Source organism: Nycticebus coucang, chromosome 11, assembly GCF_027406575.1.
Source record: "Nycticebus coucang isolate mNycCou1 chromosome 11, mNycCou1.pri, whole genome shotgun sequence".
In the NCBI taxonomy this organism is placed as follows: Eukaryota; Metazoa; Chordata; class Mammalia; order Primates; family Lorisidae; genus Nycticebus; species Nycticebus coucang.
Window position 1 is genome coordinate 119726387 of NC_069790.1, and position 130714 is coordinate 119857100.

At 52.2% G+C, this 130714-nt stretch overlaps 4 protein-coding genes, 1 long non-coding RNA gene and 1 pseudogene across 15 annotated transcripts; 3 read left to right on the forward strand and 3 right to left on the reverse strand.

The window, feature by feature from the left end:
* Positions 1-9323: 9323 nt before the first annotated feature.
* On the reverse strand, positions 9324-20787 carry ZNF467 (zinc finger protein 467). Of its 9 annotated transcripts, none has more exons than XM_053553668.1 (6): positions 19694-20786; positions 17471-17583; positions 17120-17225; positions 16228-17028; positions 16010-16105; positions 9324-13395 (listed from the first exon to the last, which is right to left on the reverse strand). In XM_053553668.1, exons 4-6 carry the CDS (start codon positions 16259-16261, stop codon positions 11888-11890), a joined length of 1638 nt encoding a protein of 545 aa, XP_053409643.1. In that variant the 5' UTR covers positions 16262-17028; positions 17120-17225; positions 17471-17583; positions 19694-20786; the 3' UTR covers positions 9324-11887. The 9 variants fall into 9 exon arrangements, with proteins under 9 accessions (XP_053409643.1, XP_053409638.1, XP_053409636.1 ...); XM_053553663.1 differs by having other exon boundaries at positions 16912-17028; positions 19694-20785; XM_053553661.1 differs by lacking the exon at positions 17120-17225 and having other exon boundaries at positions 16912-17028; positions 17509-17583; positions 19694-20787.
* A 1508-nt stretch (positions 20788-22295) lies between these two features.
* On the forward strand, positions 22296-73437 carry LOC128560184 (SCO-spondin-like). The gene is made up of 100 exons (XM_053553747.1): positions 22296-22573; positions 22724-22906; positions 23267-23349; positions 23498-23677; positions 23913-24157; positions 24257-24356; positions 24852-25010; positions 25100-25179; positions 25580-25732; positions 26030-26201; positions 26325-26565; positions 26800-26944; positions 27655-27772; positions 28196-28371; positions 28450-28677; positions 28844-29009; positions 29180-29414; positions 30096-30285; positions 30424-30518; positions 30756-31012; positions 31348-31482; positions 32228-32424; positions 32509-32636; positions 32723-32832; positions 33158-33307; positions 33439-33532; positions 33622-33791; positions 34045-34278; positions 34938-35135; positions 35550-35786; positions 36411-36502; positions 36582-36813; positions 36922-37074; positions 37187-37327; positions 37420-37602; positions 37728-37878; positions 38360-38513; positions 38613-38667; positions 39522-39614; positions 39906-40118; positions 40214-40341; positions 41033-41189; positions 41267-41417; positions 41818-41869; positions 42616-42673; positions 44324-44497; positions 45067-45210; positions 46332-46502; positions 46587-46751; positions 47505-47684; positions 47800-47922; positions 48043-48172; positions 48256-48381; positions 48538-48629; positions 48767-48940; positions 49263-49427; positions 50027-50279; positions 51340-51386; positions 51562-51732; positions 52127-52258; positions 52450-52595; positions 54455-54549; positions 55092-55144; positions 55294-55500; positions 55642-55812; positions 55931-56010; positions 56857-57026; positions 57482-57528; positions 57636-57827; positions 57944-58114; positions 58344-58544; positions 58859-58955; positions 59037-59236; positions 59403-59569; positions 60170-60330; positions 60550-60767; positions 61464-61505; positions 61633-61788; positions 62246-62455; positions 62647-62814; positions 63501-63632; positions 63735-63981; positions 64269-64421; positions 64494-64543; positions 64718-65062; positions 65390-65557; positions 66088-66218; positions 66438-66562; positions 66773-66819; positions 67075-67353; positions 67638-67796; positions 67953-68069; positions 68456-68594; positions 68730-68932; positions 70020-70237; positions 70513-70608; positions 70761-70821; positions 71099-71229; positions 72913-73063; positions 73280-73437. The coding sequence occupies exons 1-100, from the start codon at positions 22524-22526 to the stop codon at positions 73300-73302; spliced, it is 15096 nt and encodes a 5031-aa protein (XP_053409722.1). The 5' UTR covers positions 22296-22523; the 3' UTR covers positions 73303-73437.
* Positions 73438-76173: 2736 nt separating this feature from the next.
* ZNF862 (zinc finger protein 862) lies at positions 76174-104736 on the forward strand. Of its 2 annotated transcripts, XR_008383670.1 has the most exons (10): positions 76174-76388; positions 77263-77322; positions 84695-84806; positions 86469-86573; positions 88311-89008; positions 91045-91216; positions 99139-99243; positions 99587-101698; positions 103277-104536; positions 104633-104736. XR_008383670.1 is itself a non-coding variant. In XM_053609169.1 (9 exons), exons 1-9 carry the CDS (start codon positions 76365-76367, stop codon positions 103444-103446), a joined length of 3558 nt encoding a protein of 1185 aa, XP_053465144.1. In that variant the 5' UTR covers positions 76174-76364; the 3' UTR covers positions 103447-104698. The 2 variants fall into 2 exon arrangements, 1 of the variants encoding a protein (XP_053465144.1); XM_053609169.1 differs by having other exon boundaries at positions 103277-104698.
* A 2076-nt stretch (positions 104737-106812) lies between these two features.
* Positions 106813-112098, reverse strand: LOC128598621 (uncharacterized). Its single transcript, XR_008383672.1, has 3 exons — positions 111988-112098; positions 107906-108066; positions 106813-107775 (listed from the first exon to the last, which is right to left on the reverse strand). It is a non-coding gene; the product is annotated as an uncharacterized LOC128598621 (long non-coding RNA).
* A 9-nt stretch (positions 112099-112107) lies between these two features.
* On the forward strand, positions 112108-116227 carry ATP6V0E2 (ATPase H+ transporting V0 subunit e2). 2 transcript variants are annotated; one of them, XM_053609228.1, is made up of 4 exons: positions 112108-112342; positions 113851-113898; positions 115416-115484; positions 115895-116227. In XM_053609228.1, exons 1-4 carry the CDS (start codon positions 112239-112241, stop codon positions 116094-116096), a joined length of 423 nt encoding a protein of 140 aa, XP_053465203.1. In that variant the 5' UTR covers positions 112108-112238; the 3' UTR covers positions 116097-116227. The 2 variants fall into 2 exon arrangements, with proteins under 2 accessions (XP_053465203.1, XP_053465204.1); XM_053609229.1 differs by having other exon boundaries at positions 112116-112342; positions 115416-115532; positions 115895-116030.
* A 6884-nt stretch (positions 116228-123111) lies between these two features.
* LOC128598619 (heat shock factor-binding protein 1-like) lies at positions 123112-125488 on the reverse strand (annotated as a pseudogene).
* Positions 125489-130714: the final 5226 nt, after the last annotated feature.

Consider the following 130714-nt stretch of genomic DNA (forward strand, 5'->3'; position numbering starts at 1 on the left):
AAGCATGAGAGTGTGTGCAGGCCATGCTACCATAGCTGCAGAATGAAAAGCAAAGCTTCTCATTAGAATGCTTTGCACAGGCTGGGGACGTAACTCGGGAGCAGACTCTCAGAGTGCAGAGAGTGTGGGCCCTCTGAGGTGTGGGATCCAGCCTCCAGGCCTAGCCAGGCGGAGGACTTCTACGGGGTAATTGTTACTCCTGATCTAGTCCCAGAAAATACCCCACCCTTCCCAGCCTGCTGAGCAGGAAGACGGATACAGAGCTGGGGTGGGGATTCCTCTAGCCTCACAGGCTCTTCCTGTGCTAGGGGCAACACCGGTGCAGGGTCACAGGGAGAACCAGAAATGGACTGGCAGGGCAAAACTGTGGATTTCCTCTGTCCCTCCCTCCCGCTCTTCAGTCTTTGTAGGACCCTCTCTCCTCCTCTGGACCTCAGTTCTCTTGTGTAGGTAAAAGCAGAGGTCCTTACCCAGCTTTGGGGCCTATTAAAGCCCATAAAGGGGCTTAAGGAGAGGTGTGCACATGCTCTCTGAAATTATGTGCCAACTGTTGTTTCTATTATTACTCTGAGGGGAGCTTTAAATATCTTAGCAAAGTGCTTGGTGGTCCACAAAAGGTTGAGAATTACTGATATAGAAAATTCAGAAGCCCTTCTACACTAACATTCCTGCTTTCCCTTTGTGCCCCCTCTCCCCAGTTGGGGTGCTCTGCTGTCTGCTCAGTCTGTGTAGCTGGCATCTCATCTGGTTCACGTGTCCATGGGCTTCCAAAGAGGGTCCACAGTGACACCTGACTGAGGCAGGATGTACACGGGGCTGTTAAATTGGAGGTGGGAGGGAAGGATGCAAAGTATACCTATAAAACCCATATCATGGCATCAAAGAAGTAACTCTAACTTTAAGCATCATGCTTTTTTTCACAATGCCAATTGAAAAAAAATGGATTGCTGCATTTGTTAACAGTGTGGGATTTGTATTTTGCTGTCCCCACAACAGCCCAAAGCTATAACTCAGAAAAAGGTAGGTTTTAGGCATTAAGATTACCTAGCAGGGGAGAGATTTTGAGACAGGTAGGCCTTTTAAAAGCTCTTCCTCCATCTATTTAAATCACAAGTAAGTTGTGAACACTCACAAAGGCAGGAAAACATGGCTCTGCCCTTGAACTGCTCCCAGTGGGCCTGCAGACATGAGGCTCTGAATCCTGTAAAAGGGTGACCTTTCTAAACCTCAGTTTCCCCATCTGTGATGGTAGGACAGCAAATTCCACACTAAGGGACTTAGGAGGATTAAGCAGGAGCCTGGGCTGCAGGAAGCAATCAGCTAGCCTGAGGTTTACACAGTCATGCCAACTACTGGAGGCCACATCTGACAAGGCAGTGAGTGGACAGGGCCCATGAGAGCTTGGAGAGAGCAGATCCTTGTGGTCTAGGGCTGGGGAAGCCTCCCACCCCCCATCCCTGCCTGTGTCAGGAGGCTGCCCCCATCTGTGCTTGAAGAATAAGCAGGACTTAAAAGAGATGTAGGCGGACTCTTCATGATAGGGACACCAAGGGAGGAAAGGGGAGGAGGCAGGAACAACACTGCATGTTTGGGAGACAAGAACAAAATCCCTCAGTGTAAGCAAGGGCTTGTACCCAGGAGATTTGCAAAATGAGTTTGAAAAGTTTGTTAAGTTACAACAAACATTCATTGTGAACTGGTGAGGGAAGGGGTGCCGTGCTCTGTGTCATGAAAGCTGGTGACCTCCAGTAGAAACAGACACACCTTTAGCACAATGTGTCATGTCCACTGTTAAGGAGTATCCAGGCTGGGGGATAACAGGCTGCGAAGAAAACCAGCCTAATAGTTGGAGGATAAATTAGAAAGCAGCAGTTAGGGAGGAGAAGTTGGAAGCCATAGGCTGGTTAGAAAAAGATACAAATGGCCAGGATTGTCCACAAGCCTGGGAATGAGGGGATGGTGTGGGGAGGGCAGGTGCAGCGTGGCGAGCAGGCGTCTGGAAAAGATGAGCATACTCTGGAGTGAGGCCCACAGTTCTGGAGAGAAAGGATCCTGAGGCCACAGCCTGCTCTGGAGAGAGTCAGCTCCATCTTATGGGGACACCAAAGGAGGCAAGGGGAGGAGGCAGAAAGAACACTGAATGCTTTGGAGACAAGAACAATATCCCTCAGCTTGAACCTGAAACACAGCTTCATCTGCTGAAAACATAACCCCTCTCTAGTAGCTGGGGGAGCACAAGGGCACAGTCCCGGAGGGTCTCCTGAAAGTCCCCAGTGAAACCTCAAGAGATGAAATCCCAGTGAGAGGAAGGGGTGCTAGACCAGCAGGAGCCCTGTCTCCCTGGGCTGGAGGGGTGCCCTGGGCCTGGCTTCTGTGAAGCCTGAAATAGAATCCAATTTGCTATGCCCCTAATGATGTTATGTAACGACATTACACAAGCCCGTTATGTAAATCAAAGTCCTGCTACTGACCAGGAACGTCCCCTGCCCTGAGGCTGACCTAATCCCAGGCCTGAAGGCTCTGTCCTTTGTTAGGGCCGCAGTGTCTAAACTCTTATGCCCAGGAGCAACTTCACCACTGGAAAGCTATCTCCTCTCTTCCTTTTCCTGTCTTGCATACATGTGGCATGTGCACACACATACACACACACACAATTTACAGAAACAGCAAACAAAACAATCATATTTTAAGGAAAAAAGCTTAGTTCTCAGCTGAGCCTACAGTCTCCTAAAAGTCAGCTGTTTACTGTCATGTCAAAGCTATTTTATACTGTTACAGAAGTCAGAAAATGTAAATTTAAAAATGTATAGGAACATTTCAGGAGCAATGGCTCACGCCTGTAATCCTAGACCTCTAGGAGGCCAAGGCAGGAGCATCACTTGAGCTCAGGAGTTCAGGACCAGCCTGAGCAAGAGTGAGACCCTGTCTCTACTAAAAATTGAAAAACTAGCTGGGCATTGTGGTAGGCGCCTATAGTCCCAGCTCAGGAAGCTGAGGCAAGAGGATCGCTTGAGTTCAGGAATTTGAGGTTGCTGTGAGCTGTGATGCCACCATTGCAATCTAGCCTGAGTGACGACAGAGTGAGGCCCTATTTCAAAAAAGAAAAAAAAAAAAAAAACTTTGTAAAGTAAAGTAACATGAGAAAATTTTTGTCACATCTTTTAGCTTTCTGGAATGGCAGCATGCATCTCCAAAGCTAGCTTTTCAGCCCAGCCCAGTGAGGGGCAAGACCCTGATGTAGCAGCTGCCTGGAGCTCCAGTCTGTCCTCTTCCTCCCACACCCCACTCCCTGCACCCCGCACCCCACACCCTGCACCCCACCTTCCCTGCCCTGAGCTGCATGGTCTCAGCTTCTCCCAACTCCAGGAGCCCCCACTTAGGCCTCTGCTCCCCCAGCTTTGACACAGGGTCTCAGTCAGGGTCCCTGTTGTGGTTGAGCCGTCCCTTATCATATACATACAATCCGTGAACTTGCCCTTCTTTGGAAATAGGGTCTTTGCAGATGTAATCAGCTTATAGTAAGGTCAAGTGAGGACAGAGGCAGAGATTGGAGTGATGTGGCAGGGAGTGGCTGGGGCCAAGCTCAGAACAGGGCCTCCCCTGCACGCTTAGCAATGCCTTGACTTCAGACTGTTATCCCCCAGCACTGTGAGAGAGTAGTTTTTTGTTGTTTTCAGACACGTAGTTCATGGTATTTTGGTAACAAATTCAGGGCCTTTGGTGAAAGACCCACATGGCACAGTTGGTCTCAGCATTGGGTCCTCCCATGCTGAGACCATGCAGCTCAGGGCAGGGAAGGTGGGGTGCAGGGTGCGGGGTGCGGGGAGTGGGGTGTGGGAGGAAGAGGACAGACTGGAGCTCCAGGCAGCTGCTACATCAGGGTCTTGCCCCTCACTGGGCTGGGCTGAAAAGCTAGGGAGGCAAGTAGGGGCTGCAAGGTAGGCAGGATGACTTTCAGGCAGTTCTCAGACATAGAGGCCTGGAGTTGGGGCTGGCTGGGTGGTGTCACTGAGGTCCGTGAGACCTAGGCTCTATTTGCAGACCCCAGCCCTCCTGCTCCCTGAGATTCTGCTGCCTTCCTTCCCTCCTTCCTTCCTCGTACCCTCCCAGAGCCACCTGTCTGCCCTGCCTGTGCTCATCTAGACCATCACCCACTTGGATGCCAACCATCTCTCCCAGTGCCTCAACTGAAGATGACACAAATACACGTTTCCAATGAAAACTAAGCTTCATTATCCCTGACAATTCCTACATATTAAAATTGTGGCTGACATCTGTATCTCAATGTGGACCCCTGGCCCTGTGCCTCAGGGTGACTCCATCATTCACGACCACTTTCAGAAAGGTGACATCTTGCCACAGATGCCCGAGCTCTTTTTGGCTGCTTCATCCTTGTTCCCAGGTCTCTGTCCCCCCAGTGCCATGGCTTACTGTCTTGAGTACTGAGGGTATGTTAACAGTTGGGGGTGGGAGAGTGAGAGGTAGGGGTTCTGAACAAAGTCACCATTTCCTGGCTGGCTGGGGGAGCCTCGTGCTCAGGAGTTTGCAGTCACCCTCTCAGGGATGCTGCCCTGACTCTCCGGCTGTCCCTCTCTGCTTCTTACTCTTTGCCCCCTGACTCTCTGCACAAGCTTCTCTGACACATGGGCCCATTAGTCTGTGAGTGCCCTGAAGACCATGAAGGAGAAGGTCCTCCCTGCAAGGGGCAGTGGAGCTGCGTATTTAAAATCCCAGGCCCTAGGGCAATGCAGGTCAAAACCACTGTGAGATACCACCTAACACCCATCAGGATGCCCAGGATCTAAAACCAGAAAAATAATAATTGTTGATGAGGATGTAGAGTAACTGGAGGGTGCTGATGGGATATCAAATGGTGTAGCCACTGTGGAAAACAGTATGGCAGCTCCTCAAAAAATTAAAAATAGAATTACTATATGATTCAACAATTCTACTTCTGGGTATATACCAAAAGAACCAAAATCAGGGACTCAGATATATGTGCACTCATGTTCATAGCAACACAATTCAAAATAGCCATAGGTGGAAGCAACCAAGTGTCCATTGACAAATGAATGGATAAACAAAACGCAGTACAGGCACACAATGAATTATTCAGCCTTAAAATGAAGGGAATTCTGACACCTGTTACAACATGGATGGACCTTGAGGGCATTATGCTAAGTGAAATAAACCAGTCACAAAGACAAATATTATATGATTCTACTTTCATGAAGTTCCTATAGTAGTCAAATTCATAGAAAGTAGAATAGTGGCTGCCAGAACTAGGGGCTGGAGAGGATCGGGAGTTAGTGTTCAATAAATATAGAGTTTTGGCTTTGCAAGATATATTAGTTAGGGTTTGCCAGAGGAACAGAGCCAACAGGATGTGTGTATACATACACATCCGTAGAAAGAGATTTATTTTAAGGAATTGGCTCATGTGATTATGGAGGCTGACAAGTCCAAAATCTACAGAGTGAGTTGGCAGACTAGAGACCCGGGGGTGAGTCGATGCTGTGGCACAAGTCCCAAGGCTGCCTGCTGGTGGAATTCCCTCTGCTCCAGAGATGTCGGTCTTTTGTTCTGATTGGGTCTTCAGCTGATTGGATGAGGCCCACTCGCTTCCAAGAGGGCATCTACTTTACTTAAAGTCCATCAATTTCATTGTTAATATCATCTAGAAATACTCTCACATAAACATCCAGAATGATGTTCGATTAAATATCTGGGCACCATGGCCCAGTCAAGTTGACACATAAGATTATCCATCACACTAGATAAAAAGAGGTCTGGATTTAGGGGGTGGTGATGGCCACATGACAAGGTGAGTGGACTTAATGCTGCTGAACTGCACACTGAAAAATGGTTAAGATGATAAATTGTATGTTATGTATATTTTACCACAATTAAAAATACCATCATTTTTTAAAGCATAAGCTGCAGAGTCACACCACAGAGTTGCTTTTGTCACGTGTCGCTGTGCAACTGGGTGTAAGTTACTGAGATGTTCTGAGCTTCCTTCACCAAATCAGAAGTACAGGGCCAAGGACAGTACTACCTTCATCATGGGGTGATGGCAGGAAAAAATGAAGCAACACTTGTAAAACCCTTAATCTGCTTGGCCCTAGCACAAAGTAGGTGCTCAATATATTTGTTTATCACTTGTTCGATATATTTCAGTTTATTACTACAGCAGACACTGAGTGAGTGAGTGAGTGAGTGAATGGCCTTGTTCAAATGACTTGATTGCTCTGTACCTCTGTTTCCTCATCTATAAAATGGGATAGTAACCGTTACCGTGAAGATGGGCTGTGTGAATGTGTACATATATATCTGTAAAGAGCCCAGGTCGGGGCACGGCGTAAAAAGTATTAGCTTAATATTGGCTATCATTATAATTAGTGATAATAATGTCAAACACTTTTCCCACTTCCCTGCCCCTCGGTAGATGACAGGGGCAGAGGGTATATAGTTCAGTGCTGAGTGCTCTGGGAAACAAAGCTGGAGTCCCATGACATACCTAGATCATAACATATGCTTGGAGGGACCCAGTGTTGTATTCTGTTCTTTAGGACAAGGTGCTCACAGAGTCTGGAGGAGGAGAAGGCACAGGCTGGAGCAATGAGGGGTGATCCCTAGGGTAGGAAAGTCAGGAAAGCACTACAGAAGAGGGAGGAACTAGAGTGGGAGCTCCACAGAGGTGAGTTTTCTCTGCACCAACACTGAGGAAGACGACCCTTCTCATCTCTAACTTGGCCTTGCAAAGAGCTGGCCTCCTGCGGCCCCAAGTGATCAATCACACAGTTGAACATGTAAATACATGTGTGTTGTTGTCTTGCACTGATCACTTGTTTCTCCACCTCCTCTTTGTCTATTCTAGTCCTTGCTCCCCTCAAGACTCACCCAGGACCGTCCTCCCTCCAGAAAGTGGCCCTGACTGCTCCAGCCCACACCCTCCCTTCCTTTGAACTCCTGAAGCACTCAACATCCTAAAGAGTAAGATACAATACCCATGTCGGTTTCTAGGCCTATTGTGAGCCTCCAGCTTTCTCTTCCAGCCAAGTCACAGTCTGTGGCTCAGGAACTGTGGATTTTACTTCCCCAGAGTCTCCCAGAGCACCCCACACTCAGGGCCCATGAGTTACCCACAGCTGAACTATAAATGCCACAAGGTCAAGAGCTTTTGTTTCCTACAATGTTTGCACAAGGCTGGGTAGATTTTAAAGCTCAGCTAGTCTTTATGGGCAGGAGATTAAATCCTGGAGCCCCCTCGCCTGCTGGAGTCAGGTAATCCTGGGCAACAGAGGACTTCTTCCAACTCAAAATTCACAGGCATCTCTGGCAGATCCCTCTCACTGGCAGCTCTTGTCCAACCCTGCAGACAGAGAAGCAGCAGCTGTGGGAGGTAAACCAGCGATGGGTGGAAGATTCTCAGTCTTACCAATCATGTGATGGGCACATGGCACTAAAGCTGGAATGACTTTGTCCACTCACTTCACTTTGCTCTGGGTCCACTCTCCCAGGGCCCCTGTTGGTCACTGATTTAGTTCTCCAAGCTTGGAAAGGAGGAGCAGTCTAAGCACTTGAGTCTTTTCCAACACCAACCAACATACGGCCTGTGCAGTTTATTTAAAATGCACCACACTGGCCCATTCTCTGACCACACTGAAAAGGCAGTAGCAACTTGGGAACGTGGGCATCTGTTAGGTGGTGTTCATGGCCCAAGGAGCCAACTAAGCCTTGACGTCCAGGAAGCAGGTGAGAAACATGGCCTTTTCTGCTGACTGCTGCCCTGCTCTCTGGGTTCCTACCCTCTTCAGCAGGAGGGCAGCACCTCATCCCAGCAAGACAGAGGGTCAGTGGGTCCCCATCAGTCCCCAAAACGGCTGTGGGCTGGGTTCCATTTAAGGTCCCACATGTCTCAAGCATCTTGATCAGTTGGTGTGTAAAAGACTAACAGGTTAGCAGTGGGGGGAGGAGGCAGGAAGGGGTAGAGAACCTTCAGCCTTGGAGCCACATGTGGTCTTCTGGATCTTTGAGGGTGGCCTTTTGACTGATCCAAATTCTACACTTGATCTTAGCCAAAAGGCCATGAAGCGATCGCTAATCCAAATTCTATAAAACAGATACTTTAATAAAGAGATTTGTTCTTTGAAGTCTGGATTCAGTTGAGGGGGCCACACGTGGGGATCTGGAAGGCCACATGTGGCCTTAAGGCTGCCAGTGGATGATTATGTCCTTTGCTCTTATGTGCCAAGATCATTTGAGTCTATGGCCACCCAAAATTTTGGACAATGATAGTGATGCAATATCTGTTCCCCAGCTCACCCTTTTGAAGTCTGGTAGAGGTGGGGTATAGAGAACCGAGGACTCTAAAAAATATTAAGCCCTGAAGAAAGACTTAGGTGTCACCAGGTTGACACCCAGGGGGTTCAGGTCTCCTTGAGGTTTCTTCCATTCACTTCCACAATCCAGGGAACTTGTTGGATATTATCATTTTAGTGATAAGTGGATTTGCCCCATCTCCCTCACAAGCAAGTATATGGATCCGTGGGAAGGAACAGAGTATTGTAACCTGTTGGGAGTTACAGGACAGGGAGATCACTTTCTCAGCTATCAGATTGCTGAAAGACCCTAATATTGTCCTATCAAAATGTGCCAGCACATTATAAGATTAGGAGCAGAGTTTCTGTTGGGGATAATGAAGAAGTCCTGGAAGTAGTGGAGATGGTGACACAACATTAATCATGTGCTTAATGCCACTGAATTATAGACTTAAAAAATAATTGGTAAATTTCATATTATATATATTTCACGACGAAAAAATTGTTTAAAGATTGGGAAGCATGGATTTCATGGATATTAGGAAAGGAGGAAGGGTCAGTGACCTGGGGAACAGATGAGAGAAAAAAGGACAGAGAACTCGGGGAGAAGTGTGTGGAGAGAAGGGGAGACTGGCTCCTTCTCTCTCCCCCCACCATGGCCACCCACAAATCCAACCCTATCTACCCATCCACAAAGCCGTCTCTGTCCTCTCATGTCTTTTGAGTCTCAGAATGCCACTCATCACTGACATTCTCTGCTCCATGGACACCAACAGCTCATCCCTGGTCAGATGGCAGGTTCCTCACGGACAGGTTGTGTGTCTAGACAGCTGTGCTGTTCACCAAGACTGGCAAATTCTGGGCACAGACAGGGTATTCTACATGCATTAGCTACACTAAATCTTCTTTTGGAATCAGTTTGGGGAAATATAAATTAAATTTTACCTAATTTATGAAACATTTCTACATTTAGAAAGAGTAAATCTGTGCTTTAATTCTCAGACCATTTTCACATGCTGGGATGTGGTTCTAAAAGTACAAAGTTTGATGCTTTATCAAGATAGTCACACGTGGATGGCACACACTGATCCCAGTGAGCCTACTGCTTTTGAGTGGGAAAGAACCCCCATCTTTCACTGCAGATGTGTTGCACTTCTTGAGCAGACGTCTTCAGAAGTGGTTACCACCAGGCTGCATGCTAAATGACTTTTGACAGTTTGCAAACAAGCTTAAAAATAAGGACAAAGATATGCCTTGTAGGGAAGCTTCAAGAGAATGTGAAATCCTAAAAATGTCTGGCACACGGAGGCCTCATCAAATATGCTGTAGGATCTAAAAGCTGTTCTTACACAAGAATTCCAGAATGTTTCGAGAAAGAAAAACATTGGTATACCCAACACAAACATTGTTTTTATGTGTTTGATTTTAAATGTCTGTGGGATTACTTTACTTTTCTTGGCTGGAATCACAAGCTGAGTGCCTAAGAGACCCTGTAGGTAACTTCGGAAGCTGAGCCTACAATGAGGCATAGTGAGGGCTCCCATCTCATGGTCCAAAGATGTGGCTCACCTCCAGCCACCAGCTGCCACATCTTCCAAGTTTTCACAAGAGAAGCTGGACATCCAGATTCCAGATGGGGGAAGGGCAAACAAAATGGCTCCTGTTTTGTAAGCGCACTTGCAACATTAACCTGGAATCACCCCATTCTTGGCCATGAAACTTAAGTCACCACATTTACACCTCCCCTGATCTCACAGTGAGAGGGTCTTCCTAGCCAATGTCCATCCACACCTGCATCTGTCTTCTTCTACCTTCTCCGTGACTTTGCATTTGTGATTCCCACTGCAATCTGAATTCTGCCCCAACTGTCCCCAGTACCGCTCTCTCGGCCTTGCTTTAGAATCCAAAGGCCCTGAAAGTCCTGAGCTTCTGTTACTTCTCTAGCCTTCAGCTATGACTTCCCTCTTAAAGTGCTGTCTGTCCTTTGCTCCTTTGTTGCCTCTTCAGAGTTTTCCTGTCCATTCCCTGCACCCCACCCCACACTCTCCTGCCTTCTTCACAGGCTTCTCTCTGTGGCATCCCCTGAAAGCTGGTGTTCTAAGCGTTCTGTCCTAGGCCCTCTCTTGGCTCACTCCACACTCCTTTGGGGATATCATCCAGTCCTTCACAGTTCCTGAAACACATGGCAGCGGTACTCACATCTGTCTCCAGTCTAGCCCTCTCCTGAGCTCTCCACCCTTACAGCCTGCTTCCTTCTGGTCACACAGTGGTCACACCAATTCAGCATATCCGAGACTTAGCCACCAGCACACAGCTGCCTTTCCTGTGTCATCCTGTGGGGAATGTCACTGTCGTCTAGTTAGTACTCAAGCAGAAATCAGGCCAACCTCAGCCTTTTCCCCCACTCCCTATCCACCCACCCCACCACTAGTCAACAGGTCCTATTAAGTGTCTCCTGAATCCATCACTCTCATCTTCTCTGACACTACCATGATGTCAGGTCACCACCACCTGTCAACTGGATGGCTGATGTGCAGGCCTCCAGTCTAACTGCCTCCAGACAGACATCTTTCCAAATGCATGAAATGTAAACATGGCCCTGGCCCCCTACCCCCACAGTCTAAACTCTTTCACAGGCATGAAAGGCCTTCCTATCTCTCAGGCCTCTCATATCCTCTCACTGGGAAAGGAACTCTGTGCTTCTAAGTCCCACATGAGGAAGAGGAGGGGTCACATCCAAGACAGCTCGCTCCAGGCCAGTGTGCTGGCCATTGCCTTCTGCTCCCCTTCCCTGCCAACCAGCCCCTGCTTTCATACCTGCCTGGGCTGGGGAGTGCACTTGCAGATACTTATGGACTGAACAGTCCTCAAGAGAGAACTTGCTGGGCGGTGTGATGTGAAAGCAATATGCATCAGCTATTAATGTGCTACATCCTTCCAGGCGGTGGCAGGTGAGGCTCCATTCCCAATCCCCTTGGGAGAACTGCAGAGGCAGGAGCAAGATCTCTGCAGCCCTACAGTGGCAGCCAATTCCAGGGGAATGGCCAAAGGGCAACCTGCCCCCACTTCAGCCCCAGTCTTTTTCACCTGGCACAAGAGAAATACCACAGTCAGTCAGTAGCAGCTAAGTTTACTCACTGACAGAAAGAGAAGGGTGTGTGTGTGTGTGTGTGTGTGTAGGTGGCACAGGGGCTAAAGGGAGCCAGGGGGTCCCCACCCCCAGCTCAGTTAACAACCCAGAACCGTCAGTGTTTTTTAATTCAATACATGGATAACCACTCTTTCCCACCCGCCAGAGGTCCCTGCCCCAGCCTGTCCTTGGCCACTTAAGGTCTGAGGAATGCTTGCTTTCAGGTGGGCCATTCAGGCTGACCTGTTCCCAGCAAGAATTCTCTCCGCGGATTGTGTCGTCCTATTTTCCTGGACCGTCGGAGGTGGATATGCTTTTCGGACTCCTGAGGGAAGGAAAATGGCCCGCAGCAGCCCGGACCGCCCAGGAGGTTCAGCGGCACTGGTCCCTAGGAACCTGGTGAGAGGAGGAAGGGTCCTGGCGAGAAGGAGACTCAGAAGAAGAGCGGGGGCGGCGCCCCCTGGGTGGGAATGGGCCAGGCTGGCGTCGAGAGGGCAGCTTCTCCGTGGACGCGCTGGTGCCGCACCAGATGGGTCTTGCGGCTGAAGCTCTTGCCGCACTGCTGGCAGGAGAAGGGGCGGGAGCCTGTGTGGATCGCCTGGTGGCGGACCAGGTTGGTTTTGGAGCTGAAGCTACGCGCGCAGACGGAGCACGCGTGGGGGCGACTGCCGGTGTGCACCGCCTGGTGGCGTCCCAGGTGAGACTTGCGGCTGAAGCGGCGGCCGCACTGAGCACAGGCGAAAGGCCTGGCACCGCTGTGGGCCCGGGAGTGGGCGACCAGATTGGGCCGCGAGCCGAAACGGCGGCCACACTGCGCGCAGGCAAAGGGCCGTTCGCCCGTGTGCACGCGCCGGTGCCGCGTCAGGTGCTGCCCGTGGGCGAATCCGCGCCCGCAGTCCGGGCAGAAGAAGCACCGCTCGCCCGACGGGGTCCGCTGGGGCGTCGCCGGACCCGTACCGGTCCCGCAGCCTGGCCCTCGGGACGCGCAGGCCAAGGGCTCTGCTGCGGCGGGGTCCACGGTGGCGACCAGTGAGCACTCTTCGCATCCAAAGGGGAGAGCCTCGCTGCGGTGCAGTCGCTGGTGCGTCGCGAGGTTCTTTTTCCAGCCGAAACTCAAGCCGCAGTCGGAACAGGAGAAAGGTTTTGGCCCAGGAGGGGACGGGGTGGGCGACGGAGCGGAGGAATAGGGCGAGGCGGGCGTGTTGGGGGAGGGCCGGGCCTGGCTGGCCGCCTCGTGCACCCTTTGGTGCCGCACCAAGTGCTGCTTGTGCGTGAAGCTGCGTGCGCACTGTCCGCACTGATAGGGCCTCTCTCCTGTGTGGATGCGCTGGTGCCGGATCAAGTGTGTCTTCTTGCGAAAGCGCTTCTCGCACTCCGTGCAGGGGAAGGGGCGCTCGCCGGTGTGGGTCTTCTGGTGCGAGCCCAGGTGTATCTTCTGGCTGAAGCGCTTGCCACACTCCGCGCACGGGTAGGGCCGCTCGCCCGTGTGCGTGCGCAAGTGGCGGGTCAAGTGGGCCTTCTTGCTGAAGCGCTTGTCGCACTCGGAGCATGGGAAAGGCCGCTCACCTCGGTGGCTGCGCTGGTGCAGCAGCATGTGCGCGCGCTGCGTGAAGCTGCGGCCGCAATCCGGGCAGGCGCAGGGACCTTCGCCCCGGTGCAGCCTCTGGTGCAGTCGCAAGGTCAGCTGGTCCCGGAAGCGCCGCTCGCACTCCCCGCAGCCATAGGGCTTCTCCGGGATAGGGGCCCACCCCGACAGTGCAACCCCACCCAGTGCTCCCGGGACTCCTGGCTCAAGTTTGTAAGCAGCGGCGGCCAGATGCCCCAGGTCAGGCGCAGGAAACGGGTTGGAAAGTAACGATAGATGCTGGGGCCATTCGACCTCCTCTTCTGCCTCCTGGTCTTCATCCTCCACCTTCACCTTCCGAATCATCCACTCATCCGCTGAAAAGTCAAAACGAGAATTGTCTGTCAAGCTTCGTGCACCACAACGGTATTTGTCAATGGACCTCCACCTCCTGGAGCCCTGTGATCTGACGTCTGCGCCCTTCACTCTACACAAAGGTTCCTGGGAATAACCAAATCCGAAGCTCTTCTCTTAGTCCTCCTGCACTCACTGGGCAGCATGTGAGCTCCACCCCTTCCTGGGGCCTTCCTTCCAAGCTTTCATGTTGCCAAGGAACCTCTTTACTAGGTAAGGCTTCCTCTTGTGCCCCCTGAATAGGAATGCTGTCCTCATGCTTCACTCTGAGTTCACAGACCTTCGGTGGCCACCCCAGATCGTCCTTTTCCTGTATACAGGCTCCTTTCCAGAACCACAGTCTCTCATCCTCAGTTGAGCAGTTCCCCTGGGATATCCTTCACACTGGCTGCTATCCAGCAGTTTCATAACCAAGTACCTGGCCTCCCCAAACTTACCCTTGCCTGACCTTAACCATAAGCCTCCTCCTCCCAACTGGATGGCCCTGGAACCTTGACATCACACCTAGGCTGCTTCTCTTGCTCTCTGCTCCCCTCCCAGTGGCCAGAGTACCAGATGCTGTTTTATTCCTACTACTCTCCCCAATATTCCTGCCCAGCTGGAAATCCTCTTTTAGGAAGAGGAGGGTGGAGTTTATGGGACTTGGGGAACTAGTGAACAGCTGCTTCTGGAGAAGCAGGGAGAACCCTCTTCCAAAGCAGGAGCATCAGCCCAGAGCTGGCCTGCTTTGCCCCTCTTGGGTGTTGCAATGGCCCAGTCAAGAAGAAGGAGCCCAGGGCCGAGTAGTGAGTGTTCACCTGGGTTCTCCTCTGCCACTAACCAACAGTATGACCTTGGCTAAGTCACTTAACCTCTTTGAGGTAAGTTTCTTAGTTTGCTTAGTTTGCTTCAGAATGCATACATGGGCAGGGCCCCTGAATCTATTCTCTTCCTTTAAAGCTCCCAAAGTGATCCCTGTTTGAGAATCATTGAACCAAATGATATGTGTTCCTGTCTGGCCCTAAAAGTAACAGCCTGAACTGCCACAGTGAGATCTATTCCCAGTTTCTTCTATCAAACCTTATCATACTGTGATTTGACTTCATTTTCATTGTCACATTCTTCACTTGTCTACTCAAGAACCACCAATAGTTCTCAGTTATTTGTGGGATAAAATAAGTTCTAGCTGCTTCTGAGGCTTACCTCCACCTGGTCCAACTTTCTTATTCTCCCAGGCAGGAACCCTTCACTTTAGCCAAGCTGCTCCCCTCCAACCATGTCCCCCTTCTTGCTTCTTAAGGTCTTTTCCCAGCCTAGAATGTCTTCCTATCTTCCACCTCACCTTTCAGAGCTGAAATCTACACCTCTCTCAAAAGGCAGCACAAATTCACATTTCTAACAAATGTAATGCTTAGAAATCTCTTAGTACTAACTCCTACAGTATTGACAGTTAACACTTTCACACTTACTCATCACTTGCCTTCAGACTGTTCTTTTGTTTATATTAACATCAAATATAAATCTATCTCAAATGGATTTTAGCTTCCAGAGGGCAGATACTGTGTGTTCTGTTTCTTTGAGGTCCAACAGTCTTTATGTGTCTAGCAAAAATGAGGACTGCCACCACTTTTTGAGGGCAAACTACAGATAAAGCACTGTGCATATACTGCCATAAACCTTCACAATGACTATAAAATTATGATTGTACCGGATGAACAAACTGAAGCTCCTGGAAGCAAGGTGGCCTGTCCAGGAGCATTCAGCTAGTAAATGTAGAGCAAGGACTCAAACCAGGTCTGTGTAATACAACCCATTCTTTTCCATAACAGCTAACACAGCCTGTACATAGGAAACTAAATAAATCCTTACTGAATAAAGGAAGTCACTCAGGTAAGAAGTGAGAAGAATGGCAACAGTGGAAGGAAAAGGTAGATGGGATTGTGGAGAGACAATCAACTGTCTGGTCACCCTAGGTACACGGGAGATGAGTTGAATACAGTAAATTTGGAGCATTTGGGTCATGGGGGTCTGGGAGAGGAAGCCTGACTGGGAGACACAGTGAAAAGGCTGATCAAAGCCATGTATCTTCAGGCAATTGTAACTGAGGTGGCCAGCAAGCATTTACTTAGACTGCAGGAGACAAGGAGGGGAAATTAGGGCTTCTAGAAGGTGTCTGAAGTGATGATCTTTTTGTTGACCATCCTTTAGTATTTTTTTTTTTTTTGTAGAGACAGAGTCTCACTTTACTGCCCTCAGTAGAGTGCCGTGGCGTCACACGGCTCACAGCAACCTCCAGCTCTTGGGCTTATGTGATTCTCTTGCCTCAGCTTCCCAAGCAGCTGGGACTACAGGCGCCCGCCACAATGCCCGGCTATGACCATCCTTTCTTATTCCGCTGCCTACCAATGTGAAATTCCCTTTGGGCACTGAAGCTCTAGAGCAGAGAGATGCTGTTGCCTGAACTCATCTTGGGATGGAATGGCCTGGAGTTGCTGTCTCTGGGACACCCATCTTGCTCAGATAACAGCTCTGGAGATGGCTGGGCCTGTGTTCACTTGCCCTGACCCCATGGTAGGATGAAATGCTGGGAAGACTTACCTGGGCAGGAGCCCACAGGCTCAGTCTTCTGTGGCATGAACATCTGGCTGCCTCTGCAGGGAGCCTCACCTTCCTCCAGTCTGGGGGCCTTGTGCCCTGGCAGAGAACAGGATACCTCAAGGATTCACAGATGGACAAAGGTCCCAACTGTTGCTAGGAGCAGGGGCATTTGAAACCCTAGTTCCAGCACAGCCCACAGAGTTCCTCCCACATCCTACCTGTATTTGGGGGCTGAATTCCCAGCTGCCCCATGGCTTCCTCAGGCTTCTTCAAGCAGGGCAGCTGCTAAGGGTGTGCAAGTTGCACTACCTTATGTGTATGTAAGGTAGTGGAAGCAAGAAAGGACTCCTGGCCTGAGGCTTACCTGTTTCTAGGAACAGGGCTGGAGACTTCCCAGCCTCCAAATGGACCCCAGTTCCAAGGCAAATCAATCACTGGAGAGGATTGGGAGGTCAAAGAGCCAGGCACACTCTTGCCCTGTGTGCTGTGTTCTGGCTGTCCTCCTACCTGAAAGCCCTTCCCTGGCATTCCCCCAGCTGCCTCCCTCACCTCTTTCAAATCTTGCTCAAATCTTATCTGCCCAATAAGGCCTAGTCTTAGACCCTATTTAATCCACTAACATGCCCTACCTCCAACCTACAGTAGTCTCAGCCTCCCTCACCTCTTATACTCTTCCCCAGAGCACTTCTTATCTTTGAACATGGTTTACAAATTCCCTTATTTTTACATTTACTGTTTATTGGTTCTCTGGACTCATTAGGATTAAGTTCCTTGAAGGTAGGGGATCTTAGTCTATGTGGTCACAGAGGTATTTCAAAATGTCTAGACTAGCACCCAACATATAGTAGGTGCTCAACAAATATTGGATGGATGGATGGATACCACGGTCCCCACTTACTTACCTGAGCATGTGCCCAGAGCATTCTCTTCCCTGGAAGAGGCCATCTGCTCCTGGACATTATGAGATCCTTCCCTGGGCTCACTTTGGGGGGACATCTCTGGCTGTCCCACAGAGAATCCTGTTACAGGCAGAAAGATGGGTCAAGTAAAGCATCCATCCAGTACAAAACTGGTGATCAGAGGTGGGGGCTCTTCCTTTTCCCAGCCTACCCAAGGAGCTTTTCCTGACTTGCTTAGGTAGGTAGGGTCTCTAGCCAGCATGCACAAGGGACAACCCTGGCCTCCTAGCAGCCTGGTCAGGAATCAACCTCAGCCCCTAGGAGTGGAATCAAGGACAGAGGAAGAGACAGAATGATGTAGGTATCACAGTGCTTTTGTGAGTGCCCATGTGCACATATAGCCTAGCACAGCCTCCACCACGTCCCAGGCATTCAAAGACATCCTGATGAAATGGAAAAAGATGTTGCCCGCTGGGCTTTAGGGGGGGCCTCCGGGGTCTCAGGGTTGTAGCCTCCAGAGGATGGCTCTGCTTATGAGTTGTAGATTCCTGAATCTTCCTACCTGACTTCCCCCTAAGTTTCTTCAGTCTGCCAGCTCACCCAGGGAGCTGAGGGCCTCCAAGGTCTCTCTCATGGCAACCCAGAGCAGCTCCTCCTGGGGATCAGCCACAGACCCTACAGAGAAAAGGCAGCCTTGTTCAGACTCTTCCTGGACAGCTTCCACCTGGGCCCTGGTGCTGTCTACCTGTCAGTAGGAGAACCTACTGGCTCTTCCCAGGATCTCCGAAGGTGACAATAGGGGAAATGAAGGAAACTGGATTTCAGAAAGCCGAGAGTTTTGAAGACGGCTCAAGAAGAAGGCCTTAAAGCCATTTCTGCAACCGCAGGTCAGCTCTGGCAATGAGCCACTGCCCCCTGGCCTGGCAGGTCTCTCAGAGCCAGCACCACACCCCAGTGTCCCTGACTGGGGAAGTGCAAGACTATTTGGTTCTCCGGGGAGAGGCAGGAGAAGGTGAGAGACCAGGGTGGGCAGTGGGAAACTTCATCTCCTAGGCCCTCCAGCTGTCAGTGCTGCAGCTGATGAAATAGGAGCCAGCCCAGCGGCGGGGCTGAGTGTCATTTTAGTGCTACTGGTGGGGGAGGTCCTCAGAGAAGGGACCTCCTAAAAGGTAGGAAATGACTTGCTTCCTCTCCTTAAACACCTACCTCAAAACCATCCCTTTCCCCCAGGGGCTTCCCCAGGCCAGAACACCTCCCTTGTGCCCCTTCCCTGCACCTCTCCCAGCAGACTCCCCTCGTCCAGCAGACTCCCCACCCCCAATCTCCCAGGCAGCCTTCCCTGTGCCCCTCCCCTCCCCGCTCCCTCTGCCTTCCGCCTTCTCTCGCTGCGAATCGGGCTGGCTCCCCGCTCCTCCGCTGCCCCGCCCCTACGGCTCCTCCCGCCCGCCCGCCCGCTCCGCACCCGGCCCCGCCACCCCCCTCGAGGCCCCTGTGGCCCGTCCTCCCCAGCCACCACCTCCTGACCCTCCGCACTGGGCAGCCTCAGTGGCTGCGCTTCCCTCCCCCATCCCGGCTTCCCACCCTTCACCCCCTCCAGCGCTGGGTCGCCTCTCCCTGCCCTCCCGGTTCTCCCTCGCTCCATCCGCCTCCCTGGCTGCTCACCCTCTCCCTTCCTTTCCCCCTCCTCTTTTCCTTCCTCCCCAACACCCGCCCTCCTCATCTTAGTTTTTCTTCTCCACCCAGCTCTCCCTCCCCTCCCCCTCCTCTCTCCTCCCCTCTTCAGCCTCCCTCCCTTCTTTCCTCTCCCTCCCCTCTCTCCCTTCCCTCCCTCTCCTCCCCTCTCCTCCCCACTCCTCCCCCTCCTCTTTCACGCTGGCTTCCCTCCCTCCTCCTCCTCCCCAGCCCTCCCCCTCCGTCCTCTTTCCCCTCCCTCGCGTGGCTCTCCTTCCCCTTCCGAGGCCCCTGCCTCCCTTCCCCCTCTACCTCCCCAGCCGGCTCGAGCTTGGCTTCCCTCTTGGTCCCAAGTCCCCAGAACCGCTCTTCCCCTCCCCCCAGGCCGCCCCCCAGTTCTCACGTCCTCTGGCCCCGCACAGCCGGGGGTCTAAGGCTGACCCTCTCACTCGGACCCTCCCAGCGGTTCTGCACCTTCCCCGCCCCCTCTCTCCTCAGAACACACCTTAGCTTCCTGTCCTCTCCCGCATTGGCCCCTTCCCCATTTCTGTTTCTCTTTGACTTGTTCTCACCATCTCCCAAGTTTTCATCCCGACCAGACCCCTGCCTCTCCCTACTCGCTTCCCGTGTCTGTTAGTCCCCCGAGTCTCCGGGCTCCCAGCGTTCACTCAGAGTCCGGCCGGCTCCCCAGCTCCCGGGCTCACCTGTCAGCGCCCTTCTCTCCCGCCGCTCCCAAGCCGCCGGCTCCGCCGCTCCTCCTGTTCTCCTCCCCTCCCCCTCAGCCCGCTTACTCCCTCTCCCCTCTGGGAAGACTGCCCACCCCTCCCTTGGGGACCCTCCGGCGGCTTTCCCACCCGACTTCAACTCCGCGTCCTCTCTAGCCTCCGCCCTTCCCTCCAGATCCCCTGGTCCCTCTCTCTTCGTCTACAGTCCTCCCCGCGCCCTGGCAGGTTCGCCCTCCCACCCACCCATCTCTCCTCCTCCACCCCCCTCGGCTCTCTGCGCCCCTACCCCAGAGCTGTCACCTGCGCTGAGCTAGAGGTGACTGTTATAGTGCGCGCGGAGAAGGAAGCGGGCGGAGCCGCCTGCATCCAGGAGCCTCCGCCGCCCTTACCTGGCGGGCCGGCAGGTCTCCCGGCTGCTGCGGGGACCCAGGCGCCCCGGCCTCCTGCCCTGGCCCGCTCTGGTCACAATGGCGCCCGCTGCCTGCAGCTCGGGTGCGGGCTGCCCGAAAGACTGACAGACTGACAGCCCCGAAACTTTGCGGGGAGGAGAAAGGAAAAGACGCCGAGGGAGCCGGAGCTGGGGGCGGCGCGGGAGTGGAGGGAGGGACAGAAGCAGGAGGGCAGACCAGGGGCACGCGGCTGTGGGAGGTGGGAGCAGGGGTCTAATGGAGCGGGGTCTCCCGGAGGGTGCACCGCGGGGTTAGGCGGGCAGGTGACGGTCTGGAGGCTCAGCGCCCAGAGTAGATGATGGAAAGTGGGAGCTTAGCACGGGGGAAGGGGAGAGGGAGGGGAGGAGGGAGAGGACGTTCGGGAGGAAGGGCACTCGGGCTGCTAGGGACAGTGCTCGCTGCCACCGAGGGAGGAGCCGGGGAAAGGTGGAGCGCGCTGGGAGGGAGTAGTGGGGGAGGGGGGGTGCTCGGGAAGAGAGCCAGTGAGTGTGCGCCGCTGTCTTCACCTCGCGAGTGCCAGCAGCTGTGCAGCGTCATGCTCCCCAGGAGAGGAGTCTGGGGGGTCGGTCTGGGAAACTGTGGCCCCGCCCCTGCTGTCTACCCGGATCCACCCAGACCCACCCACACGCCTGGCTCTGTGTCCCAGGGATCCGATCTGAGACCTGCTACTCTGAGCCTGAGAGAACCTAAAAACTGGGGTGGGGGCTTGGAGCCTGGTCCCTGGGAGAGAGTGGTGCTGGAGCAGAGGCCCTAGGGAGCAGAGACAGGGTGGAGACTCTGAGGACAGGGTCTGTGGGAGGGACGCAGAGGGGCCCTGGGACAGGAGAGGGATCTGATGGAGTCGGGAGTGGGTCCCTTTGCTGGACTGGAAACCCCCTCTAGTTAGCTGTGGAGGGCTGCTCCCAGTCTTCAGCCGGGCCTCTGGGGGACTAGCCATCTCTGGGCCCAGCCTTGTCACCTGTGCACCTCCACTCTTGAAAACTCCCAGATCATGACCTTCTGGAACTAAAAATTTGCACTGGTTGTTCCCGGACTCCTCTCTGTAATGTATCTCCCAACTCCCCTGGGTTCTACCTTCCTCACTCAAGCCCCAAAGGGTAACTGAGACTCCCAATGGATTAGATTGTTTCTTCCCAATCCAAATGCTGCCTTATCAGCTATGGTCAGAAGCCAGAGTCTGGAGTGAGTCAGGAACATGTGTGTGCGCAGCGGGCTTGCTCCTGGCTGCCAACCATGCTCCATCACTGGGATGGGGAGTCCTGTGGATTGAGGACACATGGAACCCAGGCTAGCCTCTCTCTGAAGACAGAGAAGCACCACACAGTAGCAGGTTGCCATCAGTAGTTGATGATAGAGTGAGAGGCCCTGAGCAGAGTATCTGAAAGAGCATGGGCTCCCTTCTGAGACTTAGCCTCAAGGCCTCTTCTACCCTTGAGATGAAGGGAGGGACCTGGGAGCAGAATATGTCAGTGCGTGTGCTTGCACCTGTGCCTGTCCTATGAGAGCTGCAGTGCGTGGGAGGGTACATGTGTGTGAAACAAGAAAGGAGGTCTGGGTGTGAGAGTGACTCCTGGAGAGAGCTGATCCTAATCATTGGTGAGCCCCCTGACCGCCTCACTGGACCCTCTGCCCCAGGACTACTGGTGGCCCAGGAGAAGGAATGCCCAGTCCAGCTCTTATTCCCAGTACCTTGCTCCTCCCCACAGGTGGGATGACTGTGTAGGGTGCCAGGTAGGACATCAGGGTTAGGAGCTGAAAGGAAATGAAATCTCCTCAGAGCTCTGTAACCAGGATGTAAGCAGGATTCCCCCATGGAAGCAGGATTCCCCATGGAGACAGTGTCGGCCCCCTCTCATCTGGACTCTCCATCCGGCTCAGCCCTGACCCTGCGCTGGGAGAGCTCCCCCACCAACAGGCACTTCTTCCAGAGGCTTCCTCTCATTCTTGAACTGGAGATCCCTGGTTCTGGGCCCCAGGGACCCTAGGAGACCCTCACAAAGGAGACAAGGTGGGCCTAGCCACTCACACAGTAAAATACTAGACCTCATGGGAAAAGGATCCATGCTGTCTACCCATCTCCACACTCAGAGAACTCCAGCCACCCTGGAAACCTGGCTTCTGCTCACTGGCCCTCATTCCCAAGTGCCTCGTAGGAGAAAGGCAGAGGAGACTGGAGAACAGGGCTGAGAGGATCATACTCCCAAGAGAATTTAGTAAAAGTTAAGGAACTTACCTCAGAAAAATGTGTACAAATACATGTACAATTTTAAAGAGTTCAGAGTCCCTAAGTTCCATTTGTGCATCCCTGGGAAGTCCCTGAAGTTTTTGCTGGTAAGGACACTGAGGTCCAGAAAGGAAGGGTGGCTTGCTCAGAGTCCCAACTTAATTTGTGGTTCTGCCTGAATGTAGAAATATCAGAGGCTCAGAATGTCTGCCCACCTCCCCACCTACCCCATGTTTCTCTCTCTCTCTCTCACACACACACACACACACACACACACACACTAGGAGGGAATGGGAAGGGAACTGTTTCCTAGGAGAGCTGACCTCTGAGGTGATGGCATGGGAGCGTCCAATCCAGTTGTGGGCAGCTGGTGCTCTGGGGATGAGGCTGGGATAAAGCCTCCCCAGTGCCAAGGACTGATGGCAGGGCTACAGCAGAGGCTGCAGACGAAGAACAGGACTGGACTCCCTGCCCACCGGCAGCAGCGTTGCTTCCCCAAGCCCAGGCTTTACTTTCCCCCAAAGGTACCCTGGGGTGCAGGGCACCATGCTGTTCCCTGCCTTCCTCTTCGGGATGACATGGACACTGGCCAACGGGTAAGCAGCCCACCCCAGGACCTGTCTCACTGAGATCCTCCCAACCTTAGCCTCCTAACCAATAACTTACCTTGGAAGTAGGGCCAGAGGGCAGGGCTACTTGGTGACAGAGGTGACAGTGGCAACAACTATGGGTCCCCATCATGGCAGGCGATGGTGTGAACGCACAGAAACCATCCACATGGAGGAGGAAGTAGCCCCCCGTCAGGAGGACCGGGTGCCCTGTACCAGCCTCTACCATTACAGCCGCCTGGGTTGGCGGCTGGACCTGCCTGGGAGTCGCCATGTGGGGCTCTCCAGGCCCCCAGGACCTGGGCTCTGTCCCATCTATAAGTGAGTGAGGGCAGAGCCTGGGCTGTCTGCTGGGCAGGAAAGGCAGAACAAGGTAGACACTCTGAAAGTGTGGGAGGACCAGAACTGGCCTGGTAGGAGCAGGTGTTGGGAGATAGGTCCTGGGTGGGCTCCAAGGTTAGGGTGGGTGGGTAAATGTGCTGGGCAGAGCAGCAGAGGCCTGGACCTGTCTGCCTTCCTAACATCATTCTCACCTTGCACGTGGGGGAAGCCAGGAAGGGAAGTTACATGATGAGGCTCCTCAGAGTGGTTGACCAAGAGTTCTAGGCCCTTCCCTGTGACGGGACTGGGCTGAGCTCTAACATCTCCCTTCCCCTGCTCACACCTGCTCGGTGGGTACAGACCCGCAAAAACCCGGCCTGCCACATGGAACCGAACAGTGAGGGCTTGCTGCCCAGGCTGGGGGGGTGCCCACTGCACGGAGGGTAAGCACCTAGGTGGATGTGGGGCATTGGTACCTTGTGGGGGTCCTGGGCAGAGAAGGTTAGCCCAGATCTCTGATTTGGGGGAGGTAGCAAGTGGCCCCCGTACTTACCACCTGTGTCTACCCCATTCTTTCCTCCCCCACCACAGCCCTCCACGATGCTAGCCCCAAAGGCCACTGCTTTGCCACATGGCAGTGCCAGCCATGGGCAGACTCAGTTAACACTTCGGCAGGAAGCCTGGAAGAGTGCTGTTCCCATCCCTGGGGACACAGCTGGTGGGATGGCAGCTCCCAGGCCTGCCTCAATTGCTCCAGGCAACACCTGCCAGGTGGGTTGATAGCCTCAGCCTGCCAAATGGCCACAGTCCTGACCAACACCTCAAGCACTCCCACATGGAATTCCTGAGCTCTGGGCCTTTCTTCAGGGTCCGTGCCTGCTCTCTGTCCCACCAGAGTGACCATGTGCTGTCCTCCTACCTCCCACTCTGCCGGGAACCCTGTGCCCTCGCCCTCAGCCCTCTGCCGCATACTCAGAGGCTCACGATCACTGTGCCTCTCACCCAGTCAGTGCCTCCCCTCCGGCCCTCCTGCAGCCCCTGGCAGGGGCTGTGGGTCAACTCCTGAGCCAGCGACAACGTCCTTCCGCCACCTGTGCCACCTGGTCAGACTTCCACTACCGCACCTTTGACGGACGCCACTACCACTTCCTGGGCCACTGCACCTACTTGCTGGCGGGCACTGCTGATTCTAGCTGGGCTGTGCACCTCAGGCCTGGGGACCAGTGCCCCCATCCTGGGCACTGTCAGCTGGTGAGGGAGGGAGACAAGGACCAGGAGGAGGATCCACAGGGTGGAGGCTGGACACAGGAGAGCCACTGATGCCCCTTCCACTATGTATTGCTCCCCAAGGTCCGAGTGACAATGGGACCCGAAGAGGTGCTGATTGAGGGTGGAAATATCTCAGTGAACGGGCAGCTGGTACCTGAAGGGGAGCCGCGGCTGCTCCACGGTGAGGGCACTGTGGGAGCAAGAGACTGCCCAGGGCCCCTTTGCTCGGCTGGGAAGTCTGGCTATGGGCAGGTTCCTCTGCTTAAGCTCCCTGCACCTCGGTTTCCCCACCTACCTCACAGGAGTATGGTGAGGGAGTGCTTTGGTGCTAAGCCATATTAAGCTCTCACATGGCTTTGTCTCAGCTAGGCTTCCCATGTGCACACCGGTGTGTATGTCCAAGTGTGTATGCGTGTGTGAGTGTGTTGTGTAGTTTTCTCTCTCAAGAAAGTGTCCACAGCCTTCATGAACATCTCATAGTGGGCTGTGATGGAAAACAGTCTCTGCTGTAAAGTACATGTGTATACTTTTGGAAAAAAGTGCAGAGCTCTCTAGAATTGTGATAATTCCTTCCTTCCCTCATGCTCTCCTGCCCTGGGCACTTTGAGCCCTGCTGTGGTGGTGGGAGGGGTGGGAGTGTGGATGCGGATGGCCAGTGACCCCCTTCCCTGCCCAGGGCTGAGCCTGCAGTGGCTAGGGGACTGGCTGGTGCTGTCAGGGGGCCTGGGAGTCGTGGTACGGCTGGACAGGGCTGGTTCCATCTCCATTTCTGTGGACCATAAGCTTTGGGGACAGACACAAGGCCTCTGTGGGTTCTACAATGGCCGGCCTGAGGGTGAGTAGAGTGTGGCTTGGTTGGTGGTGTAGGAGGGAAGGGGAGACAGCAGCCCCCAGCTTCAGCACCCCTGTCTCTGCCTCTGTCAGATGACTTTGTGGAGCCTGGTGGGGGGCTGGCCGTGTTAGCTGCCACCTTTGGGAACTCTTGGAGGCTCCCTGACTCAGAGGTGAGGCTGACACCCAGGGTTCCCTCCTTCCCCTTCCTGTTCTCTCCTGGCTTCTCCGCCCAGCCCGGTTCCTGCATCTCCAGGACCTTGTCCTTGGCTCCATCGCCAGCCTGTCCTCTAGCATGGAGCCTGACCTTCTCTCAGATCTGCAGGGGTAGAGGAGCAGGCCTTAGGGACCCTGAGCAGCTCTGGTGAACCAGTTAGTCACTGAGTCTCCTATTGAGCTAGCTGGGCCTCAGTTCCTTCACCTCCCCACCTGGCCTTGCCGCTCCCTGCAGTCCAAGGGTATGGGCTGGTGGGTATGATTATGGGGCCTCAATGAAGCTGTGAGAGCAGTGGTCATTTTCCTGGTGTCCTGGTTCATGTCCCTCATCACTCCACCTGGCCTGACTGTCCCCAGCCTGGGTGTCTGGATGCAGTGGAGGCGGCCCAGGGCTGCGAGGGCCCCCTGGGGAACACAGAGGTGGGCATGGAACCTGGCCAGCTGCGGGCTGAAGCCCAGGACGTGTGCCATCAGCTCCTGGACACCCCTTTCCAGCAATGCCATGCCCAGGTAACAGAAGGAGTAAAGGTGGTGTCCAGTCCAGGGGTGAAGGTGGTGGTTTAGGGGGGTGCTAGAGAGATGCCACCACGTGGTCCCTACCATGAGGTTGCCTTGGGCCATGGGTCAAACCATGCTCTCCTGTGCTCTGCTGTATCTCTGGAGAATGAGAGGCTGGTTTGCTGCAAGATCACTGAGGTCCCTTCTGGAGTTTTCTGTTTGGTTATAAGTCTGGCATGTGGAAGCAAGAGGCCAGAGTGCTGGTGAGGAAAAGACTTTGTTGGCTGAGGAGCCGTCCTTTCTTGACAGGTTCCCCCTGCTGAATACCACGAGATCTGCCTCTTTGCCTACTGCAGAGGGTCCACAGTGGGCAGTGGACGAGAGGGTCGGCAGGAGGCTGTGTGTGCCACCTTTGCCAACTACGCCCAGGCCTGTGCCAGGCAGCATATCCACATTGGCTGGAGGAAACCTGGTTTCTGTGGTACTGCCGGGACCTCATACCCTGCCAAATGAGGGAGGCTGTCACCCCCAAATGTGTTCCCTGTGGGCTCTTCAGGGTCTGGTGGGAGCTGCAGCCACTCATGGCCCACTCCTCTGCCCACAGAGCGCCCATGCCCCGGGGGCCAGCTCTACTCAGACTGTGCCTCCCCCTGCCCGCCCAGCTGCCAGGCGGTGGGCCAGGGAGAGGAGGGGTCCTGCCAGGCAGAGTGTGTGAGTGGCTGTGAGTGCCCACATGGCCTCTTCTGGGATGGCGCCCTCTGTGTGCCTGCTGCCCGCTGCCCCTGCTACCACCGGCGCCAGCGCTATGCTCCTGGTGACACCGTGCGCCAGCTGTGTAACCTGTGGTGCGTCCTCACTGGGGTTGGTGGCCATGTAGTGCTCACTGTTCCCCTTAACCTGCCTCCCCATCTCCAACCTGCTCAGGGCCTTCCTCACAGTGACCTGGGCTTGCTCCTGGCATGACCAATGGCCCTGCTTAAAGACTTTGCCATCCCTTCCAGTGGTGGGGGGTACTTAGGAGAGAAGGAACCAGGGTGTTGGAGAGTCATCTCTAGCTCAGCCCCCTCATGTGCCCACAGCATATGCCAGGATGGCCACTGGCACTGCACCCAGGCCCCCTGCCCAGCCGAGTGTACAGTGGGTGGGGACGGCCACTACCTCACCTTCGATGGACAGAGCTACTCCTTCCGTGGTGGCTGGGGGTGCCACTATAGCCTGGTGCAGGTGGGTAGAGGACCAGCTCCAAGAGGGGCTCTTGCCACAGCAGAGAATCAATGCTGGAGGGAGGGAGGATGGCTGTGACCCAAAGCTCCCCTCTGAGTTCTTACCTCCTCCCTAGGTTCCCACCTCCTCCCAAGGTTCCCCATGAAAGCCCAGCTGTTGTGGCTACCAGCCAGGGCCACAAACCTCAGTCCTCTCTCAGAGATGGGACAGGCTGGGCTTGTCAAGGCTATTTCATGCAAAACAACCTCAGAGGAGATAAGAAGCCTTCCTCCCCACCTTTCCCTCCCCAGTACAGTTGGGTCACTTCTGTGTGCACACAGACACACATGTATACATGCAACCATGTTCACATGCACCGAGACACAAACAGGCATGCACACATGTCATACACTCATGCATGTGCACACACCTGTGTGCACACATATAGGTGGACATGCCTACCCATGGGGAGGAAAGGGGGGAGACATCTCAACATGCAGACATGCACATATACACACTCGTGTGCACACAAACATGCACAAACACATTTCTCCATATACACACATGTGCACATACACGGCCATGCACACAGACATCAACATGTGCCAACCCTCATGGGGAGGCTGGCAGGTGAGAAGCTGGGTGGGTCAGTCCATGAGTGGGGCGGGAGCGGCCTCCAGGTGTGTGCAGAGCCAGAGGCCCACCTGCCCACAGCACCTCCTCTGTCCCAGGACTATGTGAAAGGGCAGCTGCAGATCGAGCTGGAGCATGGGGCTTGCGACTCTGGGAGCTGTTTGCATGCCATCTCTGTCTCCCTGGGGGACACCCATGTTCAGCTCAGGGACTCAGGTAGCCTGACTCTGCCTCCTTGGGGCACCCAGCAGCTTCCTGTCATCATTCCCCAAGCGCCCTGTGGTGCTGGAGTTTCTGGTAAAATACAAGTAGCTATGAGTGTCAGAAAGGCCTCACAGCATGGCTGGACCAGGTGGGCCCTCTCCTAGACTGTCCCTCCAACTCTCCATTCCCTATCCCCACCTACACCCCCACCCCCATCTGGCTCACCTGCCCACTGGCACAAAGGGGAAGGAATAGGCAAAAATGTGTGCTGAGGATGGTCCTTGGGTTCTGGGGATGGGTTGGGGGCTCAGGTGGGACAGGGGACCTGTAGGGGTCACTCAAGTTGTCCCCTGCAGCCCACCCACCTAGGTCCTTCCGTGCTTGAGGCCTGTCCCTCCACGTGCTCCCTGCCCCATCATCAGGCCCCCATTCCAGGCGCTGTGCTGGTCGGTGGGCAAGACGTGAGCTTGCCCTGGATGGGTGCTGGGGACCTCAGTGTCGTCCATGCCTCCTCTGCCTTCCTGTTGCTGCGCTGGCCTGGGGCCCAGGTCCTCTGGGGTGTGATGGACCCTGCTGCCTACATCACCCTGGACCCTCGCTATGCCCACCAGGTATGCCAGGGTGGGCGTGAGTGGCTGCGTAAGGCCATACTGGGACTGGACTATCTCACATGCACTCCTGTGGCCCAGGTGCAGGGTCTGTGTGGCACCTTCTCCTGGAACCAGCAGGACGACTTCTTGACCCCTGCTGGAGATGTGGAGACCAGCATTACTGCCTTTGCTAACAAGTTCCAGGTGGCAGGCGAGGGAAGATGCCCCTCAGGGGACGGTGCCCCACTTGCACCCTGCAGCACCCACTCCCAGAGCCACACTCTCGCAGAGGCAGCTTGTGCCCTCCTGCATGGCCCAGCCTTCCAGGTAGCCAACTTGGGCTCCTCCCCCACCTGTAAGATGAGACAACACCTGCCTCATCCTCTTCCTGGGCTCTTAGGAGCATCAAGGGAGACCGACCAAACCCAGGGAGGTGGCAGTGAGGACAGAGATGGAGACCCTATCCTGACCCGACTCCTCCTCTCCTCCCAAGGAGTGCCATGGGCTGGTGGATAGGGAGCCATTCCAGCTACGCTGCTTGGCAGCCGTGTGTGGCTGTGCTCCTGGCAGGGATTGCCTGTGTCCAGTGCTGTCTGCCTATGCTCGCCGCTGTGCCCAGGAGGGCGCCCCGCCTACCTGGAGGAACCAGACCCTTTGCCGTGAGCCCCTCCATTCCCCTTTCTTCCTCCCCCTTCCAGGAGTGGCTGGGGGCAGGGCTCCACCCTGGCAGATGGCTTTTCCTCCTGCAGAGGCTGGGGGAAGGGGTTCTCAAGGGGTGGGCAGAGCTGGCTGCGGCAATGCCCCTGACCTGCATGTGTCCTATGTCCAGCTGTTCTGTGTCCCAGTGGCCAGGAGTACCAGGAGTGTGCCCCAGCTTGCAGTCGACACTGTGGGGAGCCAGAGAACTGTGCGCAGCTGGGTGGCTGTGTGGCTGGTTGTACCTGCCCACCAGGGCTGCTGTGGGATGCTGAGGGCCAGTGTGTTCCCCCCAGTTTGTGCTTCTGCCAGCTTGGAGCCCGTCGCTATGCCCTGGGCAGTGCCACCATGAAGGACTGCAACCACTGGTGAGGATGGAAATCTTGGGGTGAGAGTGAGAGAAGAATGTGGGGGTGAAGAGGTAGAGCTTGAGAGAGAATGCGTAGGCTGTGTAGCCTTGATCATAGTGCACATATTGAGGGTGACAGTGCTGATCACTTCCCTTCAGTCACAGAGCACTAGAGGGTACATAAAGCTACATAAAGCACATTTATACAGCATCCTCTTTAATTTTACTTTCTTGCAATGATCTAATAAAGTGAGAAATGGAAGAATTATTCCCATTTTGCAGATGAGGAAATTGAGGCTCAAATCGGCTAAAAGAATCAGGTGGCTTGTGAATAAGAAGTAAAGGCAGTTGGGGATCTGTGCAGGCAGGGCCAGTGGTGGGACGGTGCCCCACTTGCCCCCTGCAGCACCTCTGGGGGTTGTGGTGCAATCCCTCTCCTCCTGGGCTGGGAGCAAGTTGTTTAATACCTCTGTCCTGCCCCAGAGCCTGAATGGTCCTGCTGGAGCTGAAACAGGAAAGGGTGGCAATGTCTATCCCAGGCATGTCAGGGTGCTGCAAACAGCCCTGTTCCCTGCGCTGGTTACTGGCTGTTGGGAGCTGAGATGCCCAAGTCTCCAGCATTAGGGCTGGGCCTTCAAGCCTGGAACCCTAGGGTCTAGGTTCGTGGGACTATCACTTACTCCCTCCCAACCTGCTGCAGTGTCTGCCAGGAAAGGGGCCTCTGGAACTGCACGGCCAGCCATTGCCCCCCTCAGCAGGCATTCTGCCCCCAGGGGCTCATCTATGCCCCTGGCGCCTGCCTCTTCACCTGTGACAGCCCCAGCATCAACCATTCCTGCCCCATGGGCAGCACTGATGGCTGTGTCTGTCCACCGGGCATGGTGCTGCTGGTAAGTCCGGAAGGGGCAACAGTGTCACCTCCCCTAGACCAGGGCACTGCCCTGCTCCCCTCACTGTCCACAGCAGCAGGCAGGGTTGTCTTGTAGGGCAGCCCTCCATGGTGCACTCTGTCCCTGCCCTCTACTCAGGATGACCACTGTGTGCCTCCTGACCTCTGTCCCTGCCGTCACAGTGGCCAGTGGTACCCACCCAATGCCACCATCCAGGAAAACTGCAATGTCTGGTATGTCCAGCCACTGTGACCTACAATCCTTTGACCTTGTGGCCCGTGGCTCTCCAAACATCATCCTTCCCTCCACCAGAAGAGGTTGCTGGGGGCAAGAGAGGTGGGATATCCTGATTGGCCTGGACAACAGGAATGCTACAGGGCCCCTGCACACTGCTGGGCTGTCTGAAATTGCCTGGGACCTGGGCCAGCTGTGTCCCTCAGTGACTCTGTTTCCCCCCACCTGCCCCACAGTGTGTGCCAGGGCCGGAAGTGGCACTGCACAGGCCAGCAGTGCAGTGGGTGGTGCCAGGTGTTGGGAGGCCCCCACTATGTGACATTTGATGGACTGGCCTTCACCTTCCCTGGGGCCTGCGAATATCTGCTGGTGCGAGAGGCCAGAAAGCGGTTCACAGTCTCTGCTCAGAACCTGCCATGTGGGGTCAGCGGGCTCACCTGTACCAAGGCCCTGGCCGTGCATCTGGAGAGCACTGTTGTGCACATGCTCAGAGGTGGCTGTGGCTGGGACATTGAAAGGGTGACTTTGCCAAGGAGGGGCACACCACCATGACATCCCACCTCCACAGGGTGCCAAGGGCCTGGGGTTTCTGTATCTGCCCACTGCAGGCCAGCTCCTCACTGGGCTTGGCTACTACCATGCCGTGGGGCTGATGCCTTTCTTCTTGGTTGGGAATCATAATTCTAGAAGGTCCCCAAGCAATTAAGGCTCAGAGAAGTCCAATGATGTGCCCAAGGTCACATAGGCAGAGAAGCAAAAAAAGGATCAGAGGAAAGGCTGGGGTCCCCTTCCTCCAGGCTGGGCCTGAATGCCTCTCTCCCTCTACAGGTCGGGCAGTGACAGTGAACGGGGTAAGCGTGACACCCCCGAAGTTCTACACTGGCCCCGGGCTGAGCCTGTACCATGCAGGCCTCTTCCTGGTGCTCACGACCCGCCTGGGCCTCACCCTGCTCTGGGACGGAGGTCAGCCCCTACCCTCGGCTGTCTGACCTGTGCCTGGCCTTAACAACACAGGGCTGGACTCCTCCAAACTCTCCTCCTGATGCCAGCCCTTCTCCTGATACCCCCACAGGATACATGTCCAGTCTGACAGCCAGGCCAGGACTAGGACTTTGACCTTAACTCCCACCTGGTCTCAGCCAGCACTACCCCTGCCCCCTAGTCTGTACAAGTTTCCAAATTAGGTTTTCATAATTGTTTTTCCTCATTATGAAAGCAGTACTTCCTCACCAAAGAAACATTTAGAAAATATCAAGTTTTAGCAAGAAGAAATAGAAATAAGTCTCCCAACATCCCACCACCCAAACACAAGCATTTGGCATGTTAGAAATATAACTGTGACTGAGAGAGGGAGACCAAAATAACCCCATATGGACTTGGCTTGGCGCTGCTGGTTCCCCTCTAAGCCCTGGCCACCGACAGTTCTGGGACAACAGGTCTCACAGGCCAACCTAGAGCCTGGCTCCTGGTCTAGAACATGACCTGATAGAGTATCTCCCTGACCCCCAGCCAGGGTTTAGGAAAACAGGTTCCAAGTCCTTTTCACCCATAGCCCCCAAGTGTAGGTGTCCTTATTCATCACACTAAAGCATCCCATGATCCCATGATCAAAGGAGGGTGGCAAGACAGGCCAGTTATTACGTACCCTTGATCTTCTCCTGACCCAGAAGAGGGCCAAGGGGTCGTTTCCCCATAATGCTGTTGCCAGGTACCCGGGTCCTGGTGCAGCTGTCCCCCCAGTTCCATGGTCATGTGGCTGGGCTGTGTGGAGACTTTGATGGAGATGCCAGTAATGACTTGCGGAGCCGCCAGGGTGTTCTGGAGCCCACAGCAGAGCTGGCTGCCCACTCCTGGCGCCTCAGTGCCTTCTGTCCTGAGCCAGGAGACCACCCACATCCCTGCACCGTGAGTACGGTCAGGAAAGAGGGAAGGGGTAGGGTTCAGAAGCCGTGGCCGGTCCACAGTGTTGAAGCCACCCTGTGCCTGCAGGTGAATGCCCACCGGGCTGGCTGGGCTCGGGCCCGCTGTGGGGTGATGCTGCAGCCACTCTTTGCCCTGTGCCATGCAGAGGTGCCTCCGCAACAGCACTACAAGCAATGTGTGTATGATGCCTGCGGGTAAGCAGGGGCAGACCTCGGGCTGGTGGGAGTGGGAGTGCCAAGGGCGGTGAGGGGGTGCTGGGGCTGAACACTCTCTCCCACAGGTGTGACTCGGGGGGTGACTGTGAGTGCCTCTGCTCAGCCATTGCCACCTACGCAGACGAGTGCAGCCGACATGGGCACCACGTGCGCTGGCGCAGCCAGGAGCTGTGCCGTGAGTATGCCCCACTCCTGGTTCCTGATACCCAGTCCTACCACGTGCTTAGCTCCTTGAAGGGTGTCCCTGCCCCGTAGAGAGCCAGCCGTTTGCCATTTAAGGACAGATAGGTATTGCAAGCTTGCTATGTGCCAGACATGCAAGGATGGCTGCTGGGTAAGGTTGACACAGCACAAATGGCCCTTGAGGGGGGTCTTGGCAAAGGTCTATGCCAGGCACCCCTGTACCCTCTGTGGGTTTCACATGGGCCAGCTTGCCTGGCGTTGCTGCATCCTGTTGTCCTGGTGCCCCAGTGACTTGATCCTCTCTCCTCTCCCCCTAGCTCTGCAGTGTGAAGGGGGACAGGTGTATGAGGCCTGTGGCCCCATGTGCCCCCCCACCTGCCACGAACACTATCCTGAGCCCAGGTGGCACTGCCAGGCTGTGGCCTGTGTGGAGGGCTGCTTCTGCCCTGAGGGGACTCTGCTGCACGGTGTGTGGAGTCAGAAGGAGCAGAGGGGAGGGGGCACTGAGATTGGGAAGGGGTCATAGACCATGGTGACAGGGCTGGTCCAGTAGCCACCATGCCTTTTTTTCTCTGAGCCCTGTGCTCTGTGACCTCAGGAGGAGCCTGCATGGAGCTGGCAGCCTGCCCCTGTGAGTGGCGGGGCAGCTTCTTCCCTCCAGGGACTGTGCTGCAGAAAGACTGTGGGAACTGGTGAGTTGGGTGGGGACCTTGAGAGGGGCCATGGGAGGAGCCCTGGGCCAAGTCCAGCCTGGCCTGATCCTACTACACCATGTTCTCAGTACGTGCCAGGAGAGTCAGTGGCATTGTGGGGGTGACGGTGCCTACTGTGAGGAGCTGGTGCCTGGCTGTGCAGAGGGAGAGGCCTTGTGCCAGGGGAGTGGACACTGTGTGCCACTCTCATGGCTTTGTGACAACCAGGACGATTGTGGTGATGGCTCAGATGAGAAGGGTGAGCATGCCTGTGTGTGGCAGTGATAGTGATGGGTTAGTCCTTATATGTGTCACTGAGCTTTCTGGGGCCAAAAAAGGAGGAGATGGCTCCAGGGCTCTGCCCAGGGTGGCTTGTGGTTGTCCACAGGGTGGCTTCGTTAGCTGCTGCTCCCATTGCCGGGGACTATGAGAGGAGGGAGGAGTGGGCAGGGTATACCATCCTCCTGAGACACTCTGGCAGCATCCTGAGTACACTTGCTCCCCCATGCCAGATTGTGCTGCCCCAGGCTGTGGGGAGGGGCAGATGTCCTGCAGCTCCGGCCACTGCCTGGCTCCCACCCTGCTCTGCAATGGCCAGGATGACTGTGGAGATGGCTCAGATGAACAGGGCTGCCCGTGCCCCCAGGGCTCGCTGGCCTGTGCCAATGGACACTGCCTGCCCCCGGCCCTGCTCTGCGATGGGCACTCCGACTGTCCAGATGCTGCTGATGAGGAGTCCTGTCTCGGTTCGTTGTCCCTAACCTGGACTCCTGCCCACCAGACACCCCGTCCCACAAGGCCCATGCCCTCATGGCAGTCACTGACAGTTCTCTGAAAGAAATGAGCAAGTCACAAAAAAAGGAAAAATTCATTATAAAATATCTATTTTAAATTATCTTCCTTATTGGGCAGCACCTGTGGCTCAGTGGGTATGGCACCAGCCCCATATACAGAGGGTGGCGGGTTCAAACCCGGCCCTGGCCAAACTGCAAAAAAAAAATAACTGGGCGTTGTGGCGAGTGCCTGTATCACTCTACTAAGGGTGATAAAGGGAGACTCTGTCTCTACAAAAAAAAAAAAAATATATATATATATATATATATTATTGGGCGGCGCCTGTGGCTCAAAGGAGTAGGGCAGCAGCCCCATATGCCAGAATTGGCAGGTTCAAACCCAGCCTGGCCAAAAACTGCAAAAAAAAAAAAAAAAAAAAAATCTTCCTTATGAAATCAGTACCATAAAGAAGGAAGTAATTGCTTTAGCTCTGGTGCGCCTCCTTTGCCAGGTTTCTGCTGTGAAGTTGGCACCCATGAGTGTGAGTGGGGGCTCCCCAAACAGTGAGAATAGGAGGCAGAACCCGGGGCCAGCTCAGAACCCGGGGCCAGCTCATGCTTTCTGATTGCAGGGCAGATGAACTGCCTTCTTGGGGAGGTGTCCTGCATTGATGGGACCTGCGTGGGGGCCATCCAGCTGTGTGATGGAATCTGGGACTGCCTGGATGGAGCTGATGAGGGGCCTGGACACTGCCCTCTCCCCTCTCTGCCCATACCTCCTACTGGCTCCCTGGACACTGCGTGGAGTCCCCTGGCCAGTGCCAGCCCAGGTGAGTCTCCTGGAGGATATGGGCTGAGAAAGTTGGGGGCAAAAGCCTCAGAGAGAGGGAATGGGGGGGCACCTCAGAAAGAGGTGTTTAGAGGTGCTGTGGGCAGAAAGGAGCAGGCACAGTGGGAGAGCAGGGATGAATGCAGCAGGGGGCTGTTGAGGGGGGTTGGAGAGTCCAGACTTTATTTCCCATCTCCCTCTAAGCTGAGGGGAGTCTCCTGAATCAGGAGAGAGCTTTTGGAAAATCAATGGGGCAGCAACATGCAGGAAAGACCGGACTTGGGAGGAACAGAAGGTGGGTTGGGCAGAAAGCAGGACAGGCCTCCTGGAGCAGGAGCAGAGCAAGCCCAGAGATGGCAGAGCAGAGCCTCCGAGGCCGCTCAGGACACCAGGGTCTAGCCGGCACCCTCCGCAGCGCCGCCCTGCGGCCCCTTCGAGTTTGCATGCGGCAGCGGAGAGTGCACCCCGCGGGGCTGGCGCTGTGACCAGGAGGAGGACTGTGCCGATGGCAGCGACGAGCGCGGCTGTGGGGAGCTCTGTTTGCCGCCCTATGCGCCCTGCGCCCTTGGCCAGCACTGCGTGTCCCCGGGGCAACTGTGCGATGGCGTGCCGCAGTGCCCCGACAGCTCCGACGAAGACCCGGACTCCTGCGGTGAGACTCTCCCGCCCCTACCATAGTGTCCCAGCTGGCCAAACAGGCTAAGCCCATCTCTCCCCATGCAACTCGCACCTCCCACTCCTGCCCTCTGCAACCAGCTGGATGCGCAGCTAGAGTGACTTAGGACCAACTGGGTGCTCAGAGTCAGAGCAGACTTTTGTGCTCCTTTGATCTTTTCATGAAACTCTGGAAAACCTTCTGTCCTCCCACCCAGGCCCAGGGAAGAGAGGGAAGGGGCTTTTGCTTTTGCCCAAAGGGCATAGTCCCATGTTGGCCCTGCCTCCTCTTCACCTTCCCTCCAGTGCTTTTGGTGCCCCTGCCAGCCCCCTTCTAGGGAGGGGGCAGGAGGGGACAAGGGCACAGAAGGACACTTCTTTCAGTGGCCACAGGCTCCATCAGCTGTCACCATGCTGTGGTTTCTGCTCTGGTTTGGCACTCTGGCTGTGCCTGCACCCTGAGTGGCTCTGTGATGGGATCTCTGACTGTCCCCAGGGCAGGGATAAACTGGAGTGTGGTGAAGTGAAATACTTTATTCCCCTGGAGAAGGCCATGCTGGAGTGGGCCAGGAAGGTGTTCTCACAACCTGCTAATTGCGCTTACTCTCCTCTTCTCCCCCAGAGGGGCTTCTAGCCCCCGGAAGTGCCAACAGGACAGGTCCTCCCTGCCCAGAGTACACCTGCCCTAATGGCACCTGCATTGGCTTCCTGCTGGTGAGGGGGGAATGGGTGGAGAAGGCAGAGCCATGTTACCACTCAGCACAGCGGGAGCCCTAATACACCCCCTCCCCAGGTGTGTGATGGGAAACCTGACTGTGAAGGGCCAGGGGAGGCAGGACCCTCCCCAGAAGAGCAGGGTTGTGGAGCCTGGGGTCCCTGGAGCCCGTGGGGGATGTGCAGCCAGACATGTGGGCCTGGAGTGCAGGGCCGGAGCCGCCGCTGCTCCCCGCCTGGCCTCCTGGTACTGCAGCACTGCCCAGGCCCCGATCACCAGTCTCAGGCCTGCTTTCGTGTGGCCTGCCCAGGTGAGGCCTGGGGCTACAGAGAGGGCTGTGGGTTGGGGCTGGAGAAGGAGGGGAGAAGAAGCCCTTCCCTAGGCTCCCCACCACCTACCCTGTCCCTCTGTCTCACAGTGGACGGTGAGTGGAGCACCTGGTCTCCCTGGTCTCTGTGCACTGAGTCGTGCAGAGGCACTATGATGCGGCAGCGACAGTGCCACCCACCCCAGAACGGGGGCCAAACCTGTGCCGGACTGCCTGGGGGCCCACACAGCACCCACCAGATCCGTGAGTGGAAGGGAGGGGGGCACAGCAGATGTGAAGGCTGTTGGTGGGGGGCTTGTCCCTGCTGCAGATCACCCACCCTCACCTCTGACCTCTGGTTCCGGCTTTCTCTCAGAGGCCTGCCACCAGGACAGCTGCCCCAATGCCACCTGCTCTGGAGGCCTGGTGTTCCGGCCTTGTGCTCCCTGTCCTCTGACCTGCAATGACATCTCTAGCAAAGCCATCTGCCCACCTGACCTGCCCTGTAGCAACCCAGGTAAGGGGACTCTGGCCTGGTATCTGGCTCCAGGCTGTGGATCTGTGGAGGTCAAGCTCCCTAAGTAGAAGCCTTACCCTGGGCCTTCCTAGGCTGCTGGTGCCCAGAAGGGCAAGTACTGGGCGTCGAGGGAGGGTGTGTGTGGCCCCGGCAGTGCCCCTGCCTCGTGGATGGCGCCCGCTACTGGCCAGGGCAGCACATTGAGACTGACTGCCAGCTCTGCATCTGCCAAGACGCATGGCCCCGGCGCTGCCGGCCCAACCCCAACTGTGCTGGTGAGGCCCCCCCTCCCTGACGGTCCCTGGTCCCCTCCCAAAACACCCATCTGGGCACCCCCCAACCCAGCTTGGGGTACTCCCTGCCAGAGGACCCCAGCCTCTGACCCTTGGCCCTCCTTCAGTGGACTGTGGCTGGTCCTCCTGGGCCTCTTGGGCTGAGTGCTTGGGCCCCTGTGGCAGCCAGAGCATCCAGTGGTCCTTCCGGAGCCCCAACAACCCCCGGCCCTCTGGCCGGGGTCGCCAGTGCCGTGGCATCCACCGCAAGGCCCGCAGGTACTCTGCATGCATCCTGGGGCCCTGCCCCCACCTCCTGCTCAGGACGCTTCCTATAGGCCCTTTCCCAGAATGGGGGACCCCAAATTAGGAACCTTGCTCATGCCCCTGCCAGTCTAAACCCCAGGACTCTCAGTGCATCTTTGGGGACCCCTGGCCTTCTCCTACTTTAGTTTCATGCTCTCTAGGTCCAGAGAAGGTAAACAGGGCCACAAATGCAGCTTGACAAATCCAGGGACAGGAATGGGTCCTCTGATTTGGCCCCTTGTACCTCTGAAGGTACCTGGGATATGGCTGTACTTGCCTGCCCAGCTCCCTGACTGTGGTGCTGGCACAACTACCTTCCCTGCCCATCTTTTGAACTGGGTACAATTTCTCAGGTGCTAGGTGGGTTGGGATAACCAAATGCTCCAGTTTACCCAGGATTTTCCAGGCAAAACAGGAGGGCTAGTCACATCAGGTGAGCCCCCTTCCTTCCCAGGTGCCAGACGGAGCCCTGTGAGGGCTGTGAGCACCAGGGCCAGGTACACCACATCGGGGAGCGCTGGCGCAGTGGCCCCTGCAGCGTGTGCCAGTGTCTGCACAACCATACCACACACTGTTCCCCCTACTGCCCACTGGGCCGCTGCCCCCAGGTGAGAGTCTGGAGGAGGCACTATGTGGAGGCCCCAGCAGAGGAGGCCGATGGGGTGGGTTTGAGGTAGAAAGTTGGCCTGACCTTTGGGTCCCCACAGGGCTGGGTCCTGGTGCAGGGAACAGGAGAATTGTGTTGTCACTGTGTCCTGACTGGTGAGTGGGTCAGGGGATGACAGAGGTGCCTCAAGGGAAGGAGGATCCCCAGAGACTCTGATGGGGGTGGGTGGCTGGATGCCCCAGCCTCAGGGTGGTGGCCAGCTGGAGTCCTGGATGCTGGGGAGGGGGTGTCTTACCTCTGCCTTCCCACTCTGCCTGCCTCCCTGGTGCTTTTGAGGCCTTCTGCCCCTCCCACCCATGCCATCTTTGAGGGTGCTATCTTTTCTTCTGGGCCAGATCTGGTTGCTTTCCTGTCCCCCTTTTTTCATGAATAAGTTGGACATTTTCCAGAGCATCTTTACCTGAACATGAAAGCATCTTTACCTAGGAATAAAACAGGAAAATCCAAAGGGTTACAAATGGATGCATTTATGGGTCCAGCTTTCTTATCCTAAAAGTACATCCACAGGTTGCTGAGGTTAGGGCAGAGCCAGCATATATACACTTGTACAGGCTGTTCACCGCACAAGTGACCTAGTGAGTGGTGAGTGAGGGCTGGACTCCCGCCCACAGGGGAGCTTCCATCCAGAGACAGCCCTTTCTAATGCCCACAAAGATGCCCTATTAGTGATAGCATCCCTGGATTAGGAACGACAATTGAAGTCCTGTGTCTAAAGTAGCTTTAGACTGGCAGTTTTATCCTGTGTTCTCTAAATAGTCAGTAGGAGTGAAAGCCCCCAGTATATACCCAGGGAATGAAGAGGAGCTCTTTTCAGCTGGGGGCTGTTCCTGGGGGTCCTGAGACTTGACACAGAGAGAAGTGCTCCAACATGAGGGGAGATGCGTGAGTGCTGGCAGCAGCTGTTGTGAACCTCTCAGTCTCTCCCCTGACCTAGAGTCTCCCCACCCAGGAGAGGACCAGGCAGTCCACCCCATGGCCACTCCCGCCTCCAGTTTCCATATGGGACCTCCTCTGGTCAGCTACATTCTACCTCCGCTGGGAGGTAAGGACTACGAGCTGTCATAATACAGTGCTGAGGAGGGCACTGCCCAGAGGTTGCCCAAGCTGGGAGCTAAAACAGGACCTCAGGGACCTTTGCCTTGCTTTACACGTGGAGGATGGTTATTCCGAGGATCTAGGAGTTGTCCCATCTTAAGTTGCCTTCCTGGCCCAGCCTTCTGCCCTGTTGTCCTGTCCTTGGACACCTGCTGGGCCTTTCAAATCTCTCAGCTTCCCTGAGGCTCCTGCCACCTTCTGCCCTCCCTGACTACAGCCCCTCTCTCTCTGCGCACAGATCCCTGCTATTCTCCACTGGGGGTGGCCCGACTGCCAAAGGGAAATCTGCACGCACCATCCCAGCAGCTGCAGCACCCCAGCCGGGCTGCCCTCCTGTGGGCTCCCACTGAGGGGCCCAGCCCCCAGGGTGGGAGCCCCAGAGAGGACTCCCTCTTTGCTGAGTCACACTCCTACCTGGAGCTGGACCTGCTTCAGCTCCAGAACCTCACTGGTTAGTGGAGAGGCTGGAAGAGGGGCAGTGATGAGGGCGGGAGGGGAGTAGCTCCTTCAGCTCTGACGTCTGCCCTTGACCTGGCCCTGCCCTAGGCATCATAGTGCAGAGGGCTGGTTCCTTCAACACTTATGTCACCAGTTTCTCGCTCCAGCTCAGTAGTGATGGTCTACACTGGCACAACTACCATGACATCCTGCCTGGCATCTTGTCCCTGCCCAAGGTACTACTCCCAAGGCCCCTGGGCAAGGGACTAACCTTGTTCTTTTGTGAGTCCCAGAGTCTTTGTCCCTAAGGCGTTTCAGCCTCCCTGAGGGACACTGCCTACATTAGATGCTTGAACACCTGGTAAGTAGCAAGGACTATGCCACTGTCAAGTAGATGTCAGGAAACAGCCAAGTGGCTCAGACTCAGGGCAGGCATGTGAAGCCCTGCAACAGCCTACAGGGAGAGGGGATGGAGGGGGACAGCAAGTTCAGTGAGGGTCCAGGGAGCCCAGACCCAAGCAGGGCCACACGGAAAGCAGCCTGGACCCAGCCCCGCCCTCATGGGGTTTGCATCACCCGTGGAAGACAAGCCCTGTGAAGCAACAAGAGTCAGCCCCACCATGTGTTCACTCCTAACTGTAAGGAGCACCACTGTGTGCTAGGTGCTGGGCCTGGGGACACAGCAGGGAGCACTGCCTGTCCCCTGCCCTTAGGACACCATAGGCCCACAGGGAGAAGCTTAGACCAGGACAAGACCCCCACACACAGCTTTGAAAGATCCAGATGGCTACTGTGGGAACCTGGGCTCTGGGTGGGGCAGAATCCATGCTGAGAAAGTTGGGTAACAATGAGCCCTGCTCAGGAGGTCATTTGGGGGGAGCTGGAGCAGGGGGTAGGGTTTGATCAAACAGCACCCTCTGCTGGCAGCTATTCTCTGACACCTGGGGTGACCCAGCTCCCGAAGTATGGACATTCAGCCAGATGGTGCAGGCAAGGTATGTTAGGATGTGGCCCGGTGATGTCTACCACGGCGAGGGCGGCCGCAGCGTCTTGCTGCGGGTGGAGTTGCTGGGCTGTGAACCAGGTATGGGGTGCACTGGGAACAGGTGGGGTAAAGGCACATGATGTGGCAGGAGTCCTCAGCCATGTGCCCCCCTGCAGTGTCTCCACCCGCGACTCCATGCCCTGGTGCTGGGCACCGCTGTGCCAGTGGTGAGTGTGCCCTGAGTGGTGGCCCATGTGACGGTGCTGTGGACTGTGGGGATGGCTCAGATGAGGAGGGCTGTGTGCTCCTGCCCGCGGGTACCAGCAGGTGAGGTGGGGCCTGCTGCCCAGCTCTTAGAGGGGCAGCCATGTGGGAGGGGGCCCTGTGCCGTCTTCAGCCCCCAGGCACCCATGGACCTTGTGTGCTGAGGGGCTGCTGCTTTTCCACCATGGATCCTAGGATACTGTGCCTTTTCCATAGCATCTGGAGTTTAGGGGTTCTCAAAATGTGGCCCCTGGACCAGTAGCATCAGCATCACCTGGACCCTATTAGACATGCAGATTCTCAGGCCCCACCCCAGACTGCAGGGGCCTCAGTGGACAGCATCCTTCCCAAGTGCTCCCCTGCAGCGAGAGCCCCCAGACCCCAGGCACACTCACCCTGACTGGATGTGGGACTCTCAAGGTGGGAGAGCCCCTGGAACCCCTTTGGCTATTTTTCTTTTCAGAGTCCATTCCACAGCCTGGACCCCAGCTCTCTCCTCCACCCAGCCCAGGGAGGTGAGTGGGCAGCTACAGACCCCGAGGGTAGGGTGATGCTGGCAGGGATTCCAGCACCTATGTCTCCCCTACATGTGTTTCCTGGTGTTGCCCTCAGTCAGGCCATCAGCCTGGAGTCTCTGGGGGCAGCTGGAGGTGCAGAGAAGCACAGGGCAGAGGGCCTGGAGGAGCTTGGGATGAGAGAAGCCTGTGCCCCTAATAGGAAGGTGACCCCCACGGGGCAGGCATCAGAGCATCACAGCAGGGTCACAGCAGGAAGAGCACTGTGTCCAGGTCCCCAGGGGCTCTCTGGACGAGGCTGGAAGGATGGAGCTTGAGTATCTGTAACATGGAGAAGAGGGGCAGGGCACCTTCCCACTGGGGAACCACCTGGTCAGAAGCCCAGAGTGTGTGTGTGTATGTGTGTACGTGTGTGCATGCTCCTGTTGGGGCAGAGGCAGGGGAATTTGGGGGGCAAGAGTTGAAGTGGGTCCCCTAGTGGGCCAGTGAGAGCAGGGTCCCTGAGCTCCTTGAGGGTGGGGGCCGGTGCCTATGGGTGCCCAGTCCAGAGGTGGCAGCCCACCTGACTTGCAGAGGAGTTGGCACTATCCTCCGTGGGAGAGGCAGAGGGAAAGTGGAGTGGAAGGTGGTGGGACCGTGGGCACCCCAGCTGCACCCTCATGGGAATAGGAGGCTGGTATGTGAATAGGAGCTGCCTGCCCTCTACACCAGGGCTGCATGGGGTGCTGAGTGCCCTCCCTTGGCAGGGCCTGGTGGAGATTGAGCATGGGTATCCTGTGCAGGAGTCACCTGCACCCCCCACAGGTATGTGCACAAGCTGTAGCCCCCTCCCTCAAACTTGGTCCCAGCTGGCCCTTCCAAAGCAAGTAGTTACATCTCAGAGCTTCCAATTCCCTGGTCCCTGACTCCCCAGTGAAAGAGCTGCAAGGTTGGCTCAGGGAGGAGACACTGGCCACCCTGGACAGGGCCCACCTCTGGGATTCCAGGGTACAAGGGCTGCAAGTCAGTGGGGTAGGTGGCTTCAGGCCAGCTCCAAGGGCTGAGCCTGTGCCCTACAGTGTGGCCACTTTCCCGTGGGGGTAGTGCTCACCATCCCTGCAGCAGGGCCCCTAACTGAAGGGTTTCCTGGCAGCAGACATGGGGGTGGATGAAGTCACCAAGTTAGCGTGTTTGAAATAAGATGGGGGGGGGGGCTCCCAGCCCAGTTGTGATCTGCCTCCAGTCGCAACCTGATCATTTGTCTGCCCTTTAGCCAAAGGAGAGCTATCTTCACAGAGGAGCAGCTATAGAGGACAGATGGGGAGGCATGGGCCACCAGGGCAGCAGATTTTTCTGGCTCTGTCCTCCCGTGGAAGATGCACACCACACCATCCACATGGGCTTAAGTTTCCCCATCTGTGAGGAAAGGATATCTTACAGACAACCTCTGTGGTGCCTCTATGTGATCCAGTGGAAGTTCTTCAGAAGCCTGGCCAGACTGTATTTCTGAGCAAACGAAGCAACTTGCTCAGGTCCATGACATGTGGTGCCATGGGGTGAAGTCTAATCTCATTCTAAGTCTGGCTCTACAAAAATGGCTGGTTTTTTTTCTTTCATTCATTCTTTTTTTTTTTTTGGAGACAGAGTCTCAAGCTGTCGTACTGTCATCACATCTCATAGCAACCTCAAACTCTTGGGCTTAAGCAATTCTCTTGCCTCAGTCTCCCAAGTATCTGGGACTACAGGTGCCTGCCACAATGCCCAGCTATTTTTTTTTTTCGTTCCAGTTGTCATTGTTGTTTTAGCTGGCCTGGACTGGGTTTGAACTTGCCAGCCTTGGTGTATGTGGCCGATGCCTTACCCACTGAGCTACAGGTGTGGGCCAAAAAAAAAAAAAAAAGCGCTGTTTTTGAAGATGAATATCTTGCCAGAAAAGGAGACTCTTTTTTTTTTTTTTCTTTCTTTTTTTTTTTTGCAGTTTCCGGCCCAGGGCTGGGTTTGAACCCACCACTTCTGGCATACCGGGCTGACCCCTTACTCTTTGAGCCACAGGCACTGCCCCCCAGAAAAGGAGACTCTTAACACGCTTTTCACTATAGCTGTCAAGAAGCTCAAAACCAGTTTTTTGTACAGCAGTAGCAATGGGCTCATCCTGAGTTTCCGGTAGAGTTTGCTCCTTCTGCTGGTTGTGCCTAAATGATCTCAGCTCTCTCTCTCCCTAAATATCTTATTTTATAGTCAATTGGAACTTGGAAGTTGCCAAATGTGTGTTCTTGAGAATAGAGTACAAATCTCAGATCAAAACTAAGACATGCTATTTTAAAAACTTTTACGCTCCTTGGACTATGAGTCCCATTTCTTTTTTGATTTCAGAAGATGGGGGGTAGGTAGTCTGTGGTACCTGCGATTATGCTGCACCCCAGAAGCCTCTCAAGGGAGGGGAAGGCCTCACCTCCCTCCGTCTTCCACCCACAGAGAGAAGGGTGGGCCCTGTCCTAGCTTCCAGCGCTCTTTATCTGAGTTCTGGGGAATCCGTGAAGACAGTGCCCATCACCCCCACATCCCAGACAGAGGCTAGGACCCCACAACCAGGAATGGCAGCTGTGACGGTGTTCCTCCCACCTCCAGAAACTCTGGTGACCACTTCTGGTGAGGCTCCAAACCCTTCTGTCTATGCAAAGTCTGCATGAGCCCAACAACTTCCTTGCGAGGGGGACAGGGACCCTAGGAGGCTGACTGCTTTGTTTAAAGTCACACAGGTCGGGCGGCGCCTGTGGCTCAGTGAGTAGGGCGCCAGCCCCATATGCCGAGGGTGGCGGGTTCAAACCCAGCCCCGGCCAAACTGCAACCAAAAAATAGCCGGGGGTTGTGGCAGGCGCCTGTAGTCCCAGCTGCTCGGGAGGCTGAGGCAAGAGAATCGCGTAAGCCCAAGAGTTAAGAGGTTGCTGTGAGCCGTGTGACGCCACGGCACTCTACCCGAGGGCGGTACAGTGAGACTCTGTCTCTACAAAAAAAAAAATAAAAATAAAGTCACACAGGTCAAGGTCAAGGAGGCTAGGACCCAAGCCTCCTGACCCAGTTCACTTTTTTTCCATTACCCCAAGAGAGGTGGAAAGTGGGGCACACCAGGCACCAGGAGGGGTACTACTGGGAGATGACTAGGGAATGAGGACAAGGAAGACCAGGTGACTGGTCAGTTGGCATGGTGGTGCCCACAGGCCAGAGTGTTGCCCCAAGGCCCTTCCCACCGGTGCAGTGCGGCCCCAGCGAGGTGCCTTGCAAGATGCTGGGCTGCGTGGAGCAAGTGCAGCTGTGTGACGGCAGGGAGGACTGCCTTGATGGCTCTGATGAGAGGCACTGCGGTGAGCTCCAGAGAGTCTGCTTGTCCTACGGCAGTGGTAGGGTGGCCAGACGTGTGGGGAAGTCCTGGCTCCCATTTCAAGGTCATATGAGAAGGACCTGAGAGAGGCTTGGGCAGCAGGGATTGGAGAGAAAGTGAATGGTTAAAAACACCAGGAATGTGTGTGTTTTGGGAGATGATGAAGAGGGGGGATAGGATTTGTTTGGGGTCTCAGCTGTTTTATGAGACCTGTCTGACCCTTGAGGAGACTCATCTACCCATATTTCCAGCCATCCACCCACCCACTCATCCATCCATTCATTTGTTTACCTACCCACCCATCTGTCCATCCACTCACCCACCCACCCACCCATCTATCTATCCACCCATCCATCCATGCATCCATCCATCCATCCATCCATCCACCCATCTATCCATCCACACATCCATCCATTCAGCCACCTCCTTAACCCATCTATCCAATCATCCATCATCTACCCATCTCTCTACCCATCCACCCACCCATTTATCTACCACCCATCTATCCCTTCATCCACCTACTCATCCATCCATCCACTCACCTATTCATCCACTCACCCACCCATCTTATCTATCCACACACCCTCCCATCCATCCACCCATCTATCCATCTACTCACCCACCCATCTTATCTATCCACCCATCCATCCATCCATCCATCCACCCATCCATCTATTCATCCATCTATCCATCCATCAAAAGTAGATCACAATGATCAAAGCCTAGTCTTCCAACCAAGAGAAGAGAAATCAAGTGTTAGCCAGTTGCAGGAAGGGGTACCCAAGGAGTATGCTTTCAGGAACAGGGTATCCAACGGAATTACGGCCCTTCTAGATGCCTTGACCTTTCTCTGGACACTCCAAGAGGCTTTAAGAAGTAGAGAGACTATGTGAGAGCCTTTGAAGACCAAGAACCCTGTGCTGTCATCCCCATGTAGTAGAAGGAAGCCCTGGGCACAGGCTATAGGAGGCCCAGGGAGGAAGGGGAAGCAAGGGCCTCCAGCCAGGGCCTCCAGTCAAGCTGTGTGCTGTTGGCCTATGGCTGAAGGGTCTCAGGATATTGTCCAGCCTGGAATCACTTACGTGACTCCTCCTCCCGCCTCAGAGAGTCCAGTGCCCTTCATCATACCCACAACAGCCCTGCCCGGGCTGCCAGCCTCGAGTGCTCTCTGCTCTCCGAGCCAGCTGAGCTGCGGCAGTGGGGAGTGCCTGCCCTCTAAGCGGCGCTGTGACCTGCGTCCTGACTGCCAAGATGGCTCAGATGAGGATGGCTGTGGTATGTGCTGGGGGTAGGGGCAGCGCTGAGGGTGCCCACTCTTGTGTGAGTCCCACTGAGCCCTGGCCCGCCTGTCCCTTGCAGTGGACTGTGTGCTGGCAGCCTGGTCCAGCTGGAGCAGCTGTAGCCACAGCTGTGGCCTGGGCCTAACCTTCCAACACCGAGAGCTTCTGCGACCTCCCCTGCTGGGGGGCAGCTGCCCGCACAACCAGCTGCGCAGCCAGTCCTGCTTCATGCAGGCCTGTCCAGGTAACCCTGCAGCCCAGTCTCCTCAAGAAAGCCCCTGCCCCCAAGGGGAACTGGGGCCACCCTCCCACCCCTCTGCACCTCAGGCCCCTTCAGATGGGAAACCTGGGGTGTGTTCTCATCCAAGATCCTTACCAGGGGAAGTGCCCTGCTCTCCTTCAGGGACCCCAGTGTCCAGCCTCTGGCACTCTAGGGGGCCACTGCCTTTCTGATGTCTCAACCTCATACCCACAAAAGGCCTGTCAGGAAACCTGCTCCCTGGCCTGCCCCTCCTTTCCTGCCTCTGTCCCTTCACCCAGAATTGAAATGGAATAACGGTGACTCCTGCCTAAGGAGGCACCAAGAGGATGAAGGGAGAGGTGTATGAGGATGTTTGGAGCCACCCAGCTGTGCCACTGCCCTGGGCCCCACACTGAAGGCCTTGGTGCCCTTTTGTTCTGTGAATCTGAGGGAGTGGCCCACCATCTGCCCACCTCTGCGTAATCCACAGAGGGGCTCCCTTCACCAAGGGTTTCCTCAGCCTCACTTCTGACTCCCACCCTGGCTTTGGTGGTCTTACTTCTACTGCTGCCCCTGGAGGCACCTGCTGTAGGCTTCCTGAAGTCCCAGCTCCTCTCCCAGGCCCATAGCTTTTCTATAGGCCCCTGCCTAGCACACTCCCCCACACCCACTCCGCCCCCCACCGCCTTGCTCTCTGTAACACAGTCTGTGCCTTCTGGCTCTTCCTGGTTGACTGTGTTCTTCTCTCCCCCACAGTGGCTGGGGCGTGGACCATGTGGGAGGCCTGGGGACCCTGCAGTGTCTCCTGTGGGGGTGGCCACCAGAGTCGCCAGAGAAAATGTGTGGACCCTCCACCCAAGAACGGCGGTGCCCCTTGCCCTGGGGCCTCCCAAGAGAGGGCACCTTGTGGCTTGCAGCCCTGCACAGGTGGCAGAGGTGGGGGAAATGGGCTGGGGCCTGGATACCACAGGAGGGAGCCTGTGGGCATAGGGCTGTTGGAGCAGGTCTTGGCCTCCTGGTGCCACGCCCACTTGGTGTCTATCACCCCCAGACTGTGGGCTGGGCCTTGTGCATGTGAGTGCTGATCTGTGCCAGAAGGGGCTGGTACCCCCGTGCCCACCCTCCTGCCTGGATCCTGAGGCCAACAGTAGCTGCAGTGGGCACTGCATGGAGGGTAAGCAGAGCTGCAAGCAGCAGAGCATAGGCCCCGCCCTAGGCCACCAACCCCCACCCTCTAGCCACACTCCCTGCTGCCTGACCGCCTTGGAACCGAGTGCCCTCTCTCCTCCCCCAGGGTGCCGCTGTCCCCCAGGGCTCCTTCTCCATGATTCTCGCTGCCTGCCCCTCTCTGAGTGCCCCTGCCTTGTGGGTGAAGAGCTGAAGCAGCCAGGGGTGTCCTTCCTCCTGAACAACTGCAGCAGATGGTGAGGGATGGCTGCACCAGGGGAGGGCACTGTGCCTGGGGACCCCAGTCCTGATGGGCTTCTCACTGCTTCCTCCCCTGCAGCATGTGTGAGAAGGGGGTGCTGCTGTGCCAGCCAGGAGGCTGCCCCCTGCCCTGTGGCTGGTCAGCCTGGTCCTCTTGGGCTCCTTGTGACCACTCCTGTGGCTCTGGAGTGAGAGCCAGGTTCAGGTGTGCGAGGCAGAAGGAAGTGGGAACAGGGTGGAGAGGGAGAGGCTCAGGGTCAGGCCAGCCCCAGGGGGAAGGGAGTGGAGGGACAGGGGACAAAGTGGGCAGAGTGAAGGACAGGGGAAGAGGAGCAGGTGCCCAGGGCTGCTCTTTCCCCAGGTCTCCCTCCAACCCTCCAGCAGCTTCCGGGGGTGCCCCATGTGAAGGCGACAGGCAAGAACTGCAGGCCTGCCACAGGGAGTGTGGGACAGGTACAGCCAGGAGCTTCCTTCCTGTTCCCAACTCTGTGTCTGAGAGGAAGCCCTGAAACTGGCCCTGGTGGGTGGGGCTTTGAATACGGATGGAAGGCTCCCTGTGCAACTGGCCTGTCCTGTTCTCCCCCTCCCAGAAGTGCTGGGCTGGACGCCCTGGACATCTTGGTCCTCCTGCTCCCAGAGCTGCCTTGCCCCTGGTGGGGGCCCAGGCTGGCGCAGTCGCTACAGGCTCTGCCCCAGCCCCAGGGACACATCCTGTCCAGGAGAGGCCACCCAGGAGGAGCCCTGCAGCCCCTCTGTGTGCCCAGGTATGTTCCAGGCATGGGGTGGGATGAGGGGTAAAGAAAGATGACCCCTTCTGCTCATCTGGAAGCCAGGGTGGGAGCACACCTGGTTGTTGTCCTGGAACCTCTTCCCACCCCTGCTATCCCCCACCCCACCCAGAACACCAGCACACAACTAACAGAGTGGGCTGCCTAATGCAGTCCTTGGGACACCCAAGAAGGGTGGACTTTGGTTGGGGCTGAGAGCTGCAGTTAAGACCCTGCAGCCACTCAGCTCCATCCCTCCCACATCCCCTCCTGGGCCTTTGCCTATGTCTGTGACCATGGACTCCACTCTTCCTGACAGAGCCCAGCATCTGGGGCCTGTGGACTGCCTGGTCCACCTGCTCTGCTCCCTGTGACGGGGGCATCCAGACCCGTGGACGCATTTGCTCTGGCCCAGCTCCCGGGAATTCCACCTGCCAGGGCCCCCACAGTCAGACCAGGGACTGCAATGCACAGCCTTGCACAGGTACCAGGTTCCCACCTCATTCTCCAGCTCCTCTCGGGGATTTTAGCCTTTTCCCCACTCTCACCTTCACATGTCACTGCCCTCTGACTCTAGGACAGGTGACACCTTGAGCTGAGAGAGACTAGAGGATTCCTTGTGTCTTCTCTGACCCTTGCCCTCTCCCACCCTTTGGGAACCAGGCTTGGGTTCTTAGCTCTTCATCTTTGTGGGGGCAAGCCTCCTTCCTGGGAGAACAGGCTCCTCCAAGGGCATCAAGCTGGCCTTCCCTTGGACAGAACCCACTCACAGCCAAAACAGGGGTAGCAGGAGCCCCAGACCCTTATCATTTGGCCCTCCCTTATCCCAGGTGACTGGTTCTGTTCTCAAGGATATTTACATTAAAGTGGAGCAAAGTCATGATCCTTTACTGGTGACATTCCAGATACTGGAACAAGCACGGGAAGGATGGCAGGCAGGAGGGGGCTTCCTCAGGCTTGGTCCTGCCTAACAGGCTGCCTCCCAGTCACCTGCATGTGTGTTCCCTTCCACCCCTCAATCCCCCTTCCCTTCCCTCCCCACCTACCCCTGTTGAGACCTGCTGTGTCTGTCTTCTCCTCCAGCCCAGTGCCCAGGGAACATGATGTTCCGCTCAGCGGAGCAGTGTCACCAGGAGGGGGGTCCGTGCCCGCGGCTATGCCTGGCGCAGGGCCCTGGGGTAGAGTGCACAGGCTCCTGCACCCCCAGCTGCACCTGCCCCCCTGGCCTCTTCCTGTACAATGCCAGCTGCCTGCCCCTCAGCCAGTGCCCCTGCCAGCTGCACGGGCAGATCTATGCACCAGGAGCAGTGGGTCTCGTGGATGCCTGTAACAACTGGTAGGACATAGCCTGGGGCTGGGGGCAGGGAGGGGCTGGTGGCTCCTGAGGTGGGCAGGCACGGGCTTACTGTCACACACACAACCTGGCAGGGTGGGGGTGTCCTGCCTCCATTCCCCAACCCGATCATCCACTGGTGCCAGGCACAGGTCCTGGAAACACTAAAGCCACTGAGGTCCTGCCCAGCCTGTGCAGGTGTCCATGAGGGATGGGGGGTCATACCCTTTTGACTTATGGGAAGATTGGGCCTTAGATTAATGTAGCGATTTTTGGTGGAACTAGAGACTGGAAAGGGGCTTCTCGTCCCTCCTCCCAGTTTCCTGTGTTCTTCTCTCCTGAATATAAATAACTCCTTTCTTGGGATCCACCTGATTTCTGCTCATGTGCCCAATACTCAAAGCAGACACCACCATCTGCCAGCACAGGGCGGTTAACCCACCCTCTCTTTTCTTTTTCTTTTTAAATTTCATTTTCTTCTTCCTTTTTCTTTCCCTCAGTTCCCTCCTTCATTTTTCTCCCTCTCACCTCCTTTCCTTTCTTGATTTTTATTCCTTACATTCTTTTTGTGGAGCCTCCAGTATTTAACAAATAAGTTTTAAAACATGTATTGAAAACTAAAAATAAAGTACCCAGTTTTTCCTCCTAGGAAAGCTCTAGCTCTTTCTAATTCCCTCCTACCTGGCCCTGCCACTCCAGGTCATTTCTAAACAGTGTTTAGTAAGTACAAATGGAATAAAAAGCATAAAAAAGGTGACTGCTGATGAAGCCAGGGGACAAAGGGGAATCACAGTGCCTGGGGCATCTCAGCTGATGGTGGTGTGGGGTCCCTGGGTGAGGATCCTGGTCCCATCATGAACTTCGCGTGGGACATGGGCAACTCCACATGGCTTCAGTCTGCAGAATTTAGCCTCCACGTTGGGGCCCTGGCGCTCAGCACCCCCAAAGGCAGCTGGCTTTCTCTTTTACTTGGTGGGCTTGCCCTGGGGCAGACACACAATGCTCAAGGGCAGGGGCTGACTGTGGCCATGGGGCCGGGCTTCACTGGCCCCTCTCTCTGCAGCACCTGTACCTCTGGTGAGATGGTGTGCACCTTGGAGCTCTGCCCAGGTACCTCCATGTTTGGGGTCCCAGCCAGGCAGTGGTGGGTCCTCAGGGACCACTAGGGATTTGGGCCCCTCCAGAGATAAACTTCTGGGAGTGCTGGTGTTCAGGGAAGTGAGGTTGCAGGATGCCATGGCCATGTTTCACCCATATTGCCCTCCCCCACCCCACACCCTGGCAGTGGCTTGTGGCTGGAGTCCCTGGACCCCATGGAGTCTCTGCAGCCGCAGCTGCAATGTGGGCATTCGGCGGCGCTTCCGGGCAGGCACTGCACCCCCAGCTGCCTTTGGGGGTGCTGAGTGCCAGGGCCCCAAAATGGAGGCTGAATTCTGCAGCTTACGGCCATGTCGAGGTGAGAGCTGAGATGAGGTCCTGAGGCCTCCTTGAAGAACCTTCTAGAAAGAAGTCAAAATATTCCCATCACCCCACACACAGCAGGACAAGAAGAGGGTAGTAGCCCTGAGAAGTACAAGAGACTTGTATGCTCAGTTTGGCGCCCAGAGACCCCCTTGAGAGTCCATTCCCTATGGAGACCCTCTCTAGAGTAGCCCCAGATCCTCCCCAGAGGCCAGCCCAGCTCTGGGCTCAACCCCACAGCCTACCCAGGTGTGAAGTCTCCTAAGGTGGGACGTGACACTGCCGGCGAAGTGGACAGAGGAGGTGCCCTAGGGTGCCTGGGTGGGAGGAAGAGCAGGTATGCTGGGTGTGGGAGACAGGCCCTGCATTGATCAGGTGCCACCCCCCAGGTCCTGGTGGGGAGTGGGGCCCTTGGTCTCCGTGTTCTGTGCCCTGCGGTGGCGGCTACAGGAACCGCACCCGAGGCAGTGGCCTGTACAGCCCTATGGAGTTCTCCACCTGTGGCCTGCAGCCCTGTGCAGGTAAGGGCTTCTCGTTCTCATCCCCATGAACTCAGAGCACTACCACCACCTCCCTGCCACCCCAGCACAGCCCTGTCCCTCAGCCCTCCTTCAGCCCTGACAACAGCCCCTCCTGGGCCCAGAGCTGATGCCTCTCCCAAGTTGGGAGCTTAGAGGAAAGCTGAGTGGGCTGTCAATTTCTGTGTTTCTAGGGCCAGTGCCTGGCATGTGTCCCAAGGGTAAGCAGTGGCTGGACTGTGCCCAGGGCCCTGCCTCCTGTGCAGAGCTCAGCACCCCAAGAGGGACTAACCAGACCTGCCACTCCGGCTGCTACTGCCCACCTGGGATGCTCCTGTTGGTGTGTCCCCCTGCCTGGCCATAGCTGGGACCTCCTTGGGACCTGGAGACTTAGGGTGGTAGGGAAGGGATAAGCAGGACGTGAGCAGAGGCAGAGCCAAGGGTATGGGATCCGGCAGAGTTGAGGAAAGGGCACTGCATTCAGGGGTCATGGCTTAGCTCCAGCGGGAAGAGCAGGTGACCCTGGGCAACCTCATCCATCTCTCCCTGGACCTCTGCTTTCTTGTTTGTAAAGTGGTGATTGGTCTAACAGTGGTTCTCAACCTGTGGGTCGTGACCCCTTTGTAACAATGAAAATACATGGCGGCATTAGGAAGGTTGAGAACCACTGGTCTAGAAGGTCCTATGAGTCATCCCTGCTCAAGGGCTCTGTCCTCTGTGTTATCACCAGTTATTTACTGAGTACCTATGTATGTTCACTTTGGGGCTGGGCTACATGGTGGGGAAAAGCAACCTCCCCTCAAGAAGTGCCCAGTCTGGGAACCAGACCCAGAGCCCAAGACGAGGACAGAGGCAGTAAGTGAACTCTGCACATGTGGAGCGGGTTGGGCAAATGTGGTCCTGACTTGACTGTCAGAGACTGGAGTATGTGGAGGTGACTGGGACATGCCAGCTGCATGGTAGAGTCTGAACCATGGATAACAGTGCCACTGTGTAGCCATGGGGCATGGTTAAGGGATAGGTTCCAGTCAGATCTGAGTCTAACTCAGGCTCTTCCTACCCTGTTTCCCCAAAAATAAGACATCCTCTGAAAATAAGACCTACTCACAGGAAAGATAAGATGTCCCCTGAAAATAAGACCTAGTGCATCTTTGGGAGCACACCTTAATATAAGACACTGTCTTATTTTTGGGGAAGCAGGGTAGTAGTAGCTCCATGAGCTTTGACCAGTGTTTTCCTGCCTCAGTTTCTATTTTATGGTAAAATAATTGGGGTAAAATTATACCTAGTCACAGGAATCAGGTTCCCCAGGGACTGCCTACAAACCTCAGTGTCTTTAACTTTGAATCATGTGCTACTAGACAGTGGTTTCTTTCAAATTTGAATAACTTCTGTCCAAACTTACAGGGCACATCATCTTCCTCTGTTGTTATTCCTCTGTTGATGAAAATGTGGGCTTTGGCTTGGCTTCCGTAGCTCAGTGGTTAAAGGTGCTGGCCACATACACCTGGGGTGGCAGGTTCAAACCCGGCCCAGGCATGCTAAACAACAATGGCAACTGAAACAAACAAAAAAAAAAATAGCCATGCGTTGTGCCTGCTGTAGTCCCAGCTATTTGGGAGGCTGAGGCAAGAGAATCACTTAAGCCCAAGCGTTAGAAGTTGCTGTGAGCTGTGATACCTCAGCATGCTACCGAGGGCAACATAGTGAGACTCTGTCTCCAAAAAGAAAAAAGAAAAAAAGAAATGTGGGCTTTTTTTTTTTTTTTTTTTTTTTTTTTGGTGGTTTTTGGCCGGGGCTGGGTTTGAACCTGCCACCTCTGGCATATGGGACCGGCGCCCTACTCCTTGAGCCACAGGTGCTGCCCAAATGTGGGCTTTTTCTACTGTTGCTGTACACACTGAATTGCACATTTCACATGTTCATAGCGGATTTCACAGGCCATTGACAGTTTAGTCTCATGTCCTTCAATTAAAGATGGTCTTTTTCTCCCAGAAATTGGAGGGTCCACATCCCCACAGCCCCAAGGCCTGTGTTTCCCTGCCAGATGGGGAGGAGGAGGCAGTGTGTTTGTAGTAGGAGAGTGGGTGGCATTTGATGAGAGTCCTAGTTGAGGAATTAGGTGCTGGCTCTGACTGGGGAGGGAGCAGGCCAGGCCCACTTGGGAGCCAGAAGATGATAAGAGAGTTTTAATTCCAGAACAACATGTGCGTGCCAACCCAGGACTGCCCCTGCTCCCACAGCGGGCGCCTCCATGCCCCGGGCAGTGTTGTGCGAAGGCCATGTGAGAACTGGTGAGACACAGCCCCACCCCGCTGTGGTCCTGGGCCCTCTGAGGACCCTGGAGGCTTCTCCAGCCCAGAGGCTGCACCTGCCTGCCCCTCTCCCAGCCCCACCTGTGTACCCTCTGTGGCTTCTCACTCTTTCCTTTGGCTGCTGCAACAAAGCATTGTTGCGGAGTTGGGGGGGGGGGGCCTTGAACAGGCCTGAGGGTCCCACTGGCAGGGCTGGCTCCTTGCAGGCAGTGAGGGAGAATCCACCCAGGCCTCTCTCTTCTGGTAGTTTGCCCACAATCTTTGGCTGTCCTTGGTTAGTACTAGGCCATCGTCTCCGTCTCTCCTTGTCATCTCCCCTCTGTGTAGCCTGCTGTACACATTTCCTCTTCCAAGGACATGAGTTAGTCTGCATTAGGGCCCACCCTAGTAAGCTTGATTTAACTCCATCTATAAAGAGCCAATATCCAAATACACACAGGTGCCGGGCCAGGTATTGAACATATGGATCTGGGGGAGCACAGTGCAACCCCCAAGACCCCCTAACCCCAATGCCCCCTCAGCTCCTGCATCTCTGGGCTCATCACCAACTGCAGCTCCTGGCCGTGTGAGGAGGGTAAGAGGGTCCCCTCTTCTGACTTGCACCAAGCTCCTCATAGCGGCAGGGCCTCAGGCTGGGGGAGGATGGCCATAGGCAGGCAGGAGGTGTGTCCCTCTCCAGTGTGGACTTGCTCCCTGCACCCCCTCCCTGTGCACCCCTCACAGGTCAGCCCACGTGGTCACCCTGGACCCCCTGGAGCGAGTGCTCTGCCTCCTGTAGCCCTGCCCGACGCCATCGGCACCGCTTCTGCACCAGGGCCCCCAGCACAGCACCATTCAGGATCACTCTGCTGCCCCCTACAGCTACACCGGGGTCTCCCTGCCCAGGCCCTGAGGCTGAGGAGGAGCTATGCCTCCTGCCCGGGTGTGACCGTGAGTGCCTGCTGGTAGTCCCTCCCCTGAAGCCCCAGGTGGCACCCATTGTCCAACCATAACCTGTGCATGCCACCGTGTTGCACCAGTGTTGCAGGCCTGACCAGCCCCTCCTCACTCCTTCTTCTCCTGTTCCTGCAGGAGCTGGGGGCTGGGGGCCTTGGGGACCCTGGTCTCCCTGCAGTCGGAGCTGTGGGGGAGGCCTGAGAAGCCGCACTCGAATCTGTGACCAGCCCCCACCCCAGGGGCTGGGGGATTATTGTGAGGGGCCTCGGGTCCAGGGGGAAGCTTGCCAGGCTTTGCCGTGTCCAGGTACTGCCATGGATGGGGGTGGGGGCCAGGTGCAGAGCAGGAGAAGCTGGAGGGAGCAGCGCAGGGAGCCAGCGTGGGTGGGCATCCACACAGCTCTCAGCCCACCATGTTTCCCCAGTGACCAACTGCACTGCTATCGAAGGAGCTGAGTACAGCCCCTGTGGCCCTCCCTGTCCTCGCTCCTGTGATGACCTAGTGGTGAGTCCCACCTGACCTCTGACCTGAGACTCACTTTGTGGGAGAGCAGGATGCAGGATGTGGTTTTGGACTCAGGTCTCTTTTGCCTGGCACTGAAGGGGACACCTGAGGGTCCTGGGCTATAGTTCACAGTCAGCACACAGCAGGCTGACCCCCTAGGCCCAGAGAGATGAGGCACATACAGACAGGGGTGGTCGCCACAGACTTGTCCTGGGGTTTAGGGAGACAGAGCTCATCAAAGAACAGACCAGTGATTAGAGCTATGAGAAATACAGGGGTGCTTTGAGGTCCTGGGAGCTGTCAGTGGGAGGTCCGAGAAAGGCCTCCAGGCCCAGAAGGAAGAGCAAGAGGAGGAGTGGCCTGGCTCCCAGCCACTGCAAGGGCCCCCAGCTCCTTCCCAAACTGCCTCCCTCGCCCAGCCAGCTCTCAGGGTCCCCTGAGATCCAGGGAGGTCTGGGACATGCCTCGGTTTGCAGGTCATTGGTCTGGGTCATCCACAATGAACTCCTGACCCTGAGAGTTGGGGCTTAAAATTTAAGGAACACCCGGTTCCAGATTCACTCCCCAGGGGAGCTGGAGGGATGCTCCCCGGAAACTTGAAAGGGAACTCAGAGGCTGGCTCATCCCTTCCTGCCCTCCTTAAAACCCCAAGGCATGTGCTTCATAAAGCACAGAGCTTCTGGACTGAAGTGTCTCTCTTCTCTCCCTCTGGACCTCTGTTCCTCCCACTCCAGCCTCCTCTTTAGGTCACCTCCCTTCAGAGTGGTCTGTGATCTCCCAGACACCCTGCCCTACCCACAAGCCCCTATTCCTGCTGATTGGAGCCCTCTCTTGCTGTTTCCACAGCACTGCGTGTGGCGCTGCCAGCCCGGCTGCTACTGCCCTCCAGGCCAGGTGCTGAGTGCCAATGGGGCCATCTGTGTGCATCCGGGTCACTGCAGCTGCCTGGACCTGCTGACTGGGCAGAGGCATCATCCAGGTGCCCAGCTGGCCCGGCCCGATGGCTGTAACTACTGGTGAGGGGGAACTGTACATGGCAGGAGGCAGGGATGCCAGCTGACAGTCACACTACCCCCCAACAGTCCCCGAGAGGATGCAGGGCAGGCACCACGACCCATCTGATAGGTGGGGAGACCAGGTGGTCAGCTCAGCATGTCTGCTGGGGGTGGGGGCTGGAGGCAACAGGCATGGCATTGGCACCTGCTGTCTGGCCATGCACGGTACCTGCAGTCCCTCTTCAGTAGAACACACTAGCCGGTGACATTTGAGAATACCACCTCAGTGGGACAGGAAGCAGGCTCTGGGGGGCAAGAGTGCGGGGAGTGAGGAGCATAGACACTAAACCTTGAGGAACTAGGGAGTGTAGGGGTGAAAGGAAGGCAGAGACAGCCAGGAAGGTGGATGGAGGGATGGGGCAGGGCCAGACCCAGCTGCTGCCTCTTCCTCTCTCCCCATCTGCTTCTCCGACCAGCACCTGCCAGGAGGGGAGGCTGAATTGCACAGACCTGCCCTGCCCAGGTATGTGCCCCGCCTGGAGGGAAGAAAGGAGAGGTGGTCCCACCACACAGGGGGCATGGCCCTAGGGGAGGGATGGCTGTACCCAGTGCCTACCATTCTCCTCACAGTGCCTGGCAGCTGGTGCCCATGGTTGGAGTGGACGGTGTGCTCCCAGCCCTGCGGGGGCCAGACAAAGACCCGATCCAGGGCCTGTGCCTGCCCTGCTCCTCGGCACGGAGGCACCCAGTGCCCCGGGGAAACAGGGGAGGCAGGGGCCCAGCATCAGAGGGAGGCCTGCCCCAGCCCCAGCACCTGCCCAGGTGTGCCATCCCCTGAAAGCCTGTGACCCCCTGAATGCCTCAAACCGCCGCTCCAACCCCAATAACCTGGGGCCTCTGGGCTTCCTAAGGCAGATGAGTCTCTCTTCCTGGCACAGTGAACGGAGCCTGGAGCCCCTGGGGACCATGGTCTCCCTGTGATGCGTGCCTGGGACAGTCACATCGCAGCCGGGAATGCAGCCAACCCCCCACCCCTGAGGGAGGGAGGCCCTGCCCTGGGGGCCACACCCAGAGTCGCCCTTGTCAGGACAATTCCACACGGTGTGCAGGTGAGAGCCTTGGAGAGGTCTGGGAGATGCCAACTCTGACCTCTGACCCCCCATACACCCTCATGTCACTCCCTTCAAAGGACAGTGCTCAGGTCACTACCCGTGGAACTGGGCAAGGTGGCAGGTCTGGGTAGGGAGGGCTGAGGTAAGAGGGCTGGTCACCTGAATGCCAGGAATCCCTCAGGATGGCCCCTGTAGCACCCACCCTCTCTGTTTCTTTCCTACACAGACTGCGGGGGTGGCCAGCGCTTACTCCCCTGTGGGCAGCCCTGCCCCCGCTCCTGCCAGGATCTGTCCCCAGGGAGTATGTGCCAGCCAGACCCAAACAGCTGCCAGCCCAGCTGTGGGTGTCCCCCGGGCCAGCTCTCCCAGGATGGGCTCTGTGTGCCCCCAGCCCACTGCCGCTGCCAGTATCAGCCTGGAGCCAGGGGTCAGTGCCTCCCTTCCTCATCCCCCAGCCCTCATGCCCCAGCCCCCAGCCCACCACTGCACGACAGCTCACAGGGCCCAACCTGAGCTGCCAGCTGGGAATGGCGGCTATTTCTCCAGCCCTCGAGGGTTTATATGTCTTTCTGTGTGCCCCAGTGTCACCCCAAGTCCGAGGGTTGGTCAAGGTGGAAGCTTCCACCTCCCTTTCCAGGACACAGGGCACCACGGAATGAAGGCTGACAGGCAGGGGAACAGAGGGGTTGATGGGGGCTGCTGAGCCATCCAGAATCTTTACTCACCACTCTTGTGTCCCAGGGATCCCCGAGAACAAAAGCCGGTTGGTAGGGTCTGGGCTCAGCTCCTGGGAGAGCCTGGAACCAGGAGAGGTGGTAACTGGGCCGTGTGACAACTGGTAAGCTAAGAGGGGTAAGATTTTGGAGCCTTGGGGGAGTGGGCTGGGCCCTCTCTCTGAAGTCTACTTCTTTGTCCCCAGCACCTGTGTGGCAGGCATCCTGCAATGCCAGGAGGTACCCAGCTGTCCCGGCCCTGGAATGTGGGGCTCCTGGGGCCCCTGGGAGGACTGCAGCTTTTCATGTGGGGGAGGGCAGCAGTTGCGTTCCAGGCGCTGTGCCCAGCCTCCCTGCCCGGGGTCTGCCCGCCAGAGCCGTGTGTGCAACACCCAGGTCTGCAGAGGTGAGACTCAGCCAGACTGGGACCTTAACACCCTCACTAACCTTTCATGTTCACCCAACCTTGAACTTGGCTCATAGGTGCCTCTTGGGCTCTCCCTACCCACCCTTGGCAGTCAGGGATGGGGGCCTTGGGCAGGAACCAGGCACTGACAAGGGTATTATCTTAGAGGCAGGCTGCCCGGCCGGCCGCTTGTACCGTGAGTGCCAGCCTGGCGAGGGCTGCCCCTTCTCCTGCGCCCACATCACCCAGCAGGTGGACTGCTTCTCTGATGGCTGTGAGGAGGGCTGCCACTGCCCTGAGGGCACCTTCCAGCACCACCTGGCCTGTATCCAGGTCAGAACCCAGCAAGCCAGGAGCCCAGAGCCCTGCCTGCCCCTCACCTGTCAGTGTTAACTGTGGACCCTGTGGCCTTGACTGGCACCGCTCCCTCATGTGATCCCAGGCAGCACCTGGGCTCATGAGGTTGCTGGGGTCTCTGCAGGCAGAGTTAGAGCCCCTGGGGGACATGGGATGAGACCCTCCCAGGGTCCCTGGCTCCCAGGGAATGGGGACTACCTGCTGCCCGCAGGCATTGCCTGGGCCTCTGCCCTCCTCTAGCATAAGTCCTCAGACTCACATTGGCTCACAAGGACTGACACTGCCCCAAGTGTTTCCCTGTGTCCCCTCTGACTCTTCTGGCTGTGGAGGGCGTATTCCTGCCAGGCCCCAATGGCTTCCTCCACCCCACAGCTTCACCTCCCTTATCCTCCAACATGGGGATGTGGGTCTTCACTGCCTTTCTTCTCCCTGACACACCCTTGTGGGAAAGCACCCCTCACCTTTGCTCTACCTGGCCAACTCTGCCATCTCCCACTGTGGATCTGGATGACAGGCAGGTGCCAGTTCTGCTCTGCTGAGCCCGACAGGTGCACAGGGATTGCTTTCCCAATCCAGGAGTGCCCCTGTGTGCTGACGGCCTTGCTGCTGCAGGAGCTGGGAGCCGCTGGCAGCAACCCTGGGGCATGGCCCCTGTTCCCGAGAGAGGGGGGTCTGTCCCTTGGGCCTGGAGATGAGCTGGGCTCTGGCCAGACACTTCGTATAGGCTGCAGCAATTGGTAAGGGGGACAAGGGTGGCAGCTGGGCTGGGAAGGGTGAGGAAAACTTTTCATTGAGGGAGAGGACAGCATGCATGGGGGGAGCCCTGGTTGGCCTTTGCCTCGCCTTTCCTGAGCCATCCCTAGCTCCACCTCCTCACCCTTCAGGCTGAGACCCTTGCCCACACCCTTTGCCCTGTCCCTCCTGCCCAGCACCTCACCCCAACACTCTCTCCCTAGCTCCTGTGCTCATGGGACACTGTCCTGCTCTGTGGAGGACTGCTCTGAGGCCCGTAGTCGTTTTGGTCCCTGGAGTCCATGGGGCCCATGCTCTCGCTCCTGTGGTGGGCTGGGTACCCGCACCCGCAACCGCCAGTGTGTGTTCCCCACGTCCACTTACAGTGGCTGCCAAGGGCCCCACCAAGACCTCGAGTACTGCCCCAGCCCAGACTGCCCTGGTAAGGACAGCAGGAAGGTGCTGGGTAGACGTCTGACTGGCCTAGTTGGTTTCAGCCACCCTTTGTCATTTCCGGTCTGTCCATCCTTGTTGCTGTCTCTGGATCCTTCTCACCTTCTAGCTCTAGGCTTCTGTTCAGGTGCATTCAGCCAACATTTCTGGAGCTTTTGCCAAATGCACCATACTTTGTATGTGGGGGGTGGGATGAGGTCCCTGACCTTGGGATTCAGAGGCTCAGGTAACCCATTTCAGCCTCTGGTGAGTCTATAGGAAGGTGCATGTGCTGTGGGAAATCAAGGAGGAAGGGAATTCTCCTACAGCAGTGGTTCTCAACCTTCTTAATGCCGCAATGTATTTTCATTGTTAAAAAGGGATCGCGACCCACAGGTTAAGAACCACTATCCTAGAAGGACAGTCTGGGGACTAGACTAGACATTTAGTCTGAGGGGGTTTGATGGATGGAGAAAACATTGTCAAGACAGAAAAAGAAGGAATGCCAGCTAGCAGGACTGGCTTGAGTAAAGGCCTAGACCTACAAGGATGTGCTGTGCTTGGGTCTGGAGTGTCCACAGGAGCTCAAGCTGAGGGAAGGTTGGATTAGACAGTGATGAACCCAGAGTGCCAGCCACGAGCTTGGGTGTGGTCCTGAGCACTGTGGGCTGGGAAACATCTCTGAGCAGGGCTTTCTTTGATGCAGGGACTGAAGGGTCCATGGTGGAGCCAGTGACAGGTCTTCCAGGTAGCCCCAGAATCCCTGCATATCTCCCCTGGCCTCCCTTTGGGAAGAGCAAGCCCAGGGCCTCCTCCTCCACCCCTGCTTCCTGAAGAGGCTGAGCCCAGGGGTGCCTCTCCCACCCTTCCCACAGGTGGCTGGGGCCCCTGGTACCCATGGTCCCCCTGCTCTGGAAGCTGCACGGACCCTGCTCACCCTGCTTGGCGCAGCCGCACCCGCCTCTGCCTGGCCAACTGCACAGTGGGGAGCTCCTTGCAGAAGCGTCCCTGCAACCTGCCCTCATGCACAGGTGTGGCTTCCAGCCTCCACCTTGGACCTTACCCACCACATTCAAACATCTCATTCTAACCCAAAGCTGGTGTCCAATCCCCAGCCTTAACACCTGATACCCCAAGCAGTTACTGATTTCTAATGCTGACATCTGATCTTAGCTCAGCATCTGATTCTGCATCGGGCCTTCTTTCCAACTGCTAGACATCCCTGCCATCTTCCAGAAAAATCCCTTGGGCCTCAGTGTGTGCTGAATTCTCCCCCAGTTCCTTCCCAAATCCCTGTGCAGCCCTGTGCTTATGGAATTACTGTCCCCTATGAGAAAAGGGGACACTAAGGCCCAGGTGTCAAAGCCACACAACACTATCAGGTGCAGAATGGGGCTGAAGATCAGAATGAGGTCACAGAAGGGAAGGGGAGGCTGGGCAGGTCCCATTCGACTCAGGCAGGTGAGAGAGAATCTACTTTGTCGGCAGAAGTGCCCCTGTGTCCCGGCCCTAGCTGTGAGGCTGGGAACTGTTCCTGGACCTCCTGGGCCCCGTGGGAACCTTGCTCCCGAAGCTGTGGGGTGGGCCAGCAACGTCGCCTGCGGGCATACCGCCCCCCAGGGCCTGGTGGGCACTGGTGCCCTGACATCCTTACCGCCTACCAGGAGCGCCGCTTCTGCAGCCTGCGTGCTTGCCCAGGTAAGCTGCCTGGGCCTTTCCCTGGCTCTGCCCATGGGAGGTCTCTTGCATCAGGGCCCCCTCCCAGGCACCACCTGCCAGAATGTGATACTTCCACATCTCACATGGAACCCTGGCCCAGACTCGTGGGACATTTGGGACCCCCCCTGCCTGAGCTGACCCCTAATATAGATATTTTCTGTCCCACACAGTGCCTGGGGGTTGGTCGCACTGGAGCCCCTGGTCGTGGTGTGACCGCAGCTGTGGGGGGGGACAATCCTTGAGGAGCCGCAGATGCTCAAGCCCCCCACCCAAGAATGGGGGTGCTCCCTGTGTTGGGGAGAGGCACCACGTCAGGCTCTGCAATCCTATGCCCTGTGGTATGACAATGGTGACAGCCATACCCCCTCTAACTTCATCCCCACAAAACCGTGTGATGGAGAGGGATGCAGGCTGCTCTCCCACCGGCCAGTTAAGAAAACTGAGCCCCATAGTAGTAGACGGCTGGGTCTGGGGCCCATCCTGAGGGATAGCTCCTCCTCTCAGCTTCCCCACCCACCATGCCTGTGGAACCACCAGTCAGGTTGAGATTTTCAGGGGACTTGACACTGCTAGTCAGGTGCATACCTGGTGCTGTGGGATGTAGACAGGGCCAGGCAAGCCCCAGTGAGCCCTGCAGCCCACTCCCAGTCCTTCCAAGCATCAGTGCCAGCTGTAACTTGTCCTCCTGAGCTCACCAATCCTTTAGGAAGCCCCACCGACACTGACACCTCCTCCCGTCTGGGTGGACACCAGGGGGCTCTAAGCGGAAAGGTTGGCTTTTGGGATGCATGGATTCTTCCCAGCTTGCATTTATTGGGTGCCAGGTTAGGTGCCGAGAACTCACAGGTAGGTAAGAGGAACTCTCTGGGTCTCACCAAGGACCTGGGTTTCCATGGGCACCTGCATGGGATGGGATGGGTCTGCAGCCTCCAGGAGGTGAGGGGTCCCCCACAGAAGGTAGAGGGAGGGTTTCTGAGCTCTGAGGCTTAGGATCCTCCTAACCCCAGCCCTCCCATACATTCAGAGGCAGGCTGCCCAGCAGGCATGGAGGTGGTCACCTGTGCCAACCGCTGCCCCCGCCGCTGCTCAGACCTCCAGGAAGGAATTGTGTGTCAGGACAACCAGGCCTGCCAGGAGGGCTGCCGGTGCTACGAAGGTAGGTACTTCCTGGCCCTCAGGAATGTCAGCACAACTCAGAGTAAAGGTAGGTGTGTTCCCAGGGGTGCCAGCACCAGCCCTGAGGGCCACCTCTCCACAGGGTTCCTGGAGCAAGACGGCAGCTGTGTGCCCATCCAACACTGTGAGTGCACAGATGCTCAGGGCCACAGCTGGGCCCCTGGGAGCCAGCACCAGAACGCCTGCAACAACTGCTCATGTCAGGCTGGGCAGCTCTCCTGCACAGCCCAGTCCTGCCCACCTCCCACCCACTGTGCCTGGAGCCGTTGGTCAGCCTGGAGTTCCTGCAGCCACTCATGTGGGCCTGGAGGGCAGCAGAGCCGCTTCCGGTATGGCACTGAGTGAGGCTAGATACCACCACCACCACCATCACCAGCCCTCCCTGCCTCACGGGGCCTCCCCTTCCTCTCTGACAAAAAGTGCCTGGGCCCTGCCCTCTCCAGTGACTTTGCATCACCCTGTGCCCTGGCCCAGTTCTGTCCCTGGTTACCCCCGGCCTTTCCTTAGCTACCTGCCATTCCCACCATGGAGTTTCCCATTGGGTTGTCTTAGCAGGAGGCATGAGGTGATGGAAGCCTAGGCCATCTCTCACCTCCTCTTTCCCATGCCCACCCAGGTCCTCCACATCAGACTCATGGGCCCCGGAGTGTCGGGAGGAGCAGTCCCAGAGCCAACCCTGCCCTCAGCCCCCATGTCCACCCCTGTGCCTGCAAGGTGCTCACCCCCGCCTCCTGGGGGACAGCTGGCTACAAGGGGAATGCGGGCAGTGGTAAGTGCCAGCCCGAGGGTGGCCAGGACTGTCCTGCTGGAGAACAATATCCTGAGTCTGGGCTCTCCACAGCTCCTGCACCCCCGAGGGTGTGATCTGTGAGGACACTGCTGAGTGCACAGGTCTGGGACTCATCACAGCCCTCCTAACCCTCCTAAGCATGTGCCCTGCCTGCCATCTGCTCTGTCTCATGTCTCCAATCCCCAACTACCAGCCCCTGGGCCATGAAGTTCCCACCCTGCCCTCTGGCCTTTGCTCCCTTGGCCTTCTCTAGTCTCACCTGTGCCCTCCCACAGTGCCTGGGACTTGGATGCTGTGGTCCCCCTGGTCCGACTGTCCTGTCTCCTGTGGAGGAGGAAACCGGGTCCGCACCCGGGGATGTGTGGCCCCAACCCCTGGCTATGGGGCCCCAGCCTGCCCAGGTCCCAACACCCAGACCCAGTCCTGTGGGCAGCAGCCTTGCCTGCAGCTGCTGGAGGCCTGCTCCTGGGGTCCATGGGGACCCTGTTCCCGCAGCTGCAGCCTGGGCCTGGCCTCCCGCCCTGGGTCCTGCCCCTGCGTGCTGGTGGAGGCAGATCCCACTTGCAATGGCACCTTCTCCCACCTGGACACCCAGGCCTGCTACTCAGGGCCCTGCCTGGGTGAGTGCGCATAAGGAGTGAAGCCCCTGCCCCTGTTTTCCTTTCTTTGGAAACGTAAGGAATAATACATATATTCCTAGCTCCCAGGCGATCCCTCCAAATATAGCTATAACTTTTTCTGTGTCCCCCGACATTTTGCTCTGTTTTCATTCTCCCACCATTTCTTCCCTTCGAAGCCCTTGGCAGGTAGAGGGAAGCCAGTCAGCTGGACCTTTCTGGTTCCCTCAGTCCCCTCTTCTGTGCCATGCCGGGTCTCAGCAGGGCTGGGCTGAGTGGAGAGTACAGGCGATGGGGAGGTCCCAGCTGACACCCACTTCCTGTCCCTAGAGGAGTGTGTATGGAGCAGCTGGAGCAGTTGGACGCGCTGCTCTTGCCAGGTGTTGGTGCAACAGCGGTACCGACATCAGAGCCCAGCGCCTGGCAGGGCTGGGACAGGCACCCTCTGCACACGGCTGGATGGCCACTTCCGGCCTTGCCTCACCGGGAACTGCTCTGGTGAGGTGCCAGGAGTACAGGGACTTCCAGTTCCTCTCACAGACAATGTAGTGCCCCTGGGACGCCAGGACAGTTGCCACACCTGCATTGAGCCCTGCTCTGGCACCCAGCTACTCCTTGACCGCCAGCTACTCTCTAGTCACAACTGTCCCCTGGCCCTCTCAACATGATTTTCCCACTCTGAGCTGCTGGCTCACCCATGGCTTTGGGCCTTTAGCTGCCCTCCTGGACATGTGTCTTGCCCACCTCCTGGTGCAGCCACCCCCATCTTTGCCCCTCTGTCTCCCATCTGCCAGGCTCCTCACTCCTAGCTCCCCAAGGCCCAGCCCATCCTGATCCTTCCCCAGGGGCACACACAAAGGCTGAGTAGATGCAGGGAAGGGCACCAGTCTGTCCTGATATGCGTCAGGGGGCAGTTTTGTGTTCTCCCCAAGTGGCCTCAGTGAGACCATGCTGTGCGTGCCCTGAGCTTCAGGGGTGGGACATGTCCCTGGCTGTTCTTCCACTTGCCTATCTCCCACCCCCAACAGAGGACAGCTGCCTGCCTCCCTTTGAGTTCCAGGCCTGCGGCTCCCCCTGCACCAGGCTCTGTGCCACACACCTGAGTGGGGAGCTCTGCCAGGACCTGCCAGCCTGTCAGCCTGGCTGCTACTGCCCCAAGGTAAGGGCTGTGGGCTGGGGCGACTCCCAAGAGGAAGAGTCTGCTATCCACACTCCCACTCCCCTCCCCTGCACAATGCCATGGTGACCCCACCACTTGCACAGCCTGTGTTCCACTCAGCACCACGCACGCATGTGCTCCTACTGCAGCCTCCAAGGCTGGGTGTTGGGGGCGACTGAGTGGTCATCATACAACCAGCCTGTCTCTCCTTCCACCCAGGGGTTGCTGGAGCAGGCTGGGGGCTGTGTTCCTCCAGAGCAGTGTGACTGCTGGCACACGTCAGGAGAGGGAGCCAGGGTGACCCTGGCCCCTGGGGACCGCCTTCTGCTGGGCTGTAAAGAGTGGTGAGTAGAGGGGGAGGGAGGCAGAATCTAGCCCAAAGAGTAGGGGCAGGGTCCCTGGAGGCCCAGTTCAGCCTCTGGCAGAGAACCCCAAGATGCAGCCGCTCATCTGCCCAAAATAGGACCAGAGCTCAGATTGCCCCTGCATGAGCCCCCTCAAACTCTAGGCTGGGTCCTCCCCCACAGAGCCCACCCTGACCATTCCCTCCACAGTGAATGCCGGCACGGGGAGCTGCAGTGCACCAGCCGGGGCTGTCAAGGTAACCCTGGCCTGGGAGACAGTGGGCCCATTTGCCCAGATCAGGGGGTTTCTAGGGCATGGAACTTTTAGTGCTCAGACCAGGACAGTCTCAGGCAAACCAGACAGTGGATCACCCTTCCCTACTCTAACACTGTCACATCCCTTCCTGTCTCTGACCTGTCCTGGTCATGATTCCTGAGCCTTTCCTTGCCTGTCCACTAGGCCTTGAGTCAGGGGGGTCACTGGGAAGGGCACCCACCTGCTACCTTTCCAGGTCTTCTGCCTCTGAGTGGCTGGTCCGAGTGGTCGCCCTGTGGGCCCTGCCTGCCCCCCAGCGCCTTGGCCCCTGCCTCCAGGACTGCCTTAGAGGAGCACTGGCCCCAGGGGCCAGCCAGACTCTCCACGACCTTAGACACCCTGCTGGCTTCAGAGCAGCACCGCCACCGTCTCTGTCTGGACCCTGAGACGGGGAGTCCCTGGGCTGGGGATCCCCACCTTTGTACTGCATCCCTCAGCCAGCAACGCCTCTGTCCCGACCCTGCAGCCTGCCCTGGTAATGGGAAGGGTCAGAGCCCACAAGTCATGAGGAGGGGCTGCAGCATGGGTGGGGCTGCAGTGTGGGTGGGGCTGCTGCAAAGCTCACTGCACCTACTGGCTTCCTCCTTGCCTCTGGGACCTGCAGATTTGAACTGCAATGGGGTCCAAGTGCAGCAAGAAAGAGGAAGAAGGGAGCCAAGTGGGTCTTAGGACAGCCAAAGTGTTTGCAGGGTGGAGCCCAAGGTTTTCAGTTGAGGCAGGAGATGGGGCCTGGGTACTGACCCTATTTTATCACCCCAGACGCGTGCCAGTGGAGTCCTTGGGGGCCATGGAGCCTCTGCCAGGTGTCCTGCAGTGGGGGTTTCCGGCTGCGCTGGAGAGAGGCAGGAGGGCCCCCTGGAGGAGACTGCCGTGGGCCATGGGCTCAGACTGAGAGCTGCAACACAGAGCCCTGCCCAGGTAACTCCTATGCCTGCATCTAGAGGGGGCTGGGACTGGAACATCCAGATATGGTACCTGAGGGGGCTGCCTCTGTCCTGGAGGCGTGCAGTGGAAGGAGGGGGCTGTCTTGGAGGCCCAAGGGCATCCCAACAGACTCCTCCTTCTGGTCCCCAGGGGAGAGCTGTGAGGCCCAGGATACCGTGCCTACCCTTGATTGTGCCAACCAGTGCCCTCTCAGTTGTGCTGACCTCTGGGACCGCGTTCAGTGTCTGCAGGGACCCTGCCACCCAGGTAGCTGGCCGTCTCCACCGCCTGGCCTGGCAGATCTGGGGAAGCCTCCTTCCTCTGGGAAGGTCCCAGAGAGCGTGGTCTTAAGTAAGGGGGAAGGGAAGCTCAGCCTGCTGGGTCATGAACCGCAGGGCAGGACAGTGGTCCTTCAGCCACTTCCCGTAGCCAGCTTTGAGTGCTGTATGGAGTGCAGCTTAGTCAAGACTATTGTATGCAGGACAATGCCCGCAGGTGGCTGTGAGGGTTACCGGTGGTGCTCACACCTATGCAGGGCAGTGGGAGATATTGTGGATACCAGGCCTTGAACTTGATCTAGTTGGCAGAGGGATCCATCATGTAAGCCCTGCACAAGCACTGAACTTATTTGTCCTCCCCACCCCCACCCTCAGGCTGCCGCTGTCCCCCTGGCCAGCTGGTGCAAGATGGGCACTGTGTTCCCATCTCTTCCTGCCGCTGTGGCCTCCCCAGTGCCAATGCCTCCTGGGAGCTGGCCCCCACTGAGATGCTGCAGCTGGACTGCAAAAACTGGTATGACTGCCACTGATGGCCAAGCCAGGGTGGTAGCTTGGGCAGAGGCCTGGGGCAATTTGGAGACTATGGCAACTCTGGGGACCTCCTAGGGAGCTCAGGGCTTGAGCCCTTTCTGCATACCCCTGTCCACAGCACCTGTGTCAATGGATCCCTGATGTGCTCACACCACGGGTGTCCAGTCCTTGGGGCTTGGTCAGCCTGGAGCAGTTGCTCAGCTCCCTGTGGTGGGGGCACCACAGAACGACATCGGAGCTGTAAGGGGAATCCTGGTGGGGCACCGTGCCAGGCCCAGGACACAGAGCAACAGCAGGAATGTAACATGCAGCCCTGCCCTGGTGAGTATCCTGGGTGTGGGCAGGCAGGAGTGGGGAGAGGAGGCTGATGGAGGCAGCCCCTTCCTTGGGAGTGGAAATACCAGGATGGAGGAGGGGCATGGAGGAGGCTGAGGTGGGAGGATTATTTGAGTTTAGAAGTTTAAAACCTGAGCAAAAGCGAGACCCTGTCTCTATTAAAAATAGAAAAACTACCTACTATGAAACTAATTTATGGCTTTCACATGAAAGCTATAACCCAGTTATAACCCAAGAATAGGGGGAAGGGGGAAAGGGAGGGGAGGGAGGGGAGAGGTGGGTGGAGGGAGGGTAATTGGTGGGATTACACCTGTGGTACATCTTATAAGGGTACATGTGAAACTTAGTAAATGTAGAATGTAAATGTCTTAACACAATAACTAAGAAAATGCCAGGAAGGCAATGTTAACCAGTGTGATGAAAATGTGTCAAATGGTCTATAAAACCAGTGTATGGTGCCCCATGATCGCATTAATGTACGCAGCTATGATTTAATAAAAAAAAATAGAAAAACTAACTGGGTGTAGTGGCAGGTGCCTATAGTTCCAACTACTCAGAGGCTGAGACAAGAGGATGTCTTAAGCCTAAGAGTTTGAGGTTGCTGTGAGCTATGATGTGATGGCACTCTACCAAGAGTGACAAAATGAAACACTGTCTCCAAAAAAAAAAAAAAACCAAAAGCCAGCTTACCGTATTGGACTCTGTGCATTCAGACACATGGGCATGCCAGCCCCTGGACCCTCCCAGCCTCGCTGGTGAGGACAGACCACCCACCAGACAGGGAGAGACAGGGCACAGTCTCCGGGTCTCTAACAAGCAGGTAACTCCAATAGGATAGAGCTTTGGTGCTGAGAATAGAGAGGTTGGGAGGGCAGGATTGGTCAGAGAAGCCTTCTTGGAGGAGGTAGGACCTGGTTTGGGAGCGTGCATTAGAGTCAAAGGTGAGTCTGGAGGTTGCTGCAGCCAAGGAGAGTGCATGTGAGAAGGGGAGGAGGAACATGAGGGGTGCCCAGCTTGGGAGGGGGAAATCCAGGGTTGACAGGAAAGGTGGGGTGGATGGTCTTCCTGGCAGAGTGTCCCCCTGGAGAAATGTGGCAGCAGGCAGCCTCCAGGGATCTGGGGCCCTGTGAGCAGACGTGCTGGGAAACCAACACCACAGAGACTCTGAGCAACTGCAGTGTCACCCAGGTCTCAGGCTGCGTATGCCAACCTGGGCACTTCCGCAGCCAGGCTGGCCCCTGTGTTCCTGCAGACCGCTGTGAGTGTTGGCACCTTGGCCAACCCCACCTGGTAAGACACCACACTTCTTCTGCTGCCATCACCCTTTCCTGACCCTGGGCCTCCCTATCTATTGAATTTGTATCTGTGGAGGCTCAGCTGTCACACTAAAATGGTCTCTGGCCCCAAAAGTCCATCTCCCTCCTAAATTTCTTGTTGCCTGACTCCAGTCTAAGTCCATTTCCCTGGCTAGGTGCTCCCAGCCTGGGTTTGGGAATCTGGGATGTTATTATAGAAAAGTTTATAAATGGGAGAGACCAAGAGGAGACTCCCCCCACTCTGCCTAGCCTGGATCTGAGTGGCAGGAGGCCTGTGAGAGCTGCCGCTGCCTTGGTGGGAAGACTGTCTGCAGCCAGCACTGCCCCCTCCTCACTTGTGCTCAGGTACACCCTGTGGCCCCACTGCCCTTTCAGGGTGTTCCCCAGGCTCCTTTCTGCGGTCCTGTAAGGCTAGTCTTGGCCTCTAGGCAGGCAGTACTGGTCTTGTTGTGTCACAGCCATCCTCCTAAGTAGGCTGGGACTCACTCCCTCTGCAGGGCGAGGTGATCATGCAGGAGCCAGGGAGCTGTTGTTCCACTTGCCACCAGGAGACTCCAGGTACAAAGGGACCCTGGGAACCTCCTGCTGAGCCTCTCCCTAGTCCGACCCTTCTCCCTAACTGCCCCACACCTGGTGTTTCAGCCTAGCATGTGCTGGCCTCTCTAGGTTTGCCTTCCATGAGGGGTCAGAGGAGTGAAGACCCCCAGCACTGTATTGTAGCACCTGGCCACCTATGCTCCAACATAATCCTCTTAGACTCAGACTCTGCCCACCCCCCGAGAGTCCCCCTTAGTCATGACCTCCTCCTCAGCCCTGCCCCAACTCTGGCCCACAGAGGAGCAGTCAGCCTCCTGCCGGCACCTCACAGAGCTGCGCAACCTCACCAAGGGCCCCTGCTACCTGGACCAGGTAGAAGTGAGCTACTGCAGTGGGCACTGCCCATCTAGCACCAATGTCATGCCTGAGGTGAGCAAGGGGGCTGCTGCATGGCCCAGGGAAGTCAGGTTGGCCAGTGCCCCTGAGGGTCTGCCACAAGCCTAGGACCTGGCTAAAGTCCAGAGGACATGAGACATACGGTCAAGTCTTGTAGAGCTAACAGTCAAGTTGGGGATACAGTTGGCCAGAACCTTTTACCAAGGTGGTGGTCTGCACCTCGTGGCTGGCCTGAAGGTCTCACTGGGTGCCCCCACCCACCCCACGGAGGCCTGCTGTTGTGGCCCCATGCAGCTCCCAGAGCATGTCCTGGGACCTCTGTGTCCTGGCAACAGGAAAGAAGGCACAGAGGAGCTAAGTTAGACTCTGAAATCAGAGCCCATCACACATGGAGTGAGAACTCTCACGGGGGTCCTGTTTACACATTTCCTCGTGGGCTAGGTGCCATAGCTCATGCCTGTAATCCTAGCACTCTGGGGGGCCAAGGTGGGTGGATTGTTTGAGCTCATGAGTTTAAAACCAGCCTGAGGAAAAGCAAGACCCCTGCATCTACTAAAAATAGAAAAACTAAGGCAAAAGGATCACTTGAGCCCAAGAGTTGGAGGTTGCTGTGAGCTATGATACCACAGCACTCTACCCAGGTGACTGCTTGAAACACTATCTCAAAAAAATAAAGTCGAAATAAAAAAAAAATACACATTTTCTGGCAAGGCTGACTCTGAGTCGAGCTGGTGATTCTGCTCTGTACTTGCTCTCCCTGGACCCAGAAGCCAAGCCTTACTCCTTGTTGGGCTCTTCTTAGGGGCTCTGTGCCCACCCTGACACCCCTTATCCTGAGCCTAGAGAGCGTGACCTAAGTTCCCTCCTCCAAGTCTTCTCTCCACCTGCTGTGCCCATCCTGATCTCACAGCACCTCAGCTCTGTGGCCATCTCTGTAGCCACAGTCCACTTCAGTTCACTGGTCCTGGAAGACACGGACACTTTCTTCATGGTCCCCAAAGATGCTGCCCTCAGCCCTAGGCCTCTCACCAGCTCACTGGTTGCTCCCTGCACCTCCCAGGAGTGCTTTCCCACATCACCTTTGAACAGAGTGAGGGAAGAAAGAGTAATGAAGAGATTTCTTTTCTGAGAATGGAACCTGGGTGATAGTGGGATAGAAGTTGAAGTGAGACTTTATCACTGAAAAACCTTTTATAGTTTTTGAACTTGGTATGGTGCAAATGAACTACCTATTTCAAAGTAAAATTATAAATATAATTACACACAAAATTAGGTGAAATGTTCAGTGGGCCTTCTGTAGAAGTTCTCTATGATCATAGGCAAATGAGTCTTCCATGAGGTGAGAACTCACTTTGCACTTGGGATCAGAACCGTGTGGTTGGGGTGTAATTAACTGCATTTCCTGAATGATTGGTCTCTCTTTAGACTGTAAGCATCCTGAGGTGGAAGCCCTGTCTTTCCCCTGCAGCAAGGATACAGTTATGGGCATATTAAAAGCATTCTTTTTGTTGGACGTTTAGACGGGTGGGCGCTTTAGAAGGTGGTGGGCTTCTTACGGAAGGGTGCTTGGTGGTGACACTTCCCTCCCAGGTCCAGCCACCTGCTTGGTGAGGAGTATTAGGCTCTGGCCCTCCTCCCTCTGCCCTACTCCTTTTGGATGGGAAAGGCTAAGGGAAACTCCTCCTGGCCCCGGTTCAGTCGCTCCCTTTCTCCCAGGAGCCATACCTTCAGAGCCAGTGTGACTGCTGTAGCTACCGCTTGGACCCCGAGAGCCCCGTGCGGATTCTGCACCTCCGCTGTCCAGATGGCCACACAGAGCCAGTGGTGCTGCCGGTCATCCACAGCTGCCAGTGCAGTGCCTGCCAAGGTAGGTCTGGGCGGGGCTCCATACGGGGCGTGGTCTTGGAGGGGCGGGGCCGGCGGCTCAGGTGAGGACTGGAAGGGTGCCAATGCCGCCTGGTTGCATTGAGTGTAGCTCTAAGCTTCCTCCAGGCAGTTCTTCCTTCCCTTTCCGCTGCCCTCGCTGGACTCTCTTGCTAGCCCATCTAAGGGGACAAGCCTCTCCCCATCACTTGTCCTCTAGGAGGTGATTTCTCAAAGCGCTGAGCGACTCCGCTGGAAGAGTCCACCACTGTCCTGTTGTGACCATGGGGCCCAACGGCACTGACCACCTCCCCACATGCTCACCCATCTGCCCCCCGAATCCAGGCCCTGGCATTTACATGCCCCTAATAAAGTGACACTGCCAGCAAGTCCGTGTGTAGAGTCTTCATCCTTGGGCCCAGAAGGGAAAGGGAGGAAGGGTGGGCCTGAGACCTGGCCTGTACCTGTCCAAGGACCTCATCTTCTGCGGACCTCGGTGTATAGATTCACCATGCATTCACCATGGCTGGTGAACTTGGACTAGTCACTTGCCATAGCTAAGCCTCAGTTTCCTCCTCCATAGCAGAGCAATATTGAATATACAGTCTGAGGACCTCTGGTATTAGGTATCTCTCCCTTCTCAGGCTGTATCTTTAGACCCAGTGAGATTTCAGCTGCAGCTGTGGCAGTAGGTCCCACTGTGTGGGCTGATGTCTGCTTCTTCTCCCTCTTCTTTTGACAATAGCTTTATTGAGGTATAATTTACATACAGTGAAATTCACCTGTTTTAAGTTTATAATTCAATGACTTTTATAAAAAACAAAGTTGCACGGCAGCACCTGTGGCTCAAAGGAATAGGGCACCGGACCCATATACCAGAGGTGGTGGGTTCAAACCCGGCCCCTGCCAAAAACTGACCCCAAAAGTGGGGGTGGTGGTGCCTGTGGCTCAGAGGAATAGGTAGCGGGAGGTAACGGGTTCAAACCCAGCCTTGGCCAAGAGCTGCAAAAAAAAAAAAAAAAAAAAGAAAGAAAGAAAGAAAAGAAAAGAAAAATAAAGTTGCACAAACATCACCACAACCCAGTTCTAGAATGTTTCCATCATATCATGCCCATTTGCAATCAATCACTCCTACTTTTAGCCCCAGGCAACCACTAAACTGCTATATCAACAGATTTGCCTTTTCTGGACATTTTGTGTAAATACGTGGTTTCTTTCAATTAGCATGATGATTTTGAAGTTCATCCAGATTACAGCACACCACTTGTTCCCTTTTATTACTAAATAGTAATCTACTTAACAATCGATTTGGCAATGTATGCTAATAAAATTTTTTAAATTGAAACTATATTTGCTTTATTTTTATTTAAAACTTTGATTTGCTACTTAAAACAGACATCCATGAAAGTACATAAAACTAAGCATACAATTTAGCAAGTAAGTGTAAAGCGAACCTCTGGGTAACCACCATCCAGGTCTAGAAATAGAACACTTCTCACCAGAAGGCTTCTGTGTTTTCCTTTTCAATACCTGCTTCTCTCTCTCTCCTAAAATTAATTTTATTAACACTTTTTATAATAATCAGTTCTTTACTTTCTATAGTTTTACCTTTATTTGTACATATTGGGAGAAACACAGGAAGCTTTCAAGAGTGCTAGAAGCTGTCTATATCTGATCTAGATGGTGGCTACCTGATACATATATACAAATAAATTGAGTTATACACTTAAGATTTATGCACTTTGATGTATATTATTTGTGCTATTATTTTTTTCTTTTATCACCTTGTCTTTGTCAGGTAAGTGCTATTATTGTAGCTATTACATCTATACATTACAAACTAAACAATTTATTGTTATAATTATTGCTTTATATAATTTTATGTCTTTTAAAGAAGATGAGAGAAGAAAGCAAGTACATATTTATAGGCTGGTCTTTTCCTCACTCTGTCCATGCTTCTATAACAAAATACCTGAAACTAGGTAATTTACAAATGATATTTATTTCTCACTATTTTTGAGTTCAGGAATCCAAGATAAAAATCAGGTTCTGTGTCTGGTGAAGGACCAGACTCTGCTTCCAGCACCTTGGTCATCCTTAAATGGCAAAAGGCAGAAGGGCAAACCAGCCAAGTGAGTGCCTTCTGTCCTTGCATAAGGACACTAATCCATTCATGAGGGTAGAGCCCTGATGACCTAATTATCTCCTAAAGGCCCACCTCTTAATACTATTTTTTTTTACATGGGTGAAGGAACCAAACACCTCTTAATACTACTGCATTGGGGATTAAATTTCCAACTTAGGAATTTGGAGGAACACAAACCACAGTGTTCTGCCTTGGCTCCCCTCAAATTCTTATAATATTTCTAAACCCATCATGAGAGCCACACCCTCATGAATTCGTCTAAACCTAATTACCTCCTGAATACTCCATCTCTCAATACCATCACATTGGGGTACAGCATATGAATTGAGAGGGACACAATTCAGTCCATAGCATCTCCTTTACCTTACTAATTCCTACCTCTTACTTTAATTCAGCTATCACGCCCTCAGAAAATCATTTACTAATCACCCCAATATCCTCCCATTACTTCACTCTAAGGTGACAAAGCTTGCTTTAATTAGTATCTTGTGCTTGCTTCTTTCGTTGTATCTGTCTCTTTATTTTGTAATTATCTATTTCTGGTCTGTTTCCCTAATTGGCTATGAGTTCCTGAAGGCAGGGGCTTTATCTCAGTCAGTTGTATACTCCCAAAACCCAGACCAGTTCCTGACCCATGGTAGGCAACCAATGACGCTTTTTGAATAAATGTAAGAAAAAGTATTGCCCTCTTTGATTAGATAAAACCTGGAACCCTTCAAGGTTATCCCTGGCTCTATGAATTCCAGGCAGCAGGACCTCATAGCCCAAGTAGGATGCTTAGCCCCAACTTCTCCCTGAGGGTGAACGCCAGGGAGGTTGCCTAGTAACCATCGCCCGGATGCAAGCCGCTTCTGCAGGCGGGACTACGCTTCCCGTCATGCTCCACCGCCTCGGGCTAGGTGGTTGCCGTAAAGCGGTTCGTTGGGTGCGACGCTAGTCCCTGCTCAGCGCCTCTTCTGGCTCCGCCAGCGCTACCGCCCCCCGACGTGGGAAGAGCGAAGTTCTTGGTCTGCGCTCCCTTCCCTCCAGGGCGCCCTCCCCCTCCAGGAGCCTGGGTCCCCAAGGTGGCCGCGGCGCCTGGACCTCAGGCCAGGCTGCGGGGGGGAGGGGGCGGCCTAGAGGCAGTGGCGGGGTCAGTCGGGCCGCTGAAAGCGGGGCCATGGAGCTCAGGGAGTCGGGGAAGGTAGGACTGGAAGGGCCCTGGGGCCGCCCACTCCCCTCCCGTGGATCCCTGATCCCGGCTCTGGCGAGGCGGGGCGGTTTGGGCGGAGGCCCCGCAGATGAACCAGCCTTGCGGGGAAAGACCCGCCTGCCCGCTCCTTCCATCTCCGCACTTCGGCGGCTGCCTCTGGGAGGGTGGAAAAGAGGAGCGAACGCACCCGCTCAGCGTCTGCGCATCCTCTGGCTCCACTCCCTCCCCGGGGCTGGCCAGCGCTTTCTGGCTAGTGGCCGCTCTGTGAATGCTAGATTGGGTCACTCGCTAAGTAGAGTGATGCGAAAGTGCGTTCCCGTTTTCCCTCACCACTGTGGGCCTTGAGAAGAGGTCAGCTTGTTTTAAGGCTTTGAGACTGGGCAGGATGCTGGTGGGAGCCAAAGGGTAGGAAGTGAGAGACGGGGTGAGGGTTTGGCCCTGCCTAGATCCTCCTTCCCAAGAAAGGACTGAAAAGAAAAAGTGTAATCTTCTTCATGAAGTATCGGGGCATTCCTGAAGCATATTTCAAAAATTTGCTTCAGACTTAAGGTAGGGAGAAAGTGATTGTGGGTATAGTTAAGTACGTTTGACAGGATTGCAGGAGCTCCCGGGCATTGAGTGCCCCCAAGACCAGTGTGGCTGTAGGCACATTGGCTTGGAGACGGTGTCAGCCTCTTGGGACTAGCACCTGAGTGTTCTTTGGTGCCAGTTCTTGAGGATTGTGTCTTTGGCACAAGAGGAATTCTCTCAAATGTTTCTGAGTGCTTATTGCGTTCCTTTTAAAAACATGTCAATTTAATAAACGTTTGTAATCCGTGTTTGCTTTGAGTGAGCAAGGAAGTCTCCTGTAACTTTCACTTAATAGCTTCAACAAGACTGGATGGATTGTCGTTGTCCCACACCAAAAGAGGGAAAGAATAATGAGGTAATTTTGATGCTGTACTTCCTGGGAAGAGTAGGAAAGACTGAATTACAAAAGAAGTTATTTACTGTTGAAGCGTCTGTTCCATCATCCTTTCCTTCCACAAGCTTTTGGAAGGAAAGTGATACGTTTTTCAGACAGAACAACCCCCAGAATACACAGTACAAGATAGCAAAGCCCAACAGGACCTAAAGAAAGATTGAAGATAAACTATGTGTCAGCCTTATGTTCAATACTATGGGGAATACAAAAAAGTAAAGGAAATGGCCTTTACCCTTTGGTAATATCCCCAGATTAGTTAGATTGAACCTGAATTGGGATGAGGAGGAGCAAAATGTAGGGGGAATAAGGTGTATAAAATATTGAAATTGAGATTGGAATTATGGATATGAGGTTGATTTCAAAGGTATTTTGTTAATTATAGGCTTTCTTAAATTTTAGTGGGAGAAGAGAGATACAGTCACGGAGCACGTTAACATTTTGGTCAGTGATGGTTTGCCTATACAAGGATGGTGTTCACATAAGATTATAATGGAGCTGAAAAATTCCTAGTGCCTAGTGACATCTTCATGATCCCGACTGTGTAAGCTTAGGATGTGTGTGCTTATGTCTAACTTTTAAACAAAGTTTAAAAAGTTAAAAAGAAATAAGTGGGCGGTGCCTGTGGCTCAAAGGGTAGGGCGCCAGCCCCATATGCCGGAGGTTGCAGGTTCAAACCCAGCCCTGGCCAAAAAAAAAAAAGTAGAAAAAGCTTAAATACTAAGGATATAATGAAAAAAATATTTTGTACAGCTGTACAAAGTGTTTTAAGCTAAGGATTAGTACAAGAGTCTAAAAGTTTTAAAACTTAAAAAGTTTATAAAGTAAAAAAGTTACAGGAAGCTAAGATTAATTTACTATTAAAGAAAGAACATTTTTCTTAAAAACAAATTTAATGTAGCCCCTGTGTGCTTCCCATTCCCCTCACCACTGCTGGCATTGCAAGAAGCCAGCTTGTTTTAGGGTTTTGAGACTGGATAGGATGCCAGTGGTAACCAGGGGTAGGAAAGGAGAGGCCTGAGTGCAGATGGTCTGCAGTAACGTCTTAAACCTTCCCAATCACTCACCCACTGGTTCACACAGAGCGACTTCCAATCCTGGAAGTTCCATTCATGCTAAGTGCCCAAACAGGTGTATCATTTTTGGGTACTGTATTTTTACTGTGCCTTTTCTGTGTTTAGATAGTGGGTAAGTGCCCAGGACAGGTATACCTTTTTTTTTTGGTACTGTATTTTTACTCTATGAGATGCATAAACACTTACCAATGTGTTCCAGTGGTTTACAATATCCAGTACAGTAACATGCTGTTCAGGTTTGTAGCCTAGGAGCAATAGGCTATGTACTATCTAGATTTGTGTGATTTTACTCCATGATGTTCACACAATGACAGAATTACCTAAAGATGCATTTCTCAGTAGGTTTCCTCCTGTTAAGTGATGATTGACTGCAAAGACATTGTGGGTGGTGGAGAAGAAGTCTGATGTCCTTCTCTGGTCTAACTACTAACTGAAAATCAGGGATGGGAAATTTCACCTATGATTGTAATCTTGATTGGAGGGTGCTCACCTTTCCCAAGTACATCTGTTTTTTAACCTAGGAAATAAGAACATTATCCAAAATTCAAATAAAGTGACTGCAAAACCAACTGGCAGAGCAAGATGCATTGCAAACAAGTGATAGTGACAAAGCCCTGGGTAAAATAACTATGCTATTCTACAGCTCTGTTTTGAATATTCTCTTTTGGAGGGCTCAAACCTGGGACACTGTGGGTGTTCTTGAGGTAGTGGTTTGGTATATTATTGTAATCTTTCTTGGGTGCTGGTTTTTTTTTTTTTTTTGAGACAGGGTCTCATTGTCACTGTCTTGGTAGAGTGCCGTAGCGTCACAGCTCACAGCAACCTCAAACTCTTGGGCTTAAGTGATTCTCTTTCCTCAGCCTATCAAGTAGCTGGGACTACAGGTGCCCACCACAATGCCCAGCTGTTTTTTGGTTGTAGTTGTCATTGTTGTTTAGCAGGCCTGGACTGGATTCAAACCCGTCAGCTCCCATGTATGTGGCTGGTGCCCTAGCCACTGAGCTACAGGCTCTGAAACCAGTGCTGTTTTTTAACTAAAAGCAATCTTGGGCAGTTGGATTGAGTGTGGGATATTTTGCCTGTCATTAGCAGAATAATGGATAGAGGTCAGACTTTTGCCCTTCACACTTCATCCCATTATTTATTTTCTTCACAGCCCTTGCCACTATATAAAATTCTCACATTTGGCTGGGAGCAGTGGCTCACTCCTATAATCCTAGCACTCTGAGAGGCCAAGGCAGCTGGATTTTTTGAGCTCAGGAGTTTGAGACTATCCTGAGCAAAAGCAAGACCCTGTCTCTACTAAAAATAGAAAAACTAGCTAGGTGGCTGTGAGTGCTTATAGTTCCAGCTACTCAGGAGGCTGAAGCAAGAGGATCGCTTGAGCCCTAGAGTTTGAGGTTGCTGCAAGCTGTGACAGAGTGAGACTCTGACTCAAAAACAAAAGGTTCAGCGCCCATAGCTCAGTGAGTAGGGCACTGGCCACGTGCACTGAGGCTGGTGGGTTGGAGCCCAGGCCTGCTAAACAACAATGACCACTGCAACCAAAAAATAGCTGGGAGTTGTGGCAGGTGCCTGTAGTTCAGCTGCTTGGGAGGCTGAGGCAAGAGAATCGCTTGGGCCCGAGAGTTTGAGATTGCTGTGAGCTGTGATGCTATGGCACTCTACTGAGGGCAACATAGTGAGACTTTGTCTCAAAAAAAAAAAAAAAAAAAAGAAAGAAAACAAAAAAACCCCTTACATTAATTTATTTAATTATTTACTTGCATGTTGTGGCCTTTGCTCTGTTATATCCCCAGCTAGAACAGTAGAGCAGTCTCTGGCATTTAATATGTTATGCGTGGATCACCATGTATGTTTTGAGACAGACTGTGTTATGGTCCATTATTTCACTTCTAAGAAATAATAGTCAACAGTGTCCTTTCTGATTCACGTGTGCAAGTTTTAATGTGCTTCGCTTATCGGTGTTGCTCAGAGGGCTTCATTTGTTTCCGTCTGCATGGATTTTACGTTTCTTGATTTTTATGTATCTCAAAATTTTCATAATGACCCACGTATACCGGGAAAGAATAGCTCATAAAATAGCATCACTGCAGGAACTCTTGCTGCAGGATGTGGGTCTTTTGAAAAATACTGCAACCAACACCTCATGTGCCCTCTTAGGGGACTGGGTTGTTGATGCTCCAACTAGGAGTCTATATGTACTTATTTCTGAATGTATTTATTGCCTCAGCATTTCTATCCTATCTTTCCCATGAAAGTGATCACACCCTTCTTTTTTTTCTTTGACTACAGCTCTATTACTGCACTTACATCATAGTTGTCTGTCACTTCCAGATAGATTTTACTTTCCTTGATTTTAATCTCCCTTCCTATCTTTGGATCATCATGTACCAAGCATGCAGAAGAAACACTTTAATAATAAATATATGTTGAATGAAAAAATGAATTAAGTGTTTGTGAAATACTTTACATATAGCAAGGTGATTGGGAGGAAGTGGTGTTGGTGGGTTAAAAATAAGCCAATCAGAATAACTTTCCTAACTCTAGGGAGGATAGAAAGCCCTGCTCAAGGGAAGAAGAAATGCTTAGGTAGGGATTAGGAAATCTCTCCTGAAAGAGATGGAATGTGAATTGGAATTTGATGGGTTAGTAGACTGTAAATAGGCAGGGGGAAGCGGTAGTTAGATCTAAAGATCAGATGTGTAGAAAGAGGAAAGGTACAAGATCTGTTTGATTGCAGTGATACTGATCCAACCCACAGGAGGAGAGATTCCAGTGGGTTGATGTGGAGCTGAAGTTAGGAAGGTGGGTTAGATTCAGATTGAGGGATCTGTTTAGTATGAGAAGTCGGAGCTGTACCCTGTAAACAGTGGGAACTGCTAAAAAAGAACATCTGGAGATATTCATTGCATTATACACAGAGAAAGGATTCCTCTTACTCAAGCAGATTTGTGTTTTCTTTACATTGCAGTCACCCAGAATCAGAAGGCTCTTGCTATAATACTGTTTAAGAGAGATACCAGGTATTAGTATCTGTCATCCTAAATCTGCCTTCAGCTTAACCTTGGGGTTCTCTTTCCCACTTCCCCACATTGGATCTCCTTAGGCTCTATCTGTGTACACTTTTCCTGTTTAACTGCTTTTGGTGGGGACTCCTCCTCCAATAAGTTTTTAGAAATTTAACTACATTTTGCTTTAGAAAACATTCTAGAGCAAATTGTTTAAAAAAAAAAAAAATACATGGCTCGGCACCTGTGGCTCAAGCAGCTAAGGCACCAGCCACATATACCTGAGCTGGCAGGTTCAAATCCAGCCTGGGCCCACCGAACAACAATGATGGCTGCAACCAAAAAAAAAAAAAAATAGCTGGACATTGTGGCTGGCACCTGTAATCCCAGCTACTTGGGAGGTGGAGGCAGGAGAATCATTTGAGCCCAGCAGTTGGAGGTTGCTGTGAGCTGTGATGCCATGGCACTCTACCCAGAGCGACAGCTGGAGGCTCTGTTTTAAATAAATAAATAAAATACACATTTGGCAGTACAATTTCATTTTTGTTTTTAAAACTGTACGTTCATACATATTCATAGACAAATGACTAGAAGGTTATATAGCAATGTTAACAGTAATTTTTTTTTCAATGAGAACGTGGGTGATCTTAAAGCATTTTTCTACTTATTTATATTGTCTAAATGTTCTCTATTTCTCTTTTTTTTTTTTTTTTTTGAAGCAGAGTCTTATTCTGTTGCCCTGGGTAGGATGCCCTGGCATCACAGCTCATAGCAACCTCAAATTCCTGGAAATTCCTGGGCTTAGGTGATCCTCTTACCTTAACCTCCAAAGTAGCTAGGACTACAGGCTCTTACATCACCCAGCTAACTTTTCTATTTTTAGTAGAGATGGGGTCTTGCTCTGGCTCAGGCTGGTCTTGAACTCCTAATCTCAAGCCACCTGTCTGGGCCTCCCAGAGTGCTAGGATTACAGGTGTGAGCCACCTCACCCAGCTCTATTGTCTAATTTTTCTTTTTTTCCTCATATTTTTCAACTAATGAAGCAAATAGCACTGATCTATTGTCTAAATTTTCTGTGGCGAACATAAGAAAAAATTCAAATTTTTTTCAATTTATGATAGTGACTGATAAGACTTAAACTACAGTGGTAGTTTTTCGTAAGAAGTGTCTACTATTGGGCGGCGCCTGTGGCTCAGTGAGTAGGGCGCCGGCCCCATATGCTGAGGGTGGCGGGTTCAAACCCAGCCCCGGCCAAACTGCAACAAAAAAAAAAATAGCCGGGCGTTGTGGCGGGCGCCTGTAGTCCCAGCTGCTCGGGAGGCTGAGGCAAGAGAATCGCATAAGCCCAAGAGTTAGAGGTTGCTGTGAGCCATGTGACGCCACGGCACTCTACCTGAGGGCCGTACAGTGAGACTCTGTCTCTACAAAAAAAAAAAAAAAAAGAAGTGTCTACTATTAAAATAGTTATTTCACATATATATATATATTTTTTTTTTTTTTTTTTTTTGCAGTTTTTGGCCAGGGCTGGGTTTGAACCTGCCACCTCCAGCATATGGGACTGGCGCCCTACTCCTTAGAGCCACAGGCACCACCCACACTTACATTTTTCTTAAAAGATGTGTTAGTATATTTTACTGTTTTAACTGTTATGTAGCCATTTCATAAAATGTTTTTATTTGGGGTGGGAAATTTATGTTTTGTTGATAATTAAGTTTATTTTTTATTTCTTTGACTGATAAGTTTTCATGGCACAAAATTTAAAAGGATAAACTTATTTTGACTGTTTTTTTTTCTTTCTGGTTATTTATTTTATGGCTGCAATATCTTAACCTTTCTGATAGCATTAATGGTAGGTTTTATTTTTATTTGTTTGGGGGTTTTTTTAGTTTTCTTCTCCATACCTATCTATCTCCTTAGCATGGCATACTACCACCCATCCCCATCTGTTTTGGTTGCTGTAGTCCCTGTTAGAACCTTTTCCGCAAATGTCTAGTGATCTAGTCTGCTAATGTTTAACAGTGGGAGAAAGCTGGGAGACTGACATCTCTAAGCACATGGAAGGGGGGCTTATCGACTTAGAGCCTGTGGAGGGGAGCCTGGAGGGACATCTGCTGGGAACAGCTTTCCTCCAGTTCTTACTAGTCCAGCCTGCCTGTCTTAACTCCCCAACTAGAGGTTTCCTTTGCTGCCAGATCCTGAGCCTCTTGAGGATTTAGTAATATAAATTGGGTTGTTTCTCAGCTTTGCCCACTGCTGGGTGAGGATCCGATTTTCTTGGATCTGCTCAGTTACCTTTTCATCTACTTTTCAGTTTCCACAGTTGTATTGCTGCTGTCTACTTGTGCTCCCCATTGTGGTGGGTATTTTATTTGGGGGGAGGGTTTTTTAAATGCACAGGGAATAAGCAAAATTAAATGTACTTGTTTAATCTACCATCTTAATCCAGAACTCCACAAGATGCTTCCTGAATCCCGGACCCAACAGAGCTTCTTTATAAGCCACTGGGATATAGGTCTCACCCCCAAAGCTCTGTCTGTCTTGGTCACTGACTTTATTCACAGACACAGTTCTAAATAACCTTCAATTTCTGGAAATCACACATCTTCTCCAGTGAAGATTTTCCACGTTCAAGATTTCATGAAAGAATGTGCTAATCCTCTGGCAGAGGTGTAATGGGGTATGGGAGGCATGTGAAGAGCATGAAGAGAGAGGAGGTGATGTTCCTGAGTTACTCTCCATAGCTGGGAGTTGTAGTATGTGACACTTCCTAGAAGAATGAGACTTGGCCGGGCACAGTGGCTCATGCCTGTAATCCCAGCACTCTGGGAGGCCAAGGCGGGCGGATTGCTTGAGCTCAGGAGTTTGAGACCAGCCTGAGTAAGAGCAAGACCCTGTCTCTAAAAAATAGCCTGGCACTGTGGCGGGCGCCTGTAGTCCCAGCTATTTGGGAGGCTGAAGCAAGAGAATCGCTTGAGCCCCAGAGTTTGAGGTTGCTGTGAGCTATGATGTCATGGCATTCAAACCCAGGGCAACTGAGTGAGACTTTGGGGGGTAGGGGGAAATAAGTCTCATTCTCATTGTGATCTGCACCCAGTCTGGTGAGAAAGAGATGGGATGGGAGTTATGTACACAAATAGACAACCCCCCAAGTCTGGTATATTTGCAGATTAGCGGTGCCCTGAGGGGGTTGAGAACACTGATGTGGAAGATAAGAAGTTGCCACTTGCAGCTTTAATTTTTCCTCTTTAGGCTCCTGTGACCTTTGATGACATCACATTGTACTTGCTCCAGGAAGAATGGATGCTGCTGAGTCAGCAGCAAAAGGAGATCTATGGTTCTGACAAGCTGGTGGCGCCACTGGGTATGGATTCCTGTCCATGTCTCCATCACCATCACTCTAAACCAGTGTTATCCTAGCCAGGACATATGGGAGAATTTTCTGGGATCTTACCATTTTTCTAGGCATCTTTATACCACCTATCTGCTTAATTCTATATTTAACTTACTTGTATGCATATACACACACCACTTTATCTTTTTTCCCCTTAAATTGGTCAAGAGAAGTGGGTCAGTCTGGCAGACCAAGGCTAGACCTTGAGGTCTGTTTCCTGGGTGCCTCAAAATTCCTCAAGATGCCAGCTGGGAAACAAATGGCCTGTAGATTTGTGGAATAGTGTGCCATCACTTCCTACCTCCAGGACAGGTAGTGGCTGGAGTGGTGGCAAAAAGAACTTAGGATTTGCAGTTTAAAAATCTGGTCTCAATCCCATCTCTACCACGAGTGACTTTGACTTTTTTGAGCCTTGGTTTCCTTCTTGTTAGAGTTATTTTAGTGATTTAGTGAGATAAAACAATTTAGAACTTTGTACAAATGTAGGTATTTTTTATCTTTTCTATTTCCTGACTATTCTTTTCTCTACTTCTTTGGGTAGACTTTCTGCACCCAGGACAACAGTGGTTGCATTTCAACATTTGTGTACACACATATGTACTATTTGCTGATTTCTTTTTCTTCCTTTTTTTGTTGCCCTGGGTAGAGGGCAATCTCATTTTATTGCCCTGGGTAGAGTGCCGTGGTGTCATAGCTTACAGCAACATCAAACTGTTGGGCTCAAGTGATTCTCTTCCTCAACCTCCCGATTAGCTGGGACTACTGGCACCTGCCACAAACATCCCTATTTTTTAGAGACAGGGTCGTTCTAGCTCAGGCTGGTCTCAAACTCCTGAGCTCAGGCAGTCTGTCTGACTCAGCCTTTCAGAGTGCTAGGTTACATGCATGGGCCACCACACCCAGCTCTGTTTGCTGATTGCAATTTGGTAACAGTCTGCCATGCTTTCCTTATTTGCCTTGGCCCTTACCTAAGGCATGGTGAAAGCAACAATCTTTTCTGGGTGGAACAAATGTAGCCGGCTTGAGTCATCTTCCTACTAAAAAAGGTTTGGAAACCATTAACTGTTCTAAACCAGAAATTGCAAAGTAGCAGCTCATGGGCCAGATTTGGCTCACAGATTGGAGTTTTATTTTGTTTTGTTTTCTTTGTTTTTTGGCCTCCACTGGTTTCATTTGGCTTCTTAAAAATAAGTGAGTTGCCAATATTTAACCATCAAGAGTTTTCCCATGAAAATACGAATTTCTGGCTTCTCTTGACAAACAGGGCAATGTGACAGCCTTCTGGAGTTGAGTAAAACCTGTCCCCATATGCAGAATTAAGTCCTCTAGAGTGTCACAACCCCCCAGGCTCAGCCTGGTTTCCTTAGTTATATTATTGGGCAGGGCCCTCCCCAGCATTTGGGTTTTCCCCAGTAGTTTTCATATCTTTTTACCTTTGCTTGTACCCTTGTTCCTTTCGCCTAGACCCCATTCTTGAAATCCAAATTTCTAAACCACTGCACTAAACCAAATTTCTGCTTTCTTCCTTGATTCATTATCTTACCATGCTGAGAGGATACACAGATAGATCTCTCCTTAATGTTATGATGTGGAGTCAGGCTCTCATAATGCTTTTCTCTGTTCCTGACTCAGGACCAACTGTTGCCAATCCAGAGCTGTTCTGTAAGTTTGGGCGAGGACCAGAGTCATGGCTAGGCAATGTCGAAAGTCAGAGGAGTCTTCTGGACCATCACCCAGGTAAGTGGGGACTCGTACTGGAGATGGGTGCTCAGTTGGAGAGGGAGCAGGTGCTGGGCACCAGGTTTCCAGTTTCATTCTCTTCCATCCCTGTTCTCTGTCAACTTATACAACAAATGCAGCTAGTTGTCACCTTAACTAGATACACACACCTCTCCCAACATCCTTCTCCATCTTCTCATCTCCCTTTAGTTTATTTCTACCTGACAGTATATGTTTATTTATTATAATGACGTTACAGGAAACCATGATTTTGTCTTATTTACTACCATATTCCCAGAGCCTAGAATACAGCAGTTGCACACTAGATTGTCAGTGAATGAATGAGGGATTTATCTTTTCTTTGCTCCTTTAATAAGCCTCTCCTATTCAGGGGTTGGCTTAACTAAAGCCAGGCCAGGTAGCTGAATTAATCCAGCCTCCAACTATAGGAGAAGTGGGGAGTGGGAATGAGATCCTGTATGAATGAGGTCACAAAATGTGACCTACCTTGTGATTTTTCTCAGATGGACCACAGGAGCACTAGACTACTGTGTGACTCTGAAGTATCACAGAAAATAATTTGTTTTGCTTCATTTCTTTTTACTTGGCTCTTAATTTTGAGCCTGTTGACTCTTTATTAAGCTTTGTGCTCTTAGGTTATTTACAATTTTGTGACTATGCAATAGACCAGTCTTAGTTTATTGGCCTGACTCACAAAATATTGAGTTGTTGGCCACTGGACACCTGAACTTATGTTGGTGCCTAAGAAATGGTTCCAGGGCAGGGCCTGTGGCTCAGTGAGCTGGCCTCATATACTGAGGGTGGCAGGTTCAAACCCAGCCTGGCCAAATTGCAACAAAAAAATAGCCAGGCGTTGTGGCAGGCACCTATAGTCCCAGCTACTTGGGAGGCTGAGACAAGAGAATTGGCTAAGCCCAAGAGCTAAAGGTTCCTGTGAGCTGTGATGCCACAGCACTCTACCAAGGGCAACAAAGTGAGACTCTGTCTCTAAAAAAACAGAAAAAAAGAAATGGTTCCAGAGGACTTAGTTATCAGAGTTGCATTTCATCTAAAGAGTGAGTAAAGAAACTTAAAAAAAAGAAGACGAAAATAAACTTCTAGTTCAGCTTGAAGAAGAAAAATCTTAATGAGGTCCTAAGAATTCTCACCTCCTTAATGGGTTGTGATGTATGAAAGGCATTAGACTTGAGGCCTTGATCAACACCCAGCACTTTTGAGGTACAAGGATTCAAAGACATATTTCAGCTTTAGGAAAACTGGGGACCAAAACCCCTGCCAGCAGATAGATAGAGCTCTTGCCTAGAAAGTACTTAAGCAAAATACAGATTCCTATCTGTCAGGCCTGCTACAGAAGGGGTTCCTGCTGACAATGATCTTTTTGTAACCCTGTGTTCCATCATATCAATGTTCTTATCCATAAATAAGTGTTGGCCCCTGAAGATAGTGCCACTATCTTACAATTCATATGAAATTACAAAAATCTCCTTCTAGCCAGGTGTATCTATCCTTTAAATTTAAAGAGAAAAAAGGAGGAGGGTTTATAAAAACCTGTCCCTTTGACTTTCTTCTGGGTTAGGTGAGATACAGTCCTGTGGAGTTGGAGGACCTGGAAGAAGAGAATTCAAGAGGAGGTTGTGTCACTTTGGTCTGAATGTGCGCTTCCCACCTTTCATGTTTGCAGGGCTCTAACTATAGGATTTCAAAGCAAATTCCATTTTTCTCTCTTCTCTAAAGGAAAAACACAGATGGGCTATATGGAAGAAATGGATATTCAAGGTCCTGCCAGAGAAAGTGGACGATACACCCCGCCTGAGAGGAAAGCCTGCCTTTCCCACTTCAGTACAAAGAAGGGCAACATTGAGGGAAACTGGACAGGAAGAAGCAAGAAACTCTTGAGGCCACGATCTATCCAGAAGTCATGGTTTGCACAGTTTCCATGGTTGATCATGAACAAGGAACAGACAACTCTGTTTTGCTGTGCTTGCCGAGAATATCCATCTGTCAGGGACAGACGTTCAAGATTAATAGAAGGTTATACAGGACCATTTAAAGTAGAGACGCTTAAATACCATGCCAAGAGCAAAGCTCATATGTTCTGTGTCAATGCCTTGGCGGCAAGGGACCCCATTTGGGCAGCTCGTTTCCGAAGCATCAGAGATCCATCTGGAGAAGTACTGGCCAGCACAGAGCACCTCTTCACTGCAGATTATCCCCTATTCTATCCCCCAGGGTCTCTGGGAGATTTCAGTAGCATGACTGAGCTCCTGCCAAGCCCAAGAGCTGAACTAGAGGACCCTGGAGGGAATGGAACAATTCCTTCTTTGTATCTAGACTGCATTTCAGATTTGAGGCAAAAAGAAATCACTGATGACAGCAACATCTCCTCAAATATTAATATCTTATGTAATGGTGCTATTGAATCCTGCAGTCAGGTAATACATTTATAGTGATTGCTCTGTCTTCCAGAAAAGGGTTATGTACTGAGAATAACATATATTACTTAATGATAATGTAAATAATAATAGCAATATTGCTATTATTATAATGTTGTCAACTAATACACTAATAATGTACTAGGCATTGCTTTAAGTGTTTTACATATATTATTTAATTCAAACAATGATATTATTACCATCTCCTTTTTACAAATACAATGCACAATTAGTGGGACAGAGCATTCTAACTTCTGATATAAAGGGAGCAATAATCTTCATTCAGAATCCAGAACAAACACAGAATTCTACCTCTATGAAATAAGAAGCACAAAACTGTGACAGAACTCTTTCTTTCTTTCTTTTTTTTTGTGAGACAGAGTCTCACTATGTTGCCCTGGGTAGAGTGTAGGGGTGTCACAGCTCACGGCAGCCTCAAATTCTTTGGGCTTAAGCAGTTCTCTTGCCTCAGTCTCCCCAGTAGCTGGGACTACAAGCGCCCACCACAATGCCTGGCTATTTTTTGGTTGCAGTTGTCATTGTTGTTTAGCAGGCCTGGCTGGATTTGAACCTGCCAGCCTCGGTGCATGTGGCCGGTGCCATAACCACTACTATGGGTGTTGAGCCAGTGACAGAACTCTTAAATCAGGGTCCTCAAACTACGGTTCACAGGCCACATGAGGCGGTGTGATTGTATTTGTTCCTGTTTTGTTTTTTTACTTCAAAATAAGATATGTGCAGTGTGCATAGGAATTTGTTCGTGGTTTGTTTTTTTTTTAAACTATAATCCGGCCCTCCAACTGTGTGAGGGACAGTGAACTGGCCCCCTGTTTAAAAAGTTTGAGGACCCCTGTTAAATAAGCAGTATTTTTTACATTTTAACTTTAGCTTTGGAGTCACATAGCACTTTTAAACATTGCAAGCTTTTCTTATACATTGTTTAATGTAATGTAATGTTCCTTGATGCTAATACTGCAAGTGTCATTAAACTCATCTTGTTGGGAGAAAACTGAGACCTGAGGAAGTAACATATTCATTGCCCAAGAGCTGTTGTAAATGGTGGACTCTGCTCAGAGCCCTTGACTGCAAGTTGGTGCTGTCCTTCCACTGCCCACAGGACTGCAGGACCCTGGATGACTCTTGTGCTCACTTTAGGTTTATTTTGTAATTATTTAATTCTTTGGAAAATTGCCCTCTAAAGAAACTGTTGATTGGAATCTTTCAGTAACTAAAACCCTCTCTATTTATCACCTATTGCATACAAGTAAGATTTTACTGTCATATTTTTAATAACCCCCTCCAGGAGTCTAATGGGAGTAGCTCAGCTATTCCTCATAGCCAGCATCATGAGGAATTTGGCTCGTTTCGAAGCTCATATTTTTCTAGAATGCAGAAAAACAGCAGGGCAGCACCTGTGGCTCAAAGGAGTAGGGTGCTGGCCCCATATGCTGGAGGTGGCGGGTTCAAACCCAGCTTCGGCCAAAAACAGCAAAAAAAAAAAAAAAAAAAAGGCCAGAAAAACAGCAAAGCTCCTTTCTTTTCTTTGATGTTCATGTTCCTGATATTTTTTAGCTAATAAACAGATTATAATCAGAATTCTTTCAGCAGTGAGGCATATGTAAACATAGTCACTGATTATAACCATCTTTAGTTCTTTTTGACCACTTCTTCCTTCCTATCCCACTGGGAAATCTTAGCAGGTTCTCGTAGAGGCAGAAAGTCACTGCTGTAGTTGTAGGTGAGTCACTGCTCTCAGGACTCTCTCTAAAGACAAGGTATAGGCTCTTCTGAGATGCCTATTTTTATTACCTCCCAGGAGATGGTAGGATCTGACTGAGGCTTATTTCGTTTTTACCTACTAATTCTGGGCCCTATGAATTTGATTCTGTGACTTTCTGTGGATAAACCAACTCCTCAGAGTGCATCTGGGCTGCTTGGTGAACTTTCCAGGAGGACTGAGTCTTAAGACGTCCCCCAGAAGTGTCATGCAGGCATCTGACAGAGGCGTGCTGAGTGACTGTTGCTCTTTGTTGCAGGACCTTTCTGAAGAGGGGCTGTTGGAGGTCCCTGTGTTGAAGGAGCTCCCGTTGGTGTTCGAGGATGTGGCAGTGTATTTCACACGGGAGGAGTGGGGCATGTTAGACAAGCGGCAAAAGGAGCTGTACAGAGATGTGATGCGCATGAACTATGAGCTCTTGGCATCCCTGGGTAAAGATTCCCGGAGGCTTTTATTCACTGCGGTCATTTGACTTGGGAAACTCACAGGGTATCTGTGCTGGTGCTCATCATCCTGCTTCTGCCTTCTTCCTGTACATAAGCAGGCGGGGAGAGCATCTTTTGTCCCTTAGAGCTTTCCTTTTAGGTTCCTGTATTTTATCACCTCTTCATCCATTTGTCCATACATCCATTCATCCTCCATCAAATATTTAATGAGTACCTACTGTGTATCTGATGAACATGAATGAGTCAAGGTCTCTAGTTTCAAGGGCTAGCAGGCTTGTGTAAGAAGCAGACATTTTAATAAGAAACTATGAAATAATACAGTCTCCTGTAAGAGCTTCCAGAAGAGTACCCTGGAGCTACTGAAGAGGAAGTCGTTGCAGGAGAGAGCAGGAAGGCTTTATAGAGCAGGAAATGCCTTAACTGAGTTTAAAACCAGGTGGAGCAGAAGAGGAAGGCATCAGACATGGCAGAGGGAGGGGACAACATGAGCATACCCCTGGAGGCTAACGGGGTTCCAAGTGGATCTGACCCCTCTGTCTGTGCAGCTTAGGGCCGAGGCTCCAGGTGTCAGCCTGGAACACGGGGGTCACTGCGTTTGGACTTGGGGGATTATGAGGGTAAGAGTGGTTATTACTTTTTAAGATAGTATTCTGATCTCCTGGGTCTGTTTCTTTTTCTTGCCTTTGCCTCTTTCTGGTGACACCCAAGGTTCTTATGTAGCATCAAGTTGGAAAGACAGCTTTTCGTCTCTGAAAGCTCTCACTTAATTTCTTTACTTTATGAACATACATTGTGACAGCCTGGCAGAACAGGCTGCTGTACGTAACTTAGGAGTTCCAGGAGCCACCTCCTGGACATGACTTCTGCAGAATAAGAAGAATATTTAATGATTTAATTGATGTCATATCCCCTTATTTATACTGCCCTTTCAGGTATAGCTCAGATCTGGATTACTTTCTAAACATTACTCACCCACATAAGTGCTTTTATCATTGTTCACAGTTTTTAAATACCTCCTCAAACATTCAGAAATGACTTGAGTAATTATTTGTTTTGAAGCACCAGAGGTTTTGGAATCATGCTGTAGGTCCAGGGTGTCCCTCCAAAGGGCATTGCTGTCCCAACTATGCTGAAAAGCAGTGCAAATGAGTGGGAAATTCGTTTGTAAAAAATATACATGTTCTGTTTTTTTTTTTTTTTTGAGACAGAGCCTCAAGCTGTCACCCTGGGAAGAGTGCTGTGGCATCACAGCTTACAGCAACCTCCAACTCCTGGGCTTAAGCAGTTTTCTTGCCACAGCCTCCCAAGTAGCTGGGACTACAGGCACCTGCCACAACACCTGGCTATTTTTTGGTTGTAGTTGTCATTGTTGTTTGGCAGGCCCGGGCTGGATTCGAACTCGCCAGCTCTGGTGTATGTGGCTGGCGTATTAGCCGCTTGAGCTACAGACACCAAGCCAAAACATGTTCTTAAAAAATGTTGCGTTTTCCTTTAAAGTAATCTGTAGGAGCTACAGGCTTTGCGCTATGGAACCCCCCCTTACTGCCCCCCACCCCCAGCATCTGTGAAAGTGACAGGTGGGCAGTAGTGACAGCTGCTTCTCCCACAGCTGCAGTGGGCCATCTGTGAATGTTTTGTTTTTAGACAGAGCATAATCTAAGCATTTTATCATTTTTCTTTTTTAAATAAGCTAAGAAGTAGGGAAGTCTTGGTTAACTAGGTACATTCAGTCTTGGTTAAGTCTTATTTGGGAAAAATACAATCAGAAGAGGGGTTAACTTTGCTTGCCCGGAGGCAGGAATTAGAAAGACTTCCTAGGGATTGGCGGCACCTGTGGCTCAGTGAGTGGGGCGCCGGCCCCATATGCCAAGGGTGGCGGGTTCAAACCCAGCCCCGGCCAAACTGCAACAAAAAAAAAATAGCCGGGCATTGTGGCGGGCACCTGTAGTCCCAGCTGCTCTGGAGGCTTAAGCCCAGGAGTTAGAGGTTGCTGTGAGCTGTGTGACGCCACGGCACTCTACCCGAGGGCGGTACAGTGAGACTGTCTCTACAAAAAAAAAAAAAAGAAAGACTTCCTAGGGATGAGTGTAGCCTCCCCAGTTGTCTGTGAAATTAAATCTGGTACAGGAGTCTAGAAACTGAATTGTGTGTGAGTATGATTCTTTTTAGTTACTTCAATTAGGTCTCCCGTTACTGTCTTTTAACTATCCCCCAATTTAAACAATTTTTCATGTTTGAGATAAAAAGCATTTTAAAGAGCCTGGAGACTGTAAGTAACTATGCCCAGCATAAAGGATCTGTATGTTTAAAAGTGATCTTTTAAAAGGCATCAAGCCAATAATTGCAATATAAAATAGTGTTGAGACATAATGGAGATTCTCCAGTTATTATTTTTACTTGTTTTTTTAATTTATTTTTTTTTCTTTTATTGAGATAGAGCCTCGTTTTGTCACCCTTGGTAGAGTACTATGGCATCATAGCTCACAGCAACCTCAAACTCTTGGGCTCAACTAATTCTCTTGCCTCAGCCTCCCAAGTAGCTGGGACTATAGGCACCTGCCACAGTGCTATTTTATTTTTGTTTAGCAGGCCCAGGGCTGGATCGAACCCACCAGCCCTGGAGCACGTGGCCAACGCTCTAACCACTGAGCTCTGGTGCCCAGCCTTTTATTTTTTATCTTCCATACTTTCCTCCCCAACTCCCTGTGGCAAGTGCTTTAAGCGTTCAAAACTAAATATTTCTAAATATTTTGAATTATCTTTTATTATTTTTTTGCAAATAGAACTCCTTGGAGCAAGCTCAATTTTTAAAAAAAGAAAACATCTGTCATAATTTTCATGGTTAAGAAAAGCCATTTTCAAAAATGTCTCATTTAAGCCTGGCATGGTGACTCACACCTGTAATCCCAACACTCTGGGAGGCTTAGGCAGGTGAATTGCTTGAGCTGAGGAGTTGGAGACCAGGCTGAGCAAGAGTGAGATCTCATCTCTACTGAAAATAGAAAAGCTAGCTGGGTGTTGTGGTAGGTGCCTATAGTCCTAGCTACTCAGGAGGCTGAGGCAAGAAAATCTCTTGAACCCAAGAGTTTGAGATTGCTGTGGGCTTCCCTGACACCAAGGCATTCTACCCAGGGTGAAAATAAGGCTCTGTCTCAAAAAAAATCTCTCAACTATTTCTTAATGTTTCTTGTATTTTAATCTTGAAACACCATGATCTGCTTATACTGGGTGTTGTAGAAATCCTCTAGATTTTTATTATGGTAGTTTTTTAATTCTGTCTAGAAATAACCAGTGGCTTTTGCTATTGCTTGCAGAGCCCACTTGTGTTTATATAGCTGAGGTCCCTGTTCTCTGTTGCCTGTAGACCAGGGAATACTGTCAGTCCCCAGAGGCTGCTCTCATGTCCTTCCCCTAGAGCTGCCTCCACCCTCAGGTGACAGAGTGTGTGGAATCATAGTGTGCTTTGAAGCGCTGACCTCCCTGTCTCCTGCCAGCCTAAGAACACTCCCTGCTTTTAAAGGGCTCCTGTGAATAGGTTGGTTCTGCTGGCAGACATGCCTTTGCCATGTAAGTGAACATGATGGCAGGAGCCACCTGTCTTTGTGTTTATAGAGCCTACCCACACCCAGAGGGAGTGGGGATGAGGTAAGGGGAAGGGTTACCTGTTTTCAACCTAGAGAAGGTCCTTTTAGGGGGTAATACACACAGAGAAGCACTTAGCAATAAAGGGATATGAATATCATTTTCTCTCAAATGGTTCAGAAATATGTATATACACAAAAGGAGAGTGTGCAAGTGAGCTAATGAACATGGAAGAGCAGATGGGGCAAAATGGGAACAATTGGAGTTCCTTGTATTATTGACAAGTTTCTATAAATTTGAAAATATATCAATATTTACCAAAAAGGAAAAATTAGCAAACAAAAGCTCAGAGTTTGTGTACTAGTAAAAATTCTGGACTGTGATTCTTTAGGAGTGTTTGTGACTTCTGCAGACACCCCCTCAGCCACTGGGGGCATCTCTCTGCAGTTGCCTTGACACAGGCAAATGTCTTCTGCAGTGTGTCCCATACAGGCTCCTTCCCGGGCTCATCACACCAGTAGACAGCTGTCTTGGGCAGAGTCCCTAGAAGATGACTCTAGGCCTCTTCTCTTTTCCCGCCTGGCCTTGTCTGGACCAGGAAAACACTCACGGATCTTTGTTGTCATTCCTGTTGGGAATGCAGGTACTCCCAACATGGCCTCCTGGGCGTGGCAGTCAGTGTCTGCCTCAGTCTTGTCCAGGCCTGGATTCACGGCCAGCCTGCACCTCAAGGGATAGTCAGATTAGGGGAAAGAGTACACCCTGCTCTGCTCCATAGTTGGGGAGAGAGGTTCACAATACACTTGAAAGCTCTTTCCAGAAGCATCTCTAATACCCAACTTCCTGACCTTTTTAGTTTCCACTTTCTGCAAGTGAGGGCTGGGCTGGTCATCTAGTTTTGGAATGTGGGATGGTTGGTTCCTACTTGTTTTGGCTAAAACAGGCAGACAGAATCACACTGTAATATCTGTTGCTTGTGTTTATTGCTGTTCCTGATTTATTGATTTTAGATATCTATTGATTCCTACTGTGGAAGATGGAGATTCAGCCCTCTTACATCACCTGTCCCTCCCTTTTCCCTCCATCTTCTCAGAACAGGTATATCACACTTTTGGGGGTAAAATCAATGTAAATTATTTGCCTACATATGATTATGTATTATTTCCAACTGAGCAAAGATGTATATTATGATGATATTTCCTTTGTTGTAAGACTTTATTCACCTGAAAATTTTGCTAATTTTCTTGACTCTCACCAATTCTTCCCAAACTTTCCAGAAGACCTATAAACTCCTCTGAGGAGTCTTTTACACATGCTCAAGCATCCTTTGTTCTCTCAGTTATTCTTTTTCTGGAGACTTCCCTCACTGAGCCTCCGTCCCCTGCTTTTCTAACCTACTTCCTCTTCAGACCTGCTGCACACCTGTGGCTTTAGTCTCTCCACCCTTCCTGGGTTGGACTCTTCTTTCTTTCATGGTTTATATCTTCATTTTGGGGGGCCACATCTTTTAGTATTTTCATAAGAAAGGGTACATACTCAGCATATCTGAAAATACACCCTCCCAATTGATTAATGACTTGGTTGGGCATAGAATTCTAGGTTGGAAATAATCCTCTTCAAAATTTTGAAAGCATTGCTCTTTTGGTTTTCCAATGCTGTTGAGAAGTCTAATGCCTTTTTGTGCCTGAATCTTTGACTATGACTTATTTTTTATACTACAAAAGCATTTTTTTGTTTTTTGTTTTGTTTTGTTTGAAATGTATCTCATTTTGTCACCGTGGGCTAGAGTGCCATGGTGTCATATCATAGCTTATGGCAACATCAAACTCCTGGCCTCAAGCGATCCTCCTGCCTCAGCCTGCTCAGTAGTTGGGACTACAAGCATGTAATCTTTTTATTTTTTGTAGAGATGGGGGTCTCACTTCTTGCTCAGGCTGGCCACTCCAAAAACATTTAAAATCAATTCCAGTGTTCTCAAATTTTTAATAATCTGCTTTCATAAGGATGTTTTTTAAATCTTTTGTTCTGGGTATTTGGTGCTTCCCTTCCATGTGGAAACACATTTTTCAAGTGTGGGTAAATGTGCTTGTATTATTTCCTCTATAGTTTCTTCCTATATATTTTCTCTTTTCTTTCTTCCACAAATTCCTATTAGTTAAATACTGGATTTCTTGGATGGAGCCCCTAGTTTTCTGTTTGTTTCTTTTTTTTATACTATTCTCTTAGAGATTTCCTCAGTTTATTTTCTAACAATGCTATATATTTGTTTTTCATTCTATTGGGTTTTTTGTTTCTAAGCACTCTTATCGCTCCTTTCTTAGGTGGCTGTCATAACTTTTCTCTCTGTTTTTATATATATATATATATTTTTTTTTTTTTTTTAAACGGGGTCTCATTCTGTCACCCAAACTAGAGTGCAGTGGCATTGTCATAGCTTGCTGCAACCTCAGACTCCTGGGGTTAGGTAATCCTCTGCCTCAGCCTCCCAAGTAGCTGGGACTACAGGCGCCAGCCACCATACCAGGCTAATTTTTTCTATTTTAATAGAGATGGGGGTGTTACTTTTGCTCAGGCTGGTCTCAAACTTTTGATCTCAAGTAATCCTCCCACTTTAGCCTCCCAGAGTGCTGGGATTATAGGTGTGAGTCATCATGCCTGGCTCTCTCTGGTTATAATTCTTATTGTTTTGAAGTTTTATCTTGCTCCCTGCAATATCTCTAGTTTCTTAAATCCTTTTTCTTACTTGTTTTAGTCTCCCTCTTTCATATCAGAGGCTTTTCTTAAATAATTATCTCTAGATTCATTTGTCTGTAAAAATAACTCTTTAAATAACCAGTTGGAAGCTCTGTGCATGGCTGGGATACATCAAGGGGTCAGTATTGTTGGGTGATCAGCAGCAAATCTGGGTCTCTCTTTATAAGAGCATACAAAAGTCAGTATCTGTCGTCTTTTGCGGGGAGAGCAAGGGGCAACTCCATTTCTCCAAAGAATACTCTTTCCATCTCCTGCTTAGAGGGTATAATAAGCCCAGCAGTGCCCTGGGAACCTAGTGGTGCACCCCTCATTGTTTACGCACCACACTCTCCTTCATCTTCCACTCCAGCCAGCACCCGGGCTCAGAGCCTTCCTGGTAAGTGTTTCTGTAGATTTAGTCTCTGTTCTCCTGGGTGAGGTGGCGGTGCTCCCCAGTTTCCTGGATTAACCAAGAGGAACTGGGCTCAAGCAGCTCTCTGTGCAGACGTTGAGCCCTCTGTTCCCTCCCATTCCTCACCCTCCACCTACTCCCGACTTGCTACCTCCGGTTTCTGAATCTTTCTGGGACTCTGCGGTACAACTACCTTGCTTCTCCATGCTCCCCTCTACAGGCATTCAGTGTATAGTCCTGTTGGTGCTTCTCTTTTAATTCATTTCCTTCCAAAAATGTATCATTAGCATTTGTAGTCCAGTATTTCTCTTATTATTCCTTTGTTCTCACTTTAGAGATGTTTATTTTTTATTTGTATTTTTTAGAGATGTTTTAAGAAGGATGTATGTTCAATCTACCACACTCCAGTAATTTATTTATAGAGTAGTAAGTTTGTAGATACACATGTATACATGTGTACATTATAAATATAAATATGTCTAAGTGAACCAGTAGTGAAAAATAATCTCCCGTTTACTTTGTCCTTCAATTCCTTCTCAGAAGCACACACATTCACATAGACACACACAAAAGCGTGTAAGTAAATACTGATGGATTGTATCCTACATCAGGGAAGTGATTTCTTTGCATACTTCTAGACAATGTGCACATAGTAAGTAAAGGGCAGTGCTTAATCCAAAGACAAATTTTTCTCTCACCAGAGTTCAGGTTCCATTGCAGATGGTAGGTATTTTCAGGGGGCCTTGCGAGTGCCCCATTAGGTAACCCGTGTAGTTAGCTGCCTGCCATGGGTTCACAGAGGAGGCCAACCATGGGTGGCATCTTCCACTCCCCATGTGGCTTTTTTTTCATCCCTGCCTTCTTTTTCTTTCTGCTTTATCCTCTGTGTTCGTTCCTGTTTCCACGCTTCCCTACCCACGGATGCATTTTGCTGGCTTGTGGCCCCCAAAGCTGATCCACGGGGTGGAGGCAGCTGTCCACCCTGGCTGGAGCACACCCCCACCTGGCCTCCTCTTCTGCACTTTGCTGGGGTGTGCTTTCAGCCTGCCTGTGGCTACTAGACTGTAGCAAGGACAGAACCTAGCAGCATCCTGCACAGTTCAGGGGCCAGGTCAGGTCAAGGTAGGCTGCTTGACTCTGTGTAGCAGTGATCTCAGTGTGACTCTTCATCCTGTGACAGAGCCTGCAGCTGCCAAACCAGACTTGATCTCCAAATTGGAAAGGAGAGCTGCACCCTGGATAAAGGATCCAAATGGGCCCAAGTGGGGAGAAGGTCATCCTCCAGGTGAGTCCAGACCTACTAAGTTCTGAGGCATGTGCAGGGTGCAGGTAGCTGTGGTAAATCACTCATCCCATACTTGGTGTGTATCTGGTGTCACACAATCCCATGTGGCCAGAGAGCACAAGGCTGGCATAAGGACCCACAGGATTAGCAGCAACTCCTGGGGAACCAGCCTGACTTTTACTGAAGAGAATGGGGAGGGCTTAAATAGCCACTAGTAGTCTCTGGAAAGGTGGATCTTTATGCTTTGCATAAGCGGTGCTTAGTGAATTGGGGGTATCTTAGCTGTTAGAAGACTTCAGAGTTCTAGAAAGCAGAACCAAGCATGATTTAATTTTCTCCAAAGGGAAAAAGATGGTGGCTGTAAGAGAGGTAGACACACAGGCTGTGGCTGTGGACTCTGCACCACTTCCAGCTCCTTCTGTGGAGCCGTGTACCTCCTACTGCAGCTCCAGCATCTGTGACGTAGAAGTGGATGGGCCCAGGAAAACCAAGAGGACTTACAGACCCCGTTCCATTCAGAGGTCATGGTTTGGGCAGTTCCCATGGTTAGTAATTGATCCCAAAGAGACCAAGCTCTTTTGCTCAGCTTGCAAAGAAAAACCCAATCTCCATGACAAATCATCTCGGTTAGTAAGAGGTTACACTGGGCCTTTTAAAGTGGAGACTTTAAAATACCATGAAGTCAGCAAAGCACACAGGCTCTGTGTCAACACCATTGAAATCAAAGAAGACACCCCCCAGACTGCCCTCATCCCAGAGATCTCCAGCGACCTCATGGCAAACATGGAGCACTTCTTCAATGCTGCCTACTCCATCGCATACCACTCAAGGCCTCTGAATGACTTTGAGAAAATCCTGCAACTCCTCCAAAGCACTGGGACCGTGATTTTAGGCAAGTACCGAAACCGCACCGCATGCACTCAGTTCATCAAATACATCTCAGAGACCCTGAAGAAGCAGATCCTTGATGATGTCCGGAGCTCCCCCTGCATGAGCCTTTTGCTGGACAGCTCCACTGACACCTCTGACCAGGCCTGTGTAGGGATTTATATCCGCTACTTGAAGCAGATGGAGGTGAAGGAGTCGTACATCACCCTGGCCCCGCTCTATAGTGAGACAGCAGATGGGTACTTTGAGACCATTGTTTCTGTCCTGGATGAGCTGGACATCCCTTTCCGGAAGCCTGGCTGGGTAGTGGGCCTGGGAACAGATGGCTCAGCCATGCTGAGCTGTAGAGGAGGCCTTGTGGACAAGTTCCAGGAGGTCATCCCCCAGCTGCTGCCTGTGCACTGTGTGGCGCACAGGCTGCACCTGGCCGTGGTGGAAGCATGTGGGAGCATCGATCTGGTGCGGAAGTGTGACCGGCATATCCGTACCATATTCAAATTTTATCAGTCCTCAAACAAGAGGCTGAGCGAGCTGCAGGAAGGTGCAGCTCCCCTGGAGCAGGAGGTCCTCCGCCTGAAGGACTTGAACGCTGTCAGGTGGGTAGCCAGTAAGAGGCGCACACTGAATGCTCTCCTTGTGAGCTGGCCTGCCCTTGCTAGGCACCTCCAGAGCGTGGCAGAGGCTGGGGGCCAGGTTGGGCAGAGGGCCAAGGGTATGCTAAAGCTGTTGAAGGGCTTCCACTTCGTCAAATCCTGCCACTTCCTTCTGGACTTCCTGAGCATTTACAGGTCTCTGTCTGAGGTGTGCCAGAAGGAGATCGTGCTGGTCACAGAGGTGAATGCCACACTGGGCCGGGCCTACATAGCACTAGAGACCCTCCGTCACCAGGCTGGGCCCAAAGAGGAAGAGTTCAATGCCAGCTTCAAGGATGGCTGGCTCCATGGCATCTTCTTGGACAGAGTGGAGATGGCAGAACAGCGGTTCCAGGCAGACAGGGAGAGAGTAGTGCTCACTGGGATTGAATACCTCCAGCAGAGGTTTGATGCAGACCGTCCCCAGCAGCTCAAGAACATGGAGGTGTTTGATACTATGGCCTGGCCAAATGGGATTGAACTTGCCACTTTTGGGAATGATGATATTCTCACCCTTGCCAGGTATTTCAAGCTCTCTCTCCCTGCAGGATACAGTGAGGAAGCTCTGTTGGAGGAGTGGCTGGGCCTGAAATCCATCTCCCAGAACCTCCCATTCTCCATGCTGTGTAAAAACACCCTGGCCCAGCATTACAGCTTCCCCTTGCTGAGCAAGCTCATGGCTGTGGTGGTCTGTTTGCCTGTCTCCACCTCCTGCTGTGAGCGAGGCTTCAAGGCCATGAGCCGAATCAGGACTGATGAGAGGACCAAGCTCTCCAATGAGGTGCTCAACATGCTCATGATGACAGCTGTGAATGGCGTGGCAGTCACAGAGTATGACCCCCAGCCTGCCATCCAGCACTGGTACCTGACCTCCTCAGGCCGACGTTTTAGCCACGTCTACACCTGTGCCCAGGTGCCAGCCCGCTCCCATGAGAGTAAGTACAAGCAGCCGAGAATAAATTCCCTGGATGTGGGAAAACAAAGCAAGCTAATCCAATCTTCCCAGTCCTGTGCTGAGCCAGCATTCTCACCATGTCAGCCAGCAAGATGAGCTTGGTCTGCAGGCATTCCTGGCGGTTGGGTAGTGTGCCTAGGCATTTGCTAGACCAGTGGGCCTTGATACCTGCCTCCAGGCTCCTGTGACCCAGCTAAAAAGACCATGCAAGCTCTAGGCAGCAGGGCACAGTGCGAAGACTTCTGGAGCTTGTCTGCTCAGGTTCAGTGCTGGCTCTGTCCCATAACTAACTGTGTGCCCTTGGACAAGTCAGCCTCTTTGTGCTTTGGTTTTTCATCTGTCAGTGAGTTAATATATGCAAAGCACTCAGAACAGAGTCTGGCAAGAGGAGCAAATGGCGCTAGTTAAAGGTTAAGACCAATACTGGCAATAACTAGCAGAAGGCGAGCCACGCTGGCAGCATCATCATATTCTAAGTGTGGCTGCGTAGACTCTGGACCATGTAGGGATTTTCAGGAGAAAAGAGGTCAGCTCAGGTCAGAGTGGTTGTGCAGGGGTCGTGTGTGTGTGTGTGTGTGTGTGTGTGTGTGTGTCGGGGTTGGTCAGCAACAGAGAGCGGAAACAGCCACGCTAGCCGGGAAGGGGGAAGTAATGTTAGAAGAGAGGACAAGTTGCTGAAAGACAAACACAAGAAGTTTTCTCTCTGCAAGTAGTCCCTGGAAACCAAAGAGAACATGCCAGTCATTGGGTTCTCCAGGCCGTTCTTATTTATGTGATGGGGGCAGAGCAGGGGTTTCTCTCTTTCGGCATCTTCTTCTGGCTGGTGTCCTGCCTGCTTGCACAACCATTTTTCTCTCCTATCACCAGCAGTGGGGCTGCATCTTAGAGCTAACAGGTTTCATAGGAAGCAAGGTGGCCCTGAAGCCATAGCAGGGTGGTGAGGTGAAGAAAAGAGGCAGGGAGAGCCAAGAGGGAGAGTGTGGTAACTCCATCACCTGAGCAGCTTGTTAAGTGCCTTGTTCTCAGAGTCCAGCCTTGAGGGGAGAGGAGGATGGTGGCAGCTACACCCTTACACAGGGTGTTCTTTCCATAGGGATGGAGGGACTTATACAGACACTTGGTGTGATAACATCCCCGCTTCCTGGGCAGGAGCTCTCAGCCTCAGTACTATTAACTCTGGGGCTGGGTGTTTCTTGGCAGGGGCCTCCTATGCATTGTAGGAACTTTAGCAGCATCCTGGGCCTCTATCCTTGCCGTACCCACTGGATACCAGTAGCACCTCCCAGCCCCTTTGTGACAATCAAAACTATCTCCAGACATTGCTCCTGGAGCAGAAATATGGCCACTGAGGGAAAAATTACCCCTGGTTGGGATCTGCTGTCTTAGGGTAATGGAATAGCAGAGTGAGAACAGGTGAGAGCTCAAGAGCAATCCCAGTCCCATCTCTGGTCTGTTCTGCCATGTTCTCTTCACTGAACAGCCTTGGGACAAAGCTGGAGTGGGCAGGGGTCCATCGTGTGACCAATCTAATGGCTGTTCTCCTTCCTCCCTCGCACAGGTGTGGAGCTCAGAAAGAAGGAGCCGGGTGCTCTCTGTGTTGGGGGGTCCGGGACCAAGGAGCCACTCATTCTGCCCCCCAGGGAGGCAGTGGAAGTTCGGGAGGACTGCATCACAGACCCTTCTGGGCTATACCCCAGCACCAGTCTGGGGCGCCCTGGCATGTCCTGAGGGAGGGGAATCCTTGGCATTGCCTTGGAGATGCCTCTGCAATCATGGAGACAGGCTCTCTGAAGATGCTAGTCTTCCCTAGTCTTTCTTCGGTGGGGACACTCTTTAAGCACTAGGAAGTGGATAGTGACAAGGTAGCAGAAGGCTGTATGCCAGAGAGGCAAGGGAGCCATCAGGCCCTGCAAGCACAGTAGTGCTTCACAGTATATCGTATGCTAAAAAGGTTCTTAGCTCAAGTTCTTTTTTTTTTCTGAGACAGAGTCTCACTATGTCATCATTGATAGAGTACCGTGGTGTCACAGCTCACAGCAACCTCAAACTCTTGGGCTTAAGTGATTCTCTTGCCTCAGCCTCCCAGGGAGCTGGGACTACAGGCATCTGCCACACGCCCAGCTATTTTTTTGTTGCAGTTGTCGTTTTTGCTGACCCAGGCCGGGTTCGAACCCACAAGCCTTGGTGTATGTGGCTGGCACCCTACCCACTGAGCTACGGGTGCCACCCAGCTCAAGTTCTTTTTTAAGGTGCTCCAGGAAATAATCACATCATGAAAGATTTCACCCCCTGTTCTAGTGGCAAGAAGACTTTCCTGAAGTGGGAGAGACTGTTGGGTCAGGGGCTTAAAGCAGCACCCAGACTTCTGGGCATTCCTGGGGAACATTCCAGAGAGGCTGCCCATAATCTAAGTGGCAAGGGGGAAAGACCCCTTTCTTAGGATAGAAGATGACTCCATTTTAGGGACAGTTGGCTTGGCTGCAAGAGTTCCCAAGAGTCACTATTCTGGGGTCTCTCGCCCTGGCTCTCATGGCTCAGGTGGGGAGCTTGTATCAGGGAGTTCCTCTGCCTCCTCCCAGGGCTTCCTTCAGAACAAACAAACAAAACCTTTGCACAGAGCACCCAAGAGAGGTTCTCTTCCCACAGCTCCGAACAGTGCAACCAGTATCCTATGTGACACGGAGTCCGGCACCTCCCACACTGGAGCACTATCTGACCCACAGTCCACGAGCTCATGTTCCTCAGGAGTGAGCAGGCCCATGATGGAGCTGGGAGGCTAGGGATGAAGCCCCAACTCTGCTACAGGCAGTGCTTAACTGTAATTAATCCCTTCTTCTTTTCTGTGCTTCAGTTTCCCTCTTCATGGAGTGGCAGCAGAGAATCCACATGTTTGCTGCCTCCTTGTCTGCCATAGGGTTAGTGAGTGACAGATCCTTGAGCTTCTTGAAAGAAAGACCTCGGCCTGCACAGTGTGGACTTAGCTGCCTTCAGCCTCTGTCCTGGTCCTTAGTGGGACAGGTATGAATTTGCCCCCAAAGCCCTTACTGTGAGATGGGGTACCCTCCTGGTGTATCATCTACATGACAGTCTAGTCCACTCTTGAAGTGGCTCTAGGGCCTCTACATGGAATCACTAGGACTCCACCCAGATGAGCCAAGTCAGATGGGCTCAGTGACTGGGGTCTCAGCTCCCCCAGGAGGTGTGGGCACGCTCCAGCTTAACTACTCACTGCCCAGGGCATGGGAGGCTCCTGGCACTACTAGACCCCAAGTCCCCATCACCCCCTCTTCTCATCCAGCCTAAAGTAAAAACTTTCCCTTCTAGGGGTAGCTTTGTCTTGGCAGGCTCAAGAAGCTGCTTCCTGGGATGGGGATGACTTTGTCTAGGTTCTGCTGCCCTTAAGCGTGAGTGGGAAATGAGGGATCTGAGAGGGAAAGTCTTCTCTGCCCCTGCCCCATGCCTGCCTGGCTGCTGGCTCCAGGTGGGGCCCTGCTCTACGCTGCAAGGCCATGCAATCAGGCCCCTTAACCAGCAGTTTTCCTCTTCCCATTCCCAGAAGGTGCTGGAAGTCCTTGGGGAGTTGGCATCCAAGCCCTTTCCCATTATTGCAGATGCCCTGTTTCCCAACATGCCCTTCCTATCCCCTCAGCCTTAGCACTTAGCCTTCATGCCACTGCCCTCTTGTCTTTCTCAGCTCCAGTCAGGAATTCCTTTCTCACTTCTCACCTTTCACTTGTGGAAATGTCTTCCAGCCAGAGGGGTACAAAGGCCCCCAAGGGGCACCCCAGACTGCACCTGCAGCTCTGGGAGGTGCCACTATCCACATGGCCATAATGGTCACAGGCCACCCAGTCATAGCCTCCATGGCCGTGTCCCCTAGAACAGTAGAGAGAAAGGCCTTTTAAAGTGGGGCTGTAACCCTCCTCTTAGAGGGATTCCCAGTTGAGGTGAGGTTTTAGCAAGCACCCTTCCCTTGGTGTGGCCTCTTCTTCTTCCAAGATCCCATCAGAGCAGGGGCCAGTGCTGTAAGCAGCCCTGTTGCTCTGTATGGGAGCAGTTCTGGAGCTGAGGTGGGAGCCAGGGGAGGTGCCCTGCCCTGTCCACGTCAGCATGCTGAGGACCCATCCCAGGCCTTCCTTAGGTTGTGGGAAAGGGGGTCCCTTTAGAGCAGAGTGACTGAAATGCTATTTATTATAGGTGTTTGCACTACCCAGTTTCTTGAGGGGCACAGGCTGTTCCGGTTCCCCCTTGTCAGCTAAAGACAAAGAAGGAAGACAACTGATGATTTTGTTCAGGACCCCAGGGTGGAAGCATGGTGAGCACTCTTACCGTTGCCCAGGCTGCCCTTTGCTTCATAAAGGCTGGGTGTGATTTAGACCTCAAGCTTGGAGACCCCTTGTTGGGGAGGCTTCCTATTTTGCCCCACAGGAAGACAAGTCGCAGGGTACCAGGAGTAGAAGGAACAAGCACACTCTCTTGGCCAGAGTCCCAGCCACTGTCCCCCTTTCACCCCTTCCGGCCACTGTCCCCCTTCCACCCAGCACCTGTAGTCTTGCTGGCATCTCTGTGTTCACGTCCTGACACTGATCCTGCCCTTTCCCTGATGCCTGATCCCCACTGGGTCTGACATTCCAAGTAACCAGCATATAACTGATAGTTTTATTCCAGCAATAGCCATACAGACTGGGCGGGAGTGGAGGATCTCAGCTGCCTTCCTGGTCATTTACCGTAGAAGTGTGGCCATGCTCCAGACCTTTGCTTCTCTCTCTTGCAAAGGATGAATTCCTAGGGTGCTAAGTACTTATCAGGGCAGTGAGGAGGGCAGTTTCCTCATATAGGTGTCTGCTTAGCAAAAAACACTAAAGGTGACTGGCCTAGGGATATCCTCTCCTCAAAGATGTGCAAATGAGGTTTCAGAAACCATGTTTGATTCCTAATCTTTTGCTATCTGAATAAAGCAGAGTTTATTTCAACACATCCATCTGTCCTGTACATCCCTAAGCAAGACCCAGGAGATTGGAGCCGATCAAAGCTAACTAGATCTTCCCTCTTTTAAGAAGAGACAAGGCTAAGAATGGGGCTTGGTGGAGGAAGTGTATGTTCACCTTTATTTTTGGCTTTTGGTTTCTCTCCTATGATTCTTGAAAGTGAGCTAAATTTGTTTTGTCAGTGAAAGGAGAAGGTAAGATCATTTAGTGAGAGTCGTAATTAAGTACTTGGCTGCCTTATTTGTGTGTGTGTGAGACAGGTTCATTCTTGCCTAGGCTACAGTGCAGTAGCATGACCATAGCTCAGTGTAATCTTGAACTCCTGGGCTCAAGCAATCCTCCTGAGTCAGCTTCCTGCATAGCTAGGACTATGGGTGTGTGCCATCATGCTCAGCTAATTTTTTTAACTTTTTGTAGAGATGGGCCTCTATGTTGCCTCAAATTCCTGGCCTCAAGCAAATCCTCTCTTCTTGGCCTCCCAAAATGCTGGGATTATAGTGATGAGCCACCATGCCCAGCCCTTACATTTATTTAGCACTTCATAGTTTACAAAATGCTTTTACTTGACATTATCTCTTTTGGTTTACTGGGGATAAAAAAGCCATATTTTCAAGGAAAAAACATAGATTTCTACCAGTAGTAAAAGCTTTTGCATTAGACCCATCACTCTACAGAGCTCCCTAAGGCACAAATCCTAGGATCCCTTCTGGAGCCCAGCTCTGTGAACCTAACACTTCCATATCCTCAGGACAGGGCCATAGCAAAGATTTGCAGAGACTCAGTACAACTAGATCTTTTTAGTTTTTTTTTTTATGACATTAAAACAACCCACTGGGCTCGGCACCTGTGGCTCAAGCAGCTAGGGCACCAGCGACATACACCTGAACTGGCAGGGGCCTGCCAAACAACAATGACAGCTGCAACCAAAATATAGCCGGGCGCTGTGGCAGGCACCTGTAGTCCCAGCTACTTGGGAGGCAGAGGCAGGAGAATCGCTTGAGCCCAGGAGTTGGAGGTTACTGTGAGCTGTGATGCTACGGCACGCTACCCAGGGTGACAGCTTGAGGCTCTGTCTCAAAAAAAAAAAAAAAAAAACCCACTGAATCAGGTGCACAAATAATGTACCTTTCAGTTTAGGACTCCAAAGTCAGTCATAACTGCCTGAACTGGCTTCTGTCCAGCAAAGACCTGACCCTGACCTGCAGTGAGGATGGAGGTAGAGTCTCCTTGACCTGTTTCCTGGGGTTGCCTTGCAGCAGATGGATTTCGCTGCAGCCTCCACGCTCAGCTTGGGTGCTGCTTTTTCTCAGAAGGGTAGACACTCAGGGAGGCATCTCCTGGTGTAGCCTCTTCCATCACTCTGGTAGGAGATGAAAGGAGAGAAGAAAGCTGAGGCCCTGGAAGGTGGTGTATCCCTGCCTTTCTTTTTCCCAAGAGTAATTGTGGCTTCCAAGGTAATGTTACCAGGCATGTCTGAGTGGACTGGCCTCTCGAAATGCACCAGCCCCCATTGCTATTACATGTAGGCAGGGCCCCTCTGTGGGTTTTCTCTTGGGTCATTATGATCCTTGCACTCTGGAAGCCTTTCCTGCACCAACAACACTGGTAGGCTTCTCACATGGCTGGGTCCCTGCTCTGATGGCTCTTCAGATGCTGCCTCTGACTACACCTGCACGGCCACTGCTCACCTGTGTCCCTGGAATGGATGCCAGAGACGACTTGACTTTCTTTTTTTTTTTTGAGACAGAGCCTCAAGCTGTCACCCTGGTTAGAGTGCTGTGGCGTTAGAGTGCTGCGGCGTCACAGCTTACAGCGTCACAGCTTACAGCAATCTCCAACTCCTGGGCTTAAGCAATTCTCTTGCCTCAGCTTCCCGAATAGCTGGGACTACAGGCACCCGCCACAGCATTCAGCTATTTTTTGGTTGTAGTTGTCATTGTTGTTTGGCAAGTCCAGACTGGATTCGAACCCACCAGCTCTAGTATGTGTGGCTGCCACCTTAACCGTTTGAGTTACAGGCACCAAGCCTACGACTTGGTTTTCAACCTTTTGCTATGGTCGGGACTGTGCCTGGGGCCCTATGTGGATGTGCTTCTGGCACTAGACTCTGGCACTTCATGGTGTGTGGCTCTGCCAGAAGGGCACGAAGATACGTGGGGGGCAGAAGCACTGGCCACACTCTGGGCAGCAAAGGGCCTCTGGGAAGTGTGAACTGGCCAGTGTTTCTTGTAGTTCTGGGCTGTGCATATCCTGTTAGGTAGCTGGGAGAGACTCTCTGCTTTTGTTGTGCACACCTGAAAGAACAACCCCTTCCGCATCCCCCAGGGAGGTCTTCCTATGCTGCCTGAGGCCCCGGTTCTTTCACAGCTGAACCATGTGGATTTAGGCGAGCTTCTTCACTTCTCAGGCCTTCAGTTTTATCACTGGTAAAGTGAATGGATTACTTTAGATAGCCTCTATGATCCCTTTAAGCTAAAAACAAAGTTTAATGAAATAAATCTATGGGCCAGGTGTGGTGGCCTGTAATCCTAGCACTCTGAGAGACTGATGTGGATTGATTGAGCTCATGAGTTCAAGACCACCCTAAGCAGGGGCAAGACCCCATCTCTAAAAAATAGCTGAGTGTTGTACTGGGCACCTGTAGTCCCAGCTACTCCAGAGGCTGAGGCAAGAGGATTGCTTAAGCCCAAGAGTTTGAGGTTGCTGTGAGCTATGATGCCATGGCACTCTACTGAGGGTGACAAAGTGAGACTCTATCAAAAAAAGAAGGAAGGAAAGAAGGGGAAGGGAAGGGAAAAGAAGGAAAGGAAGAAAGGAGAGAAAAAGAAAAGGAAAGGAAAGAAAGATGTGGTACTGTGGAACTGTATTTGGGGGAAGTATTTAGTTATATGAACAATTAGCCTCTGCCCCTGGAAATGGAGCACCAGCCCAGAGGTGCCCCTGTCATCAGGTCACATTCCAAGGAACAGCTGGAGCTTGGGTCCCAAGGAGGCTTCAGCAGTTGAAGTAGGAGCCAGTTTATGGCTTTGATCCCTTTATGGACCTTAGACTGTTACAAAGGTGCCAAATAGATGACTTTGGCAATCAAATGCAAATTAGGACAGAAATGAAACATCAAAGACCATTAAAGGAAAAGAGAGTAGAAGCTACAAGCATCCAAAAAGAGCTGGTTGTTTAAACCAAGCACTGCCTTTGGCTCTAGCCTTAGCTGGGGCAGAGAAGGGAATCTATTTCACATTATAGTTGTCATTTTTATACAGAGAATTTTTTTTTCTTAACAAAATTCAGGAAAGTAGGGGGGTTTTTTTGGAGCTACAGAGAGAGATGGACTTTAGTGGTGATTTTCTGAAAGATTGTAAGGACCATGGTGCTTTATACTATGTCATGGATACTAAGTGCACCCTAACCCTGTTCTCAGCAGTGCACACTCTTTTTTTTTTTTCAGTTTTTGGCCGGGGCTGGGTTTGAACCCACCACCTCTGGCATATGGGGCTGGCACTCTACTCCTTTGAGCCACAGGTGCCACCCATCAGCAGTGCACACTCTTTTTTTTTTTTTTTTTTGTAGAGACAGAGTCTCACTTTATGGCCCTCGGTAGAGTGCCGTGGCCTCACACAGCTCACAGCAACCTCCAACTCCTGGGCTTAAACGATTCTCTTGCCTCAGCCTCCCGAGTAGCTGGGACTACAGGCGCCCGCCACAACACCCGGCTATTTTTTGGTTGCAGTTTGGCCGGGGCCGGGTTTGAACCCGCCACCCTCGGTATATGGGGCTGGCGCCTTACCAACTGAGCCACAGGCGCCGCCCAGCAGTGCACACTCTTGATGAGAATACTAACCATTCTTTGTAATCCAGCAAAATCTCACCTCCTCGAGGGAGCCTTCTTTGATTTCTTCATCCTTTGCATGCTGATAATGGGCATGGACTATTCCGATCACAGGGCTCTTAGGCCAGTTTGGCCAGCATTATAGTTTTACCAGAATGTATCACTTCTCACCTAATTTAACAACTCCTAGAAAACTAAGATGGTATTTCATAATTAACATCTTTGTGTATCACCCACCTCCAATTTACCTGAAATAATGGAAGATGGCACTGTATGCCTAAAATATTTGTAAATCACCTACTCTCCCCCATGCACGAATATTGAAAGGATGAATAAAGATGTCTTAACTGGAGAGCAGGGAAGGGCAGGTATGACTAGTTCCTGCTTGGGGAAAACAGCTATTGAGTACACAGGGGTCTGTGCAAGGACTAGTACATCAACCTTCTGCATTACAAAGATTACACCAACTCTCAAGTCACGAAACCATTGACCGACAATATATGAGTATGTGGCAGGCTTCTTGTGGAGCCACTGATCCCTTGAAGAAGAGATCTCTACAGAAGATAGAGATTATTAATCTCCACAGAGGGATATGTGAGATCAAGAGCCCCAAAAGTCACTCACGGTGGTTCATGCCTGTAATCCCAGCATTTTGGGAAGCTGACTGGGAAGATCGCTGGAGGCCAGGGGTCCAAGACCAGCCATGCGTGAAGTTAGAGGTTTAAGACCAGCCTTGGACAACCTAGTGAGACCCCCATCTCTACAAAACTTGTTTTAAAAAATTAACCATGGGGCGGCGCCTGTGGCTCAGTGAGTAGGGCGCCGGCCCCATATGCCGAGGGTGGTGGGTTCAAACCCAGCCCCGGCCAAACTGCAACAAAAAAATAGCCGGGCGTTGTGGCAGGCGCCTGTAGTCCCAGCTGCTCGGGAGGCTGAGGCAAGAGAATCGCGTAAGCCCAAGAGTTAGAGGTTGCTGTGAGCCGTGTGACACCACGGCACTCTACCCGAGGGCAGTACAGTGAGACTCTGTCTCTACAAAAAAAAAAAAAAAATTAACCATGGGCGGCGCCTGTGGCTCAGAGGGGTAGGGCGCCGGCCCCATATGCCGGAGGTGGCAGGTTCATATCCAGCCCCGGCCAAAACTGCATTAAAAAAAAAAAAATTAACCAGGTGTGGTGGCACAGGCCCGTAGTCCCAGCTATACAGGAGGCTGAGGCAGGAGATGGCTTGAGCCCAGGAGTTGAGGCAGCAGTGAGGTATGATGATTGTACTACCCCATTCAAAAAAAAGAAACAAAGTCCAAAGAGAAAACCAGGCTCTGAGGTCTCTCCCAGCCCTGATAGAAGAAACTAGTTTTACTACGCTAGGTACTTTCTGCACGCTTATTATTTCACTTAATCCTCCAGCAACCTTGTAAGAATTGCCATCCACATTTTATAAACTGCAGCTACTTACGCAAGGAGTCAGGGATCTAATCCCAAAGTCCCCGTGGGCGCGCCTTTATCCGGGTCCCCAGAGTGGCAGCTCGGCGAATCGGCTCAGGTGACGCGCGTGCGCAGATCGGTCCGGGCGAGCGCCTCCGCGGTGCGCGTCCTGCTGCGCATGCTCGACGTCCACGGGCCGGCAGGGGACCCAGCTCCTGGCGCTAGTGTAGCTCGGCCCGGCATCCAGCTCCGGCGTCCAGCTCCGGCATCCCGCGCTCGGCCATGACGGCGCACTCGTTCGCCCTCCCGGTCATCATCTTCACCACTTTCTGGGGCCTCATTGGCATCGCCGGGCCCTGGTTCGTGCCTAAGGGACCCAACCGCGGGTAAGGAAACTGCGCAGGCCCTGCCGACCCTTGGTCCCCGCGTCCCTGCATCCCGAGCGGCGGCTTGCTGCCCTGCAGCGAGCGCCCGCACCAAGAACGCCAGGCTCCCAGACGCCTGCTCTGACGTCTCTGCACTCAGGCCAGTTCAGCCAGGTAACGGGCAGGAGGCTGGGGTGAAGGGCAGAGTGACATTAGAGATGGTTAAATGTCACCTGTCCCGCAGCCAATAAAGGGCACGGACGAGCACTAATGCATCCCTCCACTTCTTGCTAGGTGTGTTACCGGAGCAAGTGTCACGCCTCAGGTTCTTAGGTAAAATGGGGGTGATGACGACCCTGCCTTAGAAGGCTGCTGCGAGGATTACCTGAAGTAGTGCATGTAAGAAGCTCACCAAGGCACGGCGCTTTTATGAAAGGGTCGTTTTAGCTGGTAGTGTTTTCAGAAGATCCCCTAGGAGATGTCAGCGCTGCTCACCAGTTCCTGCTCATGTTCTCTTCAGTTGTAAATACTCTCTTGCCTTGACTACAAGTTCTTCAAGGTCCGAGATTGTCCTGTTCTCCACAGTCTACCCAGTGCCCAGCCAAGACTGGTCTAAACAGCTTAGTCATAATGTTGAAAGAGAGGTCAAGTGCTTCTTTCTCCAGCACCAACACGAAGTGCTTTAGATGAGAGGTCAGAGGCCCTGGTTTGGAGAAGGGTTGGCTTTGCCTGGAGGCTGCTTGGATATATGGATGTTGCCTTTGGTCTTAAAAATAGGCAGGGCTCAGAATCCCACAGCTTCAGTTTGAAAACCATTTTAGTGGTTTGCCTCTCCTGCAAATTTTGGTGAAATCTTTCTCCAGTCCAACTGAAGTCTCTTCTGCTACCTGTTAAGCTTCTGTCTCCAGTCTTCTTTGGACACAAAGTAGGTAATGCCACTCTCTTTTATAACAACTCACTCAGCCTGAGAAATGGCTTACTGTCATTCTTTCCCAGTATTCTGGTGTATTGTTTTCTTTCTCGTTGCCCAATGAAGTTTGAATTCCACAAACCCGCTCCCTAGTGGGCTGCCAAAAATGCAGCTGTGTGCAGTTTCTGTTCCCAACATGTCTGCATCAGGATGGAGAAATATTGGGTGATGTAGAAAGGAGATGAAGGGAAGAATTTGTAACATAACTTGGATCTGTCAAGGTTGGCCTTGCCATAAGGTGACATTTTAAGTTGTTTTTATTTATTAATTCTTTTTGCAGTTTTTTTTTGGGGGGGCTAGTGCTAGGTTTGAACCCACCACCTCCAGCATATGAGGTCAGCGCTACCCCTTTGAGCCACAAGTGCCGCCCAACATTTTAAGTTTTTATTTTCCATACTGCTGTTCTTACTCTGAGTAGACCTCAGCCTCCTGTGTCCAGGTAGCATAAGAAAGGCCAGTGGGAAAAGAACTGACACCAGGGGCCTTTTCTCTGGCCCTGGTCAGGCCTTCTGAGGGTGCTGGTTCCACCTGCCCTGACCTGTGTCCTCTTCTATTGCAGAGTGATCATCACCATGCTGGTAGCCACTGCTGTCTGCTGTTACCTCTTGTAAGTACCATTTTCTCCAGTTCAAAATCAGCCAGTTCCTTTTTCCCTTTTCACCCTAGCCTGCTCTTGTAAGAGGTGTTCACTACCACCATGCCTGGCTAATTATTTTTTGTAGAGACAGAGGTCTCCATGGTACCCAGGGTGATCTTGAACTCCTCCCTGCCTTAGTCTTCCAAAGTGCTGGGATTATAGGTGTGAGCCATCATGCCTGGCCTTCTTTACATAATATTTAATATTTCTTACCTCCTACTAATAAAAAAAATCTTATTTAACATAATAATTAGATGTTAACTTAAATACAGGAGGACGTGGTTTTTTTCAAAATATCCCCTGTGGGCGGCACCTGTGGCTTAAAAGGGTAGGGCACCAGCCCCATATGCCAGAGGTGGCGGGTTTAAACCCAGTCCTGGCCAAAAACTGCAAAAAAAATTTAAAAATTCCCTGGAAAGAATGTAAAGCCCATTTTCTAAAGCTGTTTGCCAGTCCTTTAGGACTTGGCAGAATGTCCTCCTCTGCCCCACATAGGGCCTCAGAGGGCCTTGGATTTGATGGCTTAGAGACCAGGACACAAGGGATGGTGGCTGGAGGTTGGGGAGAAGAGGCATATATAAGATGTGAGAAAATTACAAATATGATATCAACATATGGGAAGTAGAAAGCAGGCTGCAGATTAGATGCGTACAGGAAGAAAGGTAGGGCCATTTGAAGAAAATATCAACCTAGAAATTATATTTACAAAGCATGAACTCAGAGCTCAAGCCAATGTAAAGAAGGTGAGGATTCTGACAGCTTCCTATTGTTAGGCCATCTGCAGGCTGCTGCAGGGAGCCAGAGGTGAAAAAGACAAATCTCTGTAGAAAGCAGTGTTGGTCTGGTCACAGGAAGTGTTCCAAGTCAGGCACTTTCAGAGTCTTTGGGGACCTATTCCTGTGGCAAATGAAGTTGGAATGTTTGTCATGGATGACATGGCTAGACAGCCACCCAGATATCCAGCAGCTGATGCCAGGTACTGGTCAGGTCTCCAGGCAGCTCCCACGCCTGAATGTCAGGTGGGCAGGAGGCCCCCTGCTCCCTCACTCCTCCCAGCTTGGCCTTGTTTCTTCCCAGGCTCCTAGAAAGAGGTGATTCAGTTGTGCCTTCCCTTAGGCCCACCCTATTCTCCCCCCTGCGATGTGCTGAGTGAGGAGCCTGGACTAGAGATATCTGAGGGGACAGCTGGAAGCCACTCCTCTTCCCTAATCCCAGGGTCCAGGCCCCACTCAGACATTTTATAAATGTACTGAAAATCAAATCAAACCAAAACCAAAACATGCAAGTACCAGACTGAGCCCCTGTGCCTGCTGGAGTGTGGATGGTTCCATGTGACCCTTCTTCACTCCCAGGAGCACAGCCCCGCCATCTACTGGGTCAGTTGCATCTACCTTGAGAGAAAAGAGTGTGACCAAGGCCTCCCCTGTGGGCCCACGGCAAGGCTCCTTCTGTGCCAAAGCTCACCCCTACCTTGCTGTCCCTGGCAGCTGGCTCATTGCCATCCTGGCTCAGCTGAACCCCCTGTTTGGGCCCCAGCTGAAGAACGAAACCATCTGGTATGTGCGCTTCCTGTGGGAATGACTTGCTGCTGACACTGGCCCCAGGTACTTTGGAGCCCTGTGGGTGGAGAAGAAGGGAGAGGCAGAGCTGTGGTTAAGGGGCTGAGCACTGACTCCCTGCATAGCCCTATGCTGGCCACCAGGGATGAGATGAGGACTATAGCCCCATTGTCCTTGTCCTCACAGTTCTTCTTCCCAGGACATGTCTGGGTGTGGCCTCATATGGAATTGCTGGGCCTCTGAGGGGTGATGGGTGATGCAGAATCTGTTCTGAGTGAACTGATAGAGTTGAGGGTAAGCTGAGTGACCAGGGCAGGGGCAGGGATGTGGAGGCTCTCAGGGACGGGGTGGTAGGGATGGAGTCTCCATAGTGAGGGAGTGACCCTTTAATGTGATATGCTTTTCAGGTGTCCCAGCTCTCTGGATGACCCTGGCTCAACTATACCTGATGGCCCCTTCATCCCTCCCTTCTCCCCACAGCTATGTCCTAGTCCTCCTCTGGCCAGCTCCCTCCTGCTGGCAGCCTGTGATCCACACCTCGAGAGTCTGCCTATTCTTTTTTTTTTTTTTTTTTGTAGAGACAGAGTCTCATTTTATGGCCCTCGGTAGAGTGCTGTGGCCTCACACAACTCACAGCAACCTCCAACTTCAGGGGCTTAAGCAATTCTCTTGCCTCAGCCTCCCGAGTAGCTGGGACTACAGGCGCCCGCCACAATGCCCAGCTAGAGTCTGCCTATTCTACAGAGAAGTGCCACCTTCCCAGCCAATCCAGGCCCTCTGGGAAAGCCTTGAGTGCAGAATGGGGCTAGAACTGGGGATACCCTCTAAAATTCCCACTGCTCCAGAGTTTTCCCTCCTCCTAAGTAGGACCTGGCTAAGGAGCTGGTACAGGTGAGATCTTTCTTTTACAAATGGTGCAGAAGCCAGGACTCAACCCAGCCCAAGGGAGGACATATATCCTTCTAGAGAAGGAACATCCATCCCAGGGTGCTCCAAGCCAGGTGGAGAGTCAGATGCCTAGGCTACCAGCTCTGCTACCACCCTGCTGTGAGATGGAGGGGCTCTGTCGCACCATGTGCAAAACTTTTTTGAGTTCTGGCATGGAATTATTCTTTAATTTTCCAACACATCTAGATGTGAAATTTCTGAAAATACTAAAGGAACGGAAACATTCACATTTTAAAAAGCAACATTGTTGGACTTTACAATGCAATGCAATCAGTGTAACCTGGCTTATTGTACCCTCAATGAATCCCCAACAATAAAAAAAAAAAGCAACATTGTTATTTGGGTTAAGATTGAAACCTGAATGTTTAGCATCCTTTGTAGTTATAAAGTCACTTAAATTGGCTTGCTGGGAGAGTTGTGTCTTAGAATATTCTGTCCTGGGCAGCGCCTGTGGCTCAGAGGAGTAGGACGCCAGCCCCACATGCCGGAGGTGGCAGGTTCAAACCCAGCCCTGGCCAAAAACTGCAAAAAATAAATAAAGAAATAAAAGTAGAAAGAAATATAATTAAAAAAAAAGAATATTCTATCCTCCTCCCCCCTCTCTGCTCTTCTCTCTGTAGATAGTGCCCTCCCCCCAGCCTGAGCATCTGAGCATAGTGGCTGTCCCCCACAAGGCCTGGCCTCTGCAGATTTCAAAGTCAGAGTCTCTCACAGCAGGTGTGAGTACCTGGAGCTGGGTAAGGGGTGGTGCAGCACCAGTAACCCTGGGAGCACTGGACCAGGCCTCTGCCACGAGTGTACCCATTGCTGTGCTGGGGACGGGGGGCACAGAGGAGTGAGCCTGGTAAGACTGGGCAGCAGGATAGACAGGGCCAGAGCAGAGGGATCCTTGGGTATCCCTGCTCTGCCCTCAGTCCTCAAAGAGGGTGAGCTGAGGGCGGCGCCTGTGGCTCAGTCAGTAAGGTGCCGGCCCCATATACCGAGGGTGGCGGGTTCAAACCCAGCCCCGGCTGAACTGCAACCAAAAAATAGCTGGGCGTTGTGGCGGGCATCTGTAGTCCCAGCTACTCAGGAGGCTGAGGCAAGAGAATTGCTTAAGCCCAGGAGTTAGAGGTTGCTGTGAGCTGTGTGAGGCCACAGCACTCTACCCAAGGGCCATAAAGTGAGACTCTTGTCTCTACAAAAAAAAAAAAAAGAGGGTGAGCTGAGACATTAGACACTTGCCTGCACAGTCAGGTGAGAACTCACCCACCTTGTCTGGTCCTCAGCTGATGGCTTGTCCTATCTTTCAGGGAAAAGAAGCCACCCTCGCTTACTTGTTGACTATTTATTTGGCCTCCCTTCCCAGTCAGTGGGTGGTGTTTGGCACAGCAGTAGAATGAGTTGTATCCAATCATTTGTGGCTGGCCAGTAGCTCAAGACTCCAGCTGGGCCCCTCTAAACCCTCTTCACACTCACTTCCCCTCCTGACCTCAGGCCTTCCATGAAACAAGGCTCTTGCTTGTGACTGTACTGAGCATCTGATTCGTGTCTAATAAACAGTGATGATGGATAGAGCACTGCGTGGTGGCAAAACCCTAGCCTCTGCCAGCTTGCTGGCTTTCCCATCCCCCACCCCATGGCCCGATTCCCATTTCTTCCTTTGAGGGATTTGGAGAGCAGAAAGGACGCTGGCAACTGCTTCCCTTGGAGCTGCAATCCTGGGAGACTGACACTGAGGACTGAGTTTTCCTGATACCAAGAGGAAGACATGGGTCTTGCTGACTGCTGCGCTCAGCCCGGAGCCAGGCCTGGCAGGGGGAGAGGAAGACGGAGGCTTGTTCAAGTAGACCTGTGACCACCACCCCTCTGAGCCCTGTATGGCAGAGTGCAGGCCCCTGTGACTCTGTAGCAGAGCAGGGCCCAGTGTGGCCTCATCACTGAGGGCCAGGATCTGCCTTCTCAGTGTCCTGCATGGAGCAGGGATCCGGGCAGGGGTAGCTGGGCACCCCAAGGGCAAGACCAGCTGTAGGAAAGGCTGAAAGAAGTTCCCTAAGAACAGGAGGATGGGGTGGGGTGGGTGGTACCTAGGAGGGAACCAGACCCCTGAGAGCCCAGAAGCATTTGAGCTTGAACTTATCTGAAGGGCAGTGGGTGCCTCCAGAGGGTTTTAAAGCAGGGGCATGACCTGAGCCATTTGATTTCTGGAACTATCTCTATAGGCTGCACAGTGGAGGGCAGCTAGGGTGGGGCTGTTGTTAGGGACTCAGAAGTCTGTTGCCTGGGGAGAGGAAGGGAGAGGGCCCCTGCAGGTAGGTGGCCCAGAGAGGATGCTGGTCGCTGCCTAGCTGGGGCAACACTGAGCAAAGCAGGAGATGCAGGAGAGGGGTGTGACCAGCTGAGGTTTTCCTCTATTTCCTGCTCAGTGTCCAGGGCTATCCAGTGAGTAGTGAGATGGGTGGGTTGGAAGGACAAGAAAAAAGATGAGGGGGGGGGTTGTTTGTTTTTTGGGGGTTTTTTGCCTGGGGCTGGTTTTGAACCTGCTATCTCCAGTATATGGGGCCAGCACCCTACTCCTTTGAGCCACAGGCACCACCCAAAAGATGAAGTTTGAGTGAGAGCCATCAGTATAAGATAACTAAGATCCTTGAGGGGTTTTCAGGGGGTTCAGAGGAGTCCCAGAGTTGATGGGGTGGACAGATGGAGTCAGACCATGGAAGCTGCTGGAAAGGATCAGGAGGCGGGAGGAGAACCAGGTGAGTATAAGTCCAGAGGCAGAGTGGTTCAAGAGGAGGGGCTGGTCCAGAGTATCACAGACTCCCATTCCCCTCCAGCCCCAAGAAGTCAAGATCAGCCGGCAGCTTTGGTGATGGGCAGTGAAGTCAGACTGCAGTACCTGAGAGTGAAACAGAGACAGTGGGCAGGGTGGACCCCATGGTCCTCTGAAGGAGTTGCCCAGAGAAAAGAACGGAAACTAAACAAGGAGGGTCTATCTGGGTGCATTTACCCAGGCCCCTTGGGTCAGCCCTGGGCCTGGGGAACATTCTTCCATCTCTGGCCTGGTAATTCTGAAGCCAGGGCCAGCCTGCTGCTGCATGGCCACCATTGGGGCTTTGGGTTCTGGGATGCCGAAGATCCCTGTTGGCCCACAGTTAGAGTTGGGGGGCAAGGGAGTAGGGGGTGTATCCCCTTCTTGGTCTCCATTCTCTGGGTTCTTGGCCTCTATGATTTGGATTATTGGTGACTTTGGATACTCTGCTGGCATGTGAATGTCTGTCGCAGCCTGGGGGGCGGGGGGACTTGTACTCAACCCAGGCTGTAGCAGGCAGGCCACTCTTTCCCAAACAGGGTGGCCTTTCCCACCTGTCCTTTCTTCCTATGCAGCCATTTCAGGGAGAGAGGTCCACTCCCCCCCACACTCAGTGGCTGGACTCTTTCACTCTCAGCAGCTTTTCTTCCATACCCAGAGCTGGAACCTGCAGGATGAGCAAGTTTTGTCAAACATAAACAAAGCTGGATGTTAGTTAAAGCCGTGAAAATATATTTTATTCAGTAACTACTGACAGTAGGGAGAAGTGCTGAGCTCCACACAGATGAGTGTGGAGGGGACAGGAGTTGGGGGGAGAGGGTAATTGGAAACAGGTACAAAAAAATTGCACAGGGCAGGTCAGGGTTGATGTGGCCACGCCAGTGTGTGTGCCTGGCAGTGATGGAAGTTAGAGTTCTTCCCCACAGGGACTGGGAGACAGAGGCCGCATCCTTCCTGATGATGATGTTTCAAAGGACTGGCCTTCAGGTCCAGGAGAAAGGCACTCACTACTTGCAGGCGAGACATATGTGTATCTCAAAGATACACAGTTTACAATTCCAAGCTTTTTCTTTTATTTTCTTTCTTTTTTTTTTTTTTGCAGTTTTTGGCCGGGGCTGGGTTTGAACCCGCCACCTCTGGCATATGGGGCCGGTGCCCTACTCCTTGAGCCACAGGCGCCGCCCTCTTTTCTTTCTTTCTTTTTTTTTTTTTTTTTTGTAGAGACAGAGTCTCACTGTACCGCCCTCGGTAGAGTGCCGTGGCGTCACACGGCTCACAGCAACCTCTAACTCTTGGGCTTACGCGATTCTCTTACCTCAGCCTCCCAGGCAGCTGGGACTACAGGCGCCCGCCACAACGCTCGGCTATTTTTTGTTACAGTTTGGCCGGGGCTGGGTTTGAACCCGCCACCCTCGGCATATGGGGCCAGTGCCCTACTCACTGAGCCACAGGCGCCGCCCTCTTTTTTTTTTGAGACAGAGTATCAACAAAACTCTTAAGCTCAAGAGGTTTTTTTTTGTTTGTTTGTTTGTTTGTAGAGACAGAGTTTCACTTTATCGCCCTTGGTAGAGTGCCGTGGCGTCACACAGCTCACAGCAACCTCCAACTCCTGGGCTTAAGCGATTCTCCTGCCTCAGCCTCCTGAGTAGCTGGGACTACAGGCGCCCACCACAATGCTCGGCTATTTTTTTTGTTGTTGCAGTTTGGCCAGGGCCGGGTTTGAACCCGCCACCCTCAGTATATGGGGCCGGCGCCCTGCTCACTGAGCCACAGGCGCTGCCCAAGCTCAAGAGTTTTTGTTTTTGTTTTTTTTTGTTTGTTTGTTTGTTTTTAGTATAGACGGAGTCTTGCTTTTGCTCAGGCTGGTCTGGAACTCATGAGCTCAAGCAATCCACACCACCTTGGCCTCCCAGAGTGCTAGGAGTACAGGCGTGAGCCATCACTCCTGGCCCCAAGCCTTTTCTAGTAAATGCTCTAAGAAGTGGGGAAGAGTAATTAGAGGGTTATCGTCAGGTGCTATTGAAAACAAACAGTAAGTTATTTTCACAGCCTTCAACTTTTTCAGACAGGAACTCAAAAGGGGGCCGGATGGTTCCAGGGATATGGCCTTGGGTTGCCAGAAGCCATGCCAGGGTTAGTCCAGAGGTGCAGGGCTTTGGACACAGTCATTATAGATGGAGACTTCTTTTATAGTTCTCAGTTTCAAGCACACACACCCCCTACCCCACCTTCGGCTCCCAATGTGGGAAGTACATCGGTAAGTGACCGGCTCTGACACAGGTGCTCAGAGGACCTGCATGAAGCAAAAGGTGTCTACAAATGGGCAGTGGCTGGGAGCAGGGTGCCCCTGAACCATACTGAGTGTCAGAGTGGGAACCAGCCTTGGAGACCACCCTGGGACAGAACACAAGCCCACTGAGAAAAGCAAAGGTAGCCGAAGAACACTAAGCAGCACACGGAGTGTGGCCGACAGAGGGCAGAGTCTGCATGCAGGATCGAAGCCTCCGGAGGACTGTCCAGTTCATGCAACACCAGTGGGAACATACGGTGCCAGTGTTGGAAATGGCATCCTTAGAGCATTGGCTTTGAGCAGGAAAGGGCAAAATTCTCATGACAAAACTATATTGTCTGTATGAACCATCCTTCAGGGATGTTTAATAGTAACAATGGCTAATGCTTATTGAGCAGTTACTGGGTGCCAGGTGCTGCCAAGTGACAAATGGAGGTAACCTGCCAACTTCATGCCACTCTGATCCCAGGCTTCCCAGTCTTTGACTTTTTCCTACCCCAACATTTCCTTTTTTTTTTTTTTTGTAGAGACAGAGTGTCACTGTACCGCCCTCGGGTAGAGTGCTGTGGTGTCACACGGCTCACAGCAACCTCTAACTCTTGGGCTTACGCGATTCTCTTGCCTCAGCCTCCCAAGCAGCTGGGACTACAGGCGCCCGCCACAACGCCCGGCTATTTTTTTGTTGCAGTTTGGCCGGGGCTGGGTTTGAACCCGCCACCCTCGACATATGGGGCCGGCGCCCTACTCACTAAGCCACAGGCGCCGCCCCTTACCCCAACATTTCTGAGAGATCTGGCACATTCCAATCTATAACAGGGACAGACACCCACCAACCCGGATTCTCAGTGGGGAGAGGCTACAGGGAGGTGCTATTTCTGCTGACCACAGGATCACCTCTCCCCAGTGAAGCCCCCAGAGCATAGTCCTTGGTTAATTTTGGTTGCTTGGAACAGAAATAAGATCACTGATAATTCTGGAAATGTGAAGAGCCTAATAATCTCCTTACCTGTGTGCCTCAGGTGACCTGTTTACAAATCTCAGGGTTTCCAGGAATGAAATCAGTTGGCAGCCACCACAGTTTTGCTTGACTTGTAACAACCAAAAAGTGAGGGCAGATGACCAAAGTCCTGGCTGAAATCAGGCCACACTCCAGGTTAACAAGGCTAAATGAGAATCTTTCACTGGAAGGTGTTGGTCAAAAGATACAAAATTTCAGTTAGACAAGAGAAATCTGTTCATGGATCTAGTATATAACATGGTGGCTGTAGTTAGTAACAATGTGTAATGCTTGAAAATGAATGAGAACAGATCCCCCCCCCCCAGGGTAACACAGATTTTATTTAGGAAGAACAAAGAGGAAGCTTAGAGCACTTCCGAAGGAAGTTGGAAGTGGATCCCTCTCCTGAAGTAGCAGAGGAGAGACCATAAAAGTAGATTTTAAGCATTCTCATCACAAAAAAGGAAGTGAGGTAATGGATATGCTAATTAGCTTGATTTTGCTATTCCACAATGTGTACATATTTCAAAACATCATTTATACACAATAATACATACAATTTTTTTTCTTTTCTTTTCTTTTTTTTTTTTTTGTAGAGACAGAGTCTCACTTTATGGCCCTCGGTAGAGTGCCGTGGCCTCACACAGCTCACAGCAACCTCCAACTCCTGGGCTTCAGCGATTCTCTTGCCTCAGCCTCCCGAGTAGAATACATACAATTTTTATTTGTCAATTTAAAAAATAAATTAACTTTTATTGCACGAACTGCCCAAGCTTCAGTGTTTAACAACAGCACAACTGACCAAGGTCCAAGATACGAAGATACCATGTTCAAGGAACTAGGGGGCAAATCACTCTAAAAACTAACCATATAGTATGTGATAAGAATGCACATTTTATAATATAAAACCTGTCTACACTTAGTAGTTAGTTGCAAAAAGCCATTCAGTCTTCTCTGGGCTTGGAAGAAAGGTGCTCCAGATTTCAGTGTAAGTTAGCAACCTTCAACTCCTTTGTGAGGCAGGGATCTTGCTTTCACCCTCTAGTTCTTCCTCTCCAGCCTGTGTCATGAGGTCTGCAGTGTTTTTCTCCAGATCATCAATGCGACTACTCATATCATCAATTCTTCCAATGATCTGGTCAGACATGGTCTGAAATATATCTTGCATCTACTGCAGGAGGGTCTGCACCACCGAGGCCAGACTCTGCACTGTCTTAGGATCAGTCTCAGCCATTTTCCCCGGTTCCTAGCTTGGCAGCAATGTCTCCAATAAATTTTGTTTTTTTTTTTTTTTTTTTGCAGTTTTTGGCCGGGGCCAGGTTTGAACCTGCCACCTCCAGTATATGGGGCCAGCACCCAACTCCTTGGGCCACAGGTGCCGCCCAGTCTCCAATAAATTAACTTTTACTTTTTTTTGCCACCCTCAGTAGAGTGCTGTGTTGTCACAGCTCACAGCAACCTCCAGCTCTTGGGCTAGGGCAATTCTCTTGCCTCAGCTTCCTGAGTACCTGGGACTACATAAATTAACTTTTTTGTGTGTGTGTGGTTTTTTTTTTTTTTTTGGCCGGGGCTGGGTTTGAACCCACCACCTCAGGCATATGGGACCAGCGCCCTACTCCTTGAGCCACAGGCGCCGCCCTACATAAATTAACTTTTAAAGAAAGAATCTCTCAAAGTACAAACTGGGACCCAAGCCAGGTCTGTCTCAACAAGAGTACCCTGAGTGGAGCCAAACCAAGACTTTGGTGTGAAATATTGCCTAGGTATAACAGAATAACCTGGAATGCTTGAAAATGCAGGTTCTGGGTCCCGTGCCACACCCTGTGGGGTTAGAATCTCATAGGTGGGCCTCTACACTTTTGCATTTGAAACCACCTCCCAACAGTTCTGGGGCTAGATGAGGCCCTCTAGGACAGGGTTTCTAGCTTTGGCATTATTGACAGGTTGAGATAAATCTTTGGGGTTTGGGGGCCACTGCCCTGTGCATTGTAGTGTATCCAGCAGCAGTCCCACCCTCTCCCCAGATTCTGGAAGGACCCTTCCCTCTGTATCTTGCTGGCATAGCCGTAAATAGCCTTCCCAGCCCCTACCTTTGGGAACCAGCACTCTAGAACCCCAGCCCTTCAGGAGATTGCCAAACTTGGGGTTCAAGCAGAGCTCCCTGCAAAGGAGGGTGGGAAGTGCCCAGCGAAGCTATGCCCTGCTCTCCAGGAGCCTCTCATGTGCTTTCCCTGCAGGACCTGGAGCTTCTGGGTCTGAGACCTCACCCAGCAGGTTTCCAAGGTTATGGAGCATCCAGGCGGGTACCAGGGATCCCAGCACTGGGGATCGTCAACAGGCTGGTGTTCCCCAGCAGCCAGGGGAGAAGGAGCTCTGATATGCCCCAGTCCTGCCCAACCTGAGCTCATTGCGGGCATCTCCCTACAAGGGACAGAGGTCTGGTTTGGATGGATATTCTCAGAAACCCTGGGGACCCCACCTTCGCTCCCTAACTGCAGGATTGATGGGCAATCCAGGTCTTCCTCCCTAATGAAAGGTCAGTGTTTGTCCCCTGGGACAGCAACTCTTCACCTTCTCATTCTGTGTCTCACACAGCAGGAGCTGGGACTCCGAGTGACTGTGGGTTCTGCAGCCTGGTTGTGATGTCATTGGCAATGGCCCTGCCCTGATCCACGATCAATCTGTTCTGCAAACACATTTCTCTCTTTTGTCCCCCTGCCCAGCCTCCCAGGAGCAGTTCACCTTCACTGGCAGCTCAGCCTGGAAGTTGAGAATGCAGAGTCTAGAACTCACCTGCCCCTCCACTGATCAGCTGAGTGAAGGTTCCTTCCTCACCTTTAGAGTAACAACAGTAGTGACTGCCTCCTGGTTACTATAAACTCAGATAATGGGTTAAGGCACTGAGCTAACCAGTAAATGCTAGCTATTAATTGCATTATCTTTGCACATTAAGTTTTTTTTTGTTTTGTTTTTGTGTGTGTGTGTGTGTGTGTTTTGGCCGGGGGATAGGTTTGAACCCACCACCTCCGGCATTTGGGACCGGCGCCCTACTCCTTGAGCCACAGGCGCCGCCCTTTTTTTTTTTTTTTTTTGGAGACAGAATCTCACTTTGTTGCTCTTTGGTAGAGTGCCCTGGTGTCATATCTCACAGCAACCTCAAACTCATGGGCTCAAGCGATTCTCTTGCCTTAGCCTCCCAAGTAGCTGGGACTACAGATGCCCGCCACAATGCCTGGCTATACATGGAGACTTTTGATTTCTACATGTTAATATTAAACCTAGCCACCTTACTGAATTCTTTTATTTATAATAGATTTTGTCAGTTAATTATCTTATGTTCCCCAATTACACATTCGAACTACTTGCAAAGATGATAATTTTACCCCTTCTTTTTTTTTTTGTAGAGACAGAGTTTCACTTTATGGCTCTCGGTAGAGTGCCATGGCATCACACAGCTCACAGCAACCTCCAACTCCTGGGCTTAAGCGATTCTCTTGCCTCAGCCTCCCAAGCAGCTGGGACTACAGGCGCCCGCCACAATGCCCGGCTATTTTTTTGTTGCAGTTCGGCCGGGGCCGGGTTTAAACCCACCACCCTCGGTATATGGGGCCGGCGCCTTACCGACTGAGCTACAGGAGCTGCCCAATTTTACCCCTTCTTTTCCAGTTTATCAGCTTCCAATTTCTCCCTTTTACCTAGTTGTGTTGGTCGAGACCATTAGAACACTATTAAATGATAATGGTAATGGTATATACTTGAATTCAATAGGAATACATTTCATGTTTTCCATGTAAGTATTATACTACTGTTGCAGGAAGACAAGGCCAGATGGAGAGAAAGAGCACCCAAACACCCCATTTATAAAAGGAAGGGCTTTATTCACTAGCCCGGAGCTTACAGCATAGAAGAATTCCAAATGGCCACGCTCCCCAACTGCCTTGGTCTTTCCCTTTTTTTTTTTGTTTTTTTTTGTTTTTTGTAGAGACAGAGTCTCACTACTTTATGGCCCTGGGTAGAGTGCCTTGGCATCAAACAGCTCACCGCAACCTCCAACTCCTGGGCTTGAGTGATCCTCCTGCCTCAGCCTCCTGAGTAGCTGGAACTACAGGCGCCGGCCACAACGCCCGGCTATTTTTTGATTGCAGTTTGGCCGGGGCCGGGTTTGAACCCGTCACCCTCGGTATAGGGGGCCGGCGCCCTACCGACTGAGCCACAGGCGCCGCCCGGTCAAAAAGTTCTACCCCACAGGTACCCTTCTCATTGGCCAGTTTGAATCAAGCAGGAGATGCTATTCCCGCCCCTACAGAACTACAGGATTTCACAGAACTTGGAAATTTCCAGGTTTCAGGAAGTTAAATTTACAAATTCCCAAGAGCTGAGTCACCATGGAGAGGACCCTGCATGTGTATCCTTGTGGTCTCCTTGAGAAGACCTATTCTCCTAGACCTCATCCTTCTCGGGTATTCTCTGTCATTACCTTTGAGGTCGGGACGGGCATATTTTATCATGTTAAGGAACTATGCAACTACTTCTATTTATATTTTTTTATAATTTTTTTTTTATTTACTTATTTTTTGTTGTTGCAGTTTTGGCCAGAGCCGGGTTTGAACCTGCCACCCTCAGTATATGGGGCCGGCGCCCTACTCACTGAGCCACAGGTGACGCCCCTACTTCTATTTCTATTATGAATTCTTACCCAGAATGGATGTTGAGTTTTGTCAAATCTCTTTCAGCAGCTATAGAAATGGATTATGAATTTTCTCCTTAAATCTATGACTGCCAACAACACATCTTCAGTTTACTGGCTCGTTGCAATGAGGAAGAATGTAAACCAAGAGTAACTATGGGGGTTGCTCTTTTGTGTGGTTTGAATAATGTTACTGTTTTGTCTGTGTTTAGCCATGATTATGGAATGGTCTTGTCTCTGCCAAAAAATGGCAGGGATTGCTGGGAGCACCAGAAGCTAAGAGGAAAACACTAAACACATTCTCCCCTAGAGACTTGCTAACAACTTAATTTCAGACTTCCACCCTCCAGAACCAGGAGACAAAAATTTCTGTTGTTCTAAGCTACCTGGTTTGTGGTAACCAGGTAGCTTTGTTACGGTAACCCTTGGACACTAATACAGGTATCAGCTTTAAAATGAATGTATTAGGGCTCGGTGCTTGTGGCTCAAGCGGCTAAGGTGCCAGCCACATACACCAGAGCTGGTGGGTTCGAATCCAGCCTGGGCCTTCCAAACAACAATGACAACTGCAACCAAAAAATAGCTGGGCATTGTGGTGGGCATCTGTGGTCTGAGGTAAGAGAATCACTTAAGCCCAGGAGTTTGATGCAGCTGTGAGCTATGATGCCAAGGCACTCTACCCAGGGGGACAGCTTGAGGCTCTGACATAAAAAAAAAAAAAAAAAAGGGCGGTGCCTGTGGCTCAAAGGGGTAGGGCGCTGGCCCCATATGCTGGAGGTGGCGGTTTAAACGCAGCCCTGGCCAAAAAAAAAAAAAAAAAAAGAATGTATTAGTTTTTCAAGATCTTTTGGAGGCTTGTGAGCCAGATTAGTGTTTTTCAGATTAGTTGGCCAAATTAGTACTTTCAGATTAGTGTTTTTCTTTTTTTTTTTCTTTTTGTAGAGACAGAGTGTCACTGTACCGCCCTCGGGTAGAGTGCCATGGCGTCACACGGCTCACAGCAACCTCTAACTCTTGGGCTTACACAGTTCTCTTGCCTCAGCCTCCCGAGCAGCTGGGACTACAGGCGCCCGCCACAATGCCCGGCTATTTTTTTGTTGCAGTTTGGCTGGGGCTGGGTTTGAACCCGCCACCCTCGGCATATGGGGCCGGAGCCCTACTCACTGAGCCACAGGCGCCACCCTAGATTAGTGTTTTTTCAAAACTGTCTGCACATCACAGGATTCTGCTGCATTTTTATTTTATTTTTTATTTTTGTTATTTTTGGCTGGGGCCTGAACCCGCCACCTCTGGTGTATGGGGCCGGTGCCCTACTCCTTTGAGCCACAGGCACTGCCCAGGGGTCTTATTTTAATAGCCATTTCCTGGGCTCCTTTCAGACCCACAGGATGGGTGTGGGCCCTGTACTCTGCATTTTAAACAAGTTCCCCAGGTTCTTCTGTATCTTTTTTTTTTTTTTGTAGAGACAGAGTCTCACTTTTATGGCCCTCAATAGAGTGCCGTGGCCTCACACAGCTCACAGCAACCTCCAACTCCTGGGCTCAAGCGATTCTCCTGCCTCAGCCTCCCGAGTAGCTGGGACCACAGGCGCCCGCCACAACGCCCAGCTATTTTTTGGTTGCAGTTTGGCCGGGGCTGGGTTCGAACCCACCACCCTCGGTATATGGGGCTGGCGCCTTACCGACTGAGCCACAGGCGCCACCCGGTTCTTCTGTATCTTAAACCCTTTTGCTATTGGGAGGAGCAAACTCTTGGGAGGTGGTTTCAAATGTAAACCCTTTTACCCTTTTGCTGAAGTAAAAGATCTCTAGGTTGCAGACAAAGATCTCCCCGAACGATTTAATCCTCACCTGGTCTACTGTTAAATTCCCTATGCCTCGGCTTTATTTGTCACTTATGAATAATGATGCCTCTTTGTCCTGCCTCACATAATGATTGGAAGCAAAAAGTGATAAATTCTTTTGTAAGATTTAGTAGTTTTAATACTTGTGAAAATCTATTACTATTTTTTTCACCTTTTGAACAAAGGCATTTCCAGGGACTGAGCTTCCAATACCAGAAGTGTCTTTCTTCCTAAAGACATGTAGATAATATAAGAGTTAAAGCATATACGCTAGTAGGGAAAGCCCTGGCTCCAATCCAACTCCAATACTTATTCACTACACAGCATTTGTAAAATTGGGGCTGTGGGGATAGATTTCTAAGAAACAGTCCAGCTCAGGTGGTGCCTGTGGCTCAGTGGGTAGGGCACCGGCCCCATATACCGAGGGTGGTGGGTTCAAACCTGGCCCCGGCCAAACTGCAACAAAAAAAATAGCTGGGTGTTGTGGCAGGCGCCTGTAGTCCCAGCTACTGCGGAGGCTGAAGCAAGAGAATCGCCTAAGCCAGCCCAGGAGTTGGAGGTTCCTGTGAGCTATGACACCAGGACACTCTACCAAGGGCGGTAAAGTTAGACTCTGTCTCTTAAAAAAAAAAAAAAAAAAAAAAGAGTCCAGGGTGGCGCCTGTGGCTCAGTCGGTAAGGTGCCGGACCCATACGCCGAGGGTGGTGGGTTCAAACCCGGCCCCGGCCAAACTGCAACAAAAAAATAGCCAGGTGTTGTGGCGGGGAGGCTGAGGCAAAAGAATCGCTTAAGCCCAGGAGTTGGAGGTTGCTGTGAGCTGTGTGATGCCATGGCACTCTATCTAGGGCTATAAAGTGAAACTCTGTACAAAAAAAAAAAAAAGAGTCCAGCTCTCACACTCCATAAGGCTGTGAAATAATCCGACAGTTAGAGCGAGATAACAAATTCAGATGCCTTTGCTTTGGGGAGACAGGGCAAGGCAAAGCACCTTATCCATGCAATTATTTTGCATTTTAAAACACTGTTTTTGGGCTAACTAGCTGGCCTTTCCCCTACCTTGAGACAGAATCCGTAGACAATGTTGCTCTTTCCTACCTTCAGTCACCTCTGCAAATGAGGCAGCTGGATCTGGAAGCTCTGGGGATAAGAGTCCATCTATTTATCCTTTCGTAAAACACCTACCAAGACAAAATGACTTTAGGTGCAACCTCCCCAAACTTGGCTTCGCTGTAATGACAAGTTGTGAACACACAGAAAGATTAGTTTTCTACAGTTCTTCCTCTCTTAATCTTTTGCATAAGAAACACCTCTTTTTGGAGTGCTTCTACATTAACATTGCAAAGTGACCAACTCTGAGCCTTGGTAACAACACAACTTTAAAATCACTTGTGGCTTTGCAGGGAGGGAAGGCTCTTTCCTTGACCAAATTTGAGTTAGGCTTCTCTGAGTCCTCTTTTTGACGAGGCCCTGAACTTGGGCTCTGTGCTTGGCTTACTAAATCTAGTTTTAGTGAAAATCTTGCCGAGTCAATTCAGTATAAATCCCCCTATCCTTGGTATCTGGCCTGTATTCAATAAGAATCCTCCTAACCTTTATATTTAGTGTTTAGATCAGTGTTATCTCCATTCACTGATCCCCTCACCCTAGTCCTTAGCTATAAATCTCCACCTGTCC

Excerpts from the sequence above, each read along its gene's own strand:
- ZNF467 (XM_053553661.1), bottom strand. The coding sequence starts at position 17,542 with ATGAGAGAGACCTTGGAGGCCCTCAGCTCCCTGG. Across the intron at positions 16,106-16,911 it reads TGCTCTGGGCACATGCTCAG|GGCACAAGGCCCCCAGACTG; the intron begins GTAAGTAAGTGG and ends GTTCTCTGCCAG. Across the intron at positions 13,396-16,009 it reads GCCTGTGGGCTCCTGCCCAG|CGGATGAGTGGATGATTCGG; the intron begins GTAAGTCTTCCC and ends TTGACTTTTCAG.
- LOC128560184 (XM_053553747.1), top strand. The coding sequence starts at position 22,524 with ATGCTGTTCCCTGCCTTCCTCTTCGGGATGACATGGACACTGGCCAAC. Across the intron at positions 41,190-41,266 it reads GTTGCTGGGCTGTGAACCAG|TGTCTCCACCCGCGACTCCA; the intron begins GTATGGGGTGCA and ends GCCCCCCTGCAG. Across the intron at positions 49,428-50,026 it reads CAATGCACAGCCTTGCACAG|CCCAGTGCCCAGGGAACATG; the intron begins GTACCAGGTTCC and ends CTTCTCCTCCAG.
- ZNF862 (XM_053609169.1), top strand. The coding sequence starts at position 76,365 with ATGGAGCTCAGGGAGTCGGGGAAG. Across the intron at positions 76,389-77,262 it reads AGCTCAGGGAGTCGGGGAAG|CTTCAACAAGACTGGATGGA; the intron begins GTAGGACTGGAA and ends TTCACTTAATAG. Across the intron at positions 91,217-99,138 it reads TGAGCTCTTGGCATCCCTGG|AGCCTGCAGCTGCCAAACCA; the intron begins GTAAAGATTCCC and ends ATCCTGTGACAG.
- ATP6V0E2 (XM_053609228.1), top strand. The coding sequence starts at position 112,239 with ATGACGGCGCACTCGTTCGCCCTCCCGGTCATCATCTTCACCACTTTC. Across the intron at positions 112,343-113,850 it reads CCTAAGGGACCCAACCGCGG|AGTGATCATCACCATGCTGG; the intron begins GTAAGGAAACTG and ends CTTCTATTGCAG. Across the intron at positions 115,485-115,894 it reads CTGAAGAACGAAACCATCTG|GTGTCCCAGCTCTCTGGATG; the intron begins GTATGTGCGCTT and ends TATGCTTTTCAG.